Here is a 133,366-nt window from a genome sequence, read left to right on the forward strand (position 1 = left end):
TGTTGGTGTAATGAAATAAAATGAGACTAATTATTCTGGTTTTAAACAAAAATAGTGGTTTTAAGTCCCTTGTGTCAGAAATAATGAAATATTCAGATACTGAGGGTCAGTTTTCTTCAGAGACTTCCACTACGGAAAGCTTACATATGGAGCATTTAATTCTGGATAATTAATTTTTTATTTTGAGAGTTAGGGAATGATTATATGTCAGTTTTGGCTACAGTTGAGGAATATAATCTCACAGTAAAAATTTAATTGCTTTTTTTAAACTACTGTGATCATCAACTGCTCTTTGTGTTTGTATTTTTAAAAATTTAGTAAGATAATAAAGTTTATAATGAAAACTGGCATGGGTTTTTTCATGTATTCATGGGTTAATCAAGTACTGTAAACCCTAAAGTTTGCAAAAGGACATCAGGTATGCTTGGGAGGTCCATATGAGGCCTGATAGGGGTCTAGCTTGACAGCCACCCCATGCTGTGAGCTCCCACTGACTTCAGAAGAAATTCCTTCTGGTGAACAGGACTTTTATCATTTACTCCAGGTCCTCCACTGCCCATTTCTTTCTCTGCTTTCCCCGGGTGACTGTGTAGAGTGTGAAAGCTTAGAAGTGCAAACTGTAGCTCAGAGGGATTCATTGAGGCAGTGGGGCATTGTGAGGGTAGAAACAAATGCGGTTGGCTTCTCAAAACATGAGGAGAAGATTGGATTCAGATTGGAAAGGACAGCGTCAAGGTTGAATAGCCCAAGAGTTTACTAAGATTTTTGTGGATTCTTTTATTGGCTATTTGTGAAGCCTCATCATTCTTGACGTTATTTTTTATTTTTGTTACTGCTCTAAACAGCTTTTCAGAAAATCAATACCAGCAGCTCCACATTTGTGAGCCAACAATAATAACTCAGTATTCACAGTCCAACTCTCATGCTGGATCCCTGAATAAAAAAGAAAAGCAGGAGCAGCTGTCAGCTATTTGATCACTATGTGGAGACCCTGAGCAGCCACTCCTTTACAAAGCCAGTGTGTGGAGCACAGAATTCCTGTCAACACAGACGTGTCTGCACAATACTCCCCTTAAAACCTTGCCACCCCAAGTGAACAGCAAAGAAGAGTAAAGGGGAAACGTACAAAGTTTTCCTTTACAAACTTTTCATGTGCTGAGGGAGCTTAAAGTTTGGATTGAGCTTCTAAAGGGGAAGTATATCACCCTGACTGCCCACTCTACAGCCTGTAATTGGGTATAAATTCATAGATTTCAATGCCAGCTTCCCATTTTCTTTCTCATGTTACGTTATGTAAGCTCAGAGTATATAGTGGTATATGTTTTCCCAAAGAGTAAGGTAATATCGTGTTTATGTAAAGTCCCTTCAAACTGATGAAATTAAATAGTCAGTGTCCCCTTTTGTAGGTTACTCATAGGTCTTGGAGAGCTGAATTATCATTAAAATATATCTTCATCACGCACTTATTTCCATCAACCAAAAAAATCCACACCTACATTAAAGCCACATCATCTCAACACCAACAAAAAGGGTTGATATACTCACACAGCAAAACTCCCCTCTTACCACTTTGCCATTTTGCAACAGCAAAGGGATCCCCACAGCCTGAGATAAAGCCTTGTGGCTCAGGCACTGGTGGTGTGGTTCCAGCATGTTGGGAGTGACTCTGAATTTCCAGAACTGACTTCTGCAGCTGCAGTGACACCCTGAATCCCTGGGAGCACAAGCACACATTGAGGTCCCTTCCAGTTCTTACATGAGCTGTTGTTCTTTACTTAACACTGTGACTATGAAAAAAGCAATTCACAGTCAGACTTCATGTTATACCTCACTGGGCCCATAACATAAGTGTGTATTTGAGCTGGTTTTTTTAAATGTATGGTTTATTTGAGTAGGAGGGGATAATTGCTTGGTTAAAGCATGTCTCAGCTTCACAGTGAAAGGCTGTACAAGCAGCACTAAATCACATCTCAGAGGCTGTAGCTACTGCAGGAAAAAGAAGTTATAAGTAAAATAGAAAATATTTGGAAGGACTTGAATATAAAGAGATATACAAACTTCAGCCTGTGAAGAAGACACTTGACATAGCACTCAAGACTGCAGAAAGCACCTAATTTCCTCAGTCAGGTACTTCAAAAGCATTCATTGTCTTCAAAACCAGCTAATCAATACAAGATGTTTCTTGCTCAGGCAGGTTAGAATTAACAGATAAGATGAAGTAGATTTAAGTGCAGAAGTAAATCTCTATTGTATCTGCATCCAATTGACCTGTGTGTTTTGTAACCACAGTAAGCAGTATCATGGTTCCCAGATACATTTTAGTAACACTCTATTGCTATTATCAGCTTCTCTGAGAAGAATATATGGATTTTACTGCTATTGAAAGGTGCTTGGACCTTGAAGTACCTGATTAATTTACAGGAAAAGCACAGCACAAACTTTACTGGTAGCACTAAAGCATGTGTTGTAGTTCAGAGTGACTCATTGCACCAATGGACCTTTGAAAGGAGTGGGAGCCAAAAGCAAAAGGAAAATATTCAGATTGAAAAGGAATTTCTAAAGTTATTTACTGCTGGATCCTGTGTATTAAAGACAGAAGGATTGGCTTACTTCTTTTTCATGATTGGTGGCCTCAGCTCCCTCTATATTTTATTTCCTACCCTATTCCATTTCAAACATGACTAACTTTTGGGAAAGGCTTGGGCCTTTGAAAATCAAACTCCAATTTGTTCTCTCTACTTCGAAAACTGTGGCACTGTGGAGTACATTTTTAGTTTGGAAAAAAGCAAGAGGATAACCTTATAAACTCTCCAGTTTCTCAATACATAAACATGTGCAGGAAGAATTGGGCTCTGGCCATTCCACAGATGTGCAGAACCTCCTTTGTAGAGGTGGTAGCTACTTGTCCACTTGCTCAGAATGCTCATCTACAGAGGAGGAGTATTAAAAATGCACCTCTTGACCTCTCTCATGAATGCTGCTAGAAAAGCTGCTAATTAAATCCTCTCTAATGTGTCTTTTTGTATCATGGACAATATTAAGCTTGATGAAAAAGGTACAAAAGCTCCTTAAACACTTAAGGAAACACTTAGTAGCTGCAGCTGGTCAGCTGTTTGACCATTACACCATATTCAGTCCCCTAAAGCAGCACTCTGAAGAGCTGTGACAGGCCTCATTATTCTTCATCTTATCTCCACAGGAGTACATGGAAAGTAAAATTCAGTCAGTTATTACAGATTTAGGAGTTAAGGACTGTCTGAGGTTTAGGTTTCTGATTTAAATGGGCTCTGGTTTTTTCCAACCAACATTATTTTTTACTTGAGGCCAGATAAAAAAGCTGAGCTGGTGGTATAAAATCCAGATATTAGATCTCTGGTTATCTGATTACACAGGAAATCATGTAGCTTAATTTGCTTGTCATTGGTTCCATTCAAACCAGCTGGTTCACATAAATCTCTTAACCTGTAGATATCATTGCAAGGAAGAAAGAAAGATTTTTCAGAAGTAGAATAAAGCTAAGCTACAAAGAATGGACTAAAAGGTAGATTGGAACTAATCTTTACAGCTTAACCTCTAGTGAGGAGCCAAACTTTGATGAAAAATATACTTAATGTATTAGCATGGTGATAACAGTGCAAGGCTGATTTTACATAAAATCTGGGATGGTATTTGTAAATGAACCAAAAGACATTTACAGACTAAATAAAACTGTCTTTATATCAGTTTATTGTTCTGTCAAAAAGCTGCTTGTGAGGAAGGGTGCTGGAAGGACTGCTGAGATTCACAGAGTAATCTTCATTTGTGTTAAATTAGTGACTTCCAGAAGAGGGCAGGAATTACAGCTGCCTCTGGGTATTAGAACAGCCTAACTGTGAAAAGCATCCACATTTTAAATGAAAACTACGACTACCACTAGGAAATTATGTGCATCATTGAAAAACTAAGAAATAAAAAGTCAGAAACTTAAACATCTATAAGACCTTTATTTTAAACTGCTTTAATGAAATAAGAAACTGTAATACAGTAAGAAAAAATAAAATTATGAAGCCATGCAGTGAAACAAAGCAAATAAATCAGTGTAGTCAGAAATTAGGATCTTGTAAATAGCTAGAGTTTGTTTCTGAGCTACCTGATTAAAAATCAAAGCTAATTTGTGTAAAGACAATATAATTATTCCTGTGAGGAAGAAAAACATGTGATAGCAGAATTGTGGCTTCTAACATAGTTCCCATCATATATAACATGGCAATTCACAATACCAGACCCTGGAAGAAAACAAAACCAAACAAAACAAGATACATAATATGATTGTATGAAAACTACAGTCAATACAATTTCAGAACAAGGTGGTAATTATTTACTGTAATTACTGAAGGATTTGTACTAGTAAAAAACAGAATGTGAAGGTTTAAAAGAGTACCATGAATAGAAGTTTCTCCATGTTTCCAAAGCCTCTTAAAAGTCAGAAGGCTTGACAACAGGCTCCCTAACCAAATGCTGCACCTGTCTGCAGTCAGGATTTGTTGGCCTTCCTGCATGGCTGTGTGCATGCAGCATCATTATTTCAGCTCTGTTTACAAAAGCTTCACTTGCAGGTACCTACCCTTTCAGTGTTTGCTCTAATGAGCTCAAAATTCTCAACTGATTTACAGAAAGATGTCAACAATGGGGAAATAGAAGATTAAACTAGATTCAAATCTGAAAAAACAGAAAAGGGGAAAAAAACAGTAGTACCTCTCTGTGTCAGCTGTCCTGCCCAGAGCTGGTAGAGTGTGAAATGTGACTTTATAGCTTGAAACATCTCACAAAAGAGTATTGCCACATGGCACTGCATTCCTCTGCCCCACTCACATTTTGTTCACTTTGATGAGTTACCCCAGGATGTAAGGCTTGTCTCAAGAAACCGTGTGTGCAAGGATCAAACTTACTCAGCCCTTTCACAGGCGGTGAGACCAATCACTTGCTGTTATCAGCAGTCTGTCAAATTGAATTTGGAATTTGAGCATGTTTCAGTTAAAGTCACTGAAATTACGTGTGCAAAATTAACAAAGGCTGATCCCTCACTCCATGACACAAATGCATATTGGTAACAATGCATTGCTGTGGATGACTTTGGATTACTTCAAATCCACTCCTGTGCAAAAGGCAATGAACACTATATATACCACTTAAAAGGAGTGAAAATCACCATGAGATGAGTCAAGATTGTTAAACAAACCCCTAATTAACATTCAGGCAAACTCAAGGATACAACATAAGGTAAAACAGCTGTCCCAAATATACATACAGAGAAAAAAGAAAAGTGTGCAACTATTTGTATAATGAAATATATGCTGACCAAATATGAAAACTATATCTACAAAACTGTAACTGCTGGAGAATGTTCTTTATACCTGCTATTTATACTCCCTAGGAAACAAGTCTATTTGTGGTCTGCATTTATTAGTAAAGAATGTTAGTTATGCAAAACTATTTTTATGCTATATAGGAAGTACTTGTTTTCAAAGAAATTAAAAAAAATAATCTAGAAATGAAGTCAGGAAGTGCAGATATACATGATACATCATACAGAAAGTTCTGTAGCCCTCATGACTGCTTAGGAAAAAGACACTATTTCCAACTGCAGGTTTTGACATTGTGTAAAACTATGTTTAAAGAAATCATGTTAAACTAAAATCCTAAATGAGACTATTTTTAACATAGTGATTTAATTACTTGAAACCAAAGAAAGGCATAATTAGAATAACATTAATATTTGTACTAATTACTAGCTCTTAATTCTATTTTTTAATTGTCCATAATGGTAAATGCCAGACCCTTAAATATATAGTAAACAACGTGAACAAGATACTACAAAACAAACCTCAGACCATTAATTCTTTTAAATTCATTGTTCACTTACACTTAGAAACCAACTTCTGCCACATCAAAATGAAAAAAAAAAAGTGGATGATTTTAGATCTGTGCTTTGATTGTTTCCGCATTTAATCTTGTTTCAGAAACATTGCTGCAAACACAGTAACCCTAGCCACAGATGCAGATCTGAAAGGCTGGATGATTTGGAGGCATTTCAGGTACTTGAGTATGTTTCATGAATGTCAGTGAATTAAAGTCACAATGTTATGAATTATGAATATACTAAATATACTAAATATTACTTCAGAAAGACAAATACCAACTAAACACTGCTGTAATAATGAAAAATATGGCATGCAGAAGTTTCAAGAGAGTTTATTGCTTTTTAACTAGTCATGTAAGCAACTATCTTTGAGGTTAATCAATATTATCCCTCTTTTACAGATTTGGAAAATGAGGCAGCGCTTGTGGTATATCCCAGGTGAGAAAAAGTTTGGTATCAGATCCAGCTGGAGTACAGCAGCAGCAGTCAGGGAAATAACCTGCTGGCATGATCAAGGTAATAACCATCTCCTGAGAAATGGGACTGCTGTGACTAAAGTCACTTGCTGAAACTGTGCACCTTCTGGTATTAATGAGGATTTACTGGTGACTTCAGTGAGGCCAGGAATTCATTCCATAAAACTGTACAAATGCAAATTGTACTATATACTGAAGTTACCATAGAAGTCTAAAATGCTCATGAAGCAACAAGCTACACAGCAGAGCTTGAATGTACTTTATATAATGAGATAACCACAAGGTACTGTAAATCCTGATTTAGGAGCACAAGTTTGCCTTTCAAAGTAAACAGGCTATGATAAAAATATATTCTAAAAACTTCAGCTACCTTTCCTATATCTTCATGTAGTAAATTAGCGTGATGATACCATCACCTGCTCCTAAGCAGTACTAAGCAGTACTACAATGTATATGGTAAATAATAATATTTCTAGAGTATGTGACATCAAAGTTTGCATCTTTAGTAAGTATTTTCTACAAAAATAACTGAACTTTATCCAAAGCAATTATCCAACTGTCTCACTGACAAATCTTTACCTTTAAAACCCAAAGAACCATCAAGAAAATAATCAAGCCCTCTTAAAAAGTAAATAGCAAAATATTCAACGAAATGCAAACAGAACAAACAGCAATGCTCCTTTGCAGCAACTCTGCACGACTCTCTGTCACAACTCTCCACAATTATATTCCCTCCCAACTAAAACTTGCTATAAAACCTTGTTTACTTTGATTTTTATCCCTTAGAAACAATATGACCAGAACAAAACAAAGACTTCTTTGTGATTTTTTTCTGCTTTCATCTCATATAGCAACTGGTAAATGCACCAGTGCATTACCTCTTGGAGATGCCCAACACACACAGTGTTTATTAAATGAACTCCTCTCAGCACCTAAAGAGGGAGTGTAAATTTCAGACTTCTCTGTACCTCTACAGGTCTGAAGAAGAATCTGATTCCTTGCAGGGAGACACCACCACAAACCCAACACCAAAGGTGATGTACATTTAGAGTTCTGCTGAATCATTGTTTTCCAAGACCTCCAGTGGCAAGGAGTCACCTAAACTATCCCCTGAATCAATGGTGAAGTTCTGGCTTTTTAATGTTTTATGAGCATTCATGAACTTCTGGAGGTACTTGGAGGTATATAGCCAGTGGTGCTTCAAGACATCCTCCATCTCATAGACCTTGGACTGCCTGGCATTCATTTTTCGGAACCTCCTAAACAGTTTGTTTCCAGACTCATTTCCTTCGCTTGCCCAGGCCCCAATGGACCCATCTCTTTCAATGATTTCAGGAACATGAGCAAGTGTTTTGTGGAAATAATTTGTAATCTTGCCCTCATATCTGTACTTGAACTTTGTAGATAAGAGCTCTGCAAAGCGCTGTGAATTGTAGCTATATTGGCACAGCAGTTCTGGGCACTCCTTGGCAGGGCATGAGGATCGCCACACTGGCTTCATCTTCAGATAAAGGTCCATTAGTTCTTTTAGGGCTTCATGCCTTTCCTCACACTTAATTAATTCACATACTGCCTCTACAGTCTCTTTGGACATGAGCTTTCTAGCAAAATTTCCACTCATCTTCAGCATAGGCTTCAAGTTCATCTTCTTCCTGAGGTGTTTGTCAAGAGTCAACTGCCACCTCTTCCTCTCCTCTTTAGACACATCAGGATTCTTGTAAAGTTCACCAATCTCCATCTGGAAAATCCTGTAGAATTCTGTGGCATTGCCAATGTCGCAGTGCAATGCATCTATGGAGGGAACGGTCTCAATGAAAGGTTTGGCTGAAACACCCTTCACTCTGTCACGGAGCTCATCAACAGACTCGTGATACGGGTTGGACCTCCATATTTCATATCGCTCCAGATTTTCAGCATGGCTCCTGGTTATGGAGTGGAAGACCAGATTCTGGGATGCCTCCAAGCGGGTTGCATCACACAAGGTACAAATATAAGTGGAACCTGAGGCCTCCAGCCCTTCCACTTCCCTCAAAAGTTTCTCGTCATATCCTGTACCCCTAAAGACGAATCTAAATGTTCTCAGGATGCCTCCCATTTCAAGCAGCAGTTCACTGTTTTTCATAGCCTCTCTTTCTGCTATGAGGGGGCTCAGGATTGCTGTCAGAGTTTCATGATCCGATTCATCAGCCAGCATAAGGCACAAGGGCTTACAGCACAACTCTGAGTTGGGCTTTACTTCCTCAAAGATCCTCTTGCTTTCATTCCCATGTGCTATAGAAATGTTCATCACTGTGAAGGAAAAGCGAACAGCCTTCTCTGGGACAGCAGGCCCACTTCCATGCTTCTCACTGACATCTCCCATTCCATCACAGGACTCTTTTACTACCACAGTGAAGGGGCCATTCAAATAGTCATCCAGGTTTTTTGCTTTCATGCCTTCCAAGATCTCCTCCTCCATGTCCTTTAAGGCACAAACCAAGGCTGCATCGTATCGGAATCTCTTTGCAATTGTGTCTACTGGGTAATCATCAATTGAGAGTGGCAGTCCTGATAGTCCATCTATAATTCCCACTTCTGTGTTAGTGGATACATTTTTCAGGGGAGGTTTCCACTCAAATGGGTGATAGCCTGGTAGGAGGGCTTTCTCAGCAGTGCGAAGAGCATGCAAAGGCTGGAAGATCTGCCTCCCAGTGACAGCTTTTACTGTTCTATACATTTTGTGATACTGACTACAGCTGAGAAACGTGTTGATTCGGATGGCCAGACAGACAGCAGGATGAAGTCCAGATCCCCTCCCTTGCATTATAGCCTCCAGTTCATCTGCTTGTTTGTGTTCATTTTTTGCTCTCAGAGCTAGCAGGAACAAAGTCATGCATACAGCCTTTATATCACCGCCCTCTTCTTTCTCAGCAAAAGCCTTGACTTGACGTTTCAGCTCCCTCAGACGATGTTTCTGAGCTCTCCTCGTCAAAGACAGGAGGTGCTGCCTCGGTCGGCCACCTTTATTGATGTAGCTATAGAGCTCTCCTTCTTTCATCTCCTTGTGGCCAGAGAGGTGTTGGCCATATTTTCCATGCGAGATCTCTTCATCACATTCCTTTACAGGGCATCTTATACTCAGATTATCGAGGATGTTCAGGAAGGATTTCACTGGGGTTACCAGATCAGTAGGAAAGCAAGGATACCAGCAGGAGGGGCAATAGCTGCCCATAACCCTGATACATTTAAGGATGCAAGTTCTGCAAAACAAGTGTCTGCATGTTGTTTCCACTGGATCTGCCAAAATGTGATCACAAATCTGGCAAGAAATGGATTTAATGAAATCTACTGGGTAATCAACTACAAGCAGCTTGGTGCTGAGATGCATATCCTTGCAATTGACAATCTCTTTCATTAAATTTTTGTTGTTTATCTGTGCTTGTTTGAGTCGTTGGTTCTTTACACCTCTGTTTAGCTGAGCACGTTCCCCAGTGGTTTTGACACGTTTGCCACGTTGCACACTTGGGGGCTGGCTTTTTCTCTTGACTCCTCGTCTGGAAGTGTGGCAGACATCACAGTTTGGGGAATGGGGTTGCCACTCCATTGTGCTGTTCCTAGGAAAATACACTTCACATAGAGTATTACTGAATTTTCTATGTATAATACTCCAACAGTTGTGACAAAATTGAGTGGGATGGATGGTGTCGACATCCCCTCGCACATCAATCTTGAAAACCTTTGCAATAAGATCTGGCCAAGAGGTTGCTGTTTTTTCTTTCTTTCTCAGAAGCCACAGAGTTTCATCATCCACTGGCCCATGCACTGGGTAAGTTCTCTTGGAACAATCAGTTTTAAATGAAACCCCACAGATGCGGCAGAGTTGCTTCAGATTGTTCTGATGAGCTCTATTGTCTTGTGTTTTTATGGCACGGGCATCTTCCTCAAGTCCCTGCCTATTGCCCATTAGCTCCATCTTTTCTCCTCCTGGCGCTGCTTCGTCTTCATGCAGGATGATTTCTTGGTTTGAAGAAACAGCCTCTTCTGCCTGATCTTTGTGTATGTGCTGGCTGTCATCAGAGGCTGTTTTTTCAAATGATCGCAATTTAAAGAGCTTGAATTTCCATTCAGAAAATTTTGTATATGTATGCTGAAGTTCTTCAGGTAGGTCCATTTGTGATGCTACTGACATTGCAGTCTCACAGAAACCAGATGACCTGAGAAATAAAAAGATGTAAGTTAGCTTAATTTCCAAATTAAAAGGTTGTCCACTTAATACATGAGATGAATTTCCAAATTTATTTTGACTTTGATCCTGAGGCATCACATGTCTGTTTGCTCATCTGTGCACCTTACATGAAGCCATTATTCATCCTGTAGTAAACATTTCAATCTGCCCCTTCCTTCTTTTACTTGGTGGACCTTAGCATATGTAAAGCTACTATAGACAACAGCATTACATTCTGAAAGTTGGTGATTTTTTTAATGTGAAACTGAACTTAATTGGTGTCTGAAAGGTGGAATTTTGTGTGTTCGTGCTGTATTATCTAAATCAGCAAATCCACTGCTCTCATGTTCCTTTTTATTTCTGAATCTGGTCAGAAGTGTTTCATACATGGCATTCCACGTGGGCAGAGCAGCACATACCACTCAAACACAGCACAGACTTTATTCAGGCCACAGTTTTGTAAGGTACTTTAGCATGTGCTTAATGACTACGAGTAGCTCCATTAAAGCAGGAGCACTGTGTCCACTGTTGATACAAAGCACTACAGTTCTCTGAACTCCAGAGGGGATACAGCAATGCATACTGGCTTCAGATTTGACCAGGAGAGAATATGTGTACATTGTATATTAGCCATTCATTTAAGTATTTTGCTGAGATCTTTCTGTAAGGGTTGCTGGTACTGGAAATCTGAAAATGTCTGTGTAAATTTGACCCTAATTTTAGCTTTCATAGAGGTGCAGCCAAAAGTAATATCAATGTGGTTTCCATGGAAATATGGTGTGTATAAAAATAAATACAAGACTTTCACCTCAAACACAGAAACTTTTTGCTACTGTATCAGACCCAGAAAATAAAATTGTATAGAAACAACAAGAGTGACTAACCTATTTTTCATTACCTGACTATGAGAAGTGCACAAGGTAAACAAACAGTATAGAGAAAATTCAGTTATGTTTTCTGACATATTTCTATGTTTTTTGGTTTTACTGCTCTGCTTGGTGCATGAGTAATAAAAATGAGGAAGACTGTACCTTAAGACAATGCACTAGAACTAGAAATTACGTAGCTGTGGTTTCTTTTACTGATGTTATCATCACTTAATAATCCACATAACTTGCTAGAAATCTCAGTTTGGTGTCTTTGCAGAAGGTACCCTTCATTAGGTAATACATCCAAGTCATGGTTCAAAGTGATGATGCCCAGTGTTTCTGGGATTATTTCATCTATAACCTTTCAATAAAGTATCATTTCAGTACAGCCCTTTCCAGTCTGTTGGGAAAGGACTGCATGCCTTAATTAAATTCCACATCCAGAATAACATACCAGTCTGATTAGCTCTTTCCTGAAGAGCTGAGTTTTACTTTAAAATCATTCATTAGGCCTGGCAACTAAAATGTAGGTTTGTTTTCATCCCAGCTTCTCTTCACTCCATCCCACCGAGAACAAGCTGCCCATACCACTGTCCCCATCTGCCCACATTGCTTTGTCCAGCTGCCTATACTCCTAAATATCTCTGTCTGCACTGCAGTCCCCTGCTGCCCATTGCTGATCCAGCCTGGCGAGGAGTGTGCTTGTATTCTGCTCTTCACAGATCTGTGAGGTGCAGCCGTGCACAGATGTATTCAGAGCATTACTACTGTCTCACTTTCTTGTCTGCATCTTGTGACAGACTCGGTGAAATTTATGCTCTGAGCAGTAACCCATTTCCCCTGAATAGTTCTGTGTTCCTACCCTGCAGAGTAATTGAATACCTAGTTGCCCTGTACTGCCCACAGATCCCTCTCTTCTACGTAACACCCTATGCAATTTTGTGTGATTTCACCATCACCAGCAGCACTTTGAGAATCTCTTAAACCATGAGTAATGCCTCTTCAGGATGACATCAAAGTCATTGTAAAGAAACAGCCAGCACAGCATACATTTAATGCAAAATATTTAATACTTTCTCTGCTCTTCTGACCCTTTGAGTAAGTGCCACTGCAGTGCCATACTCATCCCCAAAGCCATGACCTGACTCTTGCTACTAATCACCAGCTCAAATGAATCTGACAGGGTTTACCCATGCTAAAGGAAAGTTCAGGCAGTTTTTTCTTTTCCTCTTTCATTGAACATGTCCTGGAAGAAAAGAATGACAAAGACGCCCTCTCAGGTTACCAGACCTTCACCTTCTGCAGTGGTTAATTGTTGCCAACAGGCTACTCATCAAATACTTTTGAATTGTCTAGCTCCCAGGCAGTGGAGATTACAGCAGCTCTCTTAGAAGAGCAAGAAATTTTCCCAGTGCTAGGAATATTTCCTGCTACTAATGCGAAATGTGCCTGTGTTCTGTTATTCTAGTTGGGGGTCATGATGAACAATCTTTTTTCACCTTGCCTACCCCACTCAGATTCTTACAGAGGGAGCCCCAGGCATGAATCTCCAGCCATGGCTATTTAATCAACTCAAACAGCTGTGTTCAGTATCACCTCTTTTTTTCTTGAAAAGGGAAAAGAAATCCCTGTTTTCCCCCAGATCACAGTATTTCACACATTTCTGAAGACAAGCAAGATTGCAATATTTTTCTTAACATCAAGGAAGACTTTGCTTTATAAAAAGGCTCACCAAAATGAACAGAACAACCTCTGAAGTGAGGGAGCACGTATAAAATCACTGACCTGCCCATTAAACCAGGACAAGGAACCAGCACTGGGATGTCCTACAAGCATCTGGGATGCTGTCATTAATACTGCTAGCCTACCTTCAGCTCGTTGTCAGTTTGTAGAGCTGCTGCTGTGCCTGCCCAGTTTGTTCCAAATGTCAAGCTTGTTTGCTGTCTCTCATGCATGCTCTCACTCTTTCTGTGTTCCCTCTGCTTTTTAAAGACACTGCAGTGCTGTTTATCTCACTTATCCTTCTCCCTCTGAGTTCCCCGTACAGCACTGGTGCTAACCACAGTTTATTTGAACTGAACACAATACAGAACTCTCAAATCCAGGTGGCACCTGGCAATTTATGAGGCTTAACCACAAAATTCATAAAAACAAGGTCGTCTTGTGTGAGACTCCCGGGCTCTGAGGTAAGTATGCAGACTCTCTCTGAGGAGCACCTGCACTGTTTTTTAACACAAAGTTTGCATTTAGCTTTCTTCTTTATAGTTTCATAACTGGTTTCTTCACTGTTAACTCTCTGAGAGGAGAACCTAGTCTTGGTCACCCTGGTATTCCACATCAAAGCTATTTCATTGGAGACCAATGTCTCGCTTCCCCAGCCAGCCTTCTGCAGTTTGGGTGAATGACAACAGGGATCACAAAATGTCTGTGCTTCTGATACCAGTATTTAATTTTCATGGATATTACCTCTTTAGTAATGTGTATCTGGGGTCTTGAATGCCCTAAGCAGGCAGGACAAATCATCAGTATAAAAGTTAGTTACATAGTTCTTGATTAACTGGTAGGTATTACACCAGGTATGGGCCATAGGTGGCCACAAACAGTGGCCAGGAGAGTCTTTTTCCTGAAAGGCCAAGAAGAAAGCCCATGCTTAGTTTCCACAAAGCAACCACTCAAAAGCTGACTCAAAGTAGAAAGATGCTGTCGTATAACAGCACCCTGAAAGTTTTCAGTCTCTACACTCAACATTGTGCAAAAATTCTAGTGATCCATTTCAAACATGAATGTAAGCTCACACTCCAGAAGTAGGAATTGGCAATAGCAGAAAAACTGTATAAACACCCAGGCATATCCCTTTTTCCAGAGAATTTGTGATCCTACAGGATTCAAAATCCATTTCTGACTTGCACACTTTTCCCTGAGAAGGTGGCTGAGGGAGGCCACGGTGCTTACATTGTGGCTCAGGATCTCCCAGTTAATGTACCTCTTACCTGACAGCATCTGATGTCAGCCAGAAGAAAAATCAGCAAAAGCTGTAATACTTGATATTTGCTATAGCTAAAATAGGTGAGAGGACTCACACTCTTTTATCTACTCTGATCTTACAATGCTTTCAGTTCTTGGAATCATGGAAGCCTCTAGGTTGGAAAAGGCTCTTAAGATCATCAGGTCTAACCACAAAACTAACACGGCCGAGTCCACCACTAAATCTTTTCCCTAAGTGACACATCTGCATGTGTTTTAAACACCCCCTTGGGATCGTGACTCAACAACTTCTGTTGCCAGCCTGTTCCAATACTCTTCAACCCTTTGGGGAAGAACTTTTTCCTCATAGCCAATCTAAACCTTTCCTGGTGCAACTTGAGGCCATTTCCTCTCGTCCTATCATTTGCTACTTGGGAAATAGCCCAAGCCCACCTTGGTAGAAAGTCCTTGAAAGAAAGGCAGTTGGAGAGAGCAATAAGGTCTCCCCTGAGCCTCTTCTTCTGCAGGCTAAACAACCCCAGCTGCATCAGCTGCTCCTCAGAAGACCTGTTTTCTAGACCCTTCACCAGTCTTATTGCCCTAGCAATGTCTTTCTTGTAGTGAGAGGTCCAAAACTGAGCACAGGTTTCAAGGGGCAGCCTCACCAGTGCCCAGGACAGAGCAACAATCTCTTCCCTGGTCCTGCTGGGCACACTATTGCTGGGCACACTATTGCTGACTCAGGCCAGGATGCCATTGGCCTTCTTTGCCACCTGGGCACTGCTGGCTCATTTTGAGCTGACTGCCAACCAGCACGCCCTGGTCCTTTTCCAGCCATTCTGACTCAAGCTATTCTTGTTAGATGATATCTTGGAGAAGTGGTTAATCCTGAGTCTTTGCGCCACTCAAGAGGCTAACAACACCTGGAACCAGTGTAAAGATTCATGCCAAAGCAAGTAATGTATGGAGAAAGAAAACAAAGTGTTTAGGAATCTGCAATGCATGGAGAAAGTAAAAGGGTGTAGAGACAAATGTTGATATCCTTACTCAGATTCTGACACACACAAAACCCTAATATGAAATAAATCCCAATCAGAAACATCCGAATGTCAGGTTAAAGTAGAACAGAAGCCCTAGATGTCATTCCAGGCCAAGGCAGTGTGGGACAAGGATGTCATGGCTGAGGCATTTCTGGACATCTGAGAACATTAGATGGCTAGGGCCTAAGCTCACTACTCATCTGTTTTGCCTGAATTTCCTAACAACATACCTATTTTACTATTCATTCCCTAGCACTTGGAGAGACCTTTCAAAAAAAAAAAAAAAACCAGGTCGAGCTGCAATGCCAGATATCAATCAAAATCACTCTCTGCAGTCACAGACTGATTTCATCTCTTATCTTGAAATGGCAGGCACAGTTCCCTGACAATGTGCATTGTTAGGATTGAGGAATTTGAGTCTCTTTGAGAAGTTTAGCAGATCTCTTCTCCCTCTGGAGTCCTCTTTCAAAACTTCATGGGTGGCTGGCTGCCTGTCCTGTCCCCCCAGGGGCCTGAGTTCCCATGCAAAACCCCACCGTACAGGCATCAGCTTCCTTATCAAAGGAACCACATGAGCATACATAAGCCTAGTCAAGTGCTTTTCTTCCAAGTACACAGGAAATCACCTTGGAAAAATATTGTCTCGTAGGGATGGAGCAGGCAGCTAAAGATTTTAATTGATCTCTAATTGCTACAGCTTTGGGCGTGTTTTGTGTTCCTAAGAGCACAATCGCTGAACAGTTTGAGCTGCACAGATCCAGTACTGGAAAATGTTTTCCCTGTGCAGTTGGCACCACCGAGTGGAGAAAAGCATTTTTGCATTTGTTTCTGTTACAGCCTGGAAATGAATACGTGATAATGGGCCTAAGCCTTACAGATTTGGAAACCCTTCTGAATAAAAGAATTCATTTATTCTTGGAATAAAAACTCCAGATAAGTTCCTTGAATTCTCAGTTAAAATAGGTTGGACATCAGTGCCCTTGACACCTTGCAGATTACAAAAAAATAGCCTTTTTCAGACATACAAAACCCTCCATCTAAGGTTATCTGTTTTACAGAGCCATGCCATGATAAATTTCCTCTCTTTACAGCTCATGAAAGCAGCATACAGTATGCTCACTTGGCAGGAGAAAAAGGGTAGCTCTGAAATTCGTCCAGGAGCAAGTCCACAAAGTTTCAATTTATTTATTTGTCCTCAATGTTGTTATTTCTTTATTGGAATTCTTTGGAGCCCTATCTGATGGCCCAGCTATTTCTCTCCCCTAACTCTTTAGCTTTCTGGCAGGTCCTAACAAAAAAATGTAAGTGTGTTTTGGGCACCAGCAGTGCTCGGAGGGGTGCATTAGGGTGGCATGGCCTTGTCTTTGGCAGCAGCACCCTGCAGAGGGAGACAGGCGCTCTAGCCATGGAACAATCCTCTGATTTCCAGCTCCCAGGGAGCATGGCATGCAGACAGAAACACTGAAAATCTCTAAAACTGGGGTCCCCAGCAAACCACCCCCCCCCGCCCCCAGCTAACATCCCCCCAAAAAGCGGGTACAGCTTGTTGGATTTAAATGTGTGTTAATCAGAGATTCTTGCCAAGAAAACTCCCTAATGCGACCAACCAAATTCCCCTCGTTCGTTCCTAAGGAAATGAAGTTGTGTTCGCACTGTCCCGGTGTTTCCCTTCCTTACAATTGCCCGCTGTCCCGGCCACCGGGAGAGGTTCCCCGCTGCCCCCGGGAGCAGCGCAGGTGCCTGCAGGAGTCCCCGCGGCACAGCCGGGGCGGGGAGAGGAAACTGTGTCTCAGGAGCATTCGGTTTGCATTGACAAAGGGCTTTTTGGCGGCTCCCAAGCCGTGAGCACGGACACCACCCGCTCCACGCCCCGGCTTTCAGCGCCTCGTCTTTGACCGCGCTCAGGGCGGAGTGGAGCGCGTCCTAATGGCTCTTCATAGAAGCATCAGCAGCGCGGAGCAGGAGGATTCAGCCGCGCTGATTCAGCCGCGCTGGTGGTGACAGCTTTGTGCGTGTCGGGGACGGGTGACAGTGACAGCTTTGTGCGTGTCGGGGACGGGTGACAGTGACAGCTTTGTGCGTGTCGGGGACGGGTGACAGTGACGGCTTTGTGCGTGTCGGGGACGGGTGACAGTGACACCGCAGCTCCCACCAGCCCGCCCCGCTCCGGCGGCGCTGCCCCTCCGCGGCGGCAGAGGGCGCTGCAGCGGCCCTGGAGCCCGGGAGGCCGCGCTGGCTCCGAGCGGCTGCTCCGGCACTTCCCGAGCAGAAGCGGAAGCGGCGGCGGGCTGGGAGCGGCCGCGGGTCGCGGTGAGTCCGGCGGAGCGCGGGGGGCCGGGAGGGCTGGGGCTGCGGCGGGCCCGGACGCCGGACTCGGGGAGCGGGGGCCCGGCCGGACACGGGCCGCTGCAGGCTTGCGGCGGTGCCCGGGGCGCAGCGTTTCTCTTCCGCGCCGGGGCTGCCGGCTGGGGAGCAGAGCCGCCTCCTGCCGTGCTCCGCGGAGCCCTCGGGCCCCTTCCACCGAGCTCGGGACTGGGCGCACGGCCGGGCCGGGCCGGGCGGCCTGCGCTGGGGCAGGGCGCTGTGGGGCTGGGGCGCGCCGGCCTGCGCTGCTCCGGAATTGAAACCGCGGTGCGGGCAGCGCAGCGGGGCTGAGCCCGGCCGGCCCGGGGCTCGCAGGCACGCCGGGTCGCCCGGCGGGGGGAGCCTGGCCCGGGTGACTGTGTCCTGCCTCTGCCCCGGCGGCTGCCGTGCGACTGCGGGGGCTCTCGAGCACATCGACTGAACGTGGGCTCTGATTTCCCCGCTGTGAAATAGGGACACTCAGTAAATTATTCGGGAACGCGTTAAAGGGTAATTTGCAAGATAGTTTACTGTTTCTAAACCCGATAGCTCCTATTTTCTGGTACGGACTGGCAGTATTTAATATTTACGGTAACTTTATTAACACGAGTTAGAAATTATCACTTCAGTAGTAATTTCCATCAATTTCGTCTGGCTCAGATAGGTCACGCTGAGTCTTTTCGTACTTAAACGGAAATCTCAGCTGTAGGTGGGAGGAAAATGTTCTAATTATATCCCTTAGACCTAGTCATTAAAGCTTGCCGAAAGTATTCCCCCATGTCTGCCTCTGACACCTTCTGCACGCTACCCCTCAACTCTGTGGATTTTGTGGTGTCTTAGATACTACTGAGAGTGATTAATAAAGTATTGATTTGAAGCTTTGGGTGAATTTTGCACTGTGTTCACCAGCTGTTAAATGACTTGCAAGCAAACTGCTTTGCCTTCCCGTAGAATGAAAAGGCCATAAAACTTGTCCTTCTAGTACAAGAAGGTGACAAGAAGGGGGGGGGAAAAAGTTACAGAAGTGTGCTGATAAACTTGGATCATTTTCATGGTGTCATTCTGGGCATAATTCTTCTGCATATTCAACATTACCTACAGCTTTTCCCAGTGAGTGAGGATTCATGGAGCTCAGTCAGACTCTGTTGAATGAGAACTTGTCAAGACATAAATGGCTTTTTAAGTTTTGTAGTATTGCAACACTGCAGCACTGCTTTCTGTCTTAGAAAACTGCTACTGTATTTAGAAAGACAAGACACACAATAGGTACCTATGCTGATAGGACTTCAGCATGAAAAAGTACCTGAGGTGAACGTGCATTCTTTTCTTCACTCACTGAACTTCCATGAGTTTACTGTGTCAAGAAGAGTAACTTTTGTATCTCAGTAGCACAAACTGGCTAAGCACGTGTGGAAAAAAAAAAAAAGAAAATGTTTTAGATCCAGACTGTGAAAACTGGCCATAAAATATTCTGGGTATAGAGCATATCAAAAAGAAAACAAAAGTAAATGTCAGATGGAGTGAAAAGGAGTAATGTTTTAGTTGTTTCAGAATGTGTGTTTAGTTCACTGTTTGCTTTCCCAGGGTCTCAGATCATTTTACTAATGCCTCATGCCTGTAGAGGTAGATGGTAATTAAGTGTAGCCTGGAGCCTGTGCCTTGTGGAAGTCACATTTGTTCACAGCCATACCTCTCCCTGCCTGTTTTTAAGTGCTTTATGGGTGTTGACTTTGTCCCCTCTAGGGCAGCATCTTACATTCTCTGTAGATCTACTGAGGGGTATAGAAAGGCATAATGCATATCGCAGTGTGTTCTCAGTGTGGAAAGGGACAGCAGAAGCCAGAGTCACTGCCAAAGTTCTTCTCACTAACAGTGCTTTCCTTGTATTCCTTCTTCTCAACACTTCCCAGGAAATTCTGTCTAAAAGCTAATAAACTGAAGAAAGTTTAGGGGAATTTTGGCTTGGGGTTGGTTTTTTTGTTATGGAAAAACCCATTGAATATCTTGGTCTTAAATACAGTATAGTATGCTTCCACTGCTCACTGAAATTAAATTTGTTTTGACATACTTAAATAGGATAAAATAGGAATGTAACTATGAGTCTGCCACCATCTAGTCTCCTAAGTAACATTCAAGCATGAAAATACTTAGGTGATTAAAGCCTGACAGCATTCTTTCCAAATAAAGAGAAATCACCTGGAAGACTTGAGAAATCCCCAAGGGCTGCTCTGCTCTAGTCAGGAGCTCTTGATAGTCTAGTGAGCTCCAAATGTTGTTTTTATCTCAAACAAAAATTCTTCTTTCAAGACTTTAGGTTCACATGTTAAAATGCTATGAGTGTGATGGTCGTCCAAAAGACTTGGATGTCTGAAAGATTACTGCTATTAGAAAGAAAGAAAGTTTGCATCTCAACAAAATAAGCAACATGCTTGCTGACTTTTACAAGAAACTAGAATTTAGTTTTTGCAGTTGCAAGTTCTGCCTGAATCTCCTATGGCTTCAGCTTGTCTAGCCATTTGATAGCTTTGAAATGGAAGTGTTTTATAGGTATTAATTAAAAGGCATTAGCATAATTCCATGTGTTCTGCCTGGATGTGGCCATAGTGATGATAGCTACAAAGCTCCTAGTGGAAACATGGTGCTTATCAGTTATCAGTAGACCATTGATTAATGTGCTTGGGAATAAGTGTTGCAAGTATTACTCCATAAACAGATTATCCAAAGTCACTCCACTGGTCTGTCAGTCTCATGACCCAGAAATCTATACATACATATACAAGGCAGCTGAAGAAAAGAGAAATGTTTGACCAAAATGTTTTCTGTCGATGCAGTGCTAAAGGCACTTCCCCTACTGGGTGTATGCTGGCCAGGCTGCAAAGAAATTAATTAAATTTGTGAAATTTGAGTAAGGAAAAGGATTTGGAATAGTCTTCTATATTGATTCATTATATGGGTAGTCAGTTTTCCAGAAAAGGTCATGTGGAAATTAATTGTATTAAGCACTTCCTGATTTATAATAAAAATTTTCTCTTACAGCAACTGATACTTCCTTGCACACTATTCCTTAAGTTAATGCTTGAAAATATGATTTCATATTTCAGTGTAAATAGTATACAATGCCTACTTTTACTTCCTCCCTAATACTCTTAATGATAGTGGGATTTTACAGGAGATCTGAAGACATTTTTTGAAAAGTTGTTTTGTTTTTTTTTTTTTGATTTAGAGGAATTTGGCATTTGAAAATCTTTAAGTCCTACCTAAACTTCATTATACTATAGGAGTTGAAAAATCAGAGTGCTGAGCTTTGTTGCATGCATTAATTTAAAATATGGGCAATTTAAATTCTGGTTTGAAGTAGTTTTTGTCCCTCATAAGATATATTATTCTTGCAGGAGTTTGCTCTTCTGGTCTGACTGTGCTATCTCACATCAGCCTAATCACTGTGTAATGTGGCAGTGTAAATAGCAACAGAGCACAGGTTACTTCATGAAGAAAGGTGTCATTATTGTTCAAAGTTGAAAGAGTGGGATGGGGACTACTTTACTTGTAATTGTCCTTTAACTGTCTTTTCTGGGGCATGAAAGTTTCATGCTTAGGGCATTCCCAGACTTCTGCAGCACAGGTAATGATCAAACAAGTTCTGTCCATTTCTACTTGGCATGGAAAGCACCTTCCTTTCTGTTGGCAAACAACACAGCTGTTGCCTTGGAGAGCGAAATCAACCTTTGCCAGCCCAAGGCCTGGGTACCTCTGTCCCCAAGCTAGAGCCCATTATCTCCAGTCAGCAGGTCTGGCAGCACTTCCTAGCTCCAGAAAAGAGCATTTCAGGTACATTACCAAATGAAGTTTAAGACTTTCTCTGCCTTAGAAACTTCACGCTAGCAAAAGCAAGAATTACCACATAATGATCCAGTTTAATATCTGCTGTCCTGGATCTGAAAGCTGGGTGTTGTGGAAACAAAAAAAGGTACAGAGAGCAGTCTAGCAAAGTGTTTAATGTGTTAAATGACTAATATTTTTAAAAAAGGATAAGTTCTCAAAGCTGTGGTGTACATAGGGTATTTAAATTAGTATTGTACTTGCATTTGACTTAGTTTTGTTCAGCACAGAGGAAGAATAGCAATTATTATCAATAAGAAGAAAAACTGATGTGGTTTTTAGGAGATCTTAGTTTTATTTCACTGGAAACCTGTTTCATAATCAAAAAGAAAGGGTAGCAGTTTGATTTGAATTTTGGGATATGTCCTAGTTTGGGGTTTAAAATCCATCCTTTTCCAGCCTAAGCATTTTTTTAACTCCCCAGTAGAGGAAGGTAAAAAACTGCTACAGTAAGCTCACAGATTGTCTGCTCTACCTTCACTGGGGAAGAGACCTGTCATTACCATTCAAAGTACACTTTTCTGTGGCTGGTTTTGTCCTAGCACTGCTCGGTCCAAAGAGATTAAACCTCTCAGAGGTAAAGTAACTTCCACAAGAAACAGGTCTAATTCCTAGTACAGGAGTTACAACATGTAGAGAAATTAGTTTAAACTATGCTGGAGTAATAAGGTCTTGGTTAATTGTCTGAGTAACAGCAGTGTGGATTTTGATATGGAAAATTGTGCCTTGCCCCACACCTAAAATATGTGTGGAGGAAGAGGGATTTTGCTCATAGATAGGATTCCTCCTACTACTCTTACCCATTTCATCTTATCTTAGATAAAGTATGAACAAAGTTTAAAATCTGGCTCTTAATCACCTTAGGTTGCCTCTTTGTGTCTGAATTTCCCAAGTTAAAAAGATGTGCACTTCTTTTTTTGTGAGCCATTTGGTCATATGCAGATAAAAAGCTCCATGTAGGAGTGGAGTATATCACTGAATAAGGGGGTTTTTGTATCAGGCTGGGATGTTGACTGATTGCAGTGGCTCATTCATTAAACTGACGCTACTATGGCAGTTTGTTTCTGTAAACTGAATATACATACCTGCAATGTCTGTAGAAACAGTTCAAATGGCCAAAGAGACGCTGCTTGCATAGCACTTAAATCTACAAAGTGTTCAACTAGTGAGATTATACCAAGTCAGATCCTGGCTTCTTCTTTATAAGAATAGAATTGTAAATAGTATGGGATTTTTTTTCCTGGGAACAGCCCAAGAGAAGAGTCACACACTTCTTTGCAATTAATGTGACAACTGAATTTGACTAAAGCTGTTTTATATTTCTTCTTGTGAGTTCCTGAATTCTTTTGTGACATTGCTAAAGGGACGTATGTTCCTCTTCCCTTTCTTAGTCTCACTAAATATATCTCTGTGGCTTAGAGTAATGTGAATTTTTCAGTCCTAGGCTGGCCTGTGGATTCTAATATCCTGCATACCAATATTCCCACTCCATTGACCCAATTTAGTTCCTGTGATTTTTCATGAAATGTGGCCCATGGACTGATCATCCTCTGCAGCAGTTGTTAAATAAGTTATTTAACAGTGGAAACAATCTGGGTTTCCTCTCTGGAGAGAGTAGATCTACTTATAGCAGGCTAAAAAACTAAATCTCTGTCATACAGAGCATCTTTCTAAGCACCGATTCCTCTGCATCCATTCTAAGTCACTGTGAGAGCTGATGCCTTTGTGGGATTAAACTGGTCATGTCTGGACTATGGCTGGAGCAGCTGCTGGGAGCATGCTCAGTGTTTAGTTTGCATTGCTGTTGTGTTTAGGGGCCTCAGTGATAAAGCCTGTTGTGGTGGATAATGTATAGGAACAATACATTGGGGTGGAAAACAGGAGTGGAAGTGAGCAGCACTCTTTGGGTGGAGTTCCAGACAGCTCTGCTCTGGAGTTATTTCTGCAGAAAGGGAGCACTGCTGGCCAGTTCAGTACAACTCAGAACTGTCAGCCTGTGCTTTGAGGCTCTGTACCTTACTGGTACTTTGGAAATGTCTAGAATGCTGCTCTTCAGATACTTCTCATACCCCTGCATACAACAAGATGGAAAGTCACTGTAATGGTATTGCAGTGAATTCATTAGGTGAACACTGCAAGAGACTTTTGCCTGTACTGCTGTGCAAAAGATTATCAAATCTGGGCTTATTGGGCTTGTTTTGCATGCCTGGCTCCATAAGCCTCAGACTATTCATACTGCCTTGAACCTGGTGATAATCTCTGCGTTTCAAAGAAATGTCATTTATAGAAAACTAACCACAGCAGGATTCTAAGAAAATTACTGTAACCATTAAAAAAATCGGGTGAGAGGTAGGTTTCTTGGCCTTTAGAATTTCTATTTGTTGTTAAGACCTTTTTTTAAGGTTCTCTCATTCTGTGTAGGAGCACTAGCAATCTGTTTGGGGATACCTGCACTTTTTAATTTCATACCTGTGAGTTCACCCTGCTTTGGAGGAGTGTTGTAAAAGCAGGCTTTAGTATGCCATCCACCACTCTTCAGGGAAAGGTGACTTTTTATCTTCTGTTCTTGCAATCATGTCCCTTGTCCTCCCTGCGAGCTAGCCTGCAAGAGGGAAAGGAGAGCAACCGTTCTGTTTGAGTACTAGTAATTTGTAGATAGCTTTTGAGCTGTGGAATTATTATCCTTATCTCATGTGTAGCTTCTTACTCAATTTAAAGTCCTATTGGCAGTTCAAAAATGTTATCAGCAGTGTTGTATATTTGAATTTCATTTACAGCACATCAGCTGCTTGGTTTAGGTACTTGGACTTATATTTTATTTGTGTTCCTGCAGCTAAGTCGGTTTGAAATCTATATTGTGAATTGCTTGATACAGAAAATGCTAAATAATATATATACACTGCAAGGAAATTATGGAATCAAGCTGTTGTCTTCCAAGAAAACATGATTCTGTACGGCACTTTTTCCACACAAAATCTATTTGAAGGTCTTAGAAGTAACATATAACATGGAAGGGATAAAGAAACACCTTCAGTAGACATAGCAAGGACAAAGAGGAATGATTCCTTTTTTTACATAAATCAGTCGTATGAAGAGATTACAGAAAGGAGTGGGGGGGTGTTTGAACTACACAGACAGGATGCAATGTCCTTCCCTACATATCACAGGATAAGCAAAAATGATAATGGGGACAAAACAAAACCAGTGATTTTGAATAGAACCAAACCTGTTCCAGTATTTCCGGTTGGAAATAAATTTTGTTCTCGCCTGGGAGGGAGGATTTGAAATGCTTTGAATTAACACACGTTTTTGGCCCGTTGCAGGTCAGTCCCGTGCAGCCGTGGCTCAGCTGCCATGAGCCTGCTGCACAGCGACAGCAGCTGTGGAGGCCGGGAGGCGGAGAGCGGCTGCTGCGCGGCCATGGCCAGCGCCTGCAGCGCCGCCGCCAAGGAGGAGAGCTGCAGCGGGGGCAGCGCCGCCAGCAGCGCGCCCGGCTCCTTCAGCGACGAGACGCAGGGCTACGACGTGGAGTTCGACCCGCCCCTGGAGAGTAAATACGAGTGTCCCATCTGTTTGATGGCTCTCCGGGAAGCGGTGCAGACGCCCTGTGGCCACCGTTTCTGCAAAGGTTGCATTGTCAAATCCATAAGGTAAAGGAAAATTTGTGGAAGCTGTTTTTAAGAAGAAATTAATGTACCGGAGCGGTTTAAGGTCAATCTAAACTGAATAGTGCTGCCCAAGGTACATTACCAATGAGTACTAATAGAACTCTGGAAATTTATTGTTCATTAAAGGTGCTATGTATGGCCTGAGTGTCACAAGTTTGGGAGTTTTATGAGTTTTAGATGGTATGCCATTTTCACAAATTTACCCAGGTTATGAATCTAAAAAAATTGATTGAACTTCAGATAATAATTAAAAAAGGAAAGTTACACAAGTCCCCCAAATAAATTCCATTTCCAGCTCAGGATTATAAAATTTCCTGTCTTTTGCCTATGTTTCTCTTCATAACTACAGGAAACTACAGACAACGTGATTTCTTGGTGCAGATAAGGCAATTCATGCTTTTAGTTCTTCATTTGAAATTAGCTGCTTCCCCTTTGAGCTGGAAGAGAGACTATGACAAGGGAATAGTTGTTAACAAAGCATTGAGAGAACAATTCAGGTGGCATATGAGGGACTGGGGATAAGATACAAAGGCAAGAGCAGGCTGGGCTTATAAAAATGGATGATTGAAAGGGCAAGGAAGGGCAGAGAGTACCTTGTAGAGAGCACTTGCCTTAACCTGGAACAAAGTCATCAGTGTCTCACACATGTGAGCGAGTATTGGATTACATTGATAGATATTATGCTGTAGGATTTTTCCTTTTCAGCATAAGCACATTTTTCTTAGCAATTGCTCAGATAGCTCAAATGTCACTTTGGTAGGAATTCATATATTCAATTCTGTGTGACCCATATGTAGAATTGGCTCATTTTCAACCTTACTTTGCGCACTTTTTGTACAGATCATTAAACTGTCTTCAGTGTTACTGTGTTTTTCCCTGGCATTTATTTTATAGCATGCAAAATGGACAGTGCTTTCTCAATTGGTCTTTTATACCATTTATCCATAGTTCTTTTCCATTTCTTTTTCTCCCTTATCCATCATTTGTAGCTCACTAAATCAATAGTATGCCAGCAGTTATGTTCTCTGAATACAGTGTTTTCTGGCTTCTCAGTAGTTTCTGCTGCATAAATTCTCTGGAAGAATTTCTCCATGGAAAGGACCATGACCAGAAGTTTCTGCTTCTTTTATACCTTTTCTGTATTTTTCTTCATTTCTATGATTAATGATATCTGTTTCAGTGACTAGTAAACCAGGTGGAAAGCACTTTTTTCTCTTGAGACTGTAGATCATCGGTGTAATATTTCAGATGTTTCATTGCTAGTAAAAGTTTTCCCTCATTCCCCACTGACCTCTGCTTTTGGAGGACAGTTTGAGTTACTGTTTGTGAAAGCAGGGAGGACAGCTTGAAGTGCCAGACCTCTCTGAATCCCTGAAGGGCTGAACTGCATGCTTAATTGGTATCCATAGATCAAGCTATTGATTTGGATATTGTAGTGTCTACAGTATGGTATTGATTTGCAGTATGTACTGTCTACAGTACCAGATTGGTTGATGTATTGAGAAGCTTCTATAGAACTAAAATGAAAACAGAAAGGGATATTTTACATTTTCTAAGTGCTTTTTCTCACTAGGTGATTGTCACAGCCTTCATTCGACCAGGAAAAATTGCTTCTCATTATTCCTCATTTCCCCACGGTCTTAACTCAAGTGAACACGGAGATTAAGGATTTTAAATGATTAAGGAGGGACACACACTTTTTGAATAATTTCTTCTTGAGACTTACACAAACAATTGTAGTTGTTCGTGTTGAAGAAGTTGTGGCTGCAACTAGGAAAAAAAATTGAAAACTTTTTAAAAACTGGACTCTTCGATCTTACAGTGTGAAGGACATGATTACATGAGATTTGATCACAGTAAATGTTTGCCTCCCAGAAAATCTTGGCAGCTTTTTAAGTAAAGCTGTCTGAAGTGCTTTGAAGTGCTATAATTCATGGAAGAGGAGAAGCTTATCTACCTAAGTAACTACAAATGTGTTTACGAATGTTACTTGTCAACAAAATATATTGCTGGAAATTTTAGAAGAACTAACTACAGGTGCAGGAGCTAATTCAATTTCATTCCAGTCTTCTCCTGTATCTTAGGGCAAAGCTGACTTAGGGTTTGTAGTAGAGCTTGCCAAATATCAGAACCTCTGTTTGTTGGAAAAGCAGAGTTTTGAGATAAAAAGGGACAGCAGGGACATCTTTGGGTGCTGGCAGTTCATCCAGCATGTGGCATGGCTGCAGTTAAAGTCTCTGCCAACTGTCTCAGCTTCTCAGCTAAACCCCTCACTTGTTACAATCACAGAGCAGGCTTTTCTTTCAAAATTATTTTTGCTTTATTCTTGATACCTGTATTTTAATCTCAAGGGAAATTACAGGAATATTCATTGTGCTTTGTAGCAGATGGCTGTTGTTTCACAGGTACTGTTGTGAGTGGCAGAGTGCAATATGATAAATAATTTCAGCATAGGATAGCCTTCACTGTAATGTAAGCTAGAACCAAGGTACATAAACTCAATTCTGTAACAGGAAATATATAGCAGCATCTTTGTAGATGGATCTTAGCAGTGTTTTAAACACAATCCTGAGCCTTGTAAATAGTATTTGAAGTCTGTTTAATATCCTAAAATGAGTTACTGCTTTTTCCTTACTACACTTTCCTACTTTGGAAAACTGCATTTCATTTCCATTTTTCCCTTTATCTGCTAGTTATTTAAACTGGGGATTTGGTAATCATTATTCCATTTTAATCTGTTGTTGGCTGCTCTTATTTATGATTAGCTTTTCTCTGTAGAAATAAAGCTGTCTTATCAGCTGGCCTATTGAGCTGTCTTCATACTCCACTAAACAGGGTGTTTTTAACCAACCTATACCTGTGAAAACTGATTTCCTTTAGGTTGTGAAGTGAGGGCACATTTCTAGCTTGTGACAGAGATCACACTGGTCATAGCTCAGAGAGCTCTGAAACAAGGCAAGCTAGGTATTTTCTTTCTTCTGCTTGTTTAGGAGTATGATTCTCAGGCACGTGGTGAGCTTGCTCAGCAAGCAAGATTGTGAAAGGAAGTTCATTACCTCTTTTTGAAGTGGCAACTTTACCTCCACTTCCCCTAGCAGTGTTGCTGATGTGTGGTTGCTGAGCAATTATTTCCTTTTCCAACAAAGAACATAAATTCCTTCCTGGTCTCCACAGCCCACTAGGTTCTACTTCCCCTTGTGCTTGCAGGCAGTGACAATGATCTGGCCTTTGATCCTTGCACCACAAGTGGTCTCTGACATTTTTCCACCCCATGTATTTTTCCATTTTATTGCTGTTTCCATTAGCACTTGGGAGCTTTGATCCCTCATGCCTCTTTAACTGCATTACTTAATTGTGAATCAATATGTTAGCCTACTGCTTTCAGAATGAGCTGATACTGGAAAGTTTGATGGAGGTGATCCCCTTTTTTACTCTGTTTCTAATGATTATTGTATGTACAGGTAGACAGAACCTGATGAACTGCAACAGGCTGTTAGTTACTTTGTGCAGGTTGCAGGCATCCATGTTCCATCAGATTCCAAACTTTCACCAGTTAGCACTGACTTCCAATCTGCTTACTGTTGAAATGGCTTCAAATGCAACACTCACTTCCAAGTCCAGTATAATTTTCATAGTTACTAATAATTTTTGTGTCTGGAGGTTTTCACCCTATTTGATGTATAATGAAATTGAAGGATGACCAACTGATGAAATGGTTGTATAACAAAACCAGCAAACTGAGCAGTGTGTAATGTAATGCCAAACAGATGAAGTCAGTCTGGAAAAAAAAAGACAATTTCGCTTTTTTTCTTAACTGCGATCACCTTGGCTGTTTATAAAATGAGAAAGAAATGCAAGGAGGTCTAAGAAAATTTAAGTAATTGTTTTGAAGTAGTATGTGAAATATTCTTTGATGTTTGAGCTATGTGAAGTACTTGCAGAAACAGGACTGTAAGTTCTTTGTGTCTTTACATATTCCTCAAGTTTGTTTCCAGAGTACTTAGCATGCCATTTGTACAAATAAAATGTGTTTGAGTTTGAAAAGTGCTACAACCCCAGTCATGCCGCCTCCAGTGAAACTGTGTGTTTCCAATTTTTCTGAAATTCATTTCATATTTTCTGGTTATTGCCACATAAATACCATTGTTTTTAAAGATGTTATTATTTGGCCACTAATGTCTTGCTGGTGTAAACATATTTTAAATTAAGTGCTTGGAAATTTGTTGGAAATCTTTCCTTGCTTTTCTGCATTGTAGAGATGCAGGTCACAAATGTCCTGTAGACAATGAAATTCTGCTTGAAAATCAACTTTTTCCTGACAACTTCGCCAAACGGGAAATCCTTTCATTAATGGTCAAATGTCCCAACAAGGGCTGCAGCATGAAGATGGAGCTCAGGCACTTAGAGGTGAGAAGTAGTTTTGAAAATATGGAACCTTGTTTTCATGGACAAGTAAAAATTTGAAATTACTTAAATACATACCTGGTTCTCATTTATGCTGGCTCCATGCATTTTTCAAGACTATAGCTACACATACTGTTTTCTGATGAGTATTTAATTGTAGTTAAGTGACTCTCAAGTGAACATCACAGTGCATGACAACTATACTAACGCAGCTTTCTGCTGAGGATCATTCATGTCTGCCTTTTGATCAGCTGTGTCCATGCTTCACACAAGTTTATTAAAGTCAGTTCAATAGTCTCTCAAAGTAGCTACATATATTAGTTGAAATAATTGTTTCGGAAAATAATATATGCAGTTAAAAGGATAAATATAAAACTAAATTTTTACTGAAACCTTTCTTAAAACTCTGAATACATGAAGCCCTGACCTTAACAGTGGGACAGTAACAGGCTGTTGGTAGAGTCAGCATAAGTGTATAAGGATTTCCTTGCATGAAGGGAAGATTGTGATTCATTTGTCTTGCACTGTGCTTTCTCTTGAAAATTGATGAGATGATTGTTCTGATTTGAAATATCAAATCCCTCTTCTGCCCTATTGCAGGACCACCAGCTGCAGTGTGATTTTTGCCCTGTGGTATGCCTGCAGTGCCAAGGAACCTTCCCAAAGAACCGTGTGAAGGAGCACATGACCCAAGAGTGTCCAAGGCGTCAAGTGTGTTGCCCAAACTGTGCCACGTCTATGGCCTATGAAGATAAAGAGGTATTTAGCAGGAGTCTCAGTTTGTCAGCTGCATTCACATGGGTTTGCTTGGAAAGGGAACAGCAGTTAAAAAAAACAAAAGAAAACCAACTGAAAGGTTTTGGTCTAGAAGAGCTCTTTGTGCTGCTGCATAGCTGAGAGGCTGCCAACTTGGGACGTGAGCCTCGAACAGGCAAAAGCTGGGGAGAGATTGTCCTTAAGTGCAAACTTATGTGGAACCATGTGGTGTGAGGAGACCTGTGGACTTGTGTAAGAACCACTGATTTCTGACCTTACCATCAGACAGGCTGTATCTACTGCCCATGGAACACAAAAAGCAGTATTTATGTGTGCAGTTTTTATGCCTTGTAGAGAGGATGTATCAGTAGATAACTATTTTGGAGATATCTGCTACCACACAAGACCAAGATGATTTCTGAATTCTTCTCCTGGCTCTGCATTTTTCACTGAGGATAATACTTTCCTTTTGTTGTTACCATTTCTTTATCTCTACATGGATGTGTTTTATCTCAAGGAATATTAAATGTTCTTGGATATTAATATTGTGAATTATCAATCAAATGTACCTCATAAAGTCCAACAATACATTTAAGAAACAAACAAGTGCTTTCATATAGTTCCAGTACAATTGAACATGAATTTTAGAAACTTACGGTTAAAATCAGATTTCTTTGAAGCGTAAGAGCTTTAGGAAATAAAATATCTGCAACTTTATGAATCTCTTGTATAAGTCCAGGAAAAAGCAGTAATAGAAAACATACTGTTTAGGGTAAAGGGATTCTCGTTGTTTCACAGTTGCATATAGCTAAACGCAAAATTAGGTACATAAATAAAAATCTAATGTCTGATCAAGGATGATTAGCCCTCTCTTAAATTGGGTAACTTTACTGATGTTTTCACCTCTTTTCTGTTTGATCACTTTAGCTTCATGACCAAACCTGCCCACTTGCTAATATATATTGCGAATATTGCAACACTGTGCTCATCAGGGAGCAGGTAAGAGACTCCCTTTTTCTCTGTTTGTTCCAAGTCAGATGCTTTGTTTTTACATTGCTTCTTTAATCTGAAATTAAACTTGGAGATACAGTTTGTCTACTAGCTGCTAAATCACTGCCTGCCTCTCTGAAAGTGTCCAGTGCAGGTGTGATACTTCCTTAAGTGCTGCTCCAGCTTGTAGTTGCAGTCTGGCAAACCTCTGTAGGATTTTGGCTGCACATCACGTTGTTCAGCTGTACTGCTTTTTGACAGGGGCCATGCTCCATGTCTTTGATTTTGGATGGAGTTGAAAAAATACCAAGAGCTGCCAGTGGTTATGGCTCACATTACAAGAAGAAGCTTTGATTTGGGCAGAGAGGGGGAGTTTTTGTACTTGGAAAGCCACTATTGGAAAGTAGCTATAAGTAAATTCACTACCAAACTGGGATGCTGGCTGGAATTCTGCTTGTCCATTACTCTTGTAATAGCCATTATTATTTCTCCTGTTCAGTAACAACTTCATTGGCAGAAAAATGATAAATATTGATTTGTATAATTTGGGATGGCAACTACGTTGATGGCCTGGGTTAAAATAATGATCTTGTAAAATTGCAAAATACTCTGAGAAACAGGATTGAGCTTAGTTATGACAAAGGAAAAAGTCTGTTGTTAGGTAGAATAATGAATTGCAGAAGTGGGGAACAAAGAATGCTAAACATTTGTAATAATAGCTGGTCTTTTATTAGCCTTGTGCTTCATCATGGTATTTAAACGAAGCAAACACCCTGGGGTTATATAACCAGGCATTCTGCCTGTGTGTGAAACACTGAATTACCCTTTGCTCTCTTTAGGGCTAATAAGGCATCAAAAAGTTGTGCTTTTGAGGGAGCGTGGGTAGGCAGGATCCAGAGCAGTGAGATGACTGATCTGGAAAACATGGACCACAAAAAAAATTGAAGTAACTTGAACTTTTTGAGGAAGATGATAATAAAGAGTGACACAATAAGCATTGTGCAAGTAGTCCCTCAGAAGGGAAGGAATTGAATGTGACCTGGCTGGAGGATAGGCTAGAAACAAAAAGTGTTTGGTCTAGCAAGGAAACCTGAATGCTTTCTGAGGCCTAATATAAGAACAAAGTCAATGAATTGTTGCAGTACATACAAGTGGGATGTATAATTTTAATCATCAGCCGACATTTCTGTTCAAAACTGCCGTATTCCCTTAAGAACTTATGTAGCTATAAACTGATCTGACTTCAGGTGCATTTTGAATTTTTCTGTTCAAAATCCATCCAGCTGTATCCTTTCTGGATAAGAAAATACTCTTGATGGAGAAGTAATATCAAATCTGATTTGTTTTAGATGCCTAACCATTATGACAATGATTGTCCTACTGCCCCAGTGCCATGTTTTTACAGTGCCTTTGGGTGTCCTGAAAAGGTAAGACTTTTATCAATACCTTCTGAATTGCAGACCTTCTGTATGATTTTGTCCGTTGCTTTTGTAATGTGTTTTCCTAGTCTGGTCTCATTCAGTAACCCAAAATCTTCAGTGATTTGTGGTTGTGGGTTTTTTGTTTTGAGGTATGTTAATTCTAAGGCAGTGCATGTTGATACATTGCATTTCAAAATTTCTTTTTCAAAGTTAAAAAGCTCTGTGAACAATTTCCTTGATGACCTTGCTTTTATTATTTCATGTTTTCTCAGCTTTCATGTCAAAAAGTAGCTTCTAGCATTTCTTCCAAAGTTGTGGCCAAATACGCTTATGACTCCTAGAGTTCCATAAAGAAAATCAATTTTTTTAAATTCTATTAATCTCTATTAAAGTCTCTATTAATCTAGAGACTTTTATTTCTGGTTTTTAATACCTCTTGGTAAAATTGGGTCTTTCCCCTTCATTTCCATATCAGTTTTCATACACCCGTTTGTACTGTGGAACCGTTTAACAAATCAATGAAGGGAATACAGATTTAGAACACAGAAAAATTCTAAGTATATTTATCGCTAACAGTCTTTCACCACGTGTTTGTTTTGAGTTGAACAGTGTTACTGAAAGTGTACACCGTAATTAAATATGGATTCATAGGGAAATTATCACTCCTGAAAAACCTGAATTTTTTTTTTCATGAATGCTCATTAACAAGAAGGTCACCATGAATACATAGTGCTTGCCTTTGGAATATTTGACAAGAATATTTTCAGGATAAAATATTCCATATTTCTTCATATCTTGCTTTTACTTTCAGGTGTGCAGTTTGAAATATACTGTTCCTATTTCGCACTGTATGTACTACTGAAATACTCCATGTTTTTACTCAAAATTGCCTCCATTTGAAGTGTGGGTGTTGGCCTTTAATAATAAGTTGTTCTCAGTCTTTTCCGGAGAATTTAGATTTTGTTGTTTTCCTGGAGATGCTCCAGCTTCTGTAAAAATACAATCAAAAGTTCCCTTATGAAGGATTGCATAGAATTATGCAACTATACAATATGCTTTTACTAATGATAAATATTCTAACAAGAATACGTTTGTGACATCCTGAAGTCCCACACCAACAAAAACAATAATGTGCATATCTGATTTATATTGTAGTCATTTGTGTCAGTTCTGTCTTAGCTTCCTGAGTTTACAGTTTTATGCTGAAATCACCTCATGTCTATGCTTGTGTTGAATACCAGCTGTATCAACATCAGGTCAAAGACACAAAGACCTTGAAGGTCTTTTCCAATCTAAATTTTTCTGTGATTTAAACTGGTATTTGAACTTCTTTTTCCATTTTTCCTAACAGTGATCTTAAATTTGGAGCTCTCCATTGGTTAAGTGCTATTTTGTCATACCTTTGTACTTGATTCACTGCAGCTTTTCTCACATGACAAAAGCAACTACTTGTTTGATTTTCTTCAGAGCCACATTTAAAAAGTGATTGCAGATGTTTGATGTGTTCCTAATGCCATATCTCTTAAATCCTAGATGCAAAGGAATGAACTGGCACGACATATGCAGGAGTTCACTCAGGTTCACATGAGGATGATGGCTCAGAGTTTTCAGAATATCAGTGTTACTGCTGCAAATCCTGTGCCCTTCATCAATGGCCTACCCTTTGAGCCCAACCTCTTCTCACACGTGTCACATGCTGCATACAACTGCAATCCAGAAGTTGAAAACTTCAAGGAAACTATTCAGCAGTTGGAAGGTCGTCTGGTGAGACAAGATCACCAAATCAGGGAACTCATTGCTAAAATGGAGACTCAGAACACTCACATGGCAGAACTCAAACGTACTATACGAAATTTGGAGGGAAAGATTACTGAAATGGAGGCACAACAATGTAACGGTATTTATATCTGGAAGATCGAGAACTTCAGTGGACTGCAGAAAGCCCAGGAAGAAGAGAGACCTGTAGTGATGCACAGTCCTGGCTTCTATACAGGGAAGCCTGGCTACAAGCTGTGCTTGCGCCTGCATATCCAGTTACCAAATGCTCAGCGCTGTGCTAATTTTATCTCTCTGTTTGTGCACACTATGCAAGGGGAATATGACAGCCACCTGCCCTGGCCTTTCCAAGGCACCATTCGACTTTCTATTTTGGATCAATCAGAAGGCCCAGAAAGGCAGAACCACGAAGAGGTGATGGAAACCAAGCCAGAGCTACTGGCCTTCCAGAGACCGACAATTCACCGCAATCCAAAAGGTTTTGGTTATGTGACTTTCATGCACCTGGAGACCTTGAAACAGAGAGCCTTCATCAAGGACGACACGCTCCTGGTGCGCTGCGAGGTGCTCACGCGCCTGGACTTGAACAGCGTCCGCAGAGAAGGCTTCCAGGCCCGCAGTACTGATGGAGCCGTGTAGCCTGCAAGCCCTTAACCACAGCCATGGAGCCTTGCTCATGTTTTTCCTCACGGATCACAAAAGAGCTTCATTGTCCACAAAGGCTGGGTTTGTAAAAGATCATAGTTGTCAACACAGTTTATCTTCACCTGAATGGAACTTTGTTGTTGCTGGTATATTTTTCTCTATATGAGGTCATATGTTTAAATATTTGGTAAGGTTCTCTCTTAAAATAATAAGCTACTTCTGTAGCAAGCTAAATAAATGAAATGTTAATCAAAACTTAACTGTCTGCAGGAAAATCCTATTGCAGAACCTGTGCATCTCAGCTTAGTAAAACTTCATTCACATCAAATAGACCTGTAAGTCTTTTCACCTCAGTGCCTTGGAATAGATGCTGTTGCAAGGAAGGAACAAAATCAATAAAGAGAGGGATTTTTTTTTTTTTAACAGAGCATGGGAAAGTTGAGAGAGTTTCTGTATTGGCTTATTTAGAATTTTGCATTGGCTATGTGTCTCTTGAAGTTTGAAGTTTTGGTTAAGACTTTGTTCATGTTACCAAGGGTTCAGGGATGCTTTGACCCTTTCCTCCTTCAGGAAGTTGCATGTTGATGCAGAGTTAATGTTGGTATTTCCAAAAGATGCGAGGTAGTGTTGTGGAGAAGGCTAAATGACTGTGAGCTAAGTTCACTGAAGAAACATTTGTAATGTGGTCTGAAGGTGCCTGCCTAATTCTCTTTATTTTGATAAATCTTTCTAGAAGTGTCTGCTCTAGGCTCAGAATGTCATCAAGAGATATGAAAGTTTATTGTCAAGAGATATGAAAGTTTAGCATTTGAATGAAATCCCTTTGTGCTGGTGGGATGTACTAAACAAAGAAGGTGATGCAAAATTTGTTTTACTGTTGTTGAAACCCGAATTTGTATAAAAGCTGAACTTGTGACCTGCATCTGTTCAAGTGATCTCTTGGTGTTGTGGATGATGTATCCAAATCATCCCCCTCCATGGGCAGCTGGCCATATCAGCATCCAACTACTGTGGGTATTTCCTGTCCCTTTAAACAATGGGAGCTGGGCCAGCTCAGCAATTTGGATGGTAAGGAAAACCTATTAATTCAGCAGTGTGAGGAAAAATTGTAATCTTGTTTGCTTTTAGGAAGAAAGTCTGGCTTTCATAGTTACTAATTTTTCAAACACTAGATTGACTGTGTCTAAGAGGTTCCTAATGCTGTGTGTATTACCATTTTCTGTACCGATGGTATGCCATGTAAATGTTAGTTTTGACCAGTCAAAGCTGAATAGTTCAAGTTCACTGGTGCTAAAATTTTAATTTTCATGGTGCTGATAAAGTTCTGAATCTTGTCTTTAAAAGGAGACAAGAAAAAATTTTGTTTACCCCATAACCTAAGTACAGATCCAGATACTGAAGAAAGAACTAAAGATGCATGAGCTTATATGTATTATTTATCCAAGCTAGTGAAACAACCTAAAGACTGGAGACACTGCAGCTTAAGAGATACCGAAGAGTGTTCCAACTATTTGGCATCATCAGAGCAATACCAGTGGGGAAAGAGCACATTGCTTAATATAAACAAGACTAAAGAAAGACTTCTATAGTTTAGTGGTTTGGGAGGATACTCTGCCTGCCTGCATGAGAGGTAAAAGTTCCAGGACACCCAACTTACCACTTTGTTCATCAAATCTAGATGAGTAAAATTTCTTCTGCTAGTAGAACCTATTAGATGAAAGAGGGATTGTGTTCAATAGAGTATTGTCACTACTGAAACATGAACTTCCTGGCTAATGGTAAATGCAGTTAGTTGTTGGTGACTTTAGTTGATTCTCTGTCATTAGGGGACAGGTGAGCATATGTTACTCAAAATAGGGAAAGATCTCAGCTTTAAAACCAAAGTAGATGTTATAATGAATAGCCTCATCCTATCAGCTGAATTGTTCTGGAGTGTCTTCAGTTGGAGCACTCCCAGTAAAGTCATTCTTAACCCAGAGCTGTCAATGTCCATGGCAGCGCACAGAGTCACTTTGCCCAGAAGGCACTGTACACGGGTTCTCCGTTTTCAGGCTGTGTTACCTATCTGTGTTTTTCAAGATGCTCAAAAACTGACATTCTCTTTTGTTTCCCTTCTTGTTTTTTGGAGGGCAGGAGGGGGAGGGAGGGGGAGGCAATCAGAAAAAACACTTGTCACTTGAGAGCTTCTTCCTACTCCAGGTCCTTCCTCAACCCTAGAAATAAGAAAAATGTCCTTATTCTCTGTTCAAATCATTTATACCCAAGACCCACTAAATGCATTAACACTTTCTTTGTTTTTGAAGATTTGCATTTTGAATGGAATTTTTCCTTTGAGCCTTATCTGCTAGATCTGATGTACTTCTGCCTCTGAGGAGGAAACTCCCTGTGGTGGCAGGGTTTAAATGATTCAGGTTAAAATTGTACAGTAACACAAGCCAGTAGCGAATAGACGACTACTGCATGTATAATTCTGTATTGGCCACAGTTATATGGATACTTTATTCACTGCTGCTATTCTACTGGTTTTGTATTTTTATATTACCAACTAGAACTCTGAGTGATGACAAATTACTGCAATATCAGAGTATTACATGAGAGACTGTCAGAGATAATTTTCTACGTATCAGTTAAATCTTACTGTCATAAAAAAGATTATAAATGTTAACGAAATATTTATTCATGTATTTTTTTCTATTTTCCTCTTTCCCCTTTTTTCTTATCTTCTTTTGAGAACTTGTTTTATCATGATGGACTGAGGTATAATTGCTAGAACTATTTAAATGGAAGAAGAAAATTCTGCAGCAAAAGTCTCTGAATCAAAGAAATATTTTAATTAACCCATGTCCTGTGTAACTTGTTAAGCAGTGGGGTTTCGTTCTGTAAATCAACGCTTTGCAGCATTACTAAATCTCAATGTGGTTTAAAAAGTGGCTTAGGTTCTTTTATCTTGCAAATTTCTGTTGTCTTTAACATGGTTTAAGTCACCGACTCTTATTACGTGTATTTGCAAAGCTGCTATGGCACAAATTTTCCAATTATAATATATTATGAACATGTTATCTCTTTGCCTCTGAATGTCTTCCCCTGCAGGGCAGGGAAAATTATTTTACTAAAAATGTTGGTATGTAATGTACATGTGGGAGCTCTGATAATGTGAGATGTATAGAGTTGGTTTTTAAGCAGTTTCATAATGTGTCTGGTCATGTTTGCTGTCAAGGGATTAAACTTGCTAATGAAATTAAGTCAGGGTGACCTTTCTGTTCTTATTTAAAGATGGCAGCAGACCAAATACATTGATGATGGATGCAAAAGATTATTCTGTGTCAATGTTAAAGGTTTGTATTGGTTTGCATTTGAACAAAATGAAAGTACTCCTGTTCCCTTGGATTAATAGTTTAATATATTTTGTAATTAATGTACAGTTATATTTCTGATGGAACTTTAAAAAATAAACTAATTAAACTGTGTGCTGCATGTTGCATCTTTATTCATATGGAAGGCTGTTCAAACTATTAACTGATACGGGACTGCTCTGGTAGTCTCTGTCTTGTAGGTTTCAGAGGTGGGTGGTTTATAGCATCAAGAAGGCAAACAATATATTTCAAGATAAAAACCTTCTGGCATTTCTATAGAATGTTGATAGTTTTATTAATTACTAGAAGATACAGTTCATGTAATAAATAATAAACTGTGTTCTCATAATCATCCTGTAATTTAAGATGCAACTCTCAAAAAAGCTGCACACTATCACCTCTCCGGCCACATCTACTTGCTTGTTTTATTTGTCATAAAAGCAACTATGGGCTGAAACTTTGTTGCAGGAGACTGAGATCAGAAACTAGAGGGAATGCCTCTGTGAGTAAGAGAGGTACAGACTTTATTGCAATCTGATTTATCTCAGTCTGGATCTGTTTTTAATAGCATCTGTAGGAAGGGATAGTCAAAATTTTAAGATTCTTCTGAGTAATGTTAGTGGTATTGCAGTAATGTGCTGTTAATGTCAAGTTAATTATGACTTTGTCTTTCATCCAGGTTGGTCCTAATAGTTTCCATGACTAATGGATAGGAAGGCTTGCTCAGACATTGGTTATCTGTGGTGTTAATCCATTTTTAGTGTTCTATATTTTAAGTGCACTAAAATCTTTTTGATGAGATGCAGTAATAATGACCTTTTTTCTTAAGCAGGAAAAGCTGGCATTTGCAGCTGCCCCAGGAATGGAAAGTCCATGTGCAGAAGCAGAAGAGCAGCAATATAGGAGCATGTTTTCACTTGTGTGAGTACAAATGTACATGTACCTGTACATTTCTGAAAAAAATGGCTGAACGAGATATGGACTAGGATACTCTGACTGGGTATTTTCCTGAACAAATACCAGTTCATTACAGTGACTTCACAAGAAGAATGTGTTTGTTTTAGCTGAAATCCTTAACTAGTGCCAAGCCAGTTGCTTTGCCACCTTCCTCATCCCCAAAAAGCAGGAGCCCAACACTCCAGCTGTTCTGGCAAGAAAGAGGAACTCCCTGTGCCATTCCTTACTACATTGTGCTAAACTTCAGCTCTTCTGTGCTGTCTCTCATTTAGGAACTGTGACTTATTTAGCCTCTTCCAAGACAGCATTTACCTTAGTCAACAAAACTTCCTGAATTAGCCCTGAAAAAGGTCAAGTGTGGTATTGGCATATGCAGCAAATAGAAGGCAATACAAGGGGAGGTTAATGGACCAAAAATGGTGCTGAGGGAATCTAAGGCCTGTCTGGATGAAATGAGTAAGAGAGCTGATGAATTCTGCCTGTTACTCATCTTGGATTAAAAAAAAAAAAAAAAAAAAAAAAGAACAAAACCAAAACAAAAATCTCATACCACTGAAATAGGAAATTATGCTAGCACAAAAACTTTCCAAAGGAAACATTTCCCTGGCACTGGTCTCACCCTCATCATTTACCACCACTGAGCCTTTGTTCATGCCATCTGGAAGGGGAGTTTGACCAACTGGACTGAGTCACCCTTGTGCCATCACCACCCTCACAGGACCTGACAGTCTTAGTGACCTTGAAGTACCAAATGTAAGGAGTTGTGGCCTTCAGGTCATATTCCTGTACTGCTTTTAAGATTTTACAATTAAACCTAACCAACTTAATAAATATAAATCTCTGAGCATACAGGCAGATACATGCTTAAGTTATTTTAAGCTTGTCAGGGCTCAGAATGGGTGAAGAGTTCATGGTAGTTTCTGCAGTCCTTTCCAGTTTGCAACAGCATGAAAAAAGCCAACCCCAGCCCCAGCTGTCCTTGTTTCTCCTGTCCCCTCTTTATTTCATTTCCTCTTGTCTGCACAGAAGCAGAAGGATTCTGAAGTAGTGGTCATATCTTGAGTCCTTCATCACCCATGTTTTATCCCAAGTGGACCTGTTGGCACCTCAACACTTCTAACAGACTGCAGTTCTTTCTGTTTCAAAAAAAAAAACCTGTAAAAAATAATTTAATTTACCTTGCTAGTGCATGCTGAATGCAGAGCAAATAAAGACTGAGCTACAGCATAGTGAAAATAATCTTTCTGCTCAAATGCTGGGGCCCTGGTTGCCTGCCTGCTCTTCTGGTGATCATGTTCTTTGAACACGTTTGCTCCACCGAAACAACCACTTGCATTTCACAGCTCTGAGAGTTGCATTTTGGCTGGGGGTTTTCCTCTTCCATGGAATAGGAAACTTCATGAAACTGTGTGCAAGGAGGAGATTGTGCAATAGGAAAATAATTTCTTTATTAGCTACAGTCCCAGCCTCAACTAATGAGCCTTCTTTTCCTTTTGGTTTGTGCTCTGAGTGATCTCTGAGGCCATGCAGCCTGAGTGTTCCTGAGTTCAGTGATTTCACACTGCTCCTTTGTTCCTTCCAGGAGCTGGCTGCTCTGCCACAGCAGGGGGATGGTTATTGCAGCCAGTCACCTGCTGATGAAGCAGGGGAAAAGCCCTGGCCTACCCACGGTCCTAAAGATTCCTGCTGAGACTTTCTCACTGAGGTACCAGCAGGTTTGACTTGACTTGACTTGTCCAGACTTGACAGGTGTTGTTGGCCTGGGGCAGAATGGATTCATAGGCCATGGCTTTTGTCCAGAGACTTATCCCACTCAGCAGTGACGGGAACAAGGCATAAACAGAGCAGTGTTTTAGCAGTTTGGTAATGACATTTTGGGAAAAAAAATGCTCCTCCATTCTCTTAAGCTGATTAGAAAGAGGAGAGATAGCTTCCCTAAAGCCCTATGATAAATTGTCCAAAAATGTGAGTTTTCAGTTTCTTAGTCCGCTCAGACAGAATCTGATTTCCATGAAAGTCAGCTGATAATTGACACACTGGAGGAAAAAAAAAAAAAAAGAAAAAGGCAACAACACAAACTTTTCCTTGTCTCACCCAATATGCAGAGTCCTGCCTCCTGCTACAGACCAGTATTAGTAACCTGCTGGTTTTCCCTTCTGTCTTCAGCAGCAGCTGCTCCTCTCTCTGTGTGCTTGCACAGCAGGTGTCAGGTGAAGGTGTGAAGTCCAGGAGTTAAATCCTACAATAGTATGTTTGAGTTAGCCCTTTTATTTCCATTTTGGTATTCCTGCCTGCATGGACTTGTTTCTCCCCAAGATTTAACTTTGTTTCTGTTGCTGCCTTTATTAAAGGAATAGTTTCAGCCAGGTATTACCTTGGCCTTTGCTAACAGAGTGTTAAGGAGCGAAAGTACTGCCAGGGAAAAGTGACACATACAAGTGTTCCTAGTTTCAGTATCACACCCAAGTGTGATAAACTTCACAGTGTGGAGTTTAGACTTGCCTAAGCAAGTGCCTCCAGTGTGATTCACCTTCTAGAAACAACTCCCTGAGCTTGAGTTTCTTCATGCAAAAGTCCTTTACATGGGCATGTGCCTGTACTCATCCTTCTAGATAAAATACAGGGACTAAATATTTTAAATTCATCTAGGTGATCTGTACAGTGTGTGCTTTTGGATCTTCTGGGAATGGAAGGGATTTAGATTTCATATGGGTAGAAATATAATTATCCTGGAATATAATTATCCTGAAAGGTAAGTCAGTACTGTTGGGAAAAGGGGGTCAGACCACCAAACACCTAGGACAGCGATGAACAGCCACAGTGGATTTCTTGGTTTCTTGGCTGCTTTCAAACAGCAGTGGAAACTAAGGTGTGAATGCAAAGGAGCCATATTTTAACCTCTGCCTATTTCTGGTTCCTGTATATTCTCAGTCCATTTTTAACAGTCTGAGATAAATAAAGTAATTCTAAAGATAAACTCAATACAAAAATAAAAAATATATACATAAAGAGACATGTTTTAAATTATTAAATGTAGTATTATATTGATGTACTGTATTAAATATATACAAATGCATACTATAAATAGATCATGTATAATAATGTGTCTATACAATGATAAGAAAAATAAATTCTAACAAAACCCACCCCAGTCCAACTGTCCCCAGGTTTTTGAGCCAGAACTGTGCATCCAACACCATCACATATCCTTACCAAAATGAGAAAGGCTTACCCACCCTATTACCCTTTCTCCCACGGAATTGTACTTACTCATAGTTCCTTTGAGCCGCATCTCTAATCCTCTGTTCAGCTTTGGACTCCTCACTGCAAAAAAAGACTTTCAGGGCTTTGCCGTGGGTTCTGCTCTCCTCCTCCTCCCAAACCCACATTTTCTGCAGTAACACCAGGTACAACCTGAGCCAGAGGCTCCACAGCAGCCAGGGTACGCAGCAGGGACAGAGGTGAGGAGTGCCACTGTGCCAGGCAGAGCCTGGGGAAGGGAGGGCAGGCTCGGAGGGTAAGGGACAGGGATGAATTTGCTTTCCTCTAAGACTCTCAAAAGCCCATTGGAGGCTTCCCCAACAAGGGCAATCCCAAACAAGCAGTGTAGGAAGAACACATCTCCAAAGTAAATAGTCACTCCCTCAAAGGCCTGGTTCTGCTCCACTGGTCTCTCCACAGACCCTACAAACAGCAGAGTCTGCTGCTGCACAGACCCTCACTCTCTATTTCATATAGAGCTGAGTCTTTGTAAGCACTGCCAAGCCAGAGGAGGAGTGGAGAGAAGCTGCTGCTGCCCTCTGAAGGTATCACCAGCTCTGTGAGTCAATCAGCTAACCACCGCAGTTAATAAGGAAAAAAAGAAGAGATGAGAGAGGTCCAGATCTTGAACAATTTCCTCTCTACACTGTAAACCCCAGGCAGAGGATAGCTATGTTAATGCAGACAAACAGTGGATTAGATTAAGCATTGGGTAAAGCCAAAGAAATAAGCTTTTGAAAATGGGCTTTTTTTGTTTGTTTGCCTGACAAGTGTGGGTGTCTCGTTCACACCAGTTCATACATTTCAATTAGCTAGGAAGAGGCTCATGACAAAAGCTCCCAGGTCTTATTTACTGCAACATTTACTTTGATTTCAAAGAGCAGGACTTTTTTAGCGACTACAGGACACTCTTTGACAGGGAAATGGCTGGATGATGGCAACTCCTTTTCCTTGAAGTTGTGAAGGAAACTTTCTGGTCTGAGCATTCAGGAGTCACTCTGGCAGTCACACTCCCACCACTCCAGACTGTCACTGCTGGGAACAAAGCCCTTCACAGTGGGTGGCTCCAGTAACCCCATGGGTGCTCCTCTAGCCTTGCAGCACACCCCACACTCAGAAAAAAGGTTTCCTTACCACCTCAGTTCTGGGTTTCCCACAGCTCAGGGGTGGGAGTGTGACTGCCAGAGCAGCTCCTGGAGGGCTGGACAGGAAAGATTCCTTAGCACAAGTGCTGTTGAGGGTGAGCCACTGCATTTAACCAGGACTGTGGGTCCAGCAGGCAGCATCTCTCCTGTCTGCTGCAGGGCTTTCAGGGAAGAAAGGCGTTGAACATTTAAGAGCCAGGAGAGAGACTGATGACACTGAGTGACAGGCTGAATGGAGGAGCTCAGAGGAACTCCATCTGCACTACCAAACACAGCCATGCTCAGCCTGTAATCACCATCCATTGCTGTCTTCTGAAAAAAACAACAGGATGGAGGAAAATCACAAGAAATGCTCTGTATTCACTAAAACTTCTAATGGACAGGGGTTCCGAATCTTTGAGATTCAAAGTTCCAAATGCACATCAGAACTCTTCTCCTGTTCCCACAAAAAAAAAAAAAAAAAAATTAGAACAGAGGGTTTTTTGTAGATGTGGTGCATATACTGCTTAAGAGGCACTTTTCACACATACTGCCAGCTCTCTCTTGCAGAACAGCTTCTCCCACCCTCTCATCTCTTATATCCAACCACACAGCAAATGCACAATCCATCAGCCTGAGATGTGCCTGAAGAAAGACAGGTTTAGCACTTGTCACAGTGAAGCCATGAGACAGATACACAGGGGACAAGGGTGAACAAGTTTCTACTCTAACAACCATTGATATGTTAGTCAATAAGCCTTTTGTGTGAAGAGGATTAAAAACCCCCAGTCAAAAAGAGGGCTGGCTTAACACTGATGGGTGTAAATCAGTTTCAGAGGCCGGCAGGGTAGGTGACTTGTGGCACAGTCTGTGGTTTCTTACTGACATTTAATATAAATAAATTCTGTCACTTTCTAGGTAGTCCTGTTGCAGTACTGACTAGAAGACCGAGTGTCTTGTAACTGGTCTGTCTTTGAGAAGCCCAGGCAATTCTAACAGAACTCACTCTTTCAGGTAAAAAAAAAAAAAAAAAAAAAAAGAAAAGAAAGATTTTTTTTAAAAAGTGAAAAAAAAAAAAAAAAAAAACAAACAAATGAACTCAACAACCACAGAAAAGTCCTGTGTGTGAGCCAATGCAGCTGTCTTCATAAATTTCAAGGTCAGAAAGAATGATTCTCTGACTCCAATCTATTTTCCAATGTAACAGAGGTTGTTAACTGTACAGTCTATAATAATTATGCCACAAGAATTATCAACTAGCTCTTGGCATAAGTGGGAATTAGCTTTAAAGCCAAATGAGAGACACTTCAAACAGCAACTTCCTTAATACTCTTGGAATTCACAGTACTGAAAATCTGCTCTGTGCTGTGGCAGGAGTTTAGGGTAGGTGGGACCCTTCAAGCCATTGTCTTTTTGTTTAAGGAGTTTGCTTTCCTTTTGCTCATTGCAAAGTCTGGTGATCAAATGATAATTAAGCCTCTACCTTCTGTTATACCAATTATTCAGGCGAAGATTAATCTAGTCAGCTATTTCCTTTACCTGCATATACCTCTTCTTTACTGCTCTCTCCCATACAGGTGAGTCTCCTACACACAAGCCCATATTTGTGGCCCCAAGAGTGCGGGGCATGCACAGCAAGCAACTGTTGATAAATAATGATAATTTTCAGTTCACTTATTTATGCACTGGAGTTGTCACTTCTTTTCATCACTTGGTTTAGAGAAATGCACCCGAACTACTCAAACATCTGAGCTGCCACTCCTTATGGACTTCAGACAGCTTTCACAAGACCTAAAGAAGTGTTTGGGGCAGGATTAGGCCCTGGAAGGGATGAACTTACACATATGAGAGATGTAAACTGGCACAACAATGATACAGCACTTGCTGTCCCAGGTGGAAATAACTAACGAGGCTACTCCAGATAACTTCAAATGCAAGTACTGAATAAAAGGCAGCCAATTCTCAGGTGGCAAGTGGCAGTTATTTTACAGCATGCCTTTTTGAGCACCACATTGATGAGAATGAGCTGTACCTTTGCTGGAAAATTGCTTTAAAAGCTGCCACCTCTGTTTTAAAGCTTTTGTTCATGTAGCTGAATGCTTGGTGCCCTTACCTGGAACTGTTGGGGTAGCAGGCAGAAGAGAAAGCCCTCTCCAAATGTGTGGGCAAGAAAGAATGTCCCATGTAACCTATTTTTGTCCTGCCAAATCCACCTTCCATATCTGAAATATGAATAGGATGACTAATTACCTCCTCTTTGCTCAGGGAAATACCAAATACCCTGCCCTTCACACTTTTAATTAACAGGAAAATTTGCAGTGACTTTCCTACAGAGAATGTTGACCGTGGGCTGAATTTCCAGCTCAGGTACCCCGGGGAAACTCCCTGGGCACTGTGGGGAATCTGTGCCAGGGTGGATCTTGCTTTTTCACCTGCTTTCCTGAGTGGGAAGGGGTGCTGGCTCTGTGCAGACCTGTTCCAAGTGGGGAGGGGGCAGCCAGGGAACCCAGCCAGCCTGGCCTCTTTCAGGAGCTCAGACACCCATTTGGTGGCTTTATCTAACACACAGCTTTCCTTCAGGGTGGGGGAGATGCACTCTGCCAGGCCCAGGAGTCCTGCTGCTGCCATGGGGAAGGAGCCAGGCTGGGAAGGGACAGGGACCCAGTTAGGAAGGTTTCCTACACTGAGACTACAGCAAAATTAAGAAGTTTGCATAACTAAGCACACCATAAATACCTCAACTTGTCTCTCACTAGACCAGCAGTTTCTCCTCTCTGGGGGACACAGGCTGCCTCTAAGAGCCAAATATTTTCCATCTGCTGACTCAGTAGGAAGTGCCAAAAGGCCTTCCAGGTGAACCCATTGCCATTTGGACCTAAAAAGAAAAGGCAACCCAAACCCTGCAGTGTCCACCCTGCTACCATCAGTGCCAAGATATGCTGCACGTTTTCTGACTAAAAAAAAAGAAAACACCACACCAAGTTGCTGTCCACATGGCTAGGACCAGAAGCAGCTCTACTTTCTGGCAATAAAAACATGTGCTTGGCTATGGGGAATATCAGGAAAAAGGTCAGTGGTGCTAAGAATAGCCCCATCAATGAGTTTATGACATAATTGCCTGGACACAGAATAAATCACTTACCTTAAGAAGGAGACAGAGTAAAAAGGGAAGACAGATTCAGTGTGATGAGAAGTGACTCAGTCTAGGTCATTATCAAAGTACAAGGTAACAGCCCTGAGGAGGTGGTGAGAGCAATTCCTTCTTCCCATTCTGAGAGCTCCTCCAGGAGGTTTTCTCAAGTTAGTGACCACATGGGTAGAAAAGAGCCACCCTGTGGCCCTGTCACAGCCTTGTGACATGGTCAGCAAACACAGTGCAACCCCAAACCAGAACCCTGTATCCAAAATGCCAGTGTTTCTCATGCTGCAGCTCTGGCATGGGGACAGAGTTTTTGCTTCCAGAGGACAGAGACCTTCCTCAGCAGAGAGCATCTGCTCAGCACTGCCCCTCAGAGCTGTTCCCAGGGCCCTTCCAGGCCAGCCTCACACTGCCACCACGGCACAGCAACCTTCAGGTTCACCCAGCCTGTAAAAGAAAAGCGCTTGCAGAGGCTTTGCAGGCTCACGTGGCTGTAAACGTGGTGGTCGTGACCATACACTCGGTGTGGTTTACAGAACAGGCTGTGTTTACTTCAGTTCACAAAGTAAAGCCACCAGCTTTAATTCTCTGTAAAAACAAAACAACGGGGCAAGTGCATGATTCAGAGGGCTCGGTGCAAATTTTTGCAAAGTAACAGATACAAAACCAAAATAATTAAAATCATACATACGTGTAAAACAAAAAAAAAATTCAAGTTAAAACCAGGACTAATTCCTATTAGCCCTAGAGATGATCCAAGAATATGTCAGGAAATAAATACATTGTTCTAGTTTTCACCATAAAAGAGGGTGCTGCTCTCTAATCGAAATGGTTTGGGTATTTACAGAAGGCAAATGGGTTACAGGAGAAACAGAAAGAAGAAAAGCATTCGTAAGAGTGAACTGAAATGCTGCAGGGTGACCACTTCCCCACACACCACGGTGTGACCTAGAGAAGACTAAGTCACAGCAAGGGCTGAAGAAATTACCTGTGAGCAGGACATCATCACCTGCCCCACGCTGGAGGGACTGTGCCAAGGTTACACCAGCATGGTGTGGCTGCCACCACAGAGATTCTGGAGCTCCACCACAACCCATGGCTGCCCTGGGGCAGATGGCAGTAAGTCCAATTTATGAACAGAGAGCAATTTATGCTACAATCCACCTGAAGGGAATGCTGCTTAAAGGCACATCTTCCTGGCCCTGCTGGACTCTGGGCGCTCTGAGGAGAGGAGGCAGCCAGCACCATTGAACCTCTTCTGACATGGAAAGCACAGCTGGGGATATAATCACTCAGCCTTTCCCCAAAGGCCAGGAGGGAAAAGGAGGATCTTCCAAGTACCTGTCTCAACACTGCAAAGCACAGCATCCAAAGCAAAACCCTCACTTATCAAGGCAGCATGGCTCATGCTCATAGCTGGTATTTCTGATGCCTTGTTGCCATATAATAACCAGCTCTCCTTTTGCTGCATGTGCTACTAATGCCAAAATCCTGGCAGGTCAGAGCTGCTCTCCATTGAGGCAGATGTTTAATGCCCAACAGAAGCAGGGAAAATTCTGCAGTTAATGTCATAGCATGCAAAATAACATCCCAAAGGCTCATCCTAACCTTCTGTTTCCTTGTCAAGACACACTTATTTACCAACTACCACTTGCAGTAGATTCAAGTGGTAGTTGTGTTGTGTCCATATTTTCAATGGGATTTGACATTTAAGGCAGCACTGCAGTTCACCTCTAAGCCTATAATAACACTTGCAAATCTGCTTAGCAAGACAACAGCAGCGTATCCCAGGGACAACTCTAACAGATTGGCTCTGTCCCCACAGAAGCAGCACTGGAGTACCAAGTGATGCTACAAAGCAGACACCTGCAAACTGTACCCACTCCTAATCTTCACAATAAAAATAAAACCAAAGACTGCAAGGAGCTCTCACTTTATCTTAAAAGCAATGCTGCACTGAGTCAGATACCACTGGAGGTCAGGAGCACTTCATGAATACACTGAGCCAGGACTCCTTTCCACACCCTGCTGATTATCCTTGGTCTCATGAGATCCACAAGTGCTAAAAGTACCAGGGTAGGCTCAGGATGAAATACTGATCATCACCTCCTGATCTGGAGTCACAATGGCCCAGTGCTGAGAAGCACCTTTACATCTCCTGCCCATTTGATTTTCTCTTTCATCATAGTCCTATCACCACTGAAATTTTGAGAGCAAACAGATGCCAAATGCCAGGATGCTCAGTAAATTTTGCACCCAGCCATCCCCTGCACCCAATTTATACCAGAACCCCCAAGACATGACTGGAACTAAATAAAGTACTTATGAAGTATCCAGCTAAGATTCCACATATACTCGCTTCTCTTCAGGCCTGGGAAAAAAGCAAGTCTGATAAATTCTGATTTGGACTTTTCATCCATGCCCATGGGAAGCAAAATGAAGGATCTCCTCCTCTCACAAGCTACCTCAGCAGATCTTTCTGCAGGATGCAAATGGCTTCATCCCTGAGTTCAACTTTGAAAGAGAAATGAAGTGCTCAGCATTCACCATGAAGCACCAGAAACAAGGAGAACACTGAGCACAGAGGCGTCCACTGCAGGGACAAAGAAGCACAAAGAAGGAAAGATGGGTTAAAGCAGAAAGAGCTCAATTTGTATCATGCCAAAGAAAAAGGAGGAAACCTGACACCAAAAAGTTTATACTAATAGAGAGAGAAAGCTTACAGAAGGCAGACTGTGCTGTTCAACAGCAAAACCTGTGCAGCCCTCAGCAGTCATTTGGGAGCAGCCTGGTACCTCCATCAACAACGATCCCAGCCTGGTAAAAGAACCTATCTAGATACCATTCTCAGCCACGTGAACCCTCGAGCCCATTTCAACAACATGAGCAAAATTCCTATTCTTGTCTCGTTTTCCCAGCAGGGATGACACACCGCTTTGTCCAGCTTAGTGCACACAGTTCTCCACTGCTCAGGCAGCCTCCTCCTAGCTGACAGAGGTGCAGTTCAGCTCGGCAGGCTCCTGCCTGCTGGCGGCAGGCGCGGCTCCCTCGGGGCCGTCGGCGATGCTGGGCTCGCTGGAGCACTGCCTGTGGCCGAAGCAGCTGGGCTGCAGCAGCAGGCACTTGTCGGGAGCGTCCGATTCCTCCGCCACCATCCCCGTGTGCATCATGGAGGCCATGGCCAGCAGCTGCAGGTCCGAGTGAGCGTTGGCCACCGTGTGCCGACGGACGCTCCCGCATTTCTCCAGGTAAGCCTCGCCCTCCTGCTCCGTCAGCGGGGTCAGGGCCTTAGGGCAGGTTCTGGAGTACCTTCTCTCTGGAAGGGAAAGAGGAAGCAGGAATGGTCAACAGCACGCAAACAGAGTGCACACTGCTGGGCTGACCTCGGGGAGCAGAGAGAATTCAGCGTGCAGCTACAGAATGTCCAGAAAACAGTCAGGAGATCAGTAGTTCATACTGCTAGGTGGTGGGAAAGGAGATCTGCCTCTGCCCCAGAGAGGAGAGGCTTCCCATCCTGCTGCAGGGGATGCTGCCTGCGAGAGAAGTGAGCCAAAATGTCACCAGTGCAGCCAAGAGACTCTCTTTAGCATCCGCAGAGTCTTCTCTTTTATCAAGGGGGGAAGACCAAGTAGGCAGTCTCACATGCAGGTTCACTAAAATAAGTGACACTAAAGTGGCACAATTCTCCAAAAAAACCCCATTCAGTGGGGACTTGAATTGCCATCCCTGTCTCTGAAAAATTTCTCTCGGGAAGTGCCATTAGCTGTTGTCAATGTGAAATTCCTGATGCTTACATTGCACTGTCTCTACATCTGCCTAGGAACAGGCCATTCTCTTGGCATTACCCCACCATATTTTTTAAAGATCATGCCAGAAAAGGGACATTTCACCCACTTTGCAATACATCTGGTTTGGAGGCTGGACACAGAAAACACCTAAGAGTGCACAGGAACAGCCCTCAACAGCCTGGGGGAAAGGGGCACAAGGGAAAGGCAGTATTTGTGCTGAGGAGGAAAGGCAGTGACACAGAATGGGTGGGTGTGGGCTGTACAATCTGCTCAGCAAAAGCCATTAAGGAGGAAAAATGCCAGGTCTAAAGCACAGACCCAAGGTGCAGTACCATGAAGCACATGTCAGTTCTGACACTGAAAGCCTGAAGGAAGGCAGGGGTCAGAGTTTGGCCTTGGCTCGGTGTAATCCACCCCAGCTGAATCAAACACTGTTACTGTTCACCTGCTGGCTTCCACCTCCCTGCAATCTTCCTTGTGGTTTTGGACATCTCCTGCGGGTCTACCCCTGTAGCAGCTGATGGAGCCATTCCCTATGTGTCTCTCTGTTTCTCACAAACTTCACTGAAGTGCAGGGTCTCATTTCATAAAGTCAGAAGCCTTTAAATCGTGTAAAAGGCTTCCAACCAAGACTACAGAAGATAAGAGTAACAAAATGCAAAGCAAAGCACTCATCACTGGAGGTTGTAAGAGTTTTGGAAGCTTGTATCAGGAAGAAAAGCAGAAAACAAACTATTTGTTGCAGGGAGGAGCAGGTGAGCAGCCTTCACCCTGTTGCTGCCAGTAATACATCAATTCAAAATGGTTTGTTCCCACTTAAGTGTATGCAAAAACCATTTCTGAGGCTGGTTACAGCAAACACACTCTAAGTTTCATCTGCAGCTCAAGTCACAGCAAACTGTAGTGTCAAAGGGCATTAGGATATGATTCTTTTGAGAAAAACATTAGGTGAAATTAGTCTAAACTCTGAACATGCATTTATTGCTTTACTTTTCCCCCTTTACTTTCTTGGCCACAAAAAACAGTCTCTTAAGGGACTTGTTCTGCATAGCTTAACTGGAAACTTTATTTTTATTTTGGTGCCTTATGACCAGGAATATAAACTGGGAGGAGTTTTTCTGGGGCTCTTTTGTAAGCAACCTCAGATCAGCAATGATCTGTAGCTGTTTTATTTTCTCTCCTATCCCCAATACAAACCCTGTTTCTTAGCCAGCTGGATCCCTTTGGCATACCCCAACCTTACCATGCAGGTTATGGCTAATTTACACAGGCCAAGCAAAAGGGTGCCAGCAGACCAGGTGGGAGTGCTGCCATCTACAATTCCCCTCTGTGAGGGGTCCTGTCCCTTTCACACCTCTCTGCTCTAAATCTGCTTAAGATGCAGCAGCCTTGCAGGCTGAAGCCTTATGTGTACTCACAGCTGGGAGCAGACACCTTCAGTCACATTTCCCAACTATTCCCAACTGATTTACCCTGAAGGCTCCAGTCCAGAGGGCAGTCTGGCTTCCAGAGCAGCTGTGCAGAATGCAAGCACACCAAAGGCCAGCAGCACCCCTCCAAAAGCTCCTGTGGGGAACATACTGGGCTTCAGAATCATTACTGGCTGCCCAGTGAGAGAAGAAACTGGTTCAGAGAAAGCAAAATGGTGACTGAAAGAGGGAGAGGGAAGAGAAAGAAGTCTGATTACAAGTGAAAGTTAAGGAAGAGAAGCCACATCTGTAGCAGCACTGTGAAAATACCAAGGTTTTTTGTAGAAAAGTGCAGTTTTGCAGTCCCTGTCTTGTACTGCAAACACAATTTCCTTCTTTCCTCATGCTCAGCACAGGGTGGAGCAAGGGTAAAAGGCCACCTTGGAAATATACACAAATAAATGACAGCTAAAATCAAAGTAAGTTAAATTATTTGAAGGCATATAAACTTTACAAGGCCAGCTTGTGTAGGTTTTCTTTTTTTTAAATGGCACAAATGCCTCATTCAGCTGGCAGAAATCCAGGATGGCTAGAAACTTCAGCACAGGTCAGGCAGCTACCTTTCAAACCATCCCAGCAGCATGCAGTTGTTCATAAACAGCAAAGCAATCAAATTTGTCAAAGTCCAACTTTTACAGGGGATTTTGGTCTAGATTGAGCCCTAGGATCAGATCTAGATTGAGCCCTAGGATCAGATCTGCAAATCCATGCTGAACTGATTGCTCAGCAACCACAAGAACAAAAATCCTGAGCCCCATTTTTCCTAAAGCAATGCCATGGGTTTATCACAGGCACAGATTGTCTGAGTTCCAATAAGTTCTTCTACCACAGGACCATCTTTGCCCATATGCTGCTAAGGGTAGTACAAGGCAGGTTGTAGGTCTCCAGCTTGCTACAATTCTGCATTGAAGCAAAGGCCAAAGCTAGTAAAACCAGAGGGAGACTGGAGCTTTCTTCACTTGTTCTATTTAAATCTTCTTGACTATCAAATCAGTAACACTATGCCCATTAGCTAGCCAATCTCTTCTGGCTGGCCACATGTGTAAGCAGAGCTCCTGCATCATGTGAAGAAGTTTCCCAGAATAATCTTGCTCTTCCTTAACTGAGGTGCCCATTCTCTCACCTAGACATGTTTATCCACACTTTAAACACAGAATTTTAATTCAGGGTTTTTTTAAACAGAATCCTCGGATGGAAGGCTTTATGCAAAATCCCTGTCATCCCTCAGAATTCATATGCAACAGTTCTGCTGTTTGCCAAAGCTGATTGATGCAGCAGCTGAAGCAGGCTAGCAAGCAGGCAGCAAAGGACCAGGTACAGTCTCTCACTGTGGTGAAAGCAGTACACCAAGCATGGACAAAGGGGTTTTAAAATCCAGTCCATGCCCAGAGAGAGGGGAGACTTTGTGGGGGCTGTGTGCAGTGATGGGGCACCAACAGGTCACTAGGTCAAGGACAAGAAAAAGCCTGTCACAAAAACTTGTATCCAGAAACATTAATCAGGGCCTTTCTAAGGCTGTTTTAGCCTTTGTTTTCGGTCTTTCCTGAAGTCATACACTGTTTCCTTTTCCAGCACAAATGCCTCCCATTACCCAATAACAGCTTCAGTACAATGTGCATGTCTTACCAAGCAAGCAGGTGCTACCAGAGGAGCTGTGATCCTCACATAAACCTAAGAATGGTGATACCACCTGCCTGACCAGTTCTTCCAGCCGTAGGTAACCTTCAGTGGGGCCAGTAGGCTCATGGACACTCTGAAAATCAAACACAAAAACTCAAATTACCTTTAAAAGATTTTGGAATAAAGCCTGGGGTCTGTCAATTCTCTGTGTACTGGAATATCCCAACTGTGTCATATCCCAGCTGTAAAGCTTTTGGAGGTGGTGGAGGTTTGGGTGCCTTCCAGGTCAATCTCCTTGTTGAAGGTACAGCCATGCCCTACAGCCATTGAGCAGACAGTTCTTTTTTGTGAGCAAGTGACAGGAAGGTACGAGGGGTGCTCACACTGAGGATGTGCACAGTGTACTGCAGCAGTGTAATTAATTATGCCAGGGTGGTTCTACCAGAAAACACCTCTTTGTAGAAAAGCCTTAACACTCCTTGGGCAAAGCACTGCTCTTTCCTAAGCAGGACTGCAGGCAAAGCACCCTCTGTGGTTCAGCTTACAGCTGTGAAGATGGTAGATAACACCAACCAATTTAACAGCAATTTCAGAAACCGTTCAGACTTAACTTCCTGCAAAGCCTCAATAAGCTTTTTTCCTCAAATGTGTTGCTTTGAGATTCTCTTTGCTCTCAAGATTCTTGTATTAAAAAACATTCAGGGAAATTGAGTAGCACTTTCATATCATCTGCTGTTCCAGTCTGGGTCACTGGAACATCAGAACAGTGAGAGTTCATACAGAACTACCAGCTTAGCCACTTTGCAATTTTGGTTGTGCTTCATAAAGTTTAATTCTCAGACACCCATTATGTTGGGGAAGAAATAAAAGCCACTAGGCTATGTGGTATGTTGGAGGGAAGGGATGCCACCCAGAAGGACTTTGAAAGGCTTGAGATATGGGTCTGTGCAAACCTCATGATAATCAACAAGGTGGAATGAAAGGTCCTGCACATGGCTCAGAGGAAGGCTGGATGGAGCTCTGAACAGCCTGGTCTAGTGGAAGGTGTCCCTGCCCGTGGCAGGGAGGTTGGAACTAGATGATCTTTAGGATCCCCTCCAACCCAATCCATTCTATGATTTTGTCATCTCTAACATGTAAGATGGCATTTTTCAAGATTGTCAGGCTGGGCAATACGAGAAAAAAAATAAAACCAGCTGTATTTGGCATGCTTGGAAAGTATTCTGTTGAGACCTGGATAAAGAGGAGAGTTACCACAGCTGCTCTAGATCTCTTGGGAGAGGCCTTTGAAAGATGACCTCTCATTTTGCCTGCTGCCAAAAAGTATTTCTCCTCAAATGGGCACTACTCAGCATGCCAGCCAGCCACAGTGCTGGTGTCAAGCAGCCAGAGCCACAATCCATTCAAATTCCATTATCTGCTGTGATGGGCACTTGCCCTGTCCTTGCAAAGCTGAGAAATCAGGAAAATTAGGGAACAAAGAGGCATTCAGACAAGCTAGAAGATGAAAATTTGTGTGAAAAAAAGAGTCCTGACACTGTTCCTAGATGGGGAGGAGAAGTACCAAAAAAAAAAAAAATACAAAAACCCATCTCTTTCAAGGCAACATCTTTACCTGTTCCAGGAAAGTTCAGGGCATGCAAATTCAGCTCTCACTTTAACACTGACCACTCCCAAATAAGCACATATCACATCCCCTTCATCACATCTCCTCTCCCCACTTTTCCTCCAGTGTTTGTATGATTTCAAAGAGGTCAAGATACCCAAGTGATGCAGATGAAGAAGAGCAGAGGTTCCCCACCTGCAGAATTAACAGCATCTGGACAATGGAAGCTGGAACCTTTGTCTGGACCAGGGGAAGGATTTCTTCCAACTTTACTTTTAGCAAAACCAAGTCTCTGAAGCCAAGAAGAGCAATCTGACGGATAGTCAACTCCTGGCCCTAAAAAAACAAAGAAGGCAAAATCCAAGTGTAGATAAAGGGATGTGTGAGCACCATACCAGCACATGGGCACACAGACAGGAGGGTTTATTCTGCCCATTGCTGCTGTGGCAGGACACCCCCCATCATTCACGTTGAGGACTCATGATACTCATCAATTTCTTCCCTCTCAGTCTCACAAATTGTGAAGTGGGCACTGCCTCATCTGTGGCACCACTGGGTTTGGAGTGAAGCCAGAAATGGGCCTGTACTTCACCAAATGACTATGTCTGTATTCATAAAACCCACTTGCCATCCAGTTTGTTCACAAAAAAGCTCAGCCTGGATGTAGCTTGTGCTTCTGGCTCTTGGAGCTGGAAAAGCAGAGAAGGTTTGGTAGGGAACAAAGTTGTTTCAGAATATTTTCTTAACTAAACCTACCTCTGACCTATACTGTACTCTCACTTTTTGCTCAACATCTGCATTTGCCAATATGACAAAAATCTGCAAGTTAGTCCATTACATATTTTAAGATTTAGGCTGGAGCAAAGCTAGCAAGACTGCTTGAACCAAACATAATTTTATAAAGCAACAGTTTGAATATCCTCTGCAAGGCATTTTACATCAACAACACAAGGGAGCAGGCTTAACAGATGATATAATATTTCTCAGCATTTTTAAACACATTCTAACTCCATTGGGCATTCTAGTGTTATCACCTTCACCTCTGCTATGTTTAATATCTACATGAATTTCTCTTGCCCCACTGCAACTCAGTAGCAGAAATTTTTCTCCCAGCTCTGCCCAGCGCTTTCCAGCCTGAAAAGTTTGCTTTGTTCTTCTCAGTATGTTAATCTCTGCCCCATGGTCTGCTTGGGAATAATTTTATGATCTCCATAACACACATAATATAACATAGCAAATATTTAGCACTCATAACATAGCAAATATTTAGCTAGAAGAAATTAACAGCAGGTAATCATTAATTCATAACAGGTTGCAGGTCATAATTAACAGCATTATCAATATGTAAATATGAATTAAAACCAATAGTATGAAGGGGAGCTTGGCCATAAAAAAAACCAGTTTGCTGTTTTAAACCATCACTGTGCAGGGAAAAAAATGTGAAGGAAAGACCAGCACCTATCTTGAAACTATATCTCAGCAGCTGCAAACTTTTTATTTATATTATGCAGTTTGGTCCCATTAACTTCATGCCCCATTTCAAAATGCAAATATGTTTCTGTGCCAAGCAAAACAAGATTTGCTATTCTTTTTTCCACACCAATAGTCACATCAACAGCTGCAACTATACGAAAGCCAGTGAGTGACCTGTTTACATAGTTTCCCTCTGTACAGCAATTTAACCAGCTTGGCTGCTTAAAGGTCATATTTCTGCAAGAGCTCCGAGCCTTGGGGTTAAACTTAGCTGAGATATGAGGTTGGTGTGAGTTACTACCTTTGGTAACATACACTCACACATGTGGCTGACTCAGTTTCATTCTGAATGGGTAATTGCTGAGATCAAAGAAGAGCACAACTCAACAACCCTGCTGGTATTTGCAGGAAAGGATAGGGAATCAAGAACAAATTGACTTTCCCATCTGCCAGAGCAGTGCCCAAAGAACTGCAGCGTGATGGAAGGCACTGATGGATGAGCTCTCCTCACATGCTGTGACACACCACACAAGTGGTTACATACAGTTCCCTATTTCTAGGAAAAGCCCAGTCTTGTTATTAGGACACTGGCCTGGCATAAGAGCAATTTATATTTCTTGCTGCACCAGCAACTCTCTCTGTGGTGGCCTAGAGCAGCTCACTCCGAGCTAAATTCTTGGATGTATTTAGGCAGCTTAACCCATACATTAGTGTAGTACTTGGGTGTCTACAAAGCTTTAAATATCCTGTCTGTTTACCTTTCAGTTCCTCATCCAGAAAGTGGTAATACTTCCCAAACTTTACAGCTTTGCTGATATATTTTGAATGACTCAGATATTGTGACCAGACAAATACAGCAAAAAAATTTTACTTTCAAAGAATCTCAACATCCCATAGTCATCCTTTCACCACTAAGTTAATTCCAAAAGCTTTCCCCACACTGTTGTAACTTCTGTCCCATTTCTCATCACAGACATTTAATAGCAGGGCAGTAAATTTTCCTGGTAAGTGGCAGAACTGTTAGCATCAGTGAGTATGACACAGTCAGCTCAACTGTTTCCACAGTACACAGGTAGCTGCAGTGCAGACAAACCCCTGCTTAAATAGGTCATTCCCTCACTGAGAGTGAGCTGCAAAAGGAGAGAAAGAGAGGGTATTATAGTTGCACAATTTTACCTGTCAAACACCTACCTTCAAGCATCTGCAGCAAGGAAAGAACAAAAATAAACACAGTAGAAAGGTTAGTGTGTGTCTTTGCAGAAGTCCTTTCTCTTTTAGGAAATGCCAGCTTTAATAGGATTAGAGGAAAAGGGCAAGCTTTGAGCTTTACCTGCTGCCTTTCAAACAATACAAGGGGAAAATAATTTTAAAAGGCTCTGGAAATAACATCTTCCAGAAGAGGCAAAAGTCAAGGGGAGGAGGCTAGCATTTCCAAGAACATTCTCCACATGAGGTACATTTTTCTTTTTCTCTGATGGCAGAAAAGTCAAAATAGGCTGGGGAGGTAATTAGACTGCTCATATAGAAACTCTGAGTAAAAACACATTAAAAATTGATACAGCTCAACACTTCTGATGGGATACTCAGCCTACAAAATACCCAGCGTAAAAAGGTTTTACATAAAGTGTTCATTCTTCCTCTACCCATAGATTTACAGGTCTCCTTATTGAAGCTTCAAAAACCCAACTGGGGATTTCCCAAAGGCACAAATGGGATATAAGCCCTTCAAAAGTCATTAGGGCGAGTTAAACACATTTTCTCCTGATCTAGTCTTCAGATTTATACCTCTAAGACAAGCTGTCAGTATTGTCATCTGCACCAACAGTCACAGCTAGGTAAAAGAGAAGGAATGATAAATACAAATAGCCCAGAGCTTCAGTCTAGACAAGGCACAGTCCAACAGTTCCAGTGTGCAAGTTTAGCTAAGCCCAGAGAGTAGGCAACTGGGAATGAATTCAGCCCAAAACACTGTGCTTGTCCAGTAGATTTTAGCAGTTCTTCTTACAGTTAACACTTGAATAAACTCTACTTCCTCCAAGATTTAGTTTAAAGGTTTTGACATGTATTTAGCCACTGGCCAAACAGTGCTGCTGGCAGAGAAATTACCACTTGCCATTAGCAGGCATTGCAGTTACATTACTGCACCTGACTGAACTGTAATTAGGATTACCTGCACTGGGTAGAATATTGCCTGGAGTGTAGGAAGAGTCTCTGTAAAATAGTGATCCCAGATTTCAGACAGGACATCAATGCGATCCTCACCTATGAAAACAGAGATTGGAGAAAGAGCTTTAGCGACAGGGACACTAAAAGCAAGCTGGATTTTCCAAGTACTCTCTAATTTCCCAGGCAAGAGACTTCATTTCTGCAGTTTCTGCCCAAAACTGGACATCATCCAGCTAAGCTTCCCCTTAACCAGCAGAGACACAAGGCTGTGACCGCTGTTTGCTCTGTGCAGAACACGAGACCAATGCCAACAAAAGAGTGAAGCCCCTCTTGAACCAGAGGCTGTAACTCCTCAGCACAGGATTGTGCAATTGCACAGGAGAGATCACACAAAACAGCTGAATCTGAGAACCAGCAGGTCACAGCAACATCAGCTGATCATCCAACATTATCCTGCAACTGAGTCAGGGAGAGCATTCAGAAGAGCTGAGCCCCCTCCAGCACCCACTCAGCACCAAGCAGCAGTCAGGTACCTGTCAGGAATCCCAACAAAGGCACTAATGACAATGAGGCACTTGGGAACATTCCCAAATGAAATCCCCACTTGTAGCCAACCCTTACATGACTAATTCAAACAAACATCCCCAAGTGTAACTGGGTCCTTAAAACCAAGGCAGACTAAGCTATGAACCTTGGGATTCCCATAACAGGAATACAATCGTGACCAAATTGTGCTCATAGGTTTGACTTGCAGAGCTGTGCAGTCCTCAGCATCTGGGCCCAAAGCCTCTGAGTTTTTTACCTTAAGGTTTGCAATGTTTATTTCAAGTTTTAGAGCGATCCCTGGAAATCTCAGGCGCAAATAGACTCAGGGCTCAAACCACAAGTTTCTGACCAAAGGATTTTCCAGGATACTTCCCACAAAGCCTCAGCTGGAGTTCAGAAGCAGTTTAGACTCAAGGAGCAGTAATGGAAGATGGTCACTCAAGACAGGTCTGAAGGCTCATCCTCAGGGTCACTAAAGGCCCTACATGAGGAACTGGAATACATGTCAAAGTGCAACTCACAGGAGCCTGATCACTCTGTACTGAAGTGCTTTCCTCTGCAGACTTTCACTCTGCTTGCCCAAGGGTTGTGCTGCATAGGACACAGCTAGAGAGAAGAGGGCCAGCAGGACTAGATCCTGCAGACCTTTCCCTTTGAGCAGAGAGCCAGCCCACTAACAACCACAGAAAATTTCAAAGAGATGCTTCACTATGTCAGGTATGACTATGGCTTCAAAACTGGAACTGCAGGCAGACAAGAAGCTACCCCAAACCCCCACAACAGCTACCCAATACCACAACAGCCAAGTGCAAACGAAAAAGACAACAGGAAACAGATTAATTGAATGTTTAAATTTTTCCCTCCTCTGCCTCCCACCCAGGACTACAATGGTTTGCTGTCTGGAGACACAATGAAATGTCAGAGATCACTTCTCCTTCTGAAGGGGAAGCAGGAATGGTTTGTTTCTTCAAGAGATCATAAATTCTGCAGACATTTAAAGATATTCTGACAGTCTGTATAAAGAAAAATCACGTTAAAGAGGGTGTGATTGAAAAATAGACATAGATGAAACATTGCCATGCCCTGCAGCCATTCTGACTGGGTGCAGGGGTAGTATAAGTTTTCCAGGAAGACAGAACTAACCAAGAAGCATGTACAAGAAATCCTCATTGCTGTGACCACAAGACCTGCAACAAGCCCACACATTATAAAAGAAAGGTGCCCATGAGTCATCTCCTGCAGTGATGCCAGCCTGCACAGCAAAGTGGCTCCAAGTGTCACTTCAAGCTAGGGACAGAAAAATGAGGCATAGAAGGTGTTTTGCTGTCTGCCAGTGAAACTTCATCTGACCCAAACTACCTGAGCATCTGCAAAATACTCTTGGGCGGCTCTCAGCTTATTACAGGCTCAAACTCAATTTTCATCATGCTAAAGCAGACCCTGGAATAGTTTTATAGGAATACAGAAACCAAAGTCTCTGGTAAGCTGTGCAGTATTCGTTCTGAAGAGCTGGCAAGGCAGGTACATCTTGGAAAATGCAGGAGTCTTCCTTTTTCCCCCCTCACAGGGCCAATGCTGAAGATGCACACCCCAAGCAGGAGGCTGGCAACCCCTTAACTCCTTTGGGGCCCAAATCCTACAGCCTGCCAGCTGGGTGAAGTCACTTGGTGAAGACTGGCGCAGAGAAATCCACGCCCAGCGATGACATGAGATTATAAGCATCTATTGGCATTTAATGACCCACATAGAACACGCTGGTGATTAGCAAGAGATCTTCCCTGCAGGCTAGAAAACTGGGTCAAACCAAACAGCAGCTTGGTTTTGAATAAAGAGATGCTGGCTTCGCTTGAGCATTACTAACTGTGAGCAGCTCCCCACACGTCCAGCACTGAGTGGCCACACCACACTTGCCTTGGCCCACAGGCTCTGCAGCAGCAGTTTGAACACAGCTCCATGTGTGATGAACTTCTTTCCTGAAGGATTTCATTCTCACCCAAAAGACTGTTCTTTTCTTGAAACTGACACAAAGCTTGATAGCTCAGCTCTCAAAGGCATGGCAGAGAAACCAAAATTATGCTTACATCAAGCTGCAAATCACATTGAGAAGTGAAAGGCAGAAAGCAGCTCCAAGCAGTTTTGCAATAGGATCCATGTCCAGAGCAGAACTACCACGAGCCCAGGTTCAGCTGCCACATGAGACCCACGCTGCTGCTTTTGTGGTGCAGTCATGGCTGGTGGGAGCATCGTGGCTCTGAGGCCATTCCAACAGCCCGCCCTCTCTCCAGCCTCACAGGGCTCCTGAGGGGCTGTGTGACACCCCAGGACAGCACCAGACAGGGCTGTATGCTTTCCAGACATGCAAATCGTCTCATCTGACCAAACATCAAAGCACAACTCCCTTCCAGAACAGGTTTCCTACTATACTTACCTTCACACAGCTTGACCTTCTCCTCCATAAACAGCAAGCCTTTCGCAAGGAGCTGGTTCTGCCAAGAGGAAAGAGAGACACGCATTTGCCTTTTATTTATATAATGAACGTGGAAGAATGCATTTTTGTCAGATACCATCCACTTTGCATGCATTAATCTCAAGATCAGTCATGTTGCCGTACCTCCTTCCAGCACTGGTCTCAGTGCGAGTGCTAGACATTCCTTAACCCCTTCTTGTTCAGCTAGGTGTGAAAATGCAACAGACACAGCAGTTGAAACATCTCCCAGAAATGGGAAGGGTCACAGGGAGAGAGTCAAGAAAAAAAATAGTTCTTACCATAATGGTGCACCCACATATGCTGTAACTCAATTACAAGATGGAGGCAATCAGAGAATCAAATGCTACGAAAATGTCCCACACTCTTCTTTTTGCACTTGCTTGTCTAACTGCACAGCAGGACAAGTTCAGCTCCCTAACATCTACTTCTCTATTCCTACCTACTGCCTTTCCATGAGGCCATTCTTTTTGTATTGAGAAGTTGGATCATCTCAGTGTGCAGTGTCAAGCTGCAGAAGTGGCAGGACCTGGTCTTTCTAGCCTAACTTAACTCTGGTGGACCAGACAGATCAAGATATCAACGTGCCTGTTTGCAGTTCAGGACATCCAAACACCTGATTAGCTTTTTGCTCCCACTTCCCCATATGCAAGAACGGTGCAAAAACAATACCTATCTTTTTGTTCTCCCTACAGCACCAGGGGCATCAGTTGTTCTGAAAAGCTTTGAGAATGCCAGAGAAAGGCGCTGCAATCCCACATAACACGCTATTACTGCATCCTAAAAAAGGTACAGAGATCACACTGATAGAGAATGTAGACCTTGTGTCTCTCTGAAAGGATTCAGTGTCAGGGTGGCCCACAACAGTCAGAGAGGGCTCCCCCGCTGTTCAGTTTCTGTTTTTAATGGGGAGCCAGGTCAAGGCTGCACTTCTGAACCTTCCATCAGCCAAGGAGCAAGGCACATCTCTGTCCATTCCCAGTGGACACTGCTGTTACCTCCCTGCCTGGACACCACCTTGGCCTCCTGATGAGCTGCCATAGCACATCCTGCCCTGGGGCTCCTGCTGTGCACTGCAAACCTGCCTCCTGGAACTGCACACCAGCCTGGCTCAGCCCTGACACAGAGACAGGGTCTGTGGAAGCACCCCAAGCCAAGAGAGCAGCACGTCTCTGCATCCTCCCTTCAACAAGAAGTATCACAAAGCTGGGTATAAAAAGGAGGAGACATTGCTCTGTGACATTCTCAGGCTGAGAGATATTTTTCACTTGGGCAATGACAGCAGGAATTAGCAAACTGGATAAATATGGTCACACAATGAAAAAAAACCAACAACATTTCCAAATGTTAGCAATGAGTGGAAGGTGACTGTTTTATGAAGATCCTCTAGCAGAAATATGGGCTTTGGAGGGAAATATTAAGTTGTTAGGCTGTCCATTCAAGTTTTAGATTTGTTCAACAGAAATAAATGACTACACATATCATGCTCTGGACAACAACAGAAAACTTTCCAGGAAAAACCAAGAGTGTGAAAGAGGAAGGAGAAAGACATCTGTAATGAAGAAAATCATACAGGGAAAAAAAGTGAAACCCACTTACACTATAAATATTTTTCTGCTTGAACAGTAGATAATGTTGGAGTGATATGGCACGTTAATCCTTCCACATGCTTTCAGTTCATTAAAAAAAGTAGTTAATTTCTTTATTTTTCAACCTGTAGCTCAAGGTAATTGCTTCTCATATAATGCAGGGGAAATTTACAGCTGGTCTTTAATACTGTACTACTTTGGAATATAAAGGGTGTGTGTATATATATATACACATATGAGGATGTGATGCCTATTTTCTTGTGTTTCACTCAAGAAATAAGAATTCCTCTCTATCTGCCATAGAACGTTAGATTTCATTTTACATATGTTTCCCACTCTGGATACAATTTTCCAAATACTTTGCCTAAAAGTTAATATTATTGATATTTTTTACTTCCAGGGAATTTTTTTTTTCTTTTGCAGCTATGTCAGCAACCACACTTGTACATGCTAATGGACAGTACAGCTGTATGTATTGCAAAATAGATGTATTAATCATTACTCCGTGGTAACAAATTTATAATACTCCTACAAATGTATTGTAGCAATTCCATGTGCTAAAGAGATTGCATAATCTCACTCTAAAGGTTTCCTTAAAAAAGAGATTAGGGCTCTATATATATAGTTACTGTGTATAATATATATATACTGTATACATATATGTGTGTGTATATATATACTGTGTATACATATATATATATATACTCTGTGTGTGTGTATATATATATATATATATATAGTTACTTTTCACTTATCCATTCAGATTTTTTGCTTTTCCTGTCAAAGAGACTTTAAAAAACAACTAAGTAAAATCAACCATGCTTCATTTCCCTTCCCCCATCCTAAAAATATCTGGAAATGTTACTTCTCCATCTTTTCTGCAAGAAGCCATAGGCTCAGGAATTGATTCAATCCAAACATTAATCCCTCAGAGCAAGCCAGACAAGGAAATTGTCATTAACAAACCCTACAGGCTCTGCTGACAAATCAATACAAGCTACTCAAGGCAGCTGCAGTGGAGGTCTGTTGCAGACCTTGTCTCGATTACAAGTCTCATTTTGCTGCTGCATACCTGCTTGCCAGAAGCACAGAGCTAAGAGGAAAAATAAGTCTTCTGTTTAAAGCAAGACCAGATAAAGACTCATAGCAAGTAAGCTTGAAAGGTACAATTATTTGAAAAAGTTCAGCTGCCACCTTCTATCCCTGCAGTTACAGCTGAACAGGGATGGAAGCCTGGGGGAGCAGGGATTCCCTTCCCTCCCCAAATGAGCTTTTCCCGGTTCCCCAGGGTGTTTTCCTCACCCTGCTGTTGGGACACCATGGGATGCTATATGCTCATTGTAGGAGGTGCAAACCTGTCTTTACTCTTTGCTACTCCGCTGTGCAGAGAAACAAAGTCCCAACTTCAAACCATGTAGGTGCAGTTGAGAAATCTGGAGATGTTTTGCAGCAGACAGAAGTGACCTTGGGAAATCTCACAGGCTGACCCCTTTACTCGGAGCAGAAAAGCAAAATAGCTGACTCAGCTACACCAGTAAGAAGGGCAGCTAAAAGAAAGCTCTTGAGTAAATTTTTAAATGCCCCAAGTTTTTAAAGACAGGACTCAAAGTGAAAATAATCACTTTTCATTTGTTCCTCAGTAAAGAGCCTCTCACAACATGTCTGTGTTTGCTGCTCTTTAAAGTAACTGATACTCAAATCATTGGGAATAAAAAAAATTTTGAAGGCAATCAGACACCACCTTATAAAACAACCACACTTTCCTGATAACTCCTTCCTTTTTCCTAGCACAGATTTTTTTCTCTTTCTGCTCCCTGTTAGAGAAATTGAGGCAAATTTCTCCATGTGTGCCCAGTGGAGTAACACCAGTCCCACCATCCTCCCAGAAGGTGAAAGCTGTCCCAGGCACAACAGCTGGGGCTCCTCTCCCAAACCAGCAGTGCCTGCAGTGCCCAGCACCTTCCCCTGCTTCCCCCAGCAGGAGCTGGGCATTCCCAGGGGGGCTGTTCCTGTGCACATCCCAGCACACCCTGGGCAGAGCGGCTCCCATCGGAGTGTGCCTGAGGCACATCAGGGGCTGCCTGTCAGAAGCGCCCAGGCAGCAGCTTGGGGGTGGTGCCAGCCCCCAGACAGAGCCAACAGGAAGGATTTTGGGGTGACAGCCGTGCCACCAGCACAGCTTGCTCTGCTGTGAGTGCTATATGCAAGCAGAAGGCTGATGGAAAACAGCTGAGTAGCTTTGGCTGCAACTCCACAGAAAACATCAAGGAGGCTCAAGCCATCACAGGCAACTTCACATCTTGCCTGAATGCCATGGCTGCAGCACAGCACAGCACAATACAAATGAATCCCCCTGCTAATAACAAATAAGTCATTACCTTTGAAGGAAAAAGGTTTACACAAACATCCATTTAATTATGGATAAATTCTGCTTTCCCTTAATGTCTCCAAGCCAAACATGGCTAGTATGCTTTTTGAAAGCCACCTTCAAATCAACAAATTAATATTAGTTCATCAAACAACATAAGCTTGAAACAGAAGTAAACTGATCCAGAACATACTCAAATTAATTGACCTTATTTTGCTGGGTGGAAAAAAAAATTCTACAGAATGTTACAGCGTTTCTTAAATGCACCCTGTTTTATAGGCAGCTGAGACTTTGTGTTCTAGTGCTAAACCACACATTTACAGGCTCTACAAGCACATAGCCACTGCTTTGTGGATAATCTGATGTTAATTTGAGAAAAAAAAAGCATCACCCAAACTTACTTGGCAAGTATTTTCTACAAAGTTATTGCCAGCTGCACACAAACTCCTACCCAATTCTTGGCAGTGTTTCACAAAACACAAATTTGTGTGAGCTGCAGCATCTCATATCTAGAGCACCCTCCCACCCCCATCCTTTTTTCTTTAACAAGAGGGGAAATACTGACAGAAGCAGAGAGATCACTTCGAGCCCACATAGAGGAGAAACTGCAAGATAAATATGAAATCACATCCTAAAATTACTCTTCCTAGAGCCAGTTTTGTTCTCAGCAGATAAAAGAGAAAGCCCACTTGAAGAGATGAAAGTGAGGCAAGGAGGGTAAGAAGGAGAGCAGACCAAGTGGGCAGCACTGCTATGAGCTAGACCTCAACGAGGCAGGCAGCAGCTCTGGGAAAGCCCCACAGCTCTGGGAAAACCCTGACTTCACCCTGATTATCCCTGCTCCAGGGGGATCCTGCTCAGCCAGGCCATGGCACCCTGACCGTGCTCTGAGCGGGAGCAGCCTGGCTCCCTTTGGAAGGATTGACACACGTCTGCCGGGTCCATGAGAGCAGGGCCTGGAAGGAGGTGCCCCTGCTGCCCCCCAGGACTAGGTCCTCTGCCCGACAGCAGAGCTGAGCTGCTGGGGATTCCATCCAGGATAACGAACCCGGGCAGTTGCCATAGAGTGTCTGGAGCTGCTCCATGAAAGCTGCTCTAGAAAGTGCCAGATGAAGCAGAAATAATTAGCAGACCTGCACGAACAGAGGTTCCCAGCGAACGAGCAGACAAATACAATAATAAAGACCAGCTTGACCCAAAAGAGTATTGCAGACACAGAGCTGAGCTCTGCAAATCACACTAGTGTGAATTCTGTTCCTTGTGCAGCAGCCGAGCTGCTGCAGCCCCTGGCAGCAGGCACAAGAGAGCACTTGGCCACAGAAAAGCTGGTGCTGCCTGTATCCAGCAGTAACCATCACTGCAACAGCCTACACAATTCTTTCCTTGCCTTGCTGTGAAACAGGTAGACACAGAAACCTGGCTGTGCATCACACCCCTGGTATTCTTCTTCTCTTTGGCTAAGCAGCCACATGGCCTTTTCAGCTGTTAGCTAGGCTTTAAAAAGCAGCCTTTCAAAGGAGCAGGCAAACATCATGATAGATGCTGGAGTCATCTCTCCACACTGGGGTTCCAGGAAAACACGCAGTGGGGACCTTAAAAATAAATCTTTATGGTTCCACAAGAGAGGGAGGAGAGCAGGTTTCCCCCTATCAATGCAGCCACCTTGCACAGCTGGGGAGCCTACAGCGAGAGGGACTCTGACCACAGAAAGGTTCACCAGCACCACTACTGACTGCTCTAAAGGCAGAAGATAAAATCAGTTTTGGTTTGGACCCAGGCTCGCCTCGTAGCTGACACCGCTTGCTTTTCAGCTGTTTATTATCATCTCGCTGCCTGGACTTTGCTTGACACCTCAGCAATGTGTGCTCTCGCACGCTGCAGCCTCTGCAGTTCACACTGACAGAAAGCTGGGCCTAATTCTGAGTCAGGACTTGGCACCTCCAGCAGCTCTCCGCTGCAGCAGGCTGGAAATTATGTAACAGCTTGCCTCTGGTTTTGAGACATCAAAGATCTCATTGGATTGGATGAGGAAACACAGTCCACTTGCCATTCCTCACCTACCAGCTCTGCCAGTGCGGGGAGTGGACATCGGGCATCAGCTCTGGGCATTTGACTTTCTGCCTTTGCAGCCTATGGGTTCTGGGAGAGGTTACAGTGCCTGGGAAGGGATCAGGTCTCTCTGCCTTGGGAGGAGACAGTTTGGAGTTAATGTACATAAATGCATTTCCATTTTTACCCCAGTTTCAAGATTAACAAGCCCACACAGAGTGACACAATTCATCCCTTCCAGAGGTTTTGTTTCAGGCTGTTGCAGAGTCAGGCAGATAATGCATCAATTTATCAACACTTGGTCATTTTATATTTAAAATTTTTTTCTCCACCAACACAAGGGACAGACAGTAGGAAAATGAAGGGAGCTTATCTGAAAAATCACACAGCTGCACCAGAGAAGTCCCAATTGCCAGAACACCCTGTTCCCCCCAAATCCCAGCCCCTTACCTTCCATAGTCATTGGATTCCCACCTATTGCAGTTCAGCTGACCACCAGCAAACTAACCCAGCAGTGAGAGCGAATGGTGCCCTCCTGGGTTACTGAGCAGAGAGGTAGGTACAAATGCCCCTTTTCAGGAAATTCTCCAATCAGTTAATGGACAAAGTCAGTCCTGAAAAACCTGGAGCACGAAGCACTGCTTTAAGGCAGATCTGCAGTAAAGGCTGCAAGTCCCAACTATCTGGCATTTTCCCTCAGGCTCCAATCCAAGGAGAGGGGTTGTATATACAGTAGGATTGCTAAAGCGGCGGATTTATAAACACAACTTTCCTCCAGAATGAAACATCCGAGTTTGCACTGCAGCCCTTATGGGAATTATATCTCTCTTTCAAAGACAAAACAGACTCATTAACTCTGGTATGATGATGGCTCGGTAGCAGAAAAAGACTGCATAAATCCCAACCATTTCCTAAACATTCCTTTAGCAATTTCAGGAGCTAAAAACTGTTAATTTGCATGATTGCTGATGAAAAGGACTTGTGAGTAATTAAGTCAAGTTGATCACAAAGGTAGCTTTGTCTCACTATAAAAGCTCTGTTCCATTTTAGTCTTGAATATTCAATGCTTATAAAAAATGTGCATGCGTGAGTGTATAAAATTTACATAATGTAAAATCCCCAACTCTTAAAACAAATGTGATTTTAAAGTTCCTCTCAGTGGCTCCAGTTATAAGTGCCACGGCATAAGAAATGGAAAACGTTCAAGTCAGTTTATCACATCTAAATATTACATGATCCCGTTAGCTGCTCTAATTGCTGAGAGGATATTTAAAACTGCCTGGCTACACAGAGAGCATATTCTTCAGGGTCCATTTCAATGCAAGAGGACAGAAAACTTGGTTCTTGGAATAGTTTTCAGTGGGCTTTAACAGATGTCAGAGGAAGCCGCTGCCAAAAGATGCACTTCCACTCCACTCCGCATCCTGGTGACCCACTCCCAGCACCTCCCCCATGTCAGAGGTGATGACCACAACACGTCAAAGGAAGTAGTTGGAAGCTTTGGTTTTTTTCTTTCAAGGTTATTTTTCAGCCAAATCAGCAGCTTGATTTAACTCTGCTCATCTTGGTGGCAGCAGTACTGCCGTAATTCAGCTGCCATCAGCAGTGAAACAGAACCCACAGACAAATGAAATAATGCTGTCAGCCCTTCTTTGGCACATGAGCAGTCTTTCCCCACTCCATGGCCCTAGGATTTTTGAGGAAAGACATTCAGGAGGGAGTGGTAACTTTTATCATGGCCATATGCTGCTAGTCTAGAATCAGAAATAAGTCTGCATCTTAGCTCACAGAGGGAAAAGTCTCATTCCGACAATAGCCTTTCTCTCACTGCTTGTCTCACAACTTGCCTGCACCAAGAGTTTTACCTCAGGCTAAGTCTGACAGATGCCAAGTTGCTCCTTTTGACACTGAGCAAAAATACCCCAGAAATTAAATGTGAGTGCTGGTGGCTACCACCCCACTCAGGGTCTAGGAAACATCCTGCCTTGCGCCGGCAGCAGCTGCCTCTGCAGTAAACAACTCGTGCAGAGAGGGGCTGAGGAAGTGAAACATAACTACCCCTGGGGCAGGAGTTGTCTTCTCACTCGATAGCACAGCAGGGGGATTTTTTAAAGTCGTGTAATCTAATAAATCACGCAATCTGATAGGAAACAACACTAGTCTTCTTTTTCCTCTTTTAAGCTGTTAGCACGCACACAGCAGCATCAGCTGCTTCAGAAAGTACAGAAATTTTCTCTCTCTTACTCAAAGGGAAGAAAACCCTCTTCTTTCCAGCAGCCCCTGGTTGTTTTTTTTTTTTATAATCAACAAATTAACCGAACAAATTAAAACATTGAAAGCCATCAGTGCTTCTAAAAATCATCCAGCAGGCTTTCATGTGGTTACATGTGAACCTCTATCTGGCCAGTGTCAGTAAAACACAGCAACACAAATTCACATTTGTGATTGTTCAAGCCTTACTTCATCTTGCACATTTTTCTTTTTCAGAAAGTGCATTTGTATTTGTGGGACTAAGAGGCAAACAGCACCCAGGTTGATTTCCTGCTGATAGGAACTTCCTTCTCTTTGCCCCCTTCTGCCTTCAGGCAGTTGTCATTATCTCTCCTCTTTCCCTTTGCTGGCCCCTGTTGCAGAAAACCTTTTGAATTTTCTACACTAAAGAAAAGGCATCCCATCTTCTTTAAAAACTTCAAGTGAATTCCTTGTTGATCTTGGCAGGCTACTATCAGCCTTTCTCAAGTGCAAAGGAAGATTATCCTTAATTCTGCGCTCACATCAATAAAAATAATTACTCCCAGGGCTATACGGCCCACATTAAAAAAGTTCAGTATCTCCATCATCTTCCTCAGTAAAACAAAAACAAAACTTGTAAGCTACACACGTGTAAAAAAGGGGTCCTAAGTTTGTTATAGGCTAAAAAGCTGAAGGGGGCAAAACCTCAAAATAAAGCAAGCAAGTCATGCAATACCTGAAAGTAATCTGTGATGAAGGATCCAAGTTCACTCTTCAGCAGCCGTCTGTAGACAGAAGGAATGGAGCCGTAAAGTAGCAGCCACTGCTGGTCATTTCTTACAGCTATACTTTACTACCAAAGGTCATACCAAAGGTACAGGAATGTATGGGAATGGGTCCTTTTGGCCACAGTTAGATTTCTCTTACATATGTATTTTACAAAGGCTATTCTCAAATTCTAAAGGAATTAAACTGTTTCTCTGAAGTCTTCGATATTATAAACCATACACCTAGAACAAGCAAAAAAAGAAATTACCTCCCTGAATGAACAGAAAGCTGGGGAGAAAATCTGGAGTTATTTAGCTTGAAATCCATCATTTTTTCTGCTTTCTTGTTTAAACAAAGATGCATTTCATGTCATTGAAGATTGCATATCTCCCTAATATTGTACTTCCTTTTCTTTTGGAAGTAGAAGAGAGGAGAAATGAAGCAGAAGCTGCACCCACATTTTAACTGCCACCTTTCAAACAATAAAGAACAAGGCATATTTTCCAAGGAAGAAATTCTAGAAATTTAACAAGAGGTGTTTTAAATACATACAGGCAAATGCCACTCCAAAGAAGTCTTTCTGATGAAAATTGCTGGCTTTTAAATTAGGCTGCAATAAAAGTTTTAAATTCTAATACATATTTGTGTTTAAAAAAATTATTTAAAAATCAGGACTGTTTTACATCAGAGGCAGCATTGAAAAAACAACTTAATATATTCAGTGCATTTGCACTTTAAGCTTTCAGTGATTGAGAATAAATTCTGTAGCAGTAAATTCTGCCTAAAATTTAAAGGTTGCCCAACACTTTCCAATGCCAAACACTGAAATTTTTTTTCTGCTCTAAGAGTTTTGCTTTTTACCAATGTGAAGTACAGTCAAGAGTGCTTGAAAATAGCAGCAACCATCCAGTTCTTAGGCTGGGTTTCTACCACCAAACTATGCCACTTACCTCATCTCTGCTCAAAGTCAAATTTGACAGCCTTCCTCTCTAACTATTTTACAACGCTTCTGCATTTATTTGCATGCCAGCATGTCTTTACTCTTTCTGTCTCTGAGTGTTTGTGCTCACCCACCCAAATCAAAGCCCATGTCTATGAGATCAATAAATCAGGTAAGGCTTTGGGGACCGATTTGTCAGAAGGTTTTCCATTGGCTTCAGCCAAATCCAGCAGGGTCTCCATCTGACTTGACAAGCCTAGTAAGATTTAGCTTCATGCAGGTAAGACCAGCAACCAGACACTTGCACCTTAGAAAAAAATCAAGGGAGGGGTCTCTTCCTAAGCATGGTCAGGTCACCTCCCACTCAGAGAAATTCCATTTACCAAAGGCATTTCTCACATTTCCTCTTGCTGTGACAACTGACTTTCAGAGCAGGTAAAAAAATAAAAAAATTAGCCAGTGAGATGGTATCAAATCACAGCAAGATTAAAAACTAGGTGGCAGCAATCCAGAACAAAATGTTGCCACCTGCTCATCTCCTGGTCCTGTCATTACCATCCTCCTTTACAACTGTCCCGTGCTTCCCCTCTGCCAAATGATGAAGCGTTGTGAGAAACCTGAGAGCCTCTTTCTGCATCTGCAAACTACAACCCAGGAGCTGAGTGGAGAACTACAAACAAGGGCAAGGAAAATGCACCAGCTCCACTTCCTGGCACACAGGAGTTGTCTGTCTCAGAGGTCTGGCTTTTCTCCAGTGTCAGGCTGGAGATTCACCTTGTGCACAGAGCTCACCCTGTGCTGGGAGCTCCATCAAGAACCACAGGTGTGAAGCTGCAGGTGTTGTACAGACACACATGCAGAGGCCTGTCCCCTGCTCCTTAGATGGGCATTAATGTGGATGTGAAATAGTCTATTTAAAGAGTGACATTTGGAGATATAACCAAGGCTCAGGGCACCTGCAGGAACATTAATCATGTAATTCAAGGTGAGTGCTTCCAAGTATAGCCTGGCAGTGCATGTCTGTGGAAAAGGGCATTTCCCCTCCCACCATCAGCACTGCTCTCAAAGCATACACAGTTCATAAAGAATTTCCTGTTCTTTGCCTGGTTTTTGCCAGTCTGCACTCGCTTCAGCAAGCAGCATGGAGAGAGCATGGTCCAGCCTCTGGGCCCAAGCCCAGACCCCACAGCAGTTCTGCCCAGCATACTGCCTCCCTGGGAGGGTGGGAAGGAGCATCTCCTCACACTTCAGGGGAAAAGCAGGATGCAGCCACTGCCACGGGCCACAGGCGAGTCACAAAGCCCAAAGCCACTCCCCAAGTCTGCTAACAAGCTGGGGCATTAGGTATTTCCCAAGCCTTATGACATCTGTTTTTATTTTCATGTCCACAAATACTCATCCCATGGAGAATTAAGACTGCTCCAAGTACTTAAACCTAACTTGAAGACTTCTGACCTGAACACACTAAAATATCATTAAAGTGCAAGATGCTGCCCTTGCTCAACTCTCAAAAGGAATTATATTAAACTTTCTGGGTTTGGGACTAGACCAAATTGGACAGAGCCTCCTGCCCTGATAATTGCATTTATTTTGAAAGTGGGGAAAGGGGTAGTTTAGACTGCTGTTTAGTACATACTTAGCTCAAATTAACATTTGAATCTTTTGGAGCTCAAAAAATGCAATAGGAACGAGGGGAGGGCATACAAAAGAAGAAGCAGAGACACGTGTCACAGTACTCTTGATGAATTAATATGGATGCAGTGGTAAATAGAGAAGAAGGAGCCAACATCCATTAGTCCTGACAATACTCCCCTCAACAGCACCTGGAACCAAGCCAAGAATAAATAATTCTTTATCTACTCCACAGTCCTATCTATTGCTAATCAAACTTTCCAACTAATCAGAATGAAACCACAGATAATCATGAAACCTGCATTTAAAAGAAAATGATACTTTTAACCATCACTAGCACCAGTGACAAAAAATGTTAGCTAGGCTTTTGACTTTTTTTATCTTTACTGTTCATATTTTCAGGTTGTGCTCTGCAGTTATCATGTGAAGATTAAGCTTTTAAACAAAATACTGTGGTTTGCATTAAACACTCCACAGTTCTGAGAAGTTTGGTTTCAGAACAGAGACACCAATGTTATTATGTTTAAAACATATCCAAAAGAGGCATACCTTCTAGAAAGGAACAAAAGCCTTACAATCCAAGCCAGTACACAACCTGTTGTTATCAAAGCTACACAAGTTGGAGAAAAATTATCCAAATATCCTGTGCCATTCATGTCACCTGATAGCAAGAAAGAAGTAACTTAGCCAGAAACCCCAAAGCTGTGCTTAAATTTGCTTTCATCCCTTCTCCTCCCACCAATATCTTTTAACTGTGGTTCTGAAGGCAACAGATGCCAGCAAACACCAAACAAGCAGCAACAAAAGTCCATTTTCATGCATTTCAGCAACCTACCTGATATTTTCATTGAGGGTGTAAAGTTCATTGTTCTGCAAGCCTCCCCCTTTGAACACATTTATCACTGCTGTTTGTACGCTGCCAAAAAAAGAAATGAGACAGGACAACATCCATGAAAAACAGGGTGATTTACCACAGAGCACAACGTGAGCAAAGCACCAAAAGCAGAGACATTACAACCAGGTGAACATAATTGCCCCTAAATAGTTCCACTATTTCTCACCTTGAAATTGTTACTCTTAATTACCTACATCTGCCCTGGGGGACAGAGCAGAACCAACCTCAAGCTCTGCCTAGGGGAAGGAAAGGAAAGTTGTCACAGGGGTCCTGATCGTGCCAGATGCCTCTTGAACACATTCATCTTTGCTGGGTGCTGCAGGCCAGTTGCTATGAGGAGACATAGGTTTTTTGATAATGTCTGCCAAACATATCATGCTGCATTATCCATTGATCCTTCCACAAACCACCCGCTCTACAGAATCTGGCAACACCCTGGCTGTGCTGGAAGATGTTCTGCAGCCAGCATCACCTCAGTCAGATCCGAGTTTGAGCCCTGTTAATGCTTGTAAGATGCTGTTGGAGCATCTTCTAATTCTCTCACCAGCACAGAGGAAGTCATAAAGTGACAGCAGACAAGAAGGTTTAGCAGGTCTAAAGCTTGCCATGGCTAACAAGGGCACATGTCATTCCCTAAGCAGACATTCCCTTCTGTGGGCCAGTTATGGCATCTGCATGCTTCACAGACTCAGCTCACTATCATGGCACAAACCTGCAATGTTTTTGCCAGGCTACTTCTGTGTGACATTGGTAAACTGAGCTGGGTCAGCTAGCAAGAACAGTCTGCAGAGCATAGGGCTGGTGCCACGTGGCAGAAGGGAAGGTGGGAACACCCACTTCTGGTAGCAGCAGACCATTACAGCAGATCAAGACACAGCACATCTCACTCTTCACCTTTCACACTGTTTTTCCAGTTGCCACTGCTGCATGACAGCAGACAGGATTTAGCTATCAATAGGAAATGCTGGTGGAAGGTACAAGCTTAGTAGTTGTCAGAGGAACTTGACTGTGATAAAAGCTTCATAATATGCAAAAGCATGCCTTTGTGAATTAATAAACTGGCAGTTATTACAGTTCTAGGAACGTGTTTTCCTAAATGGTACTTAAAAGATGCAACTGTTAACAAAAAGCTTTTCAAGACAGTATGGCTGAAAAACATTGGCCAAAACCAACTGAGCACTAGCAGGTCTAAATTTTTCAATTCCACAGATGCTTTCAATGCCAGCAAAGCCTGGACATGCCAAAAATTCGTGCATGCTTATAAACAGATGAGCTTAGTAGTTAAATGGTGTGAAGCACGAGTGTAAGATACACATGGCCCTCATGAGGAGCTGCTGCAGGGCAGGAGCTCAGCCAGGTGGGTCCTGCTCACCTGTTCCAGGCAGAGTTGGAGCTGAGCTGCATGGCCTGCCGGGCTGCCTGGAACCGAGGCAGGTCACTGAGGACAGGGGAGCTCATGAAGCGAGGTCGAGGCCGTCTGAAGGAGCCCATCTTGCGGGACTGCAGCGCAAAGGACAGAGCTACGGTGAACCCTCCTTTCATAGGGTCAGGTGGAGCAGAGCAGGACCATCAGAAAGGCTCTTCTCTCCAAGGGTCAAGTGTCAATCTCAGCATTCTCCATGAGTCTTCGAGGACTCAGTCAAAACCAAGGAATCAGCCCTGGACTAGCAATTCCCCACCACGTGGGGTTGTGACGTGCGCTGCATGATGAAGGAACCGAAGCAGTCCTGCAACACAAAGAGAAAAGAGTAAGGAAGAGAAGGGAGGCATGAAAATATCCTGTGCCATTAACAGCAGCTTTGGGAAGACTCTGGAATTCCAGAGTTCTTCAACAGCCCTATTTCCCATCTTGCCCCTCAAACAATGACCCAGCTGAGCCAGTCAGAAATGCAAGCATGGTCTCTCCTTCGACTTCAATTAGCAGAGATGCAAGAACAGAGAGGCCTCAACTCTTCTGCCAGAGGACTTACAAATACCTTTAAATAAAGTTAGCCACTCAGCCTGTGTATTAAATAGCAGTAACTGGAGAAAGAGAAAACTATTCCACTAGAGAGGTACAAAAGATGAACAATGGGAAAAGATGAATAGACTAACACAGTGCTCTTTTTTTGAGAAGTGTTGTGCAAGGGAATAAACCCACTTACTATCAGTTCACTACAAAAAGAATATAATAAGGAGCTTCTTCAAAAGAGTTCTAACATGAAGATATTTTGAGCATGAGCAGGGCTTTTATGTTTCTGGTTTTTCTACAGCACAAGAAGTAATTGCTAGGCCAATTACGAAATGCCCGTATTTTCCACTCTGATCATCATCTCCATGTAGATGACTGTGTAGCCCCAAGTAAACCACAGAAATAGAAGAAGCAAGCTTGAATAAAAGCCACAAAAAAACTTTGGCAAAGCTTCTGTACTTTGAAATCCTCCCACTTTAGATAAATACAAGCAATAGATGTAGTTGGCAGTTTTGAGAATGAGATGTGGGACACAGGAGAGCAGAGGGGAAAAGAAACAAAAAAAGAGTTGTGTAACTGAACTGCACATGAAAGATGCAAAGCAAAATCTCTTTTCTACTACATCTTCAGCACGAGGTGAAAAGAGAGATGGTCAGACAAAAACAATGCTATGTGTCTGCACTAACTTGACTGGTGTTCAGCCCCAGGAAAATCTTTCCACTGCCCAAACTATAATCAACTCTTACATATCAGAAAACAGCTTTCTTCCCACCTGGCCAGCCCCATTTTATGCTGAGCTCACTTTGTTACCCCAGTTCTGCACAGCCTTGGCAGATTCTGATCAATCACCATGAAGCCTTCGCAAGGCCCTTGCTGTGCCATGGACACCACATGCCCTGCCAACAAGGAATGGAGAAAACACTTCACTTTTTGGGCACTGAAACACACAGCACTATCATTCTTGGTGCTATTCAAGAAATAAATACTGTTGTTATACCCTCACAAGCTAAATACAGTTTGCAGAGATCTCTGTGATAGTGGAACACGGCTACAAGCGCAACTTTTTCCTGCCTTTAGACAACTCCTGACTGCCTTCAGAGATTACAAAGCCCAGACAGTCTTTTGTGACATAAGCTTAGCCTTAACTGTTGTTGCTTGAAAGAGCAGCAATCTGTTGATTCTCTGCCTGCTCTGTTACAATTAAAATAAAAACAAAGTCATAACTTTTAGACATTAAGACTAAATGTAAACTAGTACAACCGCATCAGCAGGATCTTTTGTGTACATTTTGCAGCACCAGTTCATTTGACATTGCCCACACATTTTCAATCTGCCAGCAATTTCTCCATTGACAACTGTAACCACATCAGAATCACCAGAGGAAAAAGCTACAGCACCTTGGAGAGCCGAGGCAGGTTCTTTTCATAGCAGAGCAAAGGGTGGCCGCCAGGCAAAGCCCAAGTATAGAGGCTGCTTCTGTTGCAAAACAAGAGCTCGTGCCAATGTTTGTCTACAAGCTGACAGCATGAGGAGCTGAATGAGTGACAGCTCACTTCTCCCAGCACACTGTAAAACTTCTCACTTAACAATCTTTACACATAGAAACACAAAATGATTTGGGTTGGAAGAGACCTTAGAGACCATCTGGTTCCAGCCCCCCTGCCACAGGCAGAGACACCTTTCACTTTCAGAGGTATAAAATGCAATATAAGCATTATTTCTAGCAGGCATTTAACAGGGCTAGAAAGCAGTGGTTAAGATGTGCTAACCCACAAGCCTCCTCTTACCACTACCCCAGGTGCCACAATGGCAGGCAGCACCCTTCTCCCCAACAATGAAATAATTTCTTAGGATGCATTCATATTCATTTGAATTATATTAAGCTGCAAGGGGAAAGCTTAAATTCAGAAATGTAAAACAATATAACAACCTCCTTGCCTTAACATAAATAAATGTAGGTATATAAATTAGGGTAGGAAATTCTTTGGCCCGTTCTGTGCAAACAGTAGAACAGCACGATCAGAAAGGTCTCTTCTGAGCTTGGGCTAGGGATTTACAAGACTGATTCCACACAGCAGAACCAGGGCATTACACCGGGCCCCATGATGAATTTCCTGAGCACTGCTTACCTAGGGAATGTGCTTAAGCTCATTGCAACATACATGCTTTTTTCCTTAATCTCCGTTAAAAGTCACCAGGTCAGACAAAAACAAGCTCTTGCCTGGGAAGAGCAGATAAGACACCCCTCTTCCTTTCCCAACCCAGCCTGCAATGTATGCTACCATCAAGCCAACCTTACTTTAGAATCTCATCAGGAATTTAAAGCAAGATCTTCAGCTTTAGGATTTGATTCATAGTCTCATTTCTCCAGGACTCAAAGACTCAAATCTCTCCTATCTTATCTAAAGGCAGTAACTATTAAATGGCAGGCCCACCAGACTCTTCTCTGAAGGCAGGCTAACCCTAAATGGTATCCAAGCAAAACTGACCCTCATGTTACCAGAACTGGAAATGCCAGCCTGTGAGAAGAAGCATTCTCTCCCCATGCCCACAGCCCCTTTAAACTGTTTTCAGAGCTCCATAAAGCTCACAGTAACAGAGCATTTTCTAAAAAACTGACTTTTGTAACATGTACTCTGCAGAGCCTGTGCCCCTACCTGAAGGTACAACAGAGCACTTGAACCCAACCAAACACTTTCATCACACCAGATTTTCCTTTCACAGCAACTAGCTTCCAATGAATGTTTTCCCCAAAGCAAGGAAGCCTTGTAAATAACGCTTCATTTTCACAGGGAGGTTACAGCAGCAGTTTCTTGGCAATATCTGTGGTGTGCATTCTGCAGTGTGCAATTTTTTGGCTTTTTACTGGGAGAAATACCCCTGTGGCAAGAAAGGCATTAACATAGTTATAGGTTAGTAAGAAGCCTTCATGGTATTCAGGCTATTTGAGCTATTGGGAACAAACAGCATTTAGCAAAATGCTGAGCAAGGAACAATTTTCATCTTGCTGTGAAAAGTCTCACAGAATTAGGCAGAAATGCTCAGAAACACACTGTTCTTCTAGAGGCTTTCACTATAAACTCCTTCACACCTGCATTTTCTTCTTGCAAGGATTAAAGTGATTTAGAAGGCTACAAAATAAAACTCAACTTCTAATAATCACAATCCTATGAGCAATCACAGAACTTGAAAAAGCTTACAAAGAAATTACTTTTCCCCTTTTACACAGAATGATGGGAGACACCAGGATGCAGCATGTTCCAGGCACCAAGCAGCATTCTCTCCATCAATTATAAAAGACATTAAGAGTCAGAGACTGAAGTGCACTGACTGCATAAGATATAGAGCCACACCAGATAATTTTTCACTGCCACGTGGTTCAGCTGCTGGGGTAATGCTTTACATGGCATCAGGGGATTTCAAACTGCTTGCCAGCTGATACATCCTAAAACACTCCCCACTCTCCTCATCTTGCTTAGTGACCCTGCGCACCTTTTTTGGCAAGACACTTGTCATGACTAAGTCAGAGAGATGGGTATTGCTCTTCCCTTCCAGATGTCCTACCCCCCAGACCTTTTGTTTTCCTTATCCTTGATTATCATCTCAAAGTCCAGCTACCAAAAGCCTCTAGACCTCTAACCAGGCAGATATGTGATAAGTCATCTGTGTAAAACTCAGGTCTCCAAGGGAGCTAACGCCGCAAAGATGAAAGTCAATGTCCCCAACTGAGGCAGCACAGCAGGACCATGAGTCAATCTGACAACAATGTAATTTCAGCCACTCGTAATTCATCACATCTGAGTAAACACTTTTAGGATTAATATGAATCTTCAAAGAAAATAATTGAGCATCGAGACAAGTCCTTTTCCAACACACATAGATACGGACTTTTATAAAAACATTACAGTCATAAACTAGGAAACTTTTATTATTTGTTTTCTGTTAGCCATGAAAAACAACAGAGAAATCATTATAAAATGATTTCATGAATTGACCTTTCCCTCCCAACAGACCATAATACATCTGACTGTCTGGAGGAAAAGCAAGATCAGGAGCCACCCCTACTTCAACATCTTTCTCTACTAAAGAAAGAAGAACCCAAATGAAAAATTGGCACCAAGGTCTCCAAATTATGAATCTTCATGATAATCTTGGGCCAAATAAACAAAAGGCCCATGGTAACTGAGATTTAACAGAACAGACCTTTTAAAATTCCTCTGATGTCTTCTCTGTGAAACTCAGAGCAACAGCTGCTAACAGAAGTGACATGGCAGAAAAATCTACAACTGTTTTTACTTCTTAGAAGAAAACCTTCACCAACATTACTTCACAACAAATTCACGCCAAAAAGCCACAGGTCCAAAAGTAACTTCAAAATAGGAGGGAAAGAAATAGTGGAGAATGAAACAGAGCAATAGAGATTGATGAGTTATCCTGACATCACTGATGTTTTGCCATTTAATTATTTTTAATGTTAAAAATAGCCCTGTCATGAAGAAAAATATACACTTGCTTATATTTGTCTTTTATGTGCTTCATGTAGTTGTGACATTGATGACCTACAATCATAGAATACACAAACTGGACACTGCAACATGCACCCCAGTGTTTTGTAATCATTTTGACTGCAGAAGAAGCGTAATCTTTAGAAAAATGCCCTACAGTACTAAGCCTACAAAGCTTAATGAGCAGTCCCATCCTGCCTCAGACACAAAAGAGTATGCAGAGAGCTAACCAGATTCTTGTTAGCTTATTCTTCTTCCAGCCCAATAAATCTTTAACAAAGTGTGTGATTGGCAAAACTCTTGATGAGAGTTCAACTGACAAGATCTGAAGACACCACTTCTGACAAAAATCCCTCTTTTACCTGCTGTGCAGCCCCACTGAGAAGTGGAAAAGCAGCTCACAACCCGTAACTTGGAGCCTTGTAGCTCATCATAATTACACATGGCACATGCATGAATTTCACTTATATTCTTACATGGGCACTATTTGCCAATGCTAAATTAACAATACATTCAGTTCCTCTTATAGCTCCCAACTGCTCAGTTTCTTAATATCAAAAAAGGTTTGATCATCATGTCTCCTACTTTTCAGGAGAGAAGATGATAAAATTGAGATTCACTCAATAATAACAGAGGCTATTTCTGGCCAACAATGATCAAAAGCTGTGTCTTAGATACATACACTTCAGCAGCTGTTGAAAGCAAAAGGGTCAAAAATGTACAAGCAGGCTAGGGTCCAGTTTCAAGGCATACTCCTTCCTACACCCTCATCCTTTCATGCCTTCACACCTTTGGCTGACTGACCTATGAAAAGTTTAGTGCTTAATGTACAACCCATAAAACAACAGGAATTGAACTAAATATTGATCTTAATATGGTTTGAATCAAGTCCTGAAGCAGCATGGAAAAGTGGTGACGCTTTGTCTTGTGAGCAGCTCCTCAAATAAGGAAATGTTTACCTCCAGGTGTGCTCATGCCAGCACCAGGAGTACAGCCCATGCTAGGAAACATTCTCAGTTCAGGAATGTAAGTGGAAGAGTGTAAGACCAGCTTTCAGGTCTTTCAGTCTTGTCAATAGGATTGATTCAAGTCACAAATTTTAAAGACAGCTTCTTTCACCCATAAATTAATGGCATTTGTTTCTGAGTCCCAAAAACCATCACCCTCCCCTACCCCATGGGAAAGCCCTGAGGGATCCCAGGGAGGCTCAGCCCCAGGCAGATGGGCCACTCAGTCCTGCAAATCACTCCTTTCATCAAGAGCTCTTGGAGGCATGCTAATAAGAGTAAAAATAATTCGCTCAATTTTCTGGCTGAGGAAATAAAAGTTGCTAAGCCAGTGAAGCGACTTAGCCTGGTCTTCAACCTTGCAAGCCAGGATCCTATTCATCAAACAAAAATATCCCTGTAAGCTGCTTTAATGAACCTTTCTAATGATTCGATAGGGTTGGAGAGGAAAGGATGAATCTGATCTACCTCTCCTTACCTCTCCCTTCCTAAGACTGAATACCAAAAGGTGTCTTTTTGTTCCTGGCTTCACCACCACAAAGGCAGCAACTTGATGTCCCATAAATAGTCCTGACGTGTTCTACTGGCCTCACGTATCTGTAATTAAAATGGATAGATTTTAACTATTGAGTGTAAATATGTTATCAAAGTGACATCAGCAGAACTGGGGAAAACAGCCCTCTTGATACAAAGTTCACACTCTGGTACGCAATCATACAATCAACAATTTTACTGCCACAAAACACTGGCTACCCAAAACAAGATCTCACCCTCCTTATCTTCCTGGTACACACCCATCTCCACAACAGAGACAGCAGCATCCCTCTTTTCCATCCCCACCTTTTGCATATTCCTTCTTCCAACCTGACCCACACCATGCCTTTATTCACCACACATCTCAAACAACTTCACAAACAGATCTAACTTGGCTATGATAACAAAAGCATTTATAAAGAAATTCAGTGGTATTCACTCAGTTGTGCTCTGAGTTTCTGAGGTTAAATCAAACCTGAAACTCAAAGTGAAACTCTGCTTAAGAGTGAGAGTAAATATATGAGGAGGGGAAAAAACCTTTGCGTATATCCCACCCTGGTCTGACAACCTTCTCTGAAGCTGAGAGACCCCTGAAGTCCCTTTGGAGTTTACAGCCAGTTCAAAGCAAGAGTACTACTTCACATCTATATACATGATAGTACATCCACTCATTTAAAAATGTAAGAAATCAATAATAACAGAGAGCAAGCCAATTCAATGTGAACTAAAGAGATCTGCTCATAGTAAAGAACACGCAGAAAAATAAATATATAGGAGCAGCATCTAAGACAACAAAGTTGTTTGTTTTCTACCATAGATGCTCTGAGTTATTTCAAACAATTTTTTTGATTCCTAGAACTCAAATCATTCAAAAATTGGAAAAAAATTTTATGGCTATTAAAAGGCATGATATGAGGTTGCAAAACACTCTGATGTGCCTGGGTGAGAATAAAAGCTCATTAGAATCACTTAGCTGACCAGAATGAAGATAAAGACAAATTTGAATTAGATGCACTAACAGATGATTTAATCTGGTTGAAATAAATTGTATCTCCCTAATAAGCAATTACCACACCAAAACCTAGCTATGAAAGGCAAGAAACAAAAATGTCACACAGGCTCAGAAAAATAAAATGGTTGGAGTGGTTTGAGAATTTAAAAATACACTTACCTCTTTAGTACAATAAATAAACAATCCAACAGAGAGGAGGAATGGATAAGAAGGGGGAAAGATAAGATCTATCACCATTTTCTGATCAACTGAAAGCTTTAGGGTATTTTAGGCATTCCATAAAGTTGCATCCGTACCAGCTGGAGCAGCCATCCTCTCAAAACGGATCCCTGCGGTGCTATCGTAATCCATGGCACCAAACTTACCTGCAACTGTCTTTTGAGTTTCACCCACCCGCACATGGCAAATGTAAAATCACCCCTGCTTCGTCTCCAGTTCTACAGCAAGGCTTTACTCAAGCTGTTAGCACTCCAAAAACCACAGCTGATTTCATAGCAGTACTCCAAGGATCTCGGGCCCCCTCATGCTGTTCCTACCAGCCTTAAACTCACTTGATTAGCAGGCGATTTTCAAGAAATACAGCTAAATGGGAACACACATGAAAACAAGGAAGATGGAACACACATAGTTGTTTCCTTCCACTGGCAGTATTCCTGCATTCAAGAGATGCCCTAGTAAATGCACCCCCCCTGGAGAAAAGCAGCCCAAGAATGTATCACTCGAATGACACAAGTATGAGTAAGCTATCAAACTCTTTCTGTAGAAAAGGCCTTTGGACTGAATTGACAAATATGTTTTCAAACCCAGAAACTAACTTAGCATTGCTCTCCCTTCTGAATTTCACCCATGTGGGAAGTGATAGCACCCACAAAGAGCCATTCCTTCAGCATGGGCTCTAAAAATATTTTCGCAAATCTCAGAGAAACTTTGACCATTTAGACCACTTGACCTTTTAGACCATTCCTTCCGTGGTCAAATGTGGTGAAATTCACAAACAAATTCCTAAGGGAATTCACAAGAGAGGAGCAGACAAGTCACAGTCTGATTTCTTAAAGGTGGTCACACTCAAGGAGTTGCAGCGAATGGCTCCTTACCCAAGTGGAGAGCAGTGGTCAGTTCTGGGATAGGCACCGTTTAACACCTTTGTCAGTGACATGGACAGTGGCACTGAGCACATCCTCAGCAAGTTCACTGATGACACCAAGCTGTGTGGTGCAATCAGCACACTGGAGGGAAGGGATGCCTTTCAGTGGGACCTAAACAGGTTTGAGGGCCTGAACATGAAGATGAACAAGGCAAAGTGCAGAGTTCTGCACCTGGGTCAAAGCAATCCCAGGTACAAATACAGGCTGGGCCAAGAATGGATGGAGAGCAGCCCTGAGGAGAAGGACTTGGGGGTGCTGGTGCACCAGAAGCTTGACATGACCCAGCAATTGCAGTTGCAGCCCAGAAACACAACCATATGCTGGGCTGCACCCAAAGGAGCATGGCCTGCAGGTCATGGGGGTGATTGTCCCCCTCCCCTCTGTTCTCTGAGACCCCACCTGGAGTGCTGCATCCAGCTCTGGAGCCCCCCAACACAATAAGGACCTGTTGGAAGGAGTCCAGAGGAGGGCCATGAAGATGATCAGAGGGTGGGAAAGGTGGGGGTGTTCAGGCTGGGGAAGAGATGGCTCCAGGGAGAGCTATAGCACCTTCCAGAAGTTAAAGGGGGCCTTACAAGAGAGCTGGAGAGGAACTGTGTTCAAGGGCATGCAGTGATAGGTGGAGGGGGAATGGCTTTGAAGAAAATAGCTTTAGATTAGACATTAGGAAGAAACTTTGTACTGTGAGGGTGATGAAACACTGAACAGGTTGCCTAGAGAAGCTGGAATTGTTCAAGGCCAGGTTGCATAGGGTTCTGAGCAACCTGGTGTACTGCAAGGTGTCCTTGCCCACGCCTGGGGCTTGGGACTAGATTATCTTTAAGGCCACTTCTAATCCAAAATAGTCTGTGCTTCTATGATTGTATACTAGGCAAAAGCGTGGAGCGAGCGAAAAATGTCATTTCAGAAGCAAAAAGGTCATTACCAGTCTAAATGTAATGACTTGTTTAATTTTCTAGGACTGTTAATCAGAAGCATGCAAGATATACTTTATCAAAATCAAACAATAAATCAGCAACCAAAATTACTAAGAACTATCTCTACTGCAACTAGAATGACAATCTATTATCTTTGTGCTTTCTTGCACTTCATTCTTAGTCCTTTTTGTTTGATTTTTGTTTCCACATTCCTGTTGCTGTTATTAAAAACCTAAGTATGCCCCACATTTTTAACCCCGGGGCTACAAAACGTGGCAGTTAAGTTGCTGCTTATACATCACAGCCCATCCTCAGTCAGCTGTAGTGTAACTGGGGTTTTGCTAAAATCCTCAGTCCATCTTCTGAGCTGCACTTAAACTCATTTTGTGCAGTAAAAACAGGTTGTTATGCCCTGCTGAATAGGCCCTGGAACCCAGCACATATTTAGTCAGTGTATATTTATGCTCGAACTCACATCAGCAGAAACAATGAGTACAAAAGGCCATACATTATGGGCAAAAAAATCCACAAATACTACAGGCGCCTAAAAAAGTCACATGAAAACTGAACTCACAGAATATGAGTTACAAGAAAGATAAAATGCTAGTACTTCTGTGTGTGCTAGTTTTAAACCCTTGCTGATACATGCAAGTCCCATTCCTCCACTCTTTTCCTAAGAACAGAAGCTACATCAAAGAAAAGGTTAAACATCTCACCTAGTCCGTCTTAGGTTGTTGGAAATTTAAGGAATTGAAATTCTTCCAAAAGGGAGTCAGGACTCAGTAAACACTACCTGTGTTCCAGCTGAACTTTGAAAGCGAACGTTGAAAGTCTTATCAGAGTTTCAGGTGATATCAGACATCCCATAAACACACTGCACCAAGTTATTACAAAGAATTTTATCTTGAAGGCAGAAGACAAATGCGAAACTGTCACCTTAACTGTGCTGTAAAACTGCCAAAAGGAGATATTACTATTAAGCTGATATATCAAAAAAGACTCCCAATAAGGGCCTGAGTGCACTTGTGCTTCCCTGCCCACCCTTGTCACTGCCAGCCTGCCAGTGCCATCCATGCAGAACACAGTGCAACACACCATATCTGACATGGCAGCTACTTCAGACCGAGATTTAGGACACCCCCATCATGGACAACCAAGAATAATCCACCTCTGGAAAAGTTTCTTCCTAGCTTCATCAAAATGCACGGTTTTTTTGACCCAAGCCCAAGAACTTTGCTCCCTCAGATGTTGTATCTCAGCAAGAATGCCATTCTGAATGCTAATGAATTGTGCATCAAGAGCATGCCTCGTCCTAGATTACTGTGAAATTTGCATTTATTTGGGATTTGACGTCTACTTTTTCTTGTGTTTTGGAACACAAGAGAATAACCTTTTCATTTTTTAAGTTCAGTACTTTGGTAGCACCCCTAAGTTCATGAATCTCTTCTATGCTACAGCTAAAAGAAAAGCTGCATGCCTCCTACAGGAATTTCTTAGCACTCTTCACCCTATGTGACAGGCCCATCAATCACAATGGTCTCCCTGGGCTGTAAAAAGTATACATCACTTCAATAGGAGAAGTTTAATCTAAGCAGCAAAATAAGAATGCCAGTGCTTTTACATCACATTTCTCCACTTACCTACATAGACAGGCCATTAAGTTTTGGGTTGCTACCACAGATCCCATACTCAAATCTAACATCCTTGTCATGGCTGTAAAACAGCTGACATAATTTACTGCACAGATTTTCAACTATAGGTCATTTTTTGTTGTCAACATTTTTGCTAACAAAGTTCTTCACAGAGGTAAGAGGATTGGACTTTACTTGCAGCTGGGGGGTTTTCCGGACAGTCAGTTCATTAGTAGACCACAGTGTCTTGTCTATTCTGATTTAGAGCTATACTGTCAGGAGCTACTGCACAGCTGGACTGTGGCATCTGTTTAAGAAAAAGAAATACTCAACCTGTGTTCCAGTTCCTGTGTTTTGTGCATGCTGCCTCACCATGAAATACGATCTGTGTGTATATACATGAAATATGCACACACAGACAGCACTATATACGAGGTGTAAACAGGTCTTGCATGCTGATCCAGGTACTGAGCAGTTCTGCATAACCGAGGTCTTTCACACCACAAAACTGCAGCATTGCCTATAAATACGCTCAGCACTTGTTTTTGACAAATGAAACATCCCTCTACTCAAGACAGCTCACTTACATGAACAAATCATCATATGACTGGAAAAGGCGGAAAAAAATAGCTGTGCTTTGGACGACTCTTTTCAGCATAGACAGCCAGGAGCTGCATCGACTGGGGTGACTGCTGGAATGATGTGTGGCTGTGGCTGATGTCCCACGGAGAAGACGGTGGCAGTGAATGTGTTTGGCAGTGGAAGGAACTGGAAAGTAGATTATGCCCACGAAAGCACTGTAAATATTCCTAGGGCAGAGAGGCTCCGAGTGCACGTTGGGGAAAGATGGGCGGCGACAGCACGGGAGAGGTACAAGGGAAGAGAGAAAGGGATGGAGCTGCGCTTCACTTTGTTAAACAGGTGGCCAGCTATTCTTACGGCTTTTGTCTCCTCTACGTGCTAATTCAATGTATTTAGAGAGAGATGGGAGAAGAATCTCTTTCCCTCCGCCCCGGTTTCAGAATTATTGCATCTCCTGGGGGGAAGGGTTAGACTAAGACATTTGGTTTGGAAATGACTCATTCGGCAGCGCTATGGAGCCGGAGGGTCTATTTTTAATATTTTTAAATGGAGAACTTACCCAGGTCTCATGCCTGCCCTGCGCTCCAGAGGCACCGCGGAGCGCGGGGAGCCGGCCCAGCCCGCTCCCTTCCGCAGCCGCCCCCCGGTAAACATCCCCTTCGCGCCGCCTGCGGCATCTCCGCCGGCCCGGGCCGCCCGAGCCCCCCCGGCCGAGCGGGGCCGGCGCCCGAGGTCGCGGCTCGCACTCACCCCGGGCCGGGCTGCCGGGCTGCCGCTCCCCGCGCCCGCACGGACGGACGGACGCACGGACGGACGCGCTGCCTCCTCGCCGCGATCTGGCGAAATTTGCCACCCACCGGCCAGGATTTTACACTTCCTGGCGGCCGGCCAGCCCTTGCTGCTACAGCCTGCCCCGGGCTGGCTCCTCCCCGCCGAGACGAGAGCCGGCCGGGCCGGGCCGGGCGGAGCGGGGCCAGCCGCGCCTGCCTTCCCCGCTCCCAGCCCGCTCCGCCTGGGGGTACCCCTCCCGTCCCGTCGCAGTCAGGAAGTTTAAATTCTTCTGACCTTAAGCGAAAGAAAGGGGATGAAAAGGATGGAGAAGCTCGGGAGGCCCTTGCCGGGGAAGGGCGGCTGGCCCGGGTCCCCCGGGGCTCTCCCGGCCCCGGGTCCCGCCGGCTCGGCCGGGAGATGCTGGACCTCCGGCGGCTTCTCGCTGGCCCGGCTCGGGGCGCACCCAGCCAAAACAACGGGTCGTGTAGCACGGGGGAAGGGATGTGCCGTTTAAAGTTAGGGTTTATTTTATTTTGATCTCTTCGTTCAAGGTTCCTCTGGCAGCCGCAGCGCCGTGTAGCTTGCTCTGTTCTGCTGTCACAGCCTACAGCAGGTATCAGACAGGAAACTGCTGAAAAAAACCATGTGTAATTCGGGGTCCTTAAAGAGATTAAAAGCCGCAATTAGTTGCAATCAGGGAGCAGTGGCATGGAACATGTAAGTCAAATAGTTACGCTGACTTTTGGAGAGCTACTCTTTAATTGAAAACACTTGAGACTTTTAAGTGCTTAAAGGAGACAAACCAAATAAAAAATAGTGGTAAAATAGTGTCATTTTCTCGAACTGCTTAAGAGCGTTTTGTGAATTATGCACTATACTGGTGAAGCTTGGTAACCTGATACACTCCTTGTTAAGAGAATTCAAATTGTAACTTTACAACTTATTTGTATCTGGTCTCAGAATGGAAAAAACTGATGCTACTCTGAAACCAGTGTGTAAATCTGTTTGCTCATGCTGGGATCCTTAAACACTTAAGTTGCGCCGATATCCATAGTAAGCTTAGATAAGAACAGCTGCCATAGGTGTTTGCAGGAGAGGTATTCTCATGTCTCTTTTTTCCTACCTTCAGATGTTTTGAAACAAAGACTCACTGATGCAGTGAACCTTACCTGCTGCCCGTTGCTTCTACTAGTTAGGGTTTACTATTATGAACATGAAATCATTACCTAGAGATTGCAGACAAGACTTTACTGCAAACTTATGAACACATACAAAAACATATTTCCTGTCCCAGACTCACGTGTTGTATGATGAGAGTTGTTACCTACCCAGAATATAAAATCAGTTCATCTACTAATAATTAAAAGTGCATATTGTCATTCATTCTGCACCTGCTTTTCAGGCCAACAGTTACTTATTTTTCAGAGATAGCAGTGCTAAAGTGGAGTTTGAGTGGTGATCCCAATCTGTGACTCGTGGTATAGCTGGGAAGTAACCATCGCTGCAGGTAAATCGGCTGCAAAGCAAGGATGTGACTTACTGTGCTTCAACTGCTCTACATGGCCCAGCAAAAATCCTAAGGAATTTTCAGGTGAAGAGTCTGGGGACCTGCCATATTTGTTCAGATGGCATGCTCCATTTAAGAGAAATTCCCAGGTTTTCTTAAAAAAAAAAAAAAAAAAATCACCATCCTACAAGCTGGCATCTTTTCCCAAATTTTAACTCACATACTTACGAATCAAAATTTGACATTTCAGGTGTGGGACAAATTCCTGCATAAGGTTTTTGAAAGAAAAGGTCGTTGTCATACCCATGTGGTTCCAGCTTCAGGACTACCACTGGGAGACATCACTGCCACAGCACAGACTTACTGTGACCATCCTGATATATGGCTGGACTGTCACGTGTGGGAGAAGAGGAAGGAAAGAGCAGAAAAGATCCCTGCCACCACACCAGAAGGAAAGGGGAGGTCCTCTTTAATTTTCTCATTAGGAAGAAGTGAGGATTCTGTGGAAAGAAAAGTCTTTGTCTCTGAGAGCGAGGGCCTCCAGTTATGTTATGCAGGAGCACAGGTACTGGGAAGACTTCAATATATGGCAAGGGCAGACAAAAAAGACAACTAAAAATATTAGCCCAGCAGAAAGAGATAAAATACTTAGGTGGGATTCATTTTACCTAACTTTAGCTCTCTGAGTCCATGCAAAACACACCTAGATTTCAAAGTTAGATAAGGTAAATCCTGCCCTACAACTTGCCCAAGTGGAATAAGGTAGCAGTGAAAGGGATCTGAAGAGAAAAGACCTGTGTTCAGGTTGACAGAGGAGAAAAATTAGTTTGAATTCCCCTTTTAGCTGTTGTTTGAGCAAGAAGAGAAGAACATGGTTTTCGAAGAAAACTCTTTGCCTTACACAGACAAGTGCTAATTCACAGGTGTCTGCTCTCTGCCCCAAAGACAATGTGCGGTGCCGATGCACGGCTGTGTGCTTTCTGTGAGAGGAACAGGCTCTTCTATGGCCTTGTCCTACAGCATTGTCTCAGAGAACTGAAAAGCAGGCAAACTGACAGCATCAACAGTGTTGCCACAGACATTTCTATAATGAACAGCCATGTGGAAAATAGCTCCAACCTTAATTTTGTTTTTGCCACTCTGCCTTAACACCACACATCCTCTCTGCAGCACAAGCCTGAGCGCACACACGCCCTGCTGTCACACAGCCTGCTGTTCAATAGGAGCCTAACCACAAGAGTGGTGACTAACAGATGTGACCTTTTATTGGTTTGCTTATAATGCACTTGATGATGGGATGAACCCACAACGCATCGCCTTCACTTTGGCTGTGTGCTCCAACAGGTCTTCAGAAACGAGACCTGGGAAAAGACCCATGGTGTAGTCTGTAGTCTGTGAGAAGGGCAGTGAGGAGAGTCACCATTTCTGAAGAGCATTACCAATTCTGGAACTAATTTCAAATAGCTGAGGGTTGCAGCTAAAACAGGCCAAGAAGTCACCAACCTACATTTTATTCTTATCTTATCCACAAGCATCTCTTGCCTTTTCCATCTGCAAGGATAGGTCCTGCATCTGTCCAGTGTGTGGTGGGGAGGAGGGGCCAGCAAAAAAAAATTTACTTCAACTAAAGTAGATGATTTAGGCAACAAAGGATTAGGCAATAGCTACATTTGAAGTTGCCTTGCAGATTCTTGCAAGCAGTATGGGGCAGACAAATGGGGATAAGCTGGGAGCAGCAACCTCCTATCACATCTCAGACAGGGATGATATGTCTGGTAATCCTCAGTGACACTGGAAATTATTTAACAAAGCAATTCATCTTTCTCTTGGGACTATAGTGAGAAAATTTCATGTATCAGTGATGCCATGAAGCTTAAACAACTCTTTCAAAGAGAATAAAAAAATTATTTTTTCCTTTAGCTGCCATGTAATGTTCATGATTTCAAGCTTGGGGATGGAAGGGGAAGGGAAGGAAACACCTCTAAGCTGTGGGGTTGAGGGTACGCTATTCTATTAACTTTACAAGTCAAAGCTCTGGCACAAATGATATTCAGGAAACAAAATGTAGTTCCACAGGGGATACTACTACATCTGTCAAAGAATAATTCAACTCACAGATGCTCATTGAGAAGACGAATTCTCAGAAGCTGTAATGCTGAGAGAGACCTAAAATAGCAGGAAAGCAGACAGTAAATTAGACAGGCCCATAATTTGAGATGATGGGAGGAGAAAAAAAACAGAAACAAGAAAACAATGGGATAGTAGAGTTCATAAACAGAAACTGTAACAAAAGCCTCTGTTACTGGTAGTGTTGTGGAAACTTTTTGGAATACTGCATTCAGTCCTGACTATCTTCTCATCAAAAAGACATCAGTAAACATAAATTAATTTTTTTTTTTAAAACAGACGTGATGAGGATTAATTTAGAGACCCTGTCACATGAGTTGAAAGAACTAAATACAGCTGGGCACGGTGTGTAGGACACAACACTGCAAAAAAATAAACGCAGTTGTGTGAGAACAGCTATTTTGGTTTACAGAAGTGAGAGCATTTTTATTGTGTGGAGGGAGAAACTAGGATGAAACAAGGCAAGAAGATTAGGGTGAGTACTGTCACAATGGCTTGGCTGTAAGATCCACTGCCTGGTGGAGCAGTTGCTGTGGGAGACTTCTTGCGGTATTTTAAATAAGCACAACACAGTGTTTATCCCTTGGCCTACCAAGCACAGTGGGCTAGTTGATCTTTTACAGAGGAATTTTCCATCTCTAATTTCTGTGTTTCTAAAGCTTCCTCCTCTGTAGAGCACTGTTTGTCACACCAATGGCAAACCTCGAGGAGAAGACGAATTAAATAGCCCATGGGCAGAGACCTAAACGGAGAAAATAACTGAAGTATGTTTGTGTTTGATGCTTTACAGTCACACCACAAATCAGAGCCAGGCAAAGGCAGTGGCAACCAGTATTCCTTACACTAACCGCTGCTAGGAACCATAATATAAATTTCCAAAGGTCACAAGCAAGCATAACAAACTGTTCTTTCCATCCTCCTGCTTTAAGTCTTCCCATCCCACTCCTGACTTTGTTTGTCTTTCCAGCATCTCTATCTGCTCTATCTCCCTCCTGGCCTTTCATCCCTGAGGTCAGTAAATTGAATCTTTAAATTCATTACTTGGAATCTTACACATCCACCTAAACCCTCTCCAATCTGGTTTCTATACCTCCCACATCAGAGTGGTGTGTCCCATTTTCTAACTACCATGATTCAGTTAATCCTCAGAGCAGTTCCATCTTCTCAGACATGTCAGCAATCTTTGAAACACATGGCAGTCCTTTTGCCTCTCATTTTCCATCTTACAGTTTCCTTTTCCTCCTTAATTGCTTCATCAGTGTATCATCCTTTGGCTTCCTCTGGGAGGGCTTTTTCTTTTGGTCACTTCTTCTTTGTCTTGACTTCAGGTAATTTCACACACACAGACCAATTAAGTTACTGGTGGATGGTTGCCTACTTTACTTCAGTCCCTTCTCTTCCTTTTTGAGCTTACTATACTAACTATAAATACACACACACATTTTTTTGGGCATTGTTTTTAAGTCAGACTATTCTTTCTCTAGGTTCTCATTTTCAGGCAATGTCTAAATTTTCCAGATATTTTCTGGGTGTCTTCTATCAAATAATGTCTTTTCTTACACTCATTCTGGCCTTAGTCACTTCATATCAAGATTACTGTGATATCTTTTCCTCCAGCTTTCAAAAATATAATCTTCATTCATATTTAGCAGAACAGTGCTACAAATGTCATTGCACTCTTTGCTTCTTACATTGAAAGCAATACCTTTTACTTTCCTTCCCTCTCTTGGCCTGTCCTTCTCTACTTATCACCACAGTTCCTCTCCTGTCCTCATGTTACTGCAGTTTCTTACATTCTTCTCTGCCATGGGTGCTGTCCTGCTGTGAGCCAGCTGCATGGCCATTTAGGATCTGTAGGCTGTGCCAGTAAAGAGCTCACCACAGGGGGTAATTTGGGTAATTTTGGCAAGCTGGCCAACTGCTCAGTTACCAGCTGCAGAGAGGTTTGGTATGAAATACCAAACCTCTGTATGAAATACATCAGCTGTCTGCTGGCATCAGCTTTGGGTTATATTGTCTTTGAAAGCTGGCATCATTCTTAGGGTGAAATGAGTGAACAGTAGTGAATGGATACCAAATCACACTGCTCTAATTACAGGAGGTTTTTCAGGTGCCTTCCTTTACTCATTCTTGGCTTGGTGTGATTCATCTCTTGGTTTTCAGTCTGTCTTTTTTTCACTTTCTACACCTCATTTGCAGACCATGCTATGCTCTGCAGAACAGAAGCACTCCAACACAGTGAAAGTCACCACTGGGGGTAGACTTCTCTATGTGAGAAAAAAACAGGCTTTCCTCCTTAAAACTCCTAAATGTGTCTGGAACCATCACTTTGATGTAGCTTTCAGAGCCAGCTGAAAACAAATCTGTGAGCACACAGCAGAAGGACATGCTCACCTCCTGAGCTGACTGGCACAAGAATCAGTTTAGTCAGGGGCCATGAGGAAATCATGTGCTGTGCTAAAAGGGATCAGAGTAGCTCTGCCTATATTTATATTCAGAGAGAATGTGGGAGAAACTTGAAGCCTCATCCATCCCACAGTTGGTGGGATGATGGGCAGACATGCCTTTTCCTCTAGGAGCAAGATTCTTACTTGCTGTTTTGTGGCTTGTGTTGCTGATTTGGCACAGCTGCTGACAACTTTTCCTCACCTCCCTGAGGTGACCCTGCCTTCCTTGATAAATGGAGGAATGATAGAATGCAGCCAGGTGCCATAGACAGAACATACATGTTTACAGCTTGGTGCTTATTTACTCATCTGCCCTTGACTTCCACTGTAATTGCCAGGTCATCTTTTCCAGATGTAGAAGTGCTGAGCACATTGGAAGATGCCTTTACTGGCTAAAGGATCTTTTTTTGTCTGCCCAGGAATGGGGCTGTGCTGTGGGGAAGATGGCTGGAGGCTGTGTGGGGGAAGAAGAAAACCCTTGGCCATTCTGAGTTTATCTGACAGAATGAGTGAGTCACAACTCAGTAACCATATGCCTCTTTCTTACCAACTCTTGTCTCACAGAGGAGAGTCAGTGACCTCTGGCATAGGAGTGATGGATACATTAAACTAGGGAGGATGAGAAGGCTTGGAGAACAAGTATGGCATTTGAAATGTGAACTGCATTTCAATATACAGAGCATTTCAATATAATATGCACAGCTTGTGGCAGGTATGTGGATGGTAAAATGAAGGACAGCTTCATAGAATTCCTCCATGTTATCAGATGCCTCTGATCCCAAATTATCTAATGTTAGCACATAGAGCCTTTGTCCCAGAATGCACCATAAAGCAGGAGGAAGGATACAAGATGCTAAAAGCACTGCATAAAGGAAGATGCAGACTGTATATCAACCTTCTGCATGGGATGAGTCTTTGCAAGCCAGAAGGGCGTGTGCACCTGTGGAATTCAGCTTGTGATTGCAGAATAAATGCATTTACTCAAGAATCCCATATGCACATGCTCATATGGCTTATGAGTAACACTTTATGGTGGCCATATGGCTGTGTGTACAGACACACTACTCCAGTGAGCTAACACAGGTTTTTGAATACCAGGTGTGGAATCTGTGTCTAAGGCTCTGCATTTTTGTGGGGGGCAGTCATATCCCAACTGTGCCAATTTGAAGCCGGATAAATCAGTTTGACACATCACCAGTTTTCAGAATTTTTCTCAGTCTTGCAGGTTTTTGATTTATTTTCAAAAACTCTCCATGGAGACTGCTCTTTATGTGGAATTTACCCTTCTGCCAGGCCAGACTGGAATTTCAGCCGTTTAAAGGAAATATGAAATTTTTGTGTGTGTATGTGGTGCCAACTCACTAGAACAGACACAAGGACAACACTTGGGCTTTGCAACCAATAAAATTCAGCAAATAAACCAGCTTGCCTCTCTCCTTCACTTCCTCTCTCCTTCCCTCCTTGCCTTCCTTCCCCACTATTTTTGCACCTTGCTGAAACGTACAAAATCAAAATGGTAAAAACATTCCAAGGAACAGTCCTTTACTCTGGATTATTATTCACTGGATTCATACACACCATGCCCTGAGCAGGCAGTCTCTCTCCCATCCTTCCCTTGCAACAGAAAGTGCATCTGCTAGGTCGTGGCTAAGGAGAGCACAGTCCTGACCTGTGGAGACGAGCAGCTCTGGTGACAGTGCAGTGAAGCAATGCCTGGCTGGCACTGTGTCACCTCCTGGGCCAGGAGCTCTGCCCAGCAAGGTACAAATGCAGAGAGTGACAGGGACAGACTGTGGTGTTCTCCTGCAGCTGGGACATGTGCTTCTTTAAGGGACTCTGCATTAGGCTGCACCCAGCACAGAGAGATGATGTTCAGGACTAGGCAGGGGAATTTGGAAGTGAACTGCAAAAGCAAGGGCACCTACATGTTGTCTGACAGATCCATTATCACCATGAATTATCAGCCTGTTTAAAAATTAGTAGCTCTACCATTAAGAGAAGCTTGCTTAGTCCAATTACACAATTGTTACAAGCAACTGGAAATAGGAAACGTGTCTGATTGCATAAATCTGGCTCAGGTAGGCTCCCAGGGATCCCAGCCAGCTTGCATTTGGTTACTAGGCAATGTAGCATATTGAGGGCCCTTCAGCTCAGCTTTCTGTCTCTGACAGTAGCCAAACACAGATGCCTTAGGTGGACCATAGGAACAGGAAAAGCATATGGAAAGATGACTTGTCTCAGTCATCTCCACCAATATTTTAACCTGTATTAGCTTAGTTGAAGCTGGCACAAAGTGCTCCCTGCAGTTCAATCACTTTTCCTCTATAATTGCAGGTACCTTTGAATTTATTTTCCAGTCTGTGTTTTCCAAAGTCTGTGCAGGACAGGTGTCTTGCTGGAGAATACTCCATGGCATATGTTCCTGATGGGAGGCAAAGAGAGAGAACAGTGTTAACAGGACTTAAGTTGCTGCCAAATACACAGCCACAGCCTGAACCGAAAAGTCAATTAAGTCAATTTCAACCAGCCTTAATATAGTTCCATATTGTCCCCTTATCTACATACAGTGGTCACAGAATTAACCAAAGAAAAGCTTTCCTCTCTTATAAATACAGAAATCTAAGCAACAAATTTTCTGTCACCTCCATAAACCTTGAATAAGACATTTTGTTGACATACATGTATTTTTCTCATCTGATGAAAGTTGCAGTGTGCAGCAGTGCTCAGGATATGCACAGGATACACTCTGCCTGCACCCACCTTCTTGCATGAGCCTGCCAGCAGGGACAACAGGGCAGAAAGAACCAAGGTCAGCAGCTGACCCAGGAAGATTTGGATTCTTGTAGCTGCAATGCCTTATTACCACTACAATGAGCTCCCAGTGTTTACTGTACACACACAGACTGGTATGCAGGGCCATGGGCTGTCTGAGGGAGTAAACAGAAAAGACCAGGGTCCAAGTCAGACTGAACAATAGACTGAGGAGAATGCAAGGCTCCTCTTTAGCTGGACTTCCCTCCAGGAAACCCAACTCATACTAAAATCCTCCTGTATCCTGTGCCCTACTCTGGGGTGTTGGCTCGGTTCCAGCTCATCATGTAAATCGTATTTGCAGAAGGAGGTGAGTGCAGGCTGCTGGATGCTCCCAAGAAAATACTCTGGAAGAAACCTCCCTGCTCTAAGATGGGAGGAGAGTTGGCCTCAGCATTTAAAGAGAGGTTTGTCCGTTCAAGTTCCCCCAAACACGACTGCTTCTCAAGTGAAGTGGCTGCCCATGCATCAGACCTCAGAAATATTAAAGCTCCTCTCCTGCCTCCTTATCTTGAGAAATGGGAATGGTTGTTCAAACACAGTGATTCTCATGACTCCAGCAGAAGGAGATTTTTAGGCTCTGAGGCTCCCATTTCAAGATGGCTGGGGTTGGAATTGTGTAGTATTTGAGGCTTACTGTAATTTTAAACTGACCGAGACAAAGAAAGAGTTGGGACAGAAGTTTCTGGCTGAGGATTAATATCCAAGCCCAAACCTGGATTGTAAGAAAACTGTTTCTCAGCCTTTTGTAATGAACAAGCCAAATTAAATTACATGTTGTAATCACGACCATTTTGACTGGGATTTTGAGTGGAATATTGATTTTGCTCTCTTCCAACAGTCAGAAATCAGCAAGTATTACATTGTTTGGACTCTTATGCTTTATGGATCAATAGTGGTTCATAGTTCACAGAGATTAAATTGATTGATACTGGTTTGGAGCTTGTAATAGTGATGTTGAAAACCAAGGTAGCTAGGATTCTGTGTGCTTTTGTGTTTTCTGTCAGTTCTTTTAATATGTTGCATATTCATATATGAAGCTGGTTAAGTCACTGTACTTGCTTTTTCAAAAGCACTGTAAAGTGTTTTTTTTATGGAATGAGTGACACATTTTCACCTCTTTTAGAAGGATTTGGAAGTAGACTATTCCTATTTTTACATTTCCTGTTCCAGGAAGGAAATAGGGCTTTAAAATTTTTGTTACTATAGACTTTTCTTTCCTAGTTGAATCAAATCTGAATCAGTGGTGATACTGAAAGAGTTATGCTTCCTGTTTGCTTCTGCTTAAGAAAAAGGTCTAGTAAGAACTGCTGAAAATGCAGCTGTAACTAATTAACATCCAACTTTCTCCAAACACTGTTTAACATTTACTTATCAATTTAAGTCCTTACATTAAACAGTATCCTAAATGCCTTTCCTTTTAGAAATGCTCAGGAAAATTCTCAAGGGTGCTGTGAGTGCTCTTTATGTTCCACTGTAGAAAACATGTTTTCTGTAGGACTTCTGCCTCAGTTTATGGAATTAGAGCATTTCCAGACTGTTTCCCAATAAAATCTAGCTGGTAGGATCCTGACTACTTAAAAATCACATTGACTCTTACAATAAAAGCAGAGGCAAATGCTACTCCAAATCCAATTTAGGTTGCAATATGCTGATTTTTACCTAGGACATGGGATTCTTTATGCAATTTCCCCTTTTACTCCCCAACTTCCTATAGTTACATTGTAATTTTGTGTGCTGATTCAGCTGGAACATTCCACTGTTGAAGGGAGTCCATTTTCAGCAACAATTCAAATATTTACCACTTGTATAAGTTGTGAAATATTAGAGAATATTATAGAATAAACTAGCAATTTTCCTCACCATTACCAGCACATTTACAGAAATGACAAATCACTTTCAGTGATATTATGTAAGCCCTAACTCACTAATGATCATAGTGTATGGAGGAGTAAGAATTTCACATGGTCAATTTCATTTATGGGGAAAATGAAATTAAAAATTAGGAGCCTAATTTTCACTAGGTTCTCTCAACTACTCTTAAAAATCAGATCCAGTTCCATCTGCATGGTAAGGTCAAGCAGACCAAGAACCTGTAGAATAGATGCTCTACACAAACAGTTGCTGCTGAGGATCTGACATGCACACCATGCATATTCCATTTTTTTTCAATTCAAATCACCTTCATTTGGATCCCTTAGAGTGAATGCCCAATGAGGTCTGAGCATGCTGGGCACACTTCTGGAGAGCACTTTTCAGTTTAGTTTCACTCAACAAAACCTAACCCCTGCACTCAAAATCAGCCCCTGATGCCAAATGAAGCACAGTCAATAAAGATGTTCAGGAGATTTGTGCCAAAAATACAGTCCTGATCCAAACTAAAACACCAGTGGAGCCACATCCCAAGCATTGCTGGCAGGACTGCTGCAATGGCAGTGCTCTGTCCCCCACTTTTGTCACTTCACTGCACACAAGAGCCACAATGCAGAGAAAAGGCACAACAGGCTGACACATTGTTCTGTTTCCAGACAGAGGGCCCACTTTTAGACACATTTCCTGAGGTGTAAAGCATCTACACTTCTCTAAACTCTGACAGCTTGTATCCTCAGGTATGAGAATTCATTCTACTTCATTTCCAGACATGCTGATTCAGAACAGCTGGTGACCCACAGCTGCCTTATTACCTGTGTTTGTGTTGATTTAAACATTGTTTTTACTGCTGGGATAAATTTTTCTTGAAAGTAGTGCTTCAGCTTCATGGTATTTGTGTCACTGCATAATGAAGTTGCATAACACCACTGTGCATTGGCAAGATGCTGCAACAGGAGGATTCAGACAGCAGTGCTCCTGTGTAGCCCTGGCACAAAGAGTTACAGGTGAGAGTGGAGAAACCTTTAAGGCCTTGTTTACACCACTGTATTTACATTTTATATATTATATGCATTTTATAATCACAGGTTTGTATTGTTGTGGACACACTGAAATGATAAAGTCAGCTACCAATGTCCAGCCTCTCTGTTGCATGCACAGATTCTGAGCTGACACAAATCCTCAGCAAATATTTTGTTGTCACAGGAAAACACCCGACCAGTAGAACCATGCCTGCAGTGTCTTCCCTGAGCTCTGGTTCCCCAGGCAGTGGCTCATCTGCTGATACAACCTATCAGAGTGGGGATGCACAGCCTGGGTAAAAACAACCAAGCACCCCAGTGACAGGGCAGCATCAGTGACTATTAGCCAGGAATTACTTCCTAGGGTTGATGTTAGAGTCGTGATCATTTGGTTTACCCTTCAACTAAGGTAATTTTACAGCCATGTCAAAAGATGTTTTTAACAGAAAATATACTGGGGAGCCTAGTTTAAACAACAGCTACCAAAACAAAACAAATTCTAGGTTCAGCTACGTCATCTTTTTAAAGCTGTGGCACTCTTCAGTAGCCCTTTGATTCAGCCTCTGGTACGATGAGGCACCATGCATCCATCACACATCAGTTGATGCTGATCTGTTGTGCTGTACAATGCTGTCCTTGTGGGGACAAGGAATGAAGTTGGATTGTTTGCAGGATGTCTCAGTCGGGAGGAAACAGAACAACAAGCACACAAATGCTTAGGTGCTCTTTTCAGCGTGGCAAAACACTCAGCTAACTCATCAAACTACATACCTTGGAATGGCAGGGCTAACCACAGCATGTCCTAAGAGGCTGGAGGTTTTGCAAGCTCCATTCTGCAGTTTACTGAGAGGAAAAAAACATAAAATAGCACAGCCATAAACCGTTCTGAATTAAGGAAAAAAACCTCATTAAATTAGTAACAGCCCACAGGACGTGCACCATATAAACACCAGAACTTTCTGCTTTCAGAAATAAGCAACCAATACCCAGTTCCCATCTTTGACAAACCAGACCTGCCAAAGCTCACACGTTGAGCGTGAGAGTCACACCACTGACAGCTCGCTCCTGCCACACCACAGCTTGGTTTGCACCTCATGTGCTCACAGAGTCACAGCTGCTCTCTGCATCACAGAGCTACAGGGCACAGCACAGTGTGACTGCATGACCTGCAGAACTGCAATTTTTGTTTGTTTTCACTCCAAACAGCCCCTCTCTCATGCTTCCCCCTCTGTGAGTTATGATGAATGCACACAAAATGGTTATTTTTCCTAGAGAAAGTATTAATTTCTGTTACACATGCTGCATTTACTATGTAATAGATGATAGGCATTGGGGATAAAGTCTGCATTTACTATGTAATAGATGATAGGCACTGGGGATGAAGTCTGTTTTGGTGTATTTTACATAATCTGCTTGAAGAGCTTCCCTTAAAAGAAAGTAATTAGTTTGTACTATTTTCCATACCATTCTTATCCTATTGGTAAGAGCCCAGCAGACAGCTAGCTGGATTCAATTTACTTGTGGCATAATGTTTCACATAAACATAGGCTGAATTCTTAATGTAATTAGATAATTTCTGCTGTTCTGACGTCGCCTCACACACCCTTGTTACTAACACTGGAGATTTTGCAAAACTCCAGAGAAGACAATATAAGCTGCCAAGTGGAAACTTCTTCGAGAGGCTGGCTCATGTCCTGAAATTATAGATGCACAAACACAGCTGCATTTGTGTTATTTCTAAAATACCAGAGGCAAAGCACTTAATACACATTTATATAGATATGAAACACCCCTCTGGGGATTTACTACTTACACACATGGAAGTGAACAGCGGCAGCAGCAGATAAATAATGAAAAAGTCAATTACATTTTAAAGAGCCTTTTAATTTTAATAGTTCATAGTGATGTTAATAATACAGGGAAGGACATTTTCAAAGCATTTATCCTGACATTTACCCTTATGATGGCTTGGTAATTTAAGGATGCGGTTGTGGAGAGGTAGAGCTAAAGCTCTACCTCTCTAGAGAAAGAGAAATCATTTATATTCCAGTTTTTGTTAGTTTTTAAGATTCAGCTCTTCTGTTTTGAGTCAGTAATAGAGGCTTTTCTGAGTGTTTGCGTTATACCTCCTCTTTTGTGGAGTTTAAGCCATATAAAATAGAGAAAGAAACTGCTTTTTGGTGAAAATTGCTGTTGAAACTGTTTTCTCTTGCAATTATATGTGTGATCAAGGCATTGTTGAAATAACCTGTGGCTTTATGATTTTATTGCTATTTCTTAGCAGCTTAATCTGGAGTTCTTTGAGCTAGCCAGCATATTAACACCGGATGAAAAGACAATCATGGCTAGTAAGGCAGAAATAAGCCCTCCAAAAGTGGCATTTCAAACCAATAAAAGGCAGCAATCACAACAAAAGGGGTCTGAATTACTCCAGTATTTCCTTGATAATGGGATATGAATCCTCTTGCCTTACTGAGATGTAACTTTAACTAACGGTGGCTGCTCTCTCTCTGTGAGCTATTTCCATACAAAATGAACTGATGGGGTTCTTGTTGCAGTTTTGGGTCACAGCCACAACCTTACAGCTCTCCTTACCGCCCTCTCTGCAGGCAGCCTCAGCTGCAGGAGCAGAGACAATGCAATTTCTTGAAGTCCCTAAGTGCCCGGGGCTGCCTTCATCTGCCACTGGCTGTTTCACACACCTGCCCTCACCACAAATGTGAACTGAGCACATGCACAGCTGGGTGAAGTGCTTCAAGGCTGGTGCTTCTCCTCCTGACAGCAGGAGAAGGAGCCCGTGTGCGAGTGGCTTCCTGGAGGCCCCTGGCACCCAGCGGCTAAAGGCAGGCAGTGCAGAGGACAGGGCTCTGGGATTTAGGCTGTAGAGGAGTGGAAGGGCAGCAAGACAAAGGAGCAGAGTTTATAGGCTGTGTCACAGCAGCATTGCAGTGTGCAATGGGCTGGGGCATAGTGACACTTTGTAATGAGTACAGAACACTAAAATGATGAAATGAGCCTACAGCTGGCTTGTTGGTACTTGGCATCACTGCAGTTCCAGAGCTGGCCCTGGATGTTTCACTCTACAGGCTAAACTGCCACAAGTCACCAGGGTGGCCTGAGGCCCCACAGATGTGCAGAGACTGCTCTCCTGCCAGCAGGGCTTCCCAGTAACAGATGCCACCAACTACTTGCTGTGGCAGGTCACTTCCTCTGCTGGAAGAGAGAAGCCATGCAAGTGAACCAGGCATATCTGAGGCTGGCTGGTTTACACACCTTTGTGTCACATTTCTGGCAGCTGCTGTCAACCAGTTTACCAATGAGCCCCAGCATGTTTGAGCTTTCCCTCGCTGCCTTCCCCTCCGGATTCGCACCGTTGCTTGCACAGAGTGGTGGTTGTCTCCAGCAGCCAAAAGGGAGAGCTGGGAGCCCATGCTGGTGCTGGTCTCTGCCTCCCTGTTCAGCTTCAGCATGATTACATCATGCTAAGGGATGCTGACATTCAAAAGGAGAGTGGGGAGGAAAGGCTTGTTTACTTTTTTGCTTTTATAAGAGCTATTAAATGTCTTGCTTTTGTCTGTGCTGGCTTGCTCCTCCTGTCTTGTCAGAACTGACTCTGTTATGCCATTGGGGCTGCAAATACCTCAGGGAAAATGTTTTGTTGCATGCTTTAATTTGCTTAATAAAACCAGATGCAGTTCCATTGATTCTTGTACAGAATTTTTTTCCCAGGAGTTTTGTGAACATCAATGAATGGTTGTTAAATCTGAATGAGACCTTGAATAAAGACAACGGTAAAAGCTTGGTATGATGCTTAGGCCAAATACACTCGGCTGGAAAACACTCAAAAGTTTCTTTTTGTCCCAGTGATGCTTTGCAGTTTGAACACATTCATAATCTCACAAACAGTCTGAGCTGCCTATCAAATTTTATAGGGATTGTCTTGCAGCAGAGGGCCAAGAAAATTACCTTAGATGAGCTGTTAATGTGCAATGTCCTCTTTACAAGTGTGAGGCTGCTCACTTTCCAGTTTTAATACAGATTTACAGCAGTGGGAGGCTGCTCACTTTCCAGCTGTAATGCAGGCAACTGTCCACAGACTTACAGAGCACACAGAGTATCTCTTGGCACGAGCCTTACAGATCACATCTGTCAGCAGTGGGCTCACTCTCCAATTTGCAGTCCCATTTGAAGAGTCTCAAGTATCAGCAATCCAAACTGAAAAGGAAGTTCAGCTGTTTCAGCTGAGAGGCCAGGGAGGAAGGAATACTGTAATCTGAAAGGTGATTGAAAACTGACACAGAAGAGTACAAACCCGAATGTTAACCACATGGTTTGGCTCCATTTCTTAAAAAACCCTAACAATAAAAGCCTGTCAGGATGGCAAGTTCTTAGTGAGTAGAGATGGGGCCAAATAGGAAAGGTTTGATTCTACATTGCATGCACTTTGTTTGCACTGCAAGAGGCAACAGACAGGCAATGAACAGGGTGGACAGCCATGCAGAGCCAGGCCAGCGCTGCTAATCATGCCCATAGTGTATTCTCAGTGCTTCTAGCCTAATCTCTGTCACACAGGTAATGGGTTTCACCAACAAATAAATGTAGGAAACTGGAAGATGTAAAGAACCTTGAGACAGAGTAAAAATTTTCAAGGGTAGAAATCCATTTTGATTTAGGTGAAATGTACATCTTTGAATTAAGTCTGTAGCTTGCTGTTTAGTCTGACTGCCTGTTCTCTTGAAAGGCCTGTGCATAGAGGGACTGCTTCAGCCAAAAGACAAGAGATAAGGGGGAAGGAAGAGAGCAGACAGAGCAGGGCAACCTGACCCAAGAGTTCCTTCTGAAGAATTAGTAGCAAGTGTCACATGAAATCAGTAGAATGAATATGTATGAACCTATTGTGAAATTGTATGCATATGTATTTGAGAAGGCCATAAAAAGAGACACGAAGTTCCCAGAGGTATGCATGTCATTTTAGGGGAACGATTCCCACAGGCATCCAGCGCTGCAAAAACATACAGGCTTTACAACTTTCTCAAAGTTGTAGAGTTTTGTTTCTTTCTCCGCAAAACAACCTGACTTGCCTAAGTCTGTTAAAGCAAGGATCACCTGTCAAGTCCAGTGATCAGTTCAGAAACTTTTCCCAATAACACAGACCAATCAGTCTTTCTGAATTCCAGCAAAAAGTAACATGTGTCAAAACACTAATTACGGGTGACTGTTTGGAAATCCTGTTCTCTGAAGCTCTGCAGGGCTTAGCCACAGACTGGCTGGGACACAGAGCTTTCCTCTCACACACAGTCTGCATCCAGGCCCATGAACACACTTGATGTCATCTCTCTAATGCATTCTCTTGGAGCTAAATCCTGCACTTTTTATTTGGAAAAGGATAGGCAACTTTCTTACTAAACTTGTACCCACCCAGCAGGGAGCAGTTACAGAGCAGAGCCTTGCCTTGCAGCTGGAAGCCCTTAAGGAAGAGACCACTCCTCTGCAACACATGCTCCAGTGAATACAGACTATGCTGTGGGGAAAAATCTAATCCTTCTTCCCATGAGATCCTTAATATCCCAAGGATTTCTCTCCCAGAGATTCTTGAATGGACAAAGTGAGCTAGAACTCTTTGGATCATTCCCTGGAGTGTAAAAGATTACAGTTCTCCAGGTAAGAATTGTAGGCAAGCTAAACTTGGTATTTCCTGGTTTTACTTCTCAAGGAGAAAAAAAAATACCTATGCTACTTTGGGGAGAATGATTTACAGGTACGCTCGGCTGGCTCAACCAAGAGAGAATCACATCAGTCAGTACTCCAGCTATATCACCCAAGACTGGGTGCAGGCAAATTTGCCAGCCCAGAGGCAGAATTTAATTTTCAGACTCAATGACTGGACAATTTGGTTCATGAGATCCAACCCAATTCCTGCAGACAGTGCTGTTACTCATCTGCAGGCTCAGAACTCACAGCTGAGTCCCCTTGGGTGATACAGACATGAAATCATGGTAAAAAAAGGGTTGTGAGAAAACATATCTGGAGGTCATCCAATCCATCTTACTCCCCTAAGTGGGTTTCTTTATTCAAACTCAGAGAGAAGGGCCTCTGGCACAGCAGATAATTGAACTGGTGTTTCTCAAACCTTCCTGATAATCACACTGATCACAGGGCCAGTCTTCCTTACAGGATGCAGTCTCACACTTCATCCCTGATAATTTCATTTTGGAGGCCTTGACCTTGAAGAAAGAGGAAGGAAGGAGGGAAAGAAGGGAAGAAGGAAAGGAAGGAAGGAGGAGAGGAGGGAAGTGAGGGAAGAAGAAAAGAAAAGATCAAACCAAATAAAGCATTTTACTAAGCATTTCTGATGGCTTCAGCTGTTTCTAGTTTGATATTAAACAAACAGCATTTCAATTTTGGTATTAAATCAAACCTGTCATTATTTCTTTATAATTACAAGGCTCCCAGAGTGAGAAAATGGCAGCAATAGGAGGTGGACTGGAGAAGAAATTCAGTGGGATGCCAGCTGTGCTTACTGGCAGGCAGCATCTTTGTTCTGAGTATGTGACTCACAGGTAAATGTTCTCTTGTCACACGCTCCTGTGAGAGCTGGCAGTGACAGTTATCTACTCTCCCCACCCTACACCCTCCCATCCTTTCCATTTCTCCACCTACTTGTCTGACAAAGTTACTCTGCACAATTAAGTCCTTAACCCAGGTGTGGTGGTTTGACTTTGGCTGGATACCCAGGGCCCACCAAAGCCACTCTATCATGCCCTTCCTCATCTGGACAGGGGAGAGAAAACGTAACAAAAGGCTCATGAGTTAAGTACGGGGATAGATCACTCACATTACCATCATGGGCAGAACAGCCTTGACTCAGAGAAATTAACTGAATTTGTTACAAGTCGAAATCAGAGCAGGATAATGAAAAAACAAATCCTAAAAGCACCTTCCCCCCACCCCTCCCTGCTACCTGGACTTCATTCTTGAGTCACAATTACTTCTGTGCAATAACTTTTGTTTTTTCTTCTTAGCCCTGCTATCCCAGAGGTGCTCCCACCATCACTGATGGGCTTGGCCTTGGCCAGTGGCAGGTCCATCTTGGAGCCAGCTGGTTCAGGCTCTGTTCGAGATGGGGGAAGTTTCCGACAACTTGCCAAAGAAGCCATCCTTGTAGCCTCCCACTACCAGAACCTTGCCAGAGAAACCCAATACACTAGGCATGGACCAACCTGATTTTACTGAAGTCTTGTAAAGTCATTGCTTTAGAAAGGCTCTGTGTCTTCTCCCCCAGTTAGATATGGCATTTCAGAAGTGTTATTGCTTAGAAAAATTCTGCTTACCTCTTAGAAAAAGTTAGCCTTATTGGTTTGGGAGCAAGACAAGTAGGCAGATTATAAGAGGTCAAGGATGCAAGTACAAGTATATCCTGTGAACAATCCCTGTTTCCTTTAGGCATACTTCCTCAGATTGTAACACAGTGTTGTTTTTTCACAGTGCCTCCATTCTGTTTATCCTTTCACAACCTCCACGCTCACTGCTTATTACATGTTAATAAATGCCCACACTTACTACTGCAGGACGTTATGTGTTATACAGAGAGTGCCATTACCTTCCCTGGCACTCGTGACAAAACTGACCTACCTTGATTCATCTAAAGACTGAAGCAGGGTCAAGAGAATGTGATTCTGGTTTTTTGGCTCTTAAACACCAACCTCTAGCCACTACTCCATGCCTTTTCCCCACTGGGGTGCTATTGTTTAACCCACTAGCTGCAAACCTTTCATTTTGGAAATCAAAAATTAATATTTCACCATCCTTCCCTTCACTTTCTGTTCTATCCTAGTGTGTAGTATGGAATCTCTTCCTCTACAAGAGTAAACCCTATTCCCTACCAGGTTTGTGAAGCCCAGTGGAAGAAGCGTTTATATGTTTGCATTTTTCACTGTGCAACATTCTGCTTACAAACCAAAAGAGATGGAAATGAGGATGGGGACGTGAGAGAGGCAGTGACGGGGAAAGACCATTGATTAGTAATGCCCTGGATGCAGATGTGCTGGGAGCCACACAAGGCAAAGAGAAGACGTTCTCTCTCAGAAAAAGGACTTATTTAAATCCCTTAAACAGTGAAAGACACAGCTTGAAAAGACGATGGTCCGTATCGCTATCATAGTGCCATGACAAATCCTTCACCTCCCGTCCCGGCTGGTTGAAAGCGGCGCGTTTACGGCACAACTCCACAGCAGAGTTTTGCACTGAGAGTAGAAAATGCCCCGACTGGAGCGGCAGGGGCAGCGCCACACACCGAGGGCTTCCCCGTCCCGGTCCGGTCCGTGCGACGGTCCCTGTCCGTGTGCCAGTCCCTATCCGTGTCCCTGTATCCCTGTCCCTGTATCCCTGTCCCGGTCCCTGTATCCCTGTCCCGGTCCGTGTCCCTATCTGTGTCCCGGTCCCTGTCCGTGTCCCAGTCCCTGTATCCCTGTCCCGGTCCCTGTATCCCTGTCCCGGTCCCTGTATCCCTGTGCCGGTCCCTGTCCGCGTCCCTGTCCGTGTCCCAGTCCCTGTCCGTGTCCCGGTCCCTGTATCCGTGTCCCGGTCCCTGTATCCCTGTCCCGGTCCCTGTCCGTGTCTCGGGCCCCGCCCCGGTGACGGGCGCGTGATGGCGGCGGGCGGAGCGCAGCCGCGCTGACGGCGCCAAGATGGCGGCGCTGCGGGACGGGGACTTCGCGGCGCTGCAGATCCTGCTGAAGGTGAGCGGGGCCGGGCCGCGGGGGCCGGGGCCGCCGCTGCCGGGCCGCGGCTGAGCGCCCCCGCTTTGCTCCCCGCCAGGCGCCGTCGAAGGACGCTGTGCGGCAGCTGTGCCAGGAGTGCTTCTCCAGCCCGCCCGCCGCGCTCGGCCCGCTGGCGCAGCGCGCCTGCCCCGGGCTGGCCGTCAGCGCCGAGGAAGCGGAGCAGGTAGGGCCGGGCGGGGCAGCGGCGGGCCCCGGGGGAGGGAACGGGCGGCACTGTGCCGCTGCCAGCACGGGGCTGGCCCGGGCCCACGGGAAGGTGAGGGAAACGAGTCGTACGCGGGAACGGCGACCCTCGCCCGCGGCTTAAGGGGCTGAGGCTGCGAACCGGAGGGCGCTCGGAGCTCAGCTCCATCCTGCTGAGGCTGTCGGGCCGTACTTGGATGCCCAAGGCTCTGGTGGTGTGAGGGTCTCGCAGTTTAAGCTGTGTCTCCTGGCTAAGGAGGCCCGTCGTGTGCTGTATGTAATGATCTTCAGCCCAGCCCTTCTCTTGCCTCCTGACAGCTGGTGTCTGCTTTGCACAACCTCACCAGGCACGTGGTGTACCGCGGCTTGACCGGGGCAGAAGACATCCTCTCTCTCTTCCCAGAAAACTTCCACCAAAATCTGAAAAATCTCTTGACTAAAATAATCTTGGAGAATATGTAAGTGCTATCCACCTGCCATTTGCTTTCAGCTGGAGAGTTAAGGCCTGTGTGTGTGGTTTGATAGGTGGATAGTTGGCAACATGAGTCTTGTTTCTCTCAATGGCCAGTGAAACACAGCCGTGACTTTTGACAGAGTTTTCCCATGACTTTTGAAATGGACGTCGGCCACATTCCCAATATGCAAAGACCCTTTAATCCTAACAGCTGTGTGGTGAAAAAATGCTCCTGTTGATGGTAAAGCTTAGAAGGGTGGATTTCAGCTCTAGAAGGTCTAGGTAGTGTCCAGATGTCCATGCGCTTGTCCCTTTGGCTCAGGTGCAGAGGCACTGTATGTGATAGAGCATACATGAGGTGGTGGCAGAGGAGGGCACTTCTGCTTGCACATCTCAGTGCTTGGAGTCCATTGCTTTGATAAGACCAGGGAGAAAGGTGTGGGCTTTAAACGAGCTGCCCTTCCAGAAGAACCCATGGTTAGTGCCCAGTTTGCCTGCCATTACCCACCGGTCCCAGCCTTCCCATGGCACTCAGTAGCATAGGCAGTCTCTGTCTCCTGCTTAACTGCTGGTGACCCTTCAGTCAGGGATAAGCCATGCTAAATGCTTACCTATTTTTTTTTCTCAAAGCACTGTTGATACTGTTTTCTCCATTTTTTCACAGCTCTTCTTGGAGAAATGAAGCACAAGCCAGTCAGAGTAAGTACTAATCTCAGGAATGAGATTTTCTGCTAGGAAATAATGGATTATTTTAGTATTGTATTTATGAAGTATCTGGCATGCATTACATAGGGACCAAGGCAGTGGTCCAAGGCAGACATTCCAACAGATTGATCTGTGTTAACATAAAAAAGTGAATGGTTTCCTGCCCCACCCAAGCCACCAGCCATCAGTCTTTGTAAATTAACATACAAGGCTTAACAGATGTATTTTGTGTTGTTGCAAGTGCTGCCAAGTGCTGGCCCTAACAGACTGAACAGGAATTTGTTCCAAAAGCAGGAGCAAGGCAGCCAGTTGTGCACTGCCCCCTGGAGCTCTGCACAAGGAAGCAGCAGAGGCAGGGGGAGAGAGCCTTTCCCCAGACAGAAAAAAAATTCAGTTAGACAATAAAGCACAGAGAGAAGGTGACTTGAGTGTCTGTAGTCAGTAGGAAGGCTGGCAATCAACCCCTGGGGAAGACACTAAGCATCTTACATTAGGCAGAATCCAGACAAGCTGCAATTGCCTACTGAGAAAGCTCTTTCCTTAGCAGCCAGGTTAGACTGGTGTTTCTTTCCTTGGGTGGGCCCAAGAGGCCTCCAGCTCTGAGCTACTGATGTCAGTAATGCACCTGTTAAATGGTTTCTGCTATGCTGCATGTAATTAGGATGATATCTGAAATATTTTCAAGGAATGTGAAGATTACAGTTTGTCAGTATATTTGCTGTACTGCAGGATGCTTTGGTTGAGGTCCTTGAAATAACATGTTTTAACATGCTAGATTTTACAAGCTTTCCTGAGTGCTTTCTTACCAGTTTCAGAGCAGAGCAATAAGCATGCAGGTGCCAGAGCAACTCACAATGAAACACCAGTTGAGTGTAGCAGGCAGCAAGGCAGGGCATAAAGATGGTGAGAAGACATCTTACTGCTCTCCTTCTCCCAGCTGCTTTGGAAATGGACAGTTCTGCTTCTAGCACTGACCTATCATTATGTGTAATGATGGGAGAACCCTTTTTGCCCTTCCAGTGTCATGAGGAGGTCTTCAGAGACTGGCTTATTCCAGAGTAAAATGATGGGAAACCACGTAATAGGAACTAAACTCGTACACTTCCCAGGGCCAGAAGTGGAGAGGCCTGTGCATGGTGGTGGTCACAGGTTGCAGGGTCTGGTATCACCATGTTCTGCTGAGCCTAACAGAGCCATTTTTTAATCCCCCAGTCTCCCTGCCTCGGCTGGTGGACATGGACTGGAGGGTGGACATCAAAACATCTTCAGACAGCATTGTAAGAATGGCAGTCCCTACCTGCCTGCTGCAGTTAAAGGTAATGGCAGTGGCTGTGAAGGACCCAAATAACAAAGTTCAGCACCTGACTTGCCAGGGAAAACCAGTTCAGACAGGCATCTGATGCTTGCCTCGTGCCTGGTGGGCCATTAGACTTTCTCAGAGATGATACCTGAAATGCATGGGAATGGTGTCTCTGATGATAGGTCTCTTGCACAGAAGTTTTGTGTGCATGAGGATGTGAGAAGTCACCATGTTTGTTCGTAGTCACCATTGTTTTTTACAGGAAAAAAGAAGATAAATCATGAAGCCACCATCCTTTAATTCTAAACACTCCATCAGCATGTTTAGCTGACTTCATTAGCTGGGAAATGACTTGAGATTACTAATAACTTCCTTCACTAGCCAGATCTATCATTTGGGGAGTATTGCTTGTGTTCTACAGAGTTTTGGATCCCCCCAACCAGTAAAAATCAGATGAGTGGGATTCAGAGGAGGAATTAAAATCTAATTTCTGTGTGTGGTGGGGTTAATATGGTATCTCTGTGGTATCTGCTGAGATGCTTTTGATACAAATGTGGCTTCCTGCCACAGCTATCTTCAAAATATCCCAATACTCATGGCACTCTGTCAATGGGAGTGCACTTCATTAGTGAGGCACACAGCTTAGAAAATATGCCATGGTCCTTCAGGATGGAGCTGGATTCCAAATTCAGACCATTTTGTTTAATCTGTGTATTAAACACTACATTTTGTAGCAGCTCTGGAAGAACACATAAATTAATTTTTCATACAACTAACATCTGCCTTCCTATTTTAAGATTCAGGAAGATGCTGCCTTATGTGGAAATAATCCTGTTGTTTCTGCACTGACTGTGGAACTGAGCAAAGAAACCCTGGACACTATGTTAGAAGGTCTGGGAAGGATTCGGGACCAACTTTCTGCCGTTGCAAACAAGTGAATGCTCAAGGGCATGGATTCCAGCAGCAAGGAAGGGAAGTATTCTCTACCTACAGCTGTCAGAAGTTGCAGCCTAGTGTAACACGTTGTCTATTTCAGCAAAACAAAACTAAGGAGGTTTCTTTCTGGAATTAATGAGATAGCTTTTGAAAAGCTAACATTCAAATACTCATTTGGTTGGATGCCAAGAAATGGTTTCCTATTATGTTGTTGAACAAAAGCTGTTCACAGTTTCAGAAGAGGATTTCAGGGCTCAGAGCTTGGCTTAATCACAAGGGTCATAACTGGAAACAGCAAATAGCTGCAGCCAATGAAGCAAGTTCTATCTCTGTCCTGAAATGAGAATCTGAAAGGCTCAAGCTGGGTAATGGGCTGCCTTCCAACAAAGGGAGGGTGCTTCTCTCTGGAATGTGCATGTACTGAGGTGCCTGCTGGATGTAGCACTCTCTCCCTCTCAGTGAAGCACAGATTGTTATTACAGGATGATGCACTGAAATAGGGCAGTTATGCTACAACACATTCCCTTCTGATCAGCTTCACAGCACCATTTGCAAAATGACGGTTCTCATCATCTTTAGCAGAACTAATTTCCTCCTTCTGTTTGAAAAGTCAAAAAGGAGTTCAGGTAATTCATGTTTGGGGTTTATTGGACTCTGGGCTTTGTCTTTGCTGCACAAAAACCAAACTGGGAGAATAAAGAATTGAAGGCTGTTTTCTGTGCTGTAGGAAAACCCACTGTGGCAATATGTGCCTATATTTCTTCAAAGTGTTCTGTTGTTTGTGTAAATCTTCATTTAATTAAAGAATGAACTGCTAATTGATTTTGTGAATCCTTTTCAGTCTGGAAGAGATGTTGTCCTGGGTTACCTCAGCCTCTTTGTGACGGTGCCAAGTTTCTAGGCTGGTTTAATGGATGTTCATGTTTGTGCTGATGTTCGTGCTGAAGAAGAATCTTTTGTTTCCTATTGAAATTGATTAATGTTTGAAACTTCCTTCTCTTCATTGTAATACAGTTTCAGGGCACCTTTTTCCATGGGTATTACCTCTGTACAATATTAGAGGATTACCCTGACCTAGAAGTTTATAAATATGTGTGCATTGTGACTGTGGAAGAGTTAAATGCAGAAAATCAACAAAATTCAGATTCTTCTTTCTGATGAGCTTCTATAGAAGTCTATATTCAAATGTGTTTATGGCAAAATCCAGTCTTTCCTGCAACACTGGGCTCTCCTTCCAGACACAAACATTGTTTGTTGTGTTTGGAAACACGAAATCATTCAAGAAGTGTGCATAACTACAAGAACTTTGTTAATTAATTCTACACATCCCCCCAAAGTGCAGGGTAGAATATAAGTGTAAGTGAAGGCTGTGCCTTTAAAAGATAATGGTGCTCATGAAATGCAGCTCATGCATCAAGACCAACTGGGTAGCAAGTCCCTTGTTAATGTCTTGAGCAAAGATTATAATGCTTAGTATGGTATCAAGGCAAACTGGTACATTTCATGGATAATAGGGACATCTCAAATGGAGGAGATGGATATTTAAGACTATGTTCAGTAAGAGTCAAGCTGTGAAAAACATCTCTAACACTACTTCAGTTTGAGGAAATTTTGTTGCCTTTGCAGCTTAGCCTTAAACAAAAATAAAAACGAATAGTTGATATAGTAGTGTTTTAGAAGGTAAGACTCACTGAGGAGGTAAATAATTCAGGATGAAGTACTGTAGTGTTAGAGGAGCTGAGGAAGTCAAAACACAGAGGAAATCCTTGAGGTAAATACCAAAGTTATAGTCAAAATGTAGGGTCCAATGAAGAACTGATAGTTGTTCTTGTGTAAAACAATTGTACAACTATGGAATAGTTGTAAAGAAAAAGAAGATTTAAAACTGAAAAGGCTTTTCTGGTGGCAGAGTGGAGCTTTCTGCAGGTAGCTAAAAGTTGCTTGTGGAGTCTTAACAAAAAGTAGTGTGCCCACTGAACCAGAGACATGCCAAACATCTGGTGACTCCAAGGGGTAGATGTCAAAACATTCTGCAAGAAGACATTGGTGTTTTCTAGCCCAATATTTAGGATGCTGTGAGAGCTTGCCTTCAAATCTTTGCCTAAATTGTTAGGTATTTTATTGTGGACTCTTATCTCCTTTGCCAGGAGAGCTGAGACTGCTCTGAAAAAGGGACATAAAACAAAGGAGGCTGAGTAGGACTGTCATTACCCAGACAGCAGCAGAACTTCACATTAAAGTCCCTTTTATGGAGACTGCTACACAGAAAGAGAATAAATTGCCTACTACTGCTGGCAATCATATGTGATCTTTTTCATAAAGTTACTGCTCTCTTAAAATGAGTTAGATTTTCATCCTCCCTCCACATATTGCTGCTGTTTGGTAGGACTAGCCTTAGAGATGATGTATTCATCTCTTCTCTGTTACCAGTTTGTTACGGTGCCAACACTGTCTTTTGCTTACTTCTTTCTTGCCTTGCAATTTTTCTGTCCTATTTAAGAAGCAGTAAAGTCCCTGACCACTTTTGATGACTAAGCCTTGTAAGCTCTATATTCTGTGCCTTTCAGAATTGCAGTGGCCATTCTTCACTTAACAGTTTGCATCTCCCTTGAATGGGGTCATCACCACACGTGTTTCTAGAGGATTGTCCAAGGACATTACTAAAGAATGAACTGTCAGAGTATGTGAATCACCTGCATGAACTCCTGCCAGGAAACCACAAGCCTTAATTGTGAAGTGGAGCTTAAAAGCTTCATCCTCGTTCCAGTATTTGAGAAATAGAAAATTCATTTTCTACATATACACTTGGTAATGGTGCTAATTCAGTTACAGTAAGCAAAACAGTGATAAATTTATTTGTAAAATACAGTATGCAAGTTAAATTCAAATTGTAATTTCACAATCAGACATTGTGTTGAATCTGTGTTGAAAAAGCATTACAAACATTAAAGCCTACTTTGTATTATTCAAAACAATACAAACAATGCTACCTTTAATTGCAAGAAAATGTGCACTTTAGGGTGTTCAGACTAAAAATTGCATAGATGTGATTGAGAGCAAGAAAAGCTTAGAAAGAAAAATGCCTTTACTGTTCCTAGCTTCTACTTCAATTACTGATCTTTAAACTCTGGTTTAGAACAGTAGAAGACTCTCTAAGACTCATGATGGTTTGGTAAAGATATAACATTTACTTTATATTTAAGTTTTGAGTTTAATACATGAAATTTATATATTCAAGCTCTTCCAAAACTAATATGTATACAAAGTTTATGCTTTGTTTATAACTGAGGTCCTACTGTTCCACTTCAAACAAATTATTTTGTTACTAGTTATCTGGTTTAGAATTGTTTTGACCTAAGTTTAAAATGTTAGTTTCTAATTTTTTGCTATCTAATTTTCACTGGATATAATAAAGTTTCTTTAACAGTATAGATGGGGCCACTTGCCCAGATCAGGATTGAAGAAGGCATTTTGGGATCAAGAGACCAATCTGGGATAGTCCTCTTGTTAAATGAATATCTCTCTTAAAAACCACAACAGTCCAGCTTAATCTCATTTTTTGGTACTAGCAACAACATACCTAGGGGTGTAATTTTGTCAGCTGCTTTAGAACTATGGTTATTCTGAGTTATAATAACCCCAACAAAAATAGCAATTTAATACATTTACCACTCTTTTCTATATACCCTTAAAAGATTAATCTCACTAGGCTGTAGATGGCAGCACTTGAAGCTGAGGAATGCCACCTCCCCAGACCCTTTTCTAACATTTTGACCCCTTAGTCAGAAACCTTAGTCCATGACACAGTAATTACACAAACTGTCATTTATTTTTCCCCCCCTCATCTGCACAAATGTTGTGCAGGTAGTTGCTGATTTTTTGCTCTGGTTTTAATGTAAGAAATTAATAATGCTTGTGACACTTGGACTTGCCTTACTAACTGACTTCTCCAAGGTATAACTTGGTTAACATTATGTAATTTAGTCTCCAGTGTCCCTGCACCAACACAGCCCTGTATCATTACAATGCAAGACCTTGGCTTACCCACCATCAATATGTGCTCACCCTGCCCAGAATTTCCATCTGCTCTCATGATCCATTCATCTGGCCCCTGCTTGAAGGCAGCTGCACTACCATCACCAGTGAATTAAACTTCACAAACTACAGCAGGGACACATTTATAGCAAGGCTGATGAGACTGTGCTAAAGATCTTGAGTTTTTCAGTTACACCCAAAAAATCATAGGTATCTATTAGAAGCTTCACTGTAAGGATCAGTGGCCAAACACTGATCCCAACACAGTGCCTTTTTAAGCACATAAGAACCTGACTGTTGCTGCTTGATGCTTTATAAACCTCTTGTCTGGACTTAGTGCCTATGAGTCTTGCCACTGACAATGCTGCTGCTGAAGTACCTATGAAATACATAATAAAAATACCAACACAGCACACCCACAGGAAGAAGAGGGACCACACCAGGGTCAGAACTGGCACTGCAAGCTCACAAGCTTCCTAAGCTTTCTGTAACATTGGCCTTTAGCAAAGAAAGAATCACAGAATATCCCAAGTTGGAAGTGACCCGCAAGGGCCATGGAGTCCAATTTCTGACCCAGCAAAGGACAGCTCCAACAATCCCACCATGTGCTTGACAGTGTTGTCCAAACACTCCTTCAACTCTGTCAGGCTGGTGCCATGACCACTTCCCTGGGGAGCCTGTTCAGTGCCCAACAACCCTCTGGGGAAAGAACCTTTTCCGAATAACCAGGCTAAACTTAACAGGGTCTAGGAAATGAGCCTAGATTTACAGTCCTAGTTTGCTAAAACACTCAAGCCTAAATGGCACTGAGAGAATTTGACATAAATAAACCACTTAGCTGAGTATTTCCAGCTTTCTAAACTGGTACTGCTGGCCCGGCTCGGCTCGGAACAGCACCTGACCATCTCCCGCCGACACGCTGGGCAGGTGTGAATGAAAGCAGAGTGAGAATCAAAGGATGCCACAACAAAAGAAACATTCCTGAAAACGCAAATTCTTTTTCTCCAGGAGATGGCGAGCTCGATCTCCCATTTCTCTCCTCAGCTTCTCGACAGGACACAGCAGTCTGGGCTGTCCTCCTCAGAATCTGGGAGCAAATCAGTGCCTGCCGGAGTCCGAACAGCACCAAACCAGAAGGGGGGGTATTATTCACTGCTCAGCAAAAGGTCTCCCAACTGCTCCCATAGTCGCGGGTTGAGGCAGCTGAGCACATTTTAGGGGAAGCTGGCAGAGATGGAAGCAGCAGATGGTTCTCTGGACTGTGCCAGTCATTTCAAACACCAAGAAGGAGGAACTCGCGTTTCTTTTTCCCAGGCTGCATGCATAGTCCTCCAGGGAGAGCTTAGGCACTTACAAGGGTAAGAACAATGTTGCATTTAAAGGGATGAAGACAACTTTGAATGCTTCCAAACTGGCCTCTCACAGACAATGTGAGTTTTGCCCAGATTTATCTTTAAATAGTGGTGAGCAGGACACTGTAAAAATCACATCTGGAGAAGGAAGTAAGATTGGGGGAGGGAGAGTTCCTTCTTTCCCAAGCATGTAAGAAAACAATTTAGAACAGTGCACAAAGCACAATGGCATCCTGTGCAATGTATATACAAATTGTCTTGTTGCTTTTCCACTCACTTTTGCTGCTGCTGTTAATACAAGGCCTGGGATGAAAGCATTCCCTCCCCTCGCTGACCTTTCTGCACCCCCTCCTCCCAGGAGGCATCATCTTGCCACTCTGGGAGGGGAAGTGCTAATGCACACTAGCAACACTGACACACCACACAGTGCTGTCAAATATGCAAAGTAAACACACAGAACAGAGGCAGTGAAATAGTACCCTGCTTTCATCCTTACTCTCTTCCAGTCACTGTTCTTGTAAAGGCTGCTTTGGAACAATAGTAGGTATGGCTCCCCCCCCACCCCCCAGGAAAGACACAATTTGTCATGTTGACAGCATCCCTTTATGCTGATGAGATAGTGAGGGTTGAGTGCCAACTAGCAGCAGAAATATAATAGCATCCATCAGAGCTGTTAGCTAGAGTTGGCCAGTGCTTTTGTTTGTAATTTAGAGGGCTATAACTCAGCCTTGTAAATAAGATGCAGGAGGAACTCTACACTGAAAATCTGAACTTTGCAGTGAGCCCTTTAGTTTCTTAGGGAAAAAAAAAAATCAGGTTTGCTTTGGCATTCTGCACTGTGCTGAAAGGAAGTGATAAGAAACCTGGATGAGACGACTGCAGCGTACCAATGCTTTGCACTGACAGAGCTAACTGGAAATGCTGATTTCTTTACAACTGTATCAGTGAGTGTAGGTCCAGGGTGTTCAAACACACTTTCTGTATCAGTAAGTCTTGAGACAAATGGTATCTTCACTTCCAAACAAATCTCTGTACAGGTCAGCAAGGCTGCCCAGGTTCTATCCCTACTCCACACAGTGGCAAGGCTCAACCCACATAAAGCTCACTGCAGATTTATGACCAGAATCAGTAAGTTACCCACTGTCTGAAGTATTCTGGCTCCTCAGTGCTTGGTGGCATTTAGGTATTGGGGCCTCATTCCCAAGCCTGTTTCTGTATTTATCTTATTTTCATGCCTACACAGAGACATGACCCCTACTTTTGGATGTTTTCTTTTTTTCAATCCACTAGTGTCAGCCAGTATTATTCCATGCTCTATTAAGCCAGAATGGTAGAAAGTCTAGAAAGTTTGAACTGGATCTCAACAGACAACTGATAGACTTTGTGTCTGATGGCAAATAATCAGAAGATCAGAGTGAAATCAAAGAAACACAAAGCATGTCTTTAGTGCATAACTGAAAGTTAAGAGAACTGCATTTACAGTTTTTTCTCTCTGAAAAGAACAGCATGAAAGTGTACTTGGCCATCTGTGTCTCAGGATGTTTTCCTTTTCCTGGGCACAGATGGTAAACTTCAAACATCACTATCACTCCCATCTACCACATAAGCCCTGTAAGCAATCTTATTTACAATTTCTAGCCATTACTTTTCAGTGACCTCATTTCTCCCTTTGGTGCTGTCTTGGAAGTTCTGGCTAATATTAAAGGCACTGAAATAGACACTCAACACTCCCTTGTGGGTGTGGTAACATAGTTTTCAATAAAGCAAAGACCCTTTAAACAAAATGAAAACTGGCCACATATTCCCCTTGTCCTTAGGCAAGTAAAAAATAAAACCCCTTTCCTATGCTTTCAAAACAATAAAATAAAACAGACAACCAAGAAATCTAATCAAGGTGAACCTTCATTCCACCTTGTGGTTTGCACACCACCTCTCCAGACTGCACATTGTCTGAGGCAGAGACTTTGTCTTCACAGCACCATACAGGAGACTGACTCTGCCACTGGTACTCCACCAGTAACACCAAGGATTCTGTCCCCTGGTGTCACCAAAATACTGTAGTTATTTCAGGATCAGATTTCCAGTTGCCTGACACAGCAGAGGGCTTATCTTTTCCTAGATAACTAAGGCTGATCTATGCAGTTTAATGGGTGGAGTGTGTCACCACTGGCAGCTCACAGAGAAATGGTCCAATTTTCAGAGGTATGGAATACTTACTTTGGAACTTCACATACTTCTGATATACTTCTGATAACGCTCCCTCTAAGCCCATCTAATCTGCAGTGTCAGAAGGTATCTCAGTACAATTTCCCCCAAGAGAAGCAATTGTCATGGTATTTTTGGTTAAAATTTCTTCTTCCTCTACAATTCCATTTCCTTCTATCATTCTGTATCATACACACTATCATTCTTCACTCCAGACTGGATTACACTCTGGCAGTGAAAGAACACCATCCTATTTCAAAAATTCAGTAATAAATAAAAAGCACCAAAATTAAAAAATGAATTACACAGACTGTCCTTTGTTGTAATGGTGAAGACAGCCATGAAGCCTTCTAGTAACTGAAAATGAACTTGACTTTCAGGTGATGAAATTCAATTAATTACCATTTCTCTAGAGAGGGGAAAAAATCTTGGGGGACAATCTCTGCATACAAAATCAACACACTGGTCATTAATGATATTTATTCTTAAGTACAGGCAGCTTACTCACATCAGCAATGTTCTGGGGAAGGAGTACCCTCTAGCACAGAGCTGTTGTAACAGCAGGCACTGGTGCAACTCTGGACCACAGTCTGGTTTTGCTGAGAGCTCTGCATGCTCTACAAGAAATCAAACTTTTCACATCTCCTTGGCTACAGAAACAAACAGGGCAGCTGCAGCTCTCCAGGCACAAGAGCATGTCCAAGCCTGGGTAGTGTTGGACGTGCTCTTGAGCCTGGAGAGCTGCAGCTGCCGGCAGCCTCCAGCAGACCTGAGGCCTCCAGGTCTGCTGTAAAAGCCCGAGTTTGGCTTCTAAAGCAGACCTGGAGGTCTTGATGTCACCTCTGGGAGCACAGTAAAACTGAAGCAGGCAGCCCGGGTGTGGGTGAGAGCGAGGACTGGGAGCGCGGACTCCTCAGCCGAGTGCTTGTCTCTGCAGTGCCTCTGAATATCTCACTTGGCCTCTGACTTTGCCTAGCAGGTAAAAAGCTACGTTACACCTGTTGTGGTGGTGATAGAATAACTAACTGATCTGCTTGGTATTAAGCCTCTTGCAGTGTTTAGGTAAGGGAACCTGCACATGTACTGAGCATTTTGCCAAGACAAAGATGTCAATACTGGGGTATTGTGTTCCCTACGACAGCAAAGGCTGAAATGATTTTCTGCTGCCTACAAAGAAAAGAGTGTTTTGCAGAATTTCTCTCTCTCTCAAGTTCCTCAGGATCACAGTACCATACATCTTTGAAAATACAACAGGGTTCAACTCCTGGACCTAAATCACGATCACAACGCTCTTCAAAGGAATCCCATGCTGCTGGGCTTTATAGCTGATTGCAACTCTTCACCTCCCCCTGACCCACTTTAATAGTGTGTCCTTCTACCTCATTCATATGAAAGGCTTCAGAAGGAAACTGTGAATAAAGGCCACAGTGAAAGGCCAGCCCCTCTGTTTGTTTAGGAAGAACCCCCTTTGCTTTGTCTCAGTTTCAGACCTTCCATGTAAATAGGCAACTATCCAGATGATTTCCCTGCTACCCCCCTTTCCTTTCTCTGCCTCTCCAGCAGCATCTTATCCAGTAGCATCTTTCCTTTTTCTGAAAGTCTCTCCTTTCATGTGGCTGTGACTGGGCAGATGAATGGGCACAGGAAATAAATTCCATGTATTTGAAGTCCCTGCTGCATGAAGCTCATGTGCATGCAGAATGGAGAAGGGATTGAACCTGGATGATTCTGATCAATTCACTGACATTAATTCCATTTTCACATCTAAGGTCCCTTTTGCCTAGGGTGTTTTGGTTTTTTATTTTTGTTTTAAATGGTGGTTTCCAGGCATTTACTACAGGACATGGTACAGAATAAATGTGCCCTGTGAGACAGAACAGCCTCAGCAGGCCTTCAGGAGGTCTGCAGAGCCTGCAGGCACCAGGGATGTCTCATGGGTGGAGTGATGATGTATTGTTCAAATAAACCTGAGATGAAGCAGATGCAGGGAACAGTGAAAGGGCCTTCAGCCATCCTAACTGAAATAGAAATACAGATTTGTTGTTTCTTCTGAAATCAACCAGGGACTTCAACATTGCCATTTATTGCCTTATTAACTCACTTTTATTACAGCATTTGTGATATTTGGACATTCCACACCTGACAGAGAAATGTCTGCAACGAGCTAGTTATGTTCAGGTGTTGTCCCTTATTTGGGCTGACCTACAAAGAACTTCATGGGTCTGTTAGTTTCCCCTTGAGATCTACAGTATGTTGGCTACCAAAGAAAATGTCACAAGCCATGTTATAATTATAAACCAGCCTCTTAACCAGTGTTTCTGCTTCTCTTCCTCCTCTCACACCCCTCAGGAGCCCTCCACCAGGAGTCCTCAGAATGCATCACCAAAAAGATCCCTTGTCCCCAGTGTCCCTGTCATTGTGTACTGCCTTTTCATGACCACACAGTCCTACTGCATTTCTGAAAACAAAGGCAAACCCAAGCCAGCTCCACAGATTCTCCCTCCTTACCCCCCGCTGTTTTTCATGCCATGGTGGCACCTTCCTGTCCTGTCTGGAGCACAGTCTGGAAGGCAGCTCTGCTGTGAGCATACAGGACTGGGCTGTCTGGTCTTAATTAACCTGAGACAGGAACTGCAGGCAGCACAGGGCTCTGTATCCAGGTGGGTGCTGTTAGGAAGGCAATGACAACATCAATACTGCTCCAGTGACTACAGCTTCCCCTTTTTATTTGGTGCTAGGGGCATTACAGGGGAAAAAAGGAAAGGAAGTGAGAGAGAGTGATGCAGGGAAGGATCGATTGTGCTCTGCTCTTTGCGAGCAGCCAGATTGAAAATGTTCCCCAGTCACCCTAGTGATGAGAAATGGCAGGCTGAGAGCCACCCTCACCATGGGACTATTTTAACACATATGACTTGACTGCTATCTAATCTAACTCCAGTTGGACTTAGCAAAGCCTTGGATTTAGAAGAACAATACCTATATTCAGCTGAAAAAATAATCTGAGTTAAAAATATATCTACTAATTCTGGCCCAAAAGGCCAGATCCTCAAGCCATGCCATGTTTGGAGTATGCAGTGAATGCACCTGGTCCTGCTGATTTCAGTGCTGAGTTCAGTCAGCTGTTCAGCGAGCCAGACCCAGGACAGCAGCAGGGAACAGTTTGGAAGGGAGATGTAAGAACAGACAGTACTCTAAACAGACAATTGTCAGCCAGTATTTGGAGTTTAGCAGTCAGCAAGCAGAAAGCCTCCAAATAAGAGAATTAACTGCTGCTTAAGGACTTTGTGCTCTATCTGCTAGCTGCCAACCAAATTTGTGATGAATCTGATGCAGCAAATTTTAATCCTGCTGTGTTATCAATACTGTGTATTTCCAGGTTTAAACACTCCCAGCAGATAAAATGCCCTTGAAAACTCACTGTCTCTTTAATTCCCAACACTTTATTTGAAAACATAATCCTAAATATCTCATTAACCAACGGCTTCAACAACACCCTTCATCTGCTCCAAGATCCTTTTCTATTTGATATCTACCACATTATCACCATCCACTGAAGCAGGCCCAGAAGTGCTGTTAAGAGACTGTGCAACACTGCTGAAGCCAAATGATAGATTGCCCTAAAACTACATATCCTGACATTCAAGGAGACAACTAAAGTAGAAATACCTCAGAGAAGGCAGTCTTCCAGAAGAGAAAAAAGATGGCAAGGTTCAGTAAAGACATTGTCACACGCCCTCACCTGATCACAAACTGAGACTGGTTGCAAATGAATCCTCAGAGAGTAATTACATTTCATGGTTTTAAGCTCATGCAAATCTCAGGATTCAGCCACACACCCAGCCCACCACCTTTTAATGTTATTGCACATCAGCTGAAACATGCTAACTCACTGTGCCTTCTGCTCCCAGTGCCTGAGAGCACACACAGCTGCACTGACCTGAGCTGCAGCCACAGGCAGGTCAACACCCTTCATCTAGGACAGGCCACTTTGGAAATGCCAAGTTCAGGCCATACTGTATCCCCTTCTGAATGGATGGGACTAATCTGTCTCATCCTGTGGTTTAAAGGTTTAAATGTGTTTTGCAGCGCAGGAAGGAGGCCTAAAACAATGAGATATGCCATCAGATAAGTAGTGAAAGGATTTCCATCAAATATGCTGAGAGATTATGTGGTGAAGGGATTATGTTGGCATGGCAGTGGGCATGATAGCTGATTGAGAGCTTATCACGTGGGAGAACCCTTCTCTCTGGGACTGGTGGAAGAGGGAGTGAGACACTAAACATCAGGGCTCTGTTCTAACCTTGCACAAACCCCAGACTGTATAATCACTTGCTTTGTAATTCTCCATATCCCTCACTGACACATAAAATGGCTGCCTCCCCCCTCCCATTTATGATGGCAATAACAGGATATTTCAACTACAGTTTCACCTCCACTTCTGCCAGAAGTAAAAAGGGGCATTTGAAATCCTCAGTGGCAGAGGATGAGAATATGACCGTACCTTGCAGGCAGATCAACTTGCTCTTCTCTCCTCCCCAAAGCAGGGAGCCTCTTTCATCAGATTTTGCCTCTGACTGCATTGGATATTCTCAGGAACACTTGTACATAGTGCTATCCATTTATATTTTGCAAGTCTGGTGAATTTATCACCAGCAACCTCACAGTAATCTGTAACCTGCTGCTCCAAGAACTGCACTATTTGTGCATCAGTGGTGGTGAAGGTGACCACATTTACAGTGTGACCCACAGGATTTGTGCATCTGGGATCTTATTAAATGCAACCCAGCTTACCAGAAATTAAGCCCAGCCACACCCAACCCCTCTGATCTCTGAGGACCAGCTGGAAAGTAGGGGGGTCAATTTTTTGCCAGATTTCTATATTTTAAACACAACAGCTAGGAGAGAATTCACAGGAGATGGACCCACTCAAGCATCCAGTCACCTGCTTTGCAAGTTTTCTGAACGCATCCCCTGAACTTACCTTTGCAACCCACGTCTGCTCCAATGGCCAGCTTGGCTCAGAGCTCTGCAGTGCTCAAGAGAAGAAGAAATGAGGTGTAATTCTGCAGTGTGAGCCACCAAGCTCCCTGTTGTAATTGAGGGTCCCTGGGCAATCTCTTCAGTGATGAGTCAGAGATGTGGCTCACATGCACACTCTGTCCCACTCAGAAGGATTTGCAGCTCTGTGAGCCTTACCTACAGCTCTTGCCTTGCAGACAGGCAGCAGTCTGGAATGATAATTGGGGATCACAACCTCAGCAAGCAGATCCCCATGGCTTTTATCTCTGGCTGTTGTGCCTTCAGCATTATCAGGAGTTAGAGAAAATCAGATGTAATAGCGTCAGCATTTAGGGCAGGAAAGGGCAGGGAACACAGAAGAGTTTTTAGGAATGTGGAATGGGAAGGTTGGTGTTTAGTATTTAGATAAAGGGGCTACCAATTTCAAAACAAATTCTCATGGGTTGCCAAAGGCCTCTAATTAATTGCAACTCTCCTCTTTTTCTCATCAGCCTACTTTCCCATCTGCTCCTTCACCCAAATGCATTGTAGTCTCCATTGCTTAGGAAGCCTGATGGGGATAGTGGGGAAGAGAGGTCAGTCCTCTTATGCAACCCCTGCTGACAGGGACAGCATCCAAAGTGAGCAGGTGGCCTTGTTGTAAATAAGTGTTTGAAACAACCCCTTCCAGCTTTGTATATAAATGAATTGTACGTTACTGAACAAAGTAATGCTCAGTCATGATCTTGGATTCACAGTTAAATAAGACTGACCACAGCCAACATCAGCAGAGAAGGAGAAGATTCATTCACACCTGTTTATGACACAATCTGCAGGATGGGCTGATGCTGGGCTCTTCAGCTCTGCCTGCAGGAGCTCCCACCAGTCACATGGATAAATAGGATCTGATACTCCAAACAGCATGTCTCTCCCTCCTCTGACCTGCTCATTTGTAAGTACTTGACAGTGAAAGGGTTAACTTGGAGAGAGTCCCTCTATACCCATGTGATGGATATATCCAGTGACCCCTCTGGTCAAACGTGTTCACTCAGACCAGAGCGTGTTTCCTCATTAGCAACAATAAATTCAAAGCACATGGAAAAACTGTTCTATTCTCTGATCCAGCTTTCAAAGCCCTTTGATTTCAGAATCCCTCGGCTGCTCTTTGACTTTTCTTGCCTGTCAAGCTCCCAGGCAAGATTGATAGGAGAAGGATATCAGTGCAAATTCTGGTTCTGGTCATCTCCCCTGTCAAATTTTCCACATCTGACCATGTTAATTGCTTCTCTCCTCCTTTGGTGTAAAGACTGTTTGATTTTTTCCCTATCCTTTCCCCATCAGTGGGTTATAACAATGCTTTGAAAGGGTCAGTGGTTAACTCTTTACTAGGGCTGCAATACTTCTTCCATACACTGTTGCCTGCATCTCACCAGCTCAGGCTGGGAACTACCCAAGGCTAGAAAATGTTTCTTTAGAGACCATGCTCTGTTTTTTTCCACACCACTGGCTGAAAGCCATGAAATAAGTGGACATCTGGAAAGGACAGCAAGACAGCTCTGATGTCTGGAGAAAACTCCACAGCGAGTGTAGCACCAGGACAGGATCAATGACTAAGCAGTGGTCAGAGCCATACCACAGCTCATGAGGAGTCTGGCAGGCAGGTGCTGGAGAGTGACTTGGGCAGAAGGCACCTGTAGGACTCTGAGGACTCTCCCTCAGCTGACACAAGACATTTCCTGCAGCCCAACCCATGCCTTGCTGCCTTTTTCACAAAGGTATTTTTCTCAGTCCCCAACCTGGATGTGAATTTTCAGCCAACTGCTTCTCATCCCACCCAGGTGGGATGAAGGGACCCTTTCTCTCCCCTTCCTGCGACCACTGAAGTCTCCTCTCAGCTCCTGAGGCTGCTTGAGAGGGCCCTCAGAAATAAGCTGGCACTGAATTCCTCACCTCGGGGAGCAACCCTGACCTTGACACCACAACATCCTTCTGGAGGCTCAGAGCCATCTGCCTTCCCCCTGCCCCTTGCCAGAGTCTCATTTTAGCTGCAGCCACCCCACGCTGCCTCCTGCCTCACTAAAATCCTCTGAGCAACTATTACCCCTAAGAAAGGAGCCATTTCCACAGGTAGAAACAATGGGGAGCCCCAGTGGAAGGGTCTTCCCTCCTTCCCTCCCTGCCCTGAAAGCTCACTTGACCAAGGCAGCACAGACTGATGAGGCCTGGCAGGCACCCCATGTACCATCCCAGTCCCACTGCTAGTTAAGCCAGCTGCTGGATTTCAATACACCACTGCTACCATTGATAACCCAACTCCTGTTTCCCCATGGATCTGTGATCTTGGCCACAGAGGGTTGTGGTCCCTACTCCCCACTCTCCTTCTGGGCACTGCAGACACTACTCCTCACCTGCAATCCAGCTCAGGGAGCCATTTGCCACCAGAGGCTATGAAGAAACACTTCTGAAAACTGCCATCCTGGAAATGTGCTGTCAAGCCCTAGCTCTTCAGGAAAACAATAGAAAAGTTTTGTCTAAGCAAGGCAAACTGAAATGAGGTTAAAAAGCAGTGCCATTGCACAGAAACCTCTAGGAAAGTATAAGTAATAAATCCAACCTCAAATCTCATTAGTCTGAGGTTTTGACCTTGGCTGCTGGCCCAAGAGTCTTCCAAAGTACAGCAAAATTCACCTTTCAGCATCACTGGGATGACTCCCTACTCCTTGCAGAAAGGCAGCAACACACACAGCTAGGACTAGCAAATGGGCTGGTGGGATGCTTTGGCCATCAAGGGCATGTGGCAGGCAGTGAACACAGGAGGAAAACTGAGACATTTCCTTTGCTAAAAGCAGCTCTTTAGGCACTGTCAGCAGGACTGAGCTTATGATGCCCAGACCAGCAAAAAGCCGATTCAATGCAATGAAAGACAATCATGTGCTGATCAGGTTTTTGACTAGACACTCACTTATGGCCAGTGTTTGATAATCCACCTTTAGTCCTCAAAACTATTGTGGGCAATGTATGCTTTTACACATCCTGTAGTAACACAGAGCCGTGCCAGTGGCATACCGAACATGCATGAAGTGCTACATTTTGGAGTACAAAATGCCCTTCTAAATCCCTCAGATGATTTCAAAGATCTCTCCATCATCATGACTTTAAGCTGAAGCCAGTGCACACAATCTAGATGTTGAAAGAGCAAGCCAGGACGCAGGGGTTCTGTCCTGGCTCACACAGCAAGCCTTGTGCCCAGGCTGTTTCACCTCTCCCTGCCGATGAGGTACACCAGGGTAAAAGCAGGATCATAATTTCCTGCTAGCTTACACAAAGAAGCTGAAAAGCTTTAGTTCTCTGTAGGAGACTGTATAATAGCCTGCATAAGGATTTTGAGGCAGGACTGATTGAAGGATGTTTCGGTTTCTCTCCAGAGAGACAGGAGTGGGTGCATGCACACAGAACTGATGTGTGCCTGCAGGAGAGGAATCTGCTCTTGCTTAAGTTACATATTTATTATTCACTAAATCTAGTAAAAGGCACAAAGTGACACTAAAGTTTGTCTCTGAGACTAAGCAGCTGCCACAGTTGTTTTGGAGTAGCAGCAAGCCAGGCCACCAGGGTACCCACAGCTCCTACTTGTTTCTGCTGCAGGAGATATGATCGTCACAATTTTAATAATCGGACAGAAGGAAGCTGGAGGGAACCAGAGAACTTGCCATACAGCAAGGGAAGGTGCAAGATGATGTTCAAAGACTGCAAAACTGTTGTTTGATGAATATGGAGAGACTGAAGGCTGTTTTGCCTTCCTCCTTTCAGGGTGCAATTGCAGGTACAGTAGAAACAAGGACGCATTTTGTTCACTGCAAAAAAATCCCAGCCAAGCAAACAAAACTGATTTCTGCTTCCTTCAAGCTGGAAGACAGAAACTTTTGGCAGTGTGTTAATGAGGCTGCTGTGGAGACTTGGGTCAATAGAAGAGCACAATTAATTTTTACTGAAAGTATTGGAACCTCAGACACTGAAATACCAAAGCTTTGGAGATGTGTGCTGCTTGGATATTGATTTACTTGTCACCTTCATGCAGTCAGTGCAGATGAGGTAGGGGTTACTCTGCAGTTAAGCGTACCACATTCCTTTTCTCCCAGCTTTGGTAGCTGGGCCCAAAAGAAGGTGCCACATTCCCTCTTCCCATCCTAAGAGACTTCATCTTAGTTTGAATGAATCACTTCCAACTTCCTGAAGTGTTCAATACCTAGGTAACTTCCAGTGCCATGGCAGGGGCCAACCAAGCAGGCTGCAATGAACTAGCACAGGGAAAACAGGTGTAAAGGGGAGACACTGCATTGCTTCGGAACCAGAAGCCCTTGGGAAGAGCAGAAATGAAATCAGTTTACGGTTTTTCCTCAGCCTGCAGTCTTGGGGCAGATTTCACCACCTATTTTTACTCTGAACTTGAAGTAAGTAAATTAGTTGGTTCTGTCATTCCCTCTCCTCACAGCAGCTTATAAAGCAAAAGTCATAGTGTTTGCAAAGCAGTCAGCAATTCCCAGAGAGAAAGTACCAATGAAAGGCCAGCAAGCAGCCTCAGCCAGTGCTGTCATGAAGCCCAAGGAGTTCAGACACAGGGCAGAGGGAGCAGAAAGAAGGGAGTGCTGAAGTAACCAGCCCAAAGGCCATCTTCCCAAGCCCCTTTCCTGACTGAGGGATGCTCAGCTTGCTGCGATACAGTTTAATATTCAGAAGGTCACAGTTTCAACTTTTGCCTCAGGCCTTCTAGACTCCTTGGCACAGCATTTCAAATTGCATTAGTTTGGGAGAGAAGCAAACAAAAAAAAGTTAGTTTTCTCCCAGGCATTGCTTAAAATAGAAAGCAAACAAATGTCATTGCTGACATGCACAGCCCTGGAGACAGCAGTGAGATGCACAGACAGATGCCTGTGACTGGCCTCTGTGCTCAATCAAGACTACAATTCTTTAACTATCAGCCCAACGTTTTCTGCATAGAATATGTTTTTTCATATCAGATTATGGAAGATAATTAAACAGCTTTCCATTCACATGCTAGGCCATTTAGTGAACTATATGAATACTGTGGTGGTTTGCTCTCAGTTTTCCACCACTTTCTTTTCCACCGTCTCCTGTGTAATTTGTTCTGTCTGGCTGTTTCAAAGCACATCCTTATGATGTCCTTTTACTCTATTGAAATCACCATCTGTTTGTTTCATTAGCAGTCTCATCTGGGGGGTGGGGTGTGTTGAGGAGGTCATTCAACATTTCAAAATTAAAAGCTTGGAACTAATATTCTTCAACTAGAAAATGATAAAGGGCTTCTCTTTGGCATTTTCCAGAAGTTTGTCTAAAAGCAACCCAGTGCCAATTTCTTGATACTTTCCCCTTTTCTTTTACCTTGACTAAGAATCACCGCTTTACTTGCAGACTAAAGAGTAAATGCTTCACACAGTTCAAGGAGAGGTTGCTAAATAATCAGGCTAATACTCCACAGGTCCACTTATTTATCTGAGCACACAGCTCTCAGCAAAGAAATGTGATGCTACTGGACACGATCCCAGTCCCCCCAGAAGCACCAGCTCCTTCTACCCTGCTTTCAGTGGGGTCAAATCCAGCCAGGAGTGCTCTAGGCCTGCAGTTCATGGGCCAGCACCACACCTGATTGATGAGAGGGCTGCCACACAGCTTATCTAGAAAAATGCACAACGCCGAAGCATAAGCAGGCATAAAGAGGGAAGTGTTTGTCACCCACAGTGCCAGTGTCACATGAGAGACAAAGAATCATTTTTCTTGTCTCTACCAGGGAGTGCAAGCTTGTTGGGACATGATGGCAACTCATTGATCTTGGAAAAAAATCTGAGTAATTTCTTGCTGAACCAGAGGGGGTGCAACAAATTCAGCTTCATGCCCGCCTTGTTCTGTAGCACAGGATGAAAAACAAGCCCTGCCAGAGAAGGCAAAGGAGACTACTGCATTGTATTTGATTATATTGCCTTGTGTTTGATTTTTGGGTGATGCAAGCTGCAGGGGGAAAAGGAAGATCAGGCAGACTAGAAACATGAAGGGTCACACAGTGATTTGTTTATTCATTGAGTCATTAATTCAGCAGTACCCATGTCGGATGTTTTATTGGTTTGGAACCTGGTTTTGAAAGGTTCTTCCTTAAGCTGTGACTCCTGGACTCACCAGACTACAGCTGAAGCTATTAATTTCCCACTGGAAAAAACAAGACACTTGAAAACCATGAACACATCATAACTAATGCACTGCTCATCTGTCTGGATGCAGAGTACTGCTTACAGAGAAATACACTACCTCTTGCATGGGCTGCTGCATGAAAATATGGCTGCATTAGGATCAGTGGTGCCTCAGATGCCAGGCATGTCTCAAGTTACCAAGCCATCAACAGAGGGCTGCTAGGGAGAGGCTTTCCCTACTTGCCACTTCAGAAGAGGGATGCTTAGTTGCTTCTTCCCACTGGCTGCCTAAAGACAGTGAGCAGAGACCCAAGCAGTTGGTCAAGCCACAACAGTGCAGCCAGACCTCCATGCTGGCAAACTTTGGGACAAAATTATCAGGAATAGTTTCAGCAATAGTATGGCCAGCTGGGCCAGGGCAGTGACTGTCCCCCTGTACTGGTGAGTACACTGGTGAGGCCAAACCTCAAGTACTGTGTCCAGTTCTGGGCCCCTCACTGCAACAAAGATATTGAGGTGCTGGAGTGTGTCCAGAGAAGGGCAACAGGAGGGTATGGAGCACAAGTTCTGTGAGGAGCAGCTGAGAGAGCTGGGATTGTTTAGTCTGGGGAAAAGAAGGGTCAAGGGGGACCTTATCACTCTCTACAACTGCCTGAGAAGAGACTGTAGCCAGAGCTGGGGGTTAGCCTCTTGTCCCAGCTAACAAGCGACATGGATGGGAGCAAATGGCCTCAAGTTGTGTCGGGGAGCTTTAGATTGGATATTAGGTGAATGTTGGGCTGTGAAAATATCCCATAAAAGCTCAGAGGTTATCCTTGAATTACATTTCAATCAGTAGGGCACTGTAAAGCAGTCATGTAAGCTGAAAAGAAAGCAAGGGCAGAAGGCAGCCTTCAGACCGAGCAGGCACAGGAGCACCAGACCTTCACTGAACAGACATGTGATACCAAGCTGACAGGAGAGATCTAACCACAGACACAAATAAAATCCAAAATTCTTTAAGGCATCTTAATAAACTCTCAGACTGAACAGAGATAAGGGCAGACGCATCCTGTGGCATTTTCCTAACAGTTGATAGTGGTGACGGGAAGCCTCCCCATAGTTTCAGGGATCCTTCATAGGTGACTGACGGTGTGAAATCAGACACTTGCCAGAGTACAGCACAAACCTGTTTCCAGATGACAGTTCATATTCTTATACCCCCTTCCCATTCATATCCTCCCCTTTGCCTTCAGACCTGTCACAGTCCATTTGGTAAAAATGATCTGTGCAGATTCTGTTTAAGGAGAAACTTGAATCCCACAATGTGGTTTAAGGGCTTTCAGACAGACTTAGTCCTGGGGCTGCCACAGAGGTTCAGCTACTGTCCTCAGTCACAAGTCCAAAGCCCTTGTATTGAGCATATCTAGCAATCCAACATCTCTCCTCACATGGGTCCCAGAACCACTGGCATTGCAGAATGCCAGATCACACTGCATCCACTGAAATAAGTGCCTGTTTCTTCAAAGGAATGTGAAACCTTGGGTGTGCCTGTGCAGGCATGTTCTGTGCATTAAGAGGTAACGAACAGCCCCTGGAGCTGCTGG

General features: G+C 43.0%; 4 protein-coding genes across 5 annotated transcripts; 2 read left to right on the forward strand and 2 right to left on the reverse strand.

Annotated features, from left to right (window-relative positions):
* Positions 1 to 8,211: 8,211 nt before the first annotated feature.
* Positions 8,212 to 17,251, reverse strand: RAG1 (recombination activating 1; the record flags this gene model as incomplete). Its single annotated transcript, XM_084208710.1, has 3 exons — positions 8,212 to 8,297; positions 8,431 to 10,568; positions 17,130 to 17,251. The coding sequence occupies 3 exons, from the start codon at positions 17,249 to 17,251 to the stop codon at positions 8,212 to 8,214; spliced, it is 2,346 nt and encodes a 781-aa protein (XP_084064836.1).
* Positions 17,252 to 17,729: 478 nt separating this feature from the next.
* Positions 17,730 to 38,749, forward strand: TRAF6 (TNF receptor associated factor 6). Its single transcript, XM_084207558.1, has 7 exons — positions 17,730 to 17,762; positions 24,998 to 25,324; positions 29,599 to 29,749; positions 30,347 to 30,505; positions 31,430 to 31,501; positions 32,842 to 32,919; positions 34,447 to 38,749. Exons 2-7 carry the CDS (start codon positions 25,029 to 25,031, stop codon positions 35,326 to 35,328), a joined length of 1,638 nt encoding a protein of 545 aa, XP_084063684.1. The 5' UTR covers positions 17,730 to 17,762; positions 24,998 to 25,028; the 3' UTR covers positions 35,329 to 38,749.
* An 11,403-nt stretch (positions 38,750 to 50,152) lies between these two features.
* Positions 50,153 to 76,336, reverse strand: PRR5L (proline rich 5 like; the record flags this gene model as incomplete). Its single annotated transcript, XM_084208025.1, has 8 exons — positions 50,153 to 50,484; positions 54,052 to 54,178; positions 55,847 to 55,987; positions 59,295 to 59,386; positions 62,265 to 62,322; positions 71,296 to 71,344; positions 74,735 to 74,815; positions 76,167 to 76,336. The coding sequence occupies 8 exons, from the start codon at positions 76,334 to 76,336 to the stop codon at positions 50,153 to 50,155; spliced, it is 1,050 nt and encodes a 349-aa protein (XP_084064151.1).
* Positions 76,337 to 109,272: 32,936 nt separating this feature from the next.
* Positions 109,273 to 116,042, forward strand: COMMD9 (COMM domain containing 9; the record flags this gene model as incomplete). 2 transcript variants are annotated; one of them, XM_084207283.1, is made up of 6 exons in its annotated part: positions 109,273 to 109,370; positions 109,450 to 109,575; positions 109,914 to 110,053; positions 110,714 to 110,748; positions 111,967 to 112,070; positions 112,852 to 116,042. In XM_084207283.1, the coding sequence occupies 6 exons, from the start codon at positions 109,320 to 109,322 to the stop codon at positions 112,990 to 112,992; spliced, it is 597 nt and encodes a 198-aa protein (XP_084063409.1). In that variant the 3' UTR covers positions 112,993 to 116,042. The 2 variants fall into 2 exon arrangements, with proteins under 2 accessions (XP_084063409.1, XP_084063410.1); XM_084207284.1 differs by lacking the exon at positions 109,450 to 109,575 and having other exon boundaries at positions 109,320 to 109,370.
* Between the last annotated feature and the right edge of the window lie 17,324 nt (positions 116,043 to 133,366).

Source organism: Fringilla coelebs (assembly GCF_963513975.1).
Source record: "Fringilla coelebs genome assembly, chromosome: 6".
Classification (NCBI taxonomy): domain Eukaryota; kingdom Metazoa; phylum Chordata; class Aves; order Passeriformes; family Fringillidae; genus Fringilla; species Fringilla coelebs.

Excerpts from the sequence above, each read along its gene's own strand:
- TRAF6 (XM_084207558.1), top strand. The coding sequence starts at position 25,029 with ATGAGCCTGCTGCACAGCGACAGCAGCTGTGGAGGCCGGGAGGCGGAG. Across the intron at positions 25,325-29,598 it reads TGCATTGTCAAATCCATAAG|AGATGCAGGTCACAAATGTC; the intron begins GTAAAGGAAAAT and ends TCTGCATTGTAG. Across the intron at positions 31,502-32,841 it reads CTGTGCTCATCAGGGAGCAG|ATGCCTAACCATTATGACAA; the intron begins GTAAGAGACTCC and ends GATTTGTTTTAG.